The sequence below is a fragment of the Anopheles moucheti genome, chromosome 3 (assembly GCF_943734755.1).
Source record: "Anopheles moucheti chromosome 3, idAnoMoucSN_F20_07, whole genome shotgun sequence".
Classification (NCBI taxonomy): domain Eukaryota; kingdom Metazoa; phylum Arthropoda; class Insecta; order Diptera; family Culicidae; genus Anopheles; species Anopheles moucheti.
In genome coordinates this window covers 69575725-69718595 of record NC_069141.1, presented here as the reverse complement: position 1 = coordinate 69718595, position 142871 = coordinate 69575725, and the positions used below count along the sequence as shown (strand labels likewise).

Genomic DNA, 142871 nt, shown 5'->3' with positions numbered 1-142871 from the left:
TGGTTTGGTCACACTCAATTGTTGTCGTCGTCGTCGTCGTCGTCTTCGTCTGTTCCCAACGGACTGCCCGCTGGTGCCCGGGAGGTGTCTTGAGCTTTGGATTCTAACACGCAACAGCTACACGCGTTTTAAAGGGAAGACGAATGAGACTGATCTGGCACAATCATCACCACAGCCATGCTCGGTTCTCACATCTTCCCATTTGCCCGTTCAGGTGTGTCTCTGAATGAGTGTGGTTTTTGTATGAGATTATTTTCTTTCGCTTCTTCACAGTTCGAGAGTGCTGGCATGTTATTTTTTTTTTTTTTTTGGCACAGCACATGATGCGACACGTTCGCGAATGGTTTATTATTTTGTCTTTTCATCTCTCTGTAAATGGTTGACGGTTTGAAACACAAAATGGCACCCGAACCAAAGGGAACAGAACGGAAACAAGGTAAAAAAGCGCGTGACAATTGTGGCATGAAGCATGATCGTGCGTCCGAATGGGTAAATATGTGGCCACAACTTCAATCCTGCTACTATATCCTACTCTAGCACATCCAGTGGTGATATCCTTACATGAGTCCTTCCATATTGTGGAGTATTGCCTCATGAGTCGTGAGAATATTACCGGGCAATCTGTAACATAAATTTTTTGGACTTGGACGAAGGCAGGTCGTAGCAGGTTTAACTCAAATGTAGAACTCTTTGAATGCTCTTACACTCATTAATCCTTAAATCTTTAATCTTTCCTTTTGTTGTTGATTTTCAATATAAAATTCCTAAATATAAGCTAATGTTGTTTACTTCTAGGCATTTGAATATGATTTTATAATTTAGTTTTTGTTATATTTCCCACATTCATCCAAAGGTATTAGTTTTATTAGTTATTATCTACCTTTTGTTACTTTTACTTCATTTGTCTTTCGTTATGTTGACTGTTGTTCGCTTGTGCTAACTCTTTAATGATGTGTTGTTATGTAATCACTTTATAATTTGAAGTTTTTACTTTTATTATACACATTTTTTTACACACATGTTTTTTTTGCACATACTCACTGTGCAATTTAAGTTTTGTTTAATCGTTTTTTTTGTTTTCTTTATATTACTTCCTTTGTACATGGTTCATTTATTTGAAACGCAAGAGCAAAATGACGCCATTAAACAGGACACATACACCCAGGTCGATATACACTCCCACACCCGCAAGAGCAGCAGTAATACCAAAAAAAAAGAAACATTACACATAAAAATATTGCTCGTTCCAAGATAAGCATCTCACAAGGGATTCCACCCCCCCGAAAAAAACCACCCGGCCCTTGGGAGCTCCAGCTTCGCAAGACATCTAACGCATTTTTTTACTTTTTTTGCGTATTTCTCACACTGCTCACACAACTTCACTGCTCAGTATGTCCACATGAACTTCTCATCTTCTACCCCACCCTCCTTCCTCTCTACCAACTCATTTCCACACTTTTTTTTCATTCCTCGCAATGTGTAGTATCGCTTCTCCTTTGGGATGATTACTCTGGTGGAGTTTTCGTTTCGTTCCGTTGTTTTGGTTGCGCTGTCGCTCGGATCGCGCCAACTTCAACTCCCGTGCACGAAAGATTTCACCGGTTGGGGTTTCGCTTCGGGTTTCGGGTTGAAAGTTATCCATCGCACACACAAGCACATACACACACACACACACACACGTACGTACATACGTGCCCATCTCCCTTCTAAAGGGTGGAAGATGGTTGGTGATGGACCGCAACCGGTGCGAAGGTGAAGTCAGAATAATTTGTTTATTTGTTTATTTGCTCGCCCAGCGCGCCCGAATTTCTTGCTGTCCAGTTAGCGTTCCACCCCTTTCCGCGTTGCCTTGCTGTGCGGCGCGCCTGTGCATGTGGGCTCGTATGAGAACTTGGAAGCTGCCGGTGTGCCTTCGAGTGCTGGAAACCAATGAAAGGTTTAAGATATTTTCGACCGTTTTTTTCTCTTGTTGTTGTTGTTTTGTTCGTACTTTATTCCTTCGTTTCCTTCCACCGCATTCGTACGCATTCATGTCGGTGTGTCTTTCGCGGTGTTTGGAGATTAGCGCGTTTTCTTCTTGCACCATGATTTATCACCTGTAGACATTTTTGGTCGATCGGTTTAGATAGACTAGCTTTTTTTGTTGTTGTTTTGTGTCTGTGTAGGTTACTAGTTGAGTTTTGTTTGGTGTGTATCTTGTTGGAATTTGTCACTAAGCGGAAGTTTGTCTGATTATGTTATTGTGTCTTTCTTGTTTGTTTTTTTTTTGTGGGTTACTAATTTATTGATTCTTAATTGTGTTTTGTTTTTGTGGAATTTTGTTTTATTTGTATTTTTTTCGTTTATGTTTATGTTTATTTTAATGTTCTTGTGAACTTTCATGTTGTTTTTAGGTTTAATCAAAAATCTTGTTTATTCTTTTACATTTTAAATTTTATTTCTTGTCATTATTCGTTTATTTATGTTTGTTCATTTTCAATTGAAGTTTTTGTTCATTTCTTCTCGACTTATTGATAAGATGTAATTAGTTCAAAGTTTCTGTTTTGGATTTTTGATGTCTAAAGCTTGGATTTCAACTGCAAAGAATAACTTTTTTGTTGTTTTATCATCAAAAATGGATCATTACATGCAGTCACCATCTTTCTGTAGCTGTGCTCTCCTTAGCAAATCTTTATCCAAAACCATTCGATCGATATACCGTACGCATAATCGGTGCCAGGCATAATCCATGCGGCATAAAACGGCACCGTGAGATGGTGTGCTTTGGGGGGGGGGGGGGGGGGGGGGGTTTGGCCGACCACGACACGGTGTGCCGGAGATACCGTTGAAACAATTTCCCTCCACAATCCACGCGCCCCACCTAATCCATCCACCGGGGAACCCTTGTTTTTTTTTTTCTTTTTGTTGCAAAAAAGGCAAACGGAAAGCGGCACCCTCCCGAAAGCCAACCTCCACGACAGGCCCCGTCGGCTTTTCCCCACGCCGGTACCGTCGTTGGTGGTTTCATGCTTTGCCTTCCATCGTTCGGACCTGCCATTGGTACATCATTCCGGCGCGATGGTGAATCTGTGTTTCATTCTTCCATTTCCTCTTGCTCTGGGCTTCCCGTCGGCACCGTAACGATTGGACCGGGGCAGCGTTTTGGTACCGTTTGTCGAAGATGTGCCACCCGATCCGCACCTTTCTCTCCACCGGGCTTTCGTTCCACCGTCGGGCGGTTCGGTCGCTGTTTTGACTCTTGCGTATCATTTGCGGCGTGTGAGCAGCGCACATCGCACTACCTGCCTTGCACATACCCACGCTGTGACGCTTCGTTCTTCCGTTGGGTGAGCCGCAGGAAAGAACGCGGCAAGAACTTTTCTGGCCGCCGCCTTTTTCAAACGGTACCTTCCGGGTGTACGGTGTTGGTAGGGATGGAAGGAAAGTCATCATCAAATAAATACCTGTTAAATCCAAATGCTCCACTGCGAACCATGGTTCCGTAGCGCAGCGTCCAACGCCTAAGACTTCCCGTTGGGCCAACACAACCCGTACGGAATAGGGATGGGAAGGGGGTATGCGGAGAGCGGAGCGTGTGCGGCCGGGTTGTATGCAGGCATCACTGCTTACGAGCGAGTTCTTGGTGCTACGGTGGGATTTCCGATAATCGCTCCACGATAGAGGCTAGGTTAAGGTGCTTCTCTAGCTACACAACCCCAATGCCGCGGCATCGACGAACCATAAGCCTTCCGGAGCACTGTATGCGCACACGGGCACGAACCCGATGCAGAAGATCGCGATCACGATCTACTCTTTGATCTGGTCATTCATCATATTTCCCTCGCACGTCGCGCCGATCGCCGTGCGCAGGTTTACGCTAGCGCGACGGCACAATACCATCACCATCGCTACAACATCTCGCACGGCGCATCGGGAGTTGGACCGCTTAAATGAGGTCCAATTTACTGGCTGCGGCTGGTTCTCACCCTGCCCCTTCTCCGGCGGTACCCACCTAGGGCGGCTACCGAAGGCATTTGGTGCCGGTTCGCTCGCTTTGTCTTGATCGCATTCAAGGAATTTAGGGATCATTACCGGAATCCGGCCCGGTATGATGGACAGCGGAACGGAATGCGCCACCTAGCTGCAGCAGTGCAACTATATTGTAGCGTCGGTAAAGGTAGAAAATGATGGCCTTTACACACCTTCTCCACTAGGCGATCGATGCGCGAGACACGATCATGGTAGGGGTTTTGCTTTGTTTTCTGCACACCGATGTTGATGCAACAGAACGAATCGATCATCGCTGTTTGCAAGTTACCAACGGTTGTGACAACATTCGCTGGGGTTTGCATTTATGTTTATTTGGTTTGAGATACGAGTAGCTTAAGAACTTTGGCTGATTCAGTTTAAAGTCCCGAATATCTTAACTGATCCGCGAGAACAAGTATTGGATGTCAGAATGGAAAATTCTAGTAAACCTCTGGGCCTTAAGTGTCTTTTTAGAGATCTAGTCATTAACGAGAACTAATTAAAACATTGCCAGTAACGAGAACACTGCTAGTAGCCTAGTAGTTGCGAATGTTCTAGTCTAGACCAGGAGTCTCCAAACTTTTCAGTTCACTAGCCGCATTGGTTGAAACTTTCGTAGTTGGTGGCCTTTTACACAGAGCAGAGGCTGGAGACTCTCAAGGGCCGCAGTTTGGAGACCCCTGGTCTAGACGAAACCTTCAAACAGGTTGATTAAGAGGCGTAACCTTAATCGAAGTTATCGATGATTACGTACGGCTTACCTACAAACAAGTTCAAGTTTAGGGAGTTCCAAACACTCAATAGCCCAAAGGTAAGAGTGGTAATTATACAAGTAAGTACTCAAAGCACCTGTTGCGACGAATGAATGAATTTGGCAACTGTGTGGACTACATATAACTAATATAGTTTCAGCTCTCACATACGTGTCTTAGACATGGACTTTGTCCAAAGGAGATCTTTGGGATCTTTGGCACAGTATGTGTGGTTGGACAAGCGGATTAGATTCGCCAGGCTCCAGTGGGTTGGTCACGTCATGAGAATGGCACCGGACAACCCAGGCCGCAAAATCCTTTTAGGTTGTTCACATTGACACAGAGGAGTGATGGCGTTGATGTGTCCGCCGGAAAGTCCGGAACACAGGGTTTTCGGGGGTTATGGTGACAAGTTCAGTGAGATGTTGTATTCTTCGGGCATATAACTGCCTTTTTTGGCAAGTGATTGAATTGGACAGATGATGGTGTTGACAAAGTGGTAGAATGTTGTTACTGATACTCGACTGGGGACTGAGATTCGACCGCTAGCGGTTTAGAGGGCTCCTGAATCAGGTAATGTCCACATAGCGGTTTTAGCGCCGGATTAATTAATTAAGCGCCGCTTTAAATTTCTTGTCCATCTTCGATATGCCCACATTAGAAGTAGCTTCAGTTTCTGCAAGTCGAAACCTTCTCAAACATCAGAAATCCAGAATTCCCGGAGTGTCCAGACGTCATCACTGTCCACTACTTCATATCTGAACAATCTCTACCAGATAAATGTAGGTAAACGAGATCACGAGGATTTTTGATATTTGATTTATTTGATAAAATATTTCGATACTGTACGTTCCAAGTTACAAATGCATCGCCAACACCCCTTCTTCTACAATCTACAATCATTTATCTTGCTTTCTTACCAACTGCAGCTTGATTGGCTGACGATCACGATTTAAATTTTCCATTGTTTACCGGTCCTTTTACATCGGATCCGACCTAAACCGGTCACTTAGTTTGACCTTTGCAAAGGCGAGAATAGCATCTTCTAGTTGGTTCTAGTTGGATTTTTTTTTCCACTCCACTTGCCATCCCAGCTTTGTACATTGCGTCCGACATTACACTTTACGCCCAGGACTTACCCGGCGGCCCCGTTCGTTTTGCCGCCGTGTTTGACGAAGAAAGTAAAATCAATTTATCAACTCGGCGAGGGCAAAAAATCATTAAAATCTCATCTTCACCGTGCCCGAGCAGCCGCCAAACGTGGTCACACAGTTCTAGGGGAATGGGATGTGGGAGGGAAAGCAAAGATCCTTGAAGTCATCGAACGGGTCCCCGTGAGCTTTATAATCGTTCAATGTATACAAACGTTCGGTTCGGTTTTGTGAGTATTTGGAGAGTTGGTCCGTTTCGGTTCCAGGTCGTTTTTTTGTTATTTCTTTTCCTAATACATTTGTTATGATCGGTTGTAATCTAGTGGGACGAAATGGGCACCCAGATTGGGGAAAAGTCTCCATCCCATCCCGCGTTCCTTGCGTCCAGTGTTTGAGGTATTTCCATTGCCGGGGTCATCTTCGTTCGTGTGCGTCTAGCGTTTTGATTTATCCTTCGATGTACTTCACCTTTTCGCTTTGCTTTCTTTCGGGTCCATTCTTCCAGTTCACCACCTCTTCCACCGGCCGTGTGCGTATGCTTATGCTCGCGAGAACTAATCATATTTTTTACGATCACCTTTTGCTCCCCCGACGCGCCCACCGACGGACCCGTGCGACACGCCGGCCACGATGACGACGACGACAGCTCTGGATGAATTCCTTACCGCGTGCTGTTCTTCCGCTGGAGTTCGAGTATTCCACTCGTTTGCTCTGAGATTGTTCACACACACACACACACGCGGGTGGCAGCAAAATGTGTCTCCTCGGTTCTCTGTTTTTTTTTTCCCAAAGGTTTAATCTGACCCATCCGCCACAAATGCTATAAGGGAAAGAGGGATGCCAGCGAGGTGGGAGGTAGAAAGGCGGGAACACAAAGAAGGACGATTAACAGGCGCAAAACCGTTCTGAAGCGCGCGTTCTCGCGACCGTGCGGTCCGCCGGTTGGAGACCGATCGCAATAAAACCCGTGGGATGATGCTGCTGCCGATGCTGCTGATGATGATGATGCTGCTGCTGCTGCTGCTGCTGCTGCTCGCTTGCTCGAGCATTGGAATTTCGTGGCGGACTGTCGCTCGCCTTTACGGCGTGTGGCTTTCTACTGTGCCCGCGCGGGTTTATTGATTATTTTATTTCCTTGAGTGTTCGGTTGCTTCTTTCTTTTTTGGGGAGTTTGTGGTACGGTTTTGTTTTCTGTTTGTTGTTCTTGTTCTTCTGCTTTATTTGTTGCCGTCACTGCCGTAGTTCGCTTTGCGGTGTGTTACACGGTGGGGTTAGGGGAGGCAGCTTGAAGGGATGGTTGGTGAATACGTAGCCATAGCCACCTGATTCCTGTGATCTCGTGGGTCGCATGCCTGTTTATTGACCTCGAACAAAACGATCGAAAAAAGGGAACGGAAAGACGTTTCCACGCGTTGCTCGTGGCTGAAGAAATTGTTATTGAACGAGAATGCCCAACCACTGCTGCCTGAGCATACACATTCGTTCGGTTGCTGTGTGCGTAGAGCTATTGGTGTTGGTATGTGCATTGGTAAAGCAACTTACAAAACGTTGACATTAATCGGAGCGATCGAGAAATAATTAGCTTAAAGCTTTCGTAAAGGGACCTTCTGCTGCAAGCGTGCTTACTCGACTTACTTAAATGTGTTTTTATTATTTTTTTTTTATATATTTCTTACGTTTTTCTATATTTATTATTATCTTTTTAAAAGTATTATCGTTTTTTTTATAAATTTTGTTTATATTTACTAGTATATATTGTTTATTACCAACTTTATTTACACATTTTTGATGTTTAACTTTTTTTATACTTAAAGTTAGTAAATCATTTCACTTTAACTGCAAATAGTTATGTTTTTTAACTCTTTGTCCATTTGTTTTACTCCTAACTATAGTTCTGAACTTTTATTTCTCTTGTGTTTTTGCATTTTCCTTGACTTATTCTTAATCTTTTAGGCATTTTCCTACCTTTGGCAAAAATGTAGCCATTTTTAAGTTAGTTTTAGAACTTCTAGACTTTTAGAAAAAGATAGACTAGTTTAATTTAATAAAAATTGGATTAAGAAGAAAACTCTGATAATTTCTTTTCATGTTCAGCTCCTTTTGTTTTTGTTTTACACCACCCATATACTGTTTGCCGTCGTGTGTGATAAGCGTACGCCACATATTTTTACGTACGTTTTTATTTGATTTGCCAACGATAAAAATCACACCGATTGGCCTAATCCTGTCGTAAGTTCGCCTTTCCAACACGTTCATGCCTCCAAGCGGTCTATTAAACGCAACCTGTTCCTCTGCGGAATTCGATTCCTCTACTTTTCACCAAGCAATAAAGCACACCCGTCGCCCTGAACCCGTCTGCGTGGACGCGATGTGGGGTGTTAGAAACGCGAACGGTTCGGTCCTCGATCACACCGATCTAACTTTGGTGACGATCGTGCCTAGGTCGCGTACGGTTGGGTTTTCGTTTTGGGTGTTTTTTTTTTTTGTTGCTGAAGTTGAATCTCCTTTTCTTTACCTCGATTGCGGTTCGAATGTTACGAAACTATGATCACCATGTTCGGGGAGTGGGAACGCTTAAGTTTCGCGCCGGTGATGGATGAGATCATCAGTTAACACCTGTCTCCGTGCAATCCGTGTTGGCGAGCGGGCTGTTTTGTTTTGGCTGTTACTGTACGTACGATATGTGATAGTTTTAAGCTTGACAACCCTCTGGCAGAGATTACAAAAGCTCAAAATGGGCCACGACGAAAGCGTTACGTTTAGCAGATTTAGCGAAAAACTTTAAGCTGTTCTTCGCGTTACTCAATTGCAACCCCAGGAAAGGAAAAACAAAATAAATTTGTAGTGCATTAGCACAATTATAATACCATTATAATGCTTTTAATTGTCGCAAACATTCCCAAAGCGAATCGCACCGCGTTTGCGGTGTTCATATTTCACGGCCCTAAGTGCGACTGCTTCCCAGGACAGGACAAAGGACAAATACCTTTCGTTCGAAAATGGAGCACAACCAGAGCAGACAGACGGCAAACGGGGATAAGTCGAACTTCTCCAGAAGCGAAACCTCCTGCCTCGGTGTGCGATTGCGAATCGCTTATGCGGTGTTCCACTCAAGATGCAGAAAGAGAGTGTAAAAGCATGAAAGAAGCGAAAAAAAAAACACACACACACTCACACCGTATTGGAAATAAAAATCATACATCTCCAACGAGTAGATGAAGCCTGAAGACCAGGCGCACGAGCATTTGACCCAACGTGGTACGGATTTGTGGAAACGAAGGTCAAGTACTTTCTGCACCGTCGAACCTGCCCAATGCAGAAACGTGTGTGAGAGAGAGAGAGAGACGCACAGAGAAAAAGGGAACAAAAAGGAGAGAGAGAGAGCAAACGGCCCACGGGGAAGGTTCGCCCCATGTTCGATTGGGAGAATGATGAAGAAATGTGCCAACTTCTAGCACGGAAGTGGAACAGCCCGCCGGTGACGACCCGCCCGCCACCCGGAAAGGTGTGCAAGAAATGTTCGACGGATGGGGACGAACACAGCCCCCTTCCCCCCCCCCCCCCCTCCCCTTTCCCTCAGTCGGTACCGACGATAAGTACCGAGAGGGAAGGAAAAATATAAACAGTGTAAAACACTGCCAACAACTGCGTCCTTTTCCCTTTTGCCGCTACGGTTAATTCCATCTCGCGATTTTGTGCTTTTGGAGTTTTCCTTTTGTTTTTCGCTTCACAATTCTCTGCGCTCGGGTTGGGGAGATGGGGTTGATCATTTGCCAGCAGATTCAGCCAGTGTTCGCTGGCCCGCGTTCTCGCATGAGCGCTTTTATCTCCTTCTCACCTTTTGCCTCATCAGACATGTACATATTTACCGCACAGTTTCACACGTTTTTATCGTGGATATTAATACTTCTGGCTTTACTATGGCGAATGGATTGTTTTAGATTTCGGCTTATAGAATTATTAATTTATAATTTAGTTTGCTGTATTAAACCTAGAAGTTCAATATCTTCTTTCAAGAGTTGTAAAAAAAGTACTTCATTAAACTCTTTCAAACTTATGAAATTCACCTCTAGGAATGATAACTCAAAACAACATAACAAAAAAATAACAAAAACATAACAAACAAACATAACAAACGAAACAAAATTACATTACAACAAAACAAAACAATAACAAAAAACCAACATAATAAACAAAGCAAAGTTACAAACAAAACAAAACAAAACAAACGATAACAAATTACAATAATTTTGCATTTTTGCACGAAATATAGTTGAAAAAAGAAACATGATAATAAACATGAATAATATATAAAACTAGAGCAAAACTAAAAGGTATAAAACACAAACAAACCGAAAAGCAGCATAATGATTATATTTAAAGACAAATCATATCATACCTGAAAGGACGTAAAAAAAAGAGCAAAACATAAAGAATCAAACTAATGTGACAAACAGCAAACGGAAGCTGATCTCAGCATTTTAACATTCAAAATGAAAATGATAAGTGAACTTAGCACAAAAGATTCAATAGAGTAACAGAGCCGGAAAAGAATTGATTAAAACCTTCTTCGTGCATTGCGGCTCTGTCTGCTGTCCAGCAGGAATGCTCATCTTAACCACCCCAATCACTTTATCTCCCTTTCTGTCTTTCTTGCCACCCTAGTGCCTTGCTCCGGACACTTCTACCGATTGGCCCTCGGTACGCTGGATGCTGTCAGTTCTCTCTCTCTTTCTCTCTCTTTCTCTCGCTCGATGTAGGTGGGTGTTGCAGTGACTCCATTCGTACTGTGGTTCATCTTCTTGTTCCATTTCATGTCGTTTCGCCCCACGATCATCCCCTCATCCCCTCAAAGTCAAATTCATCACATTTTCGGATACAACTGGGTGACTCTGGTGCGTTTGCGAATACGTTCCTACGTACCTACGTACCATTTGTTTTACCTCACGACGAATCACCCATTCCTCCCCCGGTGGGACCAATCACGCCGTGTCCGGGCGGACAGCGGACGGAGGGTGTATGGATGGTTCTGTGTGTGTCATTCGCATACCGAACAGTCAAATACGGTTCAGTGGCTCATCGTTCCCCATTTCGAAGCTCCCAGCATCACAAAGCATTTATGTGCGTGGTTTGTTCTCTCTCTCTCTCTCTCTCTCTCTCTCTCTTTTTCCCTCCCTTTTTGTCTCTCCGTTTGCCATTTGGAACTCAACCATGTTCCATAAAGAGATCTTTTTCGGATCATGTCTTCCTCTGGTCGTTTTCCTTCCTTCCTATCGTCCGGCACGACGGGGATTCGGTCAATGCCAAATGATACGAATAATGAAGAAGTGCTCCCGAACCGTTCCGTACCGTCCTGATGGGATGTTCGAACCCGGAGCAGCAAACCGTTTTTTGTCCATCGATACGGTTCCAATCCAGTATTGATTGCATCAGGCATCGACACCAAACGCCACCAATGTTTCCAGTTGGCTTTTTGTGGAAAATCTACCCCCCCTAGGCCATAACACGAAAGTGATCCACCTCGGTTTAGCATGTTTTATGTAACTTTAAACAGCTTAATAACATTGGAAAACAAAAATCAATCATATAACCCAATTATCGCGGACCCCAACCCGACGGGGCAACGGGTGGGCGAGCCATCATTTCAACACATGTGCACCCGGCCTGCTTGCCCAAACTACCAGCATCATAATTTTTCCAGCCTTCCCAAACAACGCGCAGCGAAAGCGAATCAAACATGTGCCTGTCGCTTTAATCTAATCGTGCACTTTATTAATTGTAATTGATTAAACGAACGCGCATTCAAACAGGGAGGGATGGGGACATCGTTGCTACACTAACGTTTCAAACAATGCGAGACTGTTCATTGTTTGAGTGTGTGTGTGTTTTTTTTTGTATTCAGCTTCTTGTGAGGTGGAAGAATTCATAAATCTAGCAAAAAAGCGTCCAGTGGGTGGAATTGTCAGATTAATAACCGCATCACTTCACCACCACCGGGCGGCCATGTCATGTGTTCCGTTGTTTGAACTTCCGTCTGGAGAGGGTTCTTTTTCTTTTTTTTTTTTTTGGAGGGGTGGGTTGGGGGCATAATCCTTTCCACTCCCGGGTCGAACTGACCGGGCAATTGACAAATTGGCTTCCAACGGTTGGCACCAGGATCAATCCCGTTCACGCTCAAATTAGAACCCCTGGACGCCCTGGACGAACGTGCGCGGTACGACGAGAGGCTTCACGAGTGGACATCATCATTAATTAATCAAATCAATTCCACTTTGTGATCCAAATTATGTGATCCTCCGGCCCCGGTCGCATATGCTACAAAACCCCGGAACCAATGGCTTTGTTTGCGGAAAGGGGCAACAAAACGGCGACAATAAAATTCGCAGAAATTTCTGTTTAAAGCACAATTCGTGTGTGCCCATCGTAAAAGGATTGTTAGACAGTTTTGTAAACAATTTATTTCATTTCACTTCATTACGATTAATTATCGCAATTTGAAGATTTTTTTTCTGTTTTTTCTGTTGTTGCTTTTTTGCAGATCGTAGCGATGTTTTATGAATAAAATTACAATGGATGATAACAAACATTGCATGGAAATTAAATTTTAAATTTTTAACAATATTGTTATAATAATTCCAAACAAACTCCGTTACATTGTTGCAAACACACCACCAACAGTGTAAAACAATTTTCCAATCAAACTACCGCGTTCAATCCCCGCTTCGTTACACCGGCACACGGTGGCAAAGCGATGGAATTTTTCCGACTCTCCTGTACGATCCTGCCAGATTCGAAGAAAGTCGTCCACATCTCATCCATCCTTCCCCCTCTCCCCTCCCCCCCACCCTCTTTAAGTGCGTCAGCGTGTTGGTTGTGGAAAATAACGGGGCGTCACAAGAAAGCCACCGCCACAAATCGTGGTAATGATGTCGCACTGGCATCCCCGTATCCGATTTTCGTCGGCTCTTCAGACGCCCTCGCCGCATCGTGCGCATTTTGGAAGCCGCGGTACGAGCGAAAGGGTGCGCTCACGGTGGGGAAGCCGAAGGGCGACGTGAACGCGCGCGGGCAATTGCGGAAGGCGAGCGAAAGGTTCGGTTTTGCGTTTATTTTCAGCGTTCTTGATATTTTGATTATTTTTATCCATATTCATCGCCGGGTTTTTTTTTTTTGGCCGCTTTGCAACCGCACCGTGCTCGGTTTTTCGCGTGTTGGTGGTAGTGGTGGTGGTTCCGGTGGAGGCGCATGGTGGGCGATAAGGACGAGCGCGCGCGTTCGCATTCGTTCCCGCTCTCGCACGTACCACGGATTTACCTCGCTCGCATTTACAAATTCCTTCTCACGGTTGGATCATCGTCGTCGTTTTGTTTGCCCGTCATCAACATCTTCTCTCGGCCTGGTAGCATTTGCTTGTTGGAAATCGTGCTAAAACCCACCCTTTGGCCAAGCGGTATGTACGTACCGAGCGTAAAAACCGGAGCAAACACCGATAGTCATATGCGCACACACACACACATCTATCCCTAGTGCGAGTAAGAGAAGGAGAGAGAGAGAGAGAGAAAGAGAGGCCGGTGATCAACACCCAACCAACCCCCATCCCTCCACCCCCACTTTCAGGGCTGCTGTACTGCGCTGCACACACCAGCAAACAAACCCAAATGCGGCTCTACGGTACCAACCGTGGCTCGAAATAATCTCGTGTGTATCTCGCTCCGCAAAGGGTGCAACAGCAGCTGATGCTTCGAGATCGTATCCCTCCCCCCCTCCCCCTTCCCCCCGTGTTGGGGGAAGGAGGGAAAAGCACATGAGACATGAGGGTAGGCATGAACTTGCCGTGGTTTGTAAAGGAAACAAAATAAAAGAAGAATGCCGCAACGACAGCAGCCGCCGATGGGTTTTCACTGTACGAAGCGAGAAATATGCGCCAAAAAGGGGGCCAAATCGTATTCTCGGGCTCGCGCGAATGAGTCCCCCCTCCCACCCCCCCCCCCCCCCCCCCCCCCCCAATCCCATCCACTGCTTCTCGCATCTGGCAGTGAAGACGGCTACGGTCACGCGTCGGAACTGAAATCGCGTCTGTCTCCGAATGCCGCTCCCGTGCTGTGGTGCTGCTTTCATCCCCATGCATCCCAGCTTGGGGAGTCTCGATATGGCACTAATAGCGATCGTGATCGACAAGTGTTGGGAAGAGTGGCTCGATTTAGCGGGTTATAATTTTAAATATCTCTCAACCCGGTTAAGCGACCATCACGGGTAAAAGGTATTTCGTGTTTTATCTGTCCTAAATTACCTAAATTGTTCTACTATTTTTGTTTGCACTTGATTGTATTGAAGTTCATATGGTAAATCGCGTTGGGAACTTCTTCTTTTACATTGACAGGTTATTTCCTCTTATGGTAGGCTATGCCTTAATTGTCACTACGGCAATGGCTTAACTGTCACTACGGACTATACGTTGGTCTATTTTTCATTTTTAGTTTGTTTCGTTTTTATCCCTTCCTTTCCATATTGTTTTACGTCAGTATCACAGTTTGTTTAAATTAAATTAAAATATCCCTTGATTTTCTTTTAATCTCGTCTTATTTGGTCTTTTTTCACAAGTTGTTTTTGATTGTTAAACTGATTAGATCGGGGCATTTCAGCAGAAGTAATTTAAAAATATTTTTTTTTTGAATTTTAGATTTTTGGGTAGAGATTAGAGTGTTGCATATTTTTAAATTATATTTATGGTTGAGTAAAAACCGCAACAGTTCCTTATTAGAATCCAACATTAGGTTAAAAACGATCTAGTAAAGACCAGCGACGACAGTGCCCTCTATAGGAATAATAAGGTAGTATTATTTGACAGCTGACAGAAATGTGAACATTTTACAGATGGGTAATTAGAAGTGAATTATGTATTAAAATTTTGTAAAAAATGATCATTACATCGAGCTCCAATTATTGTGCGCAATTAATACATCCAGTTTTTCCATGATCCAGGATGATACATGGAGCGAATTCCAAACACTTTTCAATCCACCCAACAAACCATCCAGTAGATACAGTTTTCTCTCCTTCTCCCGTTTCTTTCGTTCGTCTTCGCTTCCAAGTAGACACCACCCAGCTCTTGCTCCACTGTACACCCCCAACCCCCACCGTGCGTCCCCCCTAACCGCTGTCCGCCTCGCGTTTCCACCCCCTAGACGGGTGTTCCTGTGTGACATCGTGCTTCAAGAGCGTATGCGAACGAACAGAACTTCCCCCTTCCACGCCGTCTCCCTTCCACCCCATGCGCCCACCCATCCCCTTTGCGAAGGGTATCCGTCAAGCGATGGATATGGTAAACGGGCGCTCCGTGAAGGGGAAAACGCGTTCGGAACGCGCAATCGATGGATATAAAGCGTGAACAAAAGAGCGAACAAAACGATCAAACGGAACGGGATGAGAGATGAAGAAACGTTCTTCGTTCTTTGGGCCGCAACAACAACAACAAAAAAGCGCCATTACCATCCCACACCCCTTTTTATATGCTGTGCGCTGGCCCCGCCGTCCCAACAGCATACCAACCCGCTGCTCGTCGGGCATTTCTCGTTTTGTTGTCTTGAACGTGGCCCCCGTTCTGTCCGTACGCTTAGGCAATGGTCGAGAAAAACCTCCTTATGGCGGTGTTGGAGTATATGGCCAAGAATTTTCCCCTCCGTGCAAAAAAAAAAGCACTCACACACCAGCACCGAGCGAGAAGCCGAGCAGCGTGAGCAGTGAGAACCGAGCGCGTGAGCGATGAGGAACCGCACAGGGAAGGAACGACTGGAGCAACAGCCAGCACCAGGGCGCGCTGAATGACGGACTGGAGCAAGCGGCGGGTGGCCGGGAGTAGCATAACAAGAAGCATATATATATAAATATATGTATTGAGCCTGGGGTACGCAAACGTTCGGTGCGTAACGAGGTGCTATCGAACGATTTGGTAGGAAGTGTAGACAACGGTGGCAACATCGCCGAGACCACGCACATGTATCTAGAAATTGGATAATCCGAAGGGCACACAGCCACAGTGGCATAGCGAGGGACAGAGAGAGAGAGAGAGAGAGACAGAGCAATCGGGCAGACATAAACCGAGATGACGCAAAGTGAGTTCCAGCTAATCAATACGCATACGCGTCGATTAAGTGCGCTCACGGGGTGATGACGACAATGAGCGGCAAGGAGACGATGATGGAGTATGATGACAGTGCGCTGACAACGAAAATAAAGATGACGACCTTCGTCCTTCTGGACGGGCTCGCTAGCTTTGCCTTTCCCCTTTTTTGTTCCGGCAAGATACGGACGCACTCGTCGTGCAGTGTGTGTGTTAAAGTCATGCATGTATGTTTCGCTTGCACGGGTGCTGTACCTTCTCACTCAGCTTAGTTCCGTGTTAAATGCGATGCTAATAATTGTAATTGGACTTGTCTGTCACTTATTTGCTAACCGAAGAATTTAACTGTGCCGCACCGGATTACTTGAAGCTGGTCAATTATAAACGGATCGCCATTAGACAGCTCACGTAATACCGTTTGTTACTTCGTTAAACTACTTCTCCACGTGATACGATTGATTGTTAATTTCAATTTGGTCAAGTTTTACACATGTTTGCATTTCTTTGAGATGCATTTTTACGCTCTTTTGATCGTTGAATAATTTAAAATTATTTAAAATGGTTTCTTTGTGTTTATTTCTTCACACTTTCTTTTTTGTAATGCTACTATTTTTGTGCATTTTTAATTTTGCTCACTTGTGTTGCTTATTCTGTACTCAAGATTCCTTATGTTTTAAATGTTTTTTTTTTTGTCAATTCATGATCAATTTTTACGAAATATTGTGTGTTCGTTTTTCATGTTATTGCAGTTTTATTTGTTTGCTTCTAACCCTACACTAGTATTATTGTTTACTGTATGTTTAAAAGCATTTTGTTTGTCTTTTGCTATATGTAATTGTTGTGTTATTTTATTCATTACATAATCCACTAATTGCGAATAATGTTGTTTTTACTTTGTTTCTTCACATTTTATTCATTTTTTAAACAGTGTTGCTTTGCGTTATGTTTATTTTGTTTTATTTTCTTGGGTACTTTGGACATTCTTTGGTTTTCTTTGCATACTAAGCGTTTCTTAGAAAATGTTCTATTATTTACTTTTTTGAATAGCAAACTTATATATTTATTGTTCGTAGTATTAAAAATATTAAAAATATAGAACTTGTTAAATATTCTTTTATTTTTTGAATACTTAATACTTTGAATCAATAAGTTCTCATCTATTTTAAATTTTGTTTGGCTTCTTAAGCAGTTTAATAATATTTGTTACCCAACAAAATCTCAGGCTTCTCAAAACAAAACAAAAAATATAGAAAAGTGAACCAGCATTTCCTGGATCGTATCAAACATATTCTGCCCTATGCATTTCTCAAACCTCGTTGACAAATATTCTTTCCCTGCATGTGTCAATGATTTGTACTTTTGCTCGGTGTAGTTCAAATCATTTCTTTATTGCCCTCTCATAAACGCGTTTCCTCGGCGTGCTACAACAAAACACGTCATGAGTCACAAGCGCAACGATCCTTGCGTGCCTTTTTTTCTTCCTCCCTATTGCTCTATTCAATTTCGTCCTTTTGCGATTCTAATGTGTTGCTTCGAGTCGAATTAACCGTCCGCATTCATGGTAAAATCGGAAGGCAACACCGCATAGCATAGCATTGGCATAACCTCCCAAGAGACCCTTATCGGGTGGGAAAACGGTGTGCAACAGAAACAAAAAAAAAACACGCTCACAAACACACATACGATCGTTCGATTTCGAACCACATCGGCGGAGCGTGTGATTTAAAAAATTCCCTATCCATAGAAACATATGCGAAGGGAAAACGCCGCACCGAAAGAGAAAGAAAAAAATAACGGATGACGAAAAGTAAAACCGATACAAAACAAAATGTGTGTAAATGCGCTCGATACTGGGTGTGAGAAAACCACTCACCCATAACTCACCCTCGCAGCGTTGCGTTCTCGCCCGAGTGAGTGACGGTGGAGGAAATTGCTCACCGTCAATAACCCGAGCAACAGACAAAACCAAAAAACCTACCCCTTGGGTACGAAATATTTTCCACGGGTTTCGCTCTCGCTCCCACTCTCGCACACGGCCGCACCGTCTTCGATCGTTCATTGATTGAGTCGCTCATTACGCCGTGCGTGAGTGAGACCATGGAAGCGTTTTGTTTGCATGCCTGCTCGCTTGCTCTGACGCAAATTTCCGCAACTCGACTTCGTGGAAGCAAAAATTTTCGCGGTGAGTTTGTAAAGGACAGACTTTTCGGGAAAAACTTCCCCTTAACCGTAATGTCCGCAATGCCCTGCCGTGTTGCTAAAGCGTTCGAACGCACTCCGCTCATTTTTCTACTCTTTCATCCGACTGAAGGGCGAGAAACATATTCGCCAATCGTGTCTCTTATCATTTATGAGTAAAGTGAAAATGTTTTATCGACCGAGTACACCCGGGATAAGGTGACCTTTCACCGTTTGGAGAAGGAAATGTCTTCAAACGAATGTGAATTGTACAATAGATTAAGTACTCTTAGTTGTAAGCAATACGGCCTGGCCGTCCATGAATAAATAAAAAAAAAAAAAAAAAAAAAAATGTTTTAAAATTATATTGTGCCTCTTCTCGTTCTATTTCTGTTTCTTGCTATATCTTTTAATAAGTTGGAATTTTCATCTAAATCGTTCTGTTCGTATTACATTGTGAGCTTTTTGTATTTTCCGTCATTTTGACAAAGTTACTATATCTGACTTTTCATATCGTTTTCTTTATGGTGCAATTGTACCTGTAGCACTTTTTGTCACAATCCACTTTTCTTACCACCCCTCACAGACTGTAGCATTGCAGGCCACAAAGTGACAGTATACTGCTAGCGTGGGGAAATCAGCAGGCCAACCGATGTACGGGGTTGCGTTCGGTATTTAGGTTGTTTGTTTGTATTTTTTGTCTGGTCCTGTCTCCCGTTCACCATCTGTCTCGCATCGCCGTGTGTGAGCGAACGAGAAGCGGATCGCAAAGTGCTCTCGCACATACACACCCTTTGTGACGTCTATTTCCGTTGTTTTGAAACATCGCGACGCTGCTCGTACGCACACTCGCTAGCTCTGCTCATCTTCATCTGCTCATCATCTGCTCCCGCGCCGCTCACTGCTACGTCGAATCCTTCTCACTACTGGCTGCGATATCAAGCATTTTTGTTGTTGTTTTGTTTTTGTCTACACCTTTTCTGTACGGTGGGAGGGGAGGGTATCGTTTCACCAGTGCGTGGCAGAGTGGCAGTGTGCGTTCTCGCTCAATGAAATGTGCCCCCATGCTTAAAAACCCTCCCCTCCCATCTCCTCCCCTAATCTCATCCGTTCTTCGGCGGCATTACCCTAACGAGGGGTGCTAAACGGAGCAGCAGAAGTTAAAACAGACAACAAACATTTTTCCAACCCCTATTGCGCTCCCTGTCGCACGCACCCATTCGCACCCTTTCACTCACGCACGCTCACTGTTGCGCATCTTCATTCGTGGGTTTCTGCTACTCACAACCCCCGAGAGCGCGCGCGATATGCTCTTCTTCCGCTTTGACGATGTAACATGTCGGGCAGTGTATGGTTTTTGTTGCTGTTGCTTTTGTTTCGTGCAGCACGCACACCAACCAAGCAACCTTTATCGACCCGCGAATAAGCGAAACGCACATAGCAAACCAACCGAAAGGCGACCTCTTGCATTAAGGGTGTGAGCAGCGAACGTTTGACATTGGTGATGAGTTCTCCCCTCGAGCTGCGGTCTCTCATCTCACGCGCTCCCTCGCGCTGGTACTCTTTCTCATCTGCAGACGCTCATGCGGGACTCCCTGCTGGTGCGAGACAGAGAGAGAGCGAAAGAGAGAGGGTGCATCGAAACCGAACTGAAACCACATCGAAGTGGGATGGCGAGTGATGAATGAATTTTTCCTGATTTTCCCGAACCACACCCTTCCGCTCCCACCCCCCTTTAACCAACCAACCTTCTCGTGAGTGTTTCCTTCCGAGATGCGGATGAGATCCGTTTTTTTTTTGACATTTTCCATCTCACTTCGCTACTTGGGCACAACGCCATCGTGCCATCTCAGCAGACGACGAACCCTTGCCGAAAAACGATTCGTTCGCTGTCGTGCAGATGATTTTATTCTACTCACGCATGTGTTTCACGCTACCATCCCTTCGCAATTCACCCTTCCACACCGACTGGATGGCAGGCTGACTGGCTGGCTGGCTGGCTGGCTGGTTGACTCGTACGTTTGGTTATGTTTGCGCGTCACCGACCTTCCTTGTGGCACACCGCTCCCTGTTCCTTCCGAGCCCTTCATTCACCCAGCACATAGCTTTTTGCAGTCGTCACGCCGACGCTTCTGTGTAAACGGGGAACCACCACTTGGGTGTAAGTGAGCGAACGAGCGGTTGGTGGAACGGGAAACGGGAACGGTCGGAAGCATAAGTAGGCGACGGCGTTTTCCTTCTCACACCCTTGCTCGCGCTCGCACACCATCGTCGGCAGGAGGGACGGATCCACCTAGCTGGGAAATTGTGTTTATTATTTTTGTTTACATTAATATCATCGAGATGCTCAATCCGTTCTTCGATTGCGAATCGAATGAACAGCACTGAAGGGACTACTTTGCAGGTAATTGATACACTATCAGCAACCATTTCACTGCTCATTGCAGTAGTTTGAAGATAGGATTTGTTTACGGTGAGCGCTTTTGCACGATTGTACGTACAGCATGGTCTATTTGTTTGAAGCCACTTCAAGTTTCACGTCACCTGCCTTGGTTTTTCACTTCATCTTGAGCGCATTACAAATGCTCCACTCCGCTGAAAGGGCGAAATAATTCAAGGCCACATGGGCATTGGATGGGAACAGGATCTTCGCGCCGAGAAAATGAACCAATTACATTTCGATTTGGCTGTGGCCTTTTTGGGAGTGGGAGTCGTCGTCACGGCTCAATACAAAAAGAACCACCCACCGCCCTCTCCCCCCTCTCCCCCTCCCCCAAAGAGATTCAATCGTTTTCCTCCCACCAGCCGCTCCATCTTGACCCGTGGTGTTCGCCGAAACGGTCGTACCGAACCCGGTGGAGTCGGATCGTCGGAAAAAGCGGAAGCCGGAAAATGCCGACCTCGCGCGACTCTCCGCTGTTTGGCGTATGGAGTTCGGTTCCCCAAATTTTGAGCAAATTTTCCCACTTTCGTTCGCTACATTCCGTGCGGCGAGGTGGAGTAGAAGGCAAAACGGAAATTTTGACACTGGGGATAGAATAGGAATTCTACCTTTAAGGCTGGAGCTAATTGAGTATACAGTTCTCCCGGTGCATGATGTTTGTGTGTGTGTGTATATAGGTGGTTGAAATTGATTGATTGATGGAAAAGGTATCCGAAGGTTTGAAGTGTTTTGTGAAGCATCAGGAGTAGTAAACGATACTACATTGGCACAATATCACCGTGAAGCTGTTTGATGCATTAGAATAAGCATCACTTGATGACTGGTTATTACCAATAGACAAACCATGTGTTTAGTAGAGATAAAGATAAACATATAATGGAGATGGGACAAGATTTCTATCACGCTTACTACCGCTCCTACTGTGGGACGAAACCCAACTTCCCAACAAACTTATCAATTCGTACCACACAACGCACGGCACGGATGTCTCGCTCTCGCACACGTTTGTTCTCCCGCTCTTCCTTTATCTCACGCATTCATTCATTTGCCAGAACAGATCGTTTCAATATTGGTTGGTAGGGCCGCGGGAAACGGAATCGGTACCAATATCATATTCCCATCTACGACCGACCGACCGTCGCACCAGCGCACACATCAGCAGGTGCGAAAGAGAGCGCAAATACGTGCAAAATACCTCCTGCATCCTGCTCACGCTAGTGTTTTTGATTTAAAAATGTAACCTTTTTGTGGAACGTTTGGCGCGTACCTGTGGTCATGAAATGGTTCACATTTTTATGGAAGAAAAATTTTCTTTAACGGTTTTCCCCAAACCTGGTTCATTTGCGGTTCGATAGGTCATATTAACTGAGTTCATCTTGATAAAAAAAAAACACCGAACAAACAATACAAAACTGACACCAAACGGTGCAATAATCAAACGTGTCAAATGCGAACACCTCCGTGGTACTCACACGTTGACCATTGAAATTGCCCTAGCAAGCCCGTTGTGCGAAACTTTTACCATTCGCAGGCGCAAGCGAACCGGCAGCATTGGAAAAACACGCTCGCATCGTGTCTCGCTCGCACCAATGCAATCGTACGCGGTACGCAATGGTTGAATTGAGGCGCGAGCGCACCACGGCGGGCACTCTCCCGAGTGCGAGCCGAGCGGCACCCGAGCGAACGCTGATGCCGATGTGATGCGTGCTGTTGGGTTTGGAACTGCGGGTGCCCATCACCAGGTTTTTAGTTTCTTGTTTTTCTCCCACTGAACGGCACGGAACGGATCGTCCGTGACGCTGCTCCGTGTTTTTGTCGCACGACGCGCGTTCGCCTGAAGGAAAGGTACGTGATTTTTTTTTTGTTCGGCCGTGAATTGGCACATCCTTACCTGGCACGCTGTGAACGCCGTGGAACAGTGGTGCGAATCAACAGCCTGGCTACCTGTGGACTTTCGTGTGGCAAGGGGACGATGTGCCACCGGGTGTAAAAATTGTAGAAAGAATTTTGCTCAAAGCTAAAATGTGTGTGATTTAAAGTGCTACTTGCTGTTTATCGTGACAATTAGTGTCACAGTAAGGACAATACAAGTGATGGAGAACGAACAACTATGTGCGATAGACTGTTACAACAAAATGGAGAACCAAACCATTTAAATGTTGTATGCAAACAACAAGTTTTCATTTGTTCACATAAACCAAGTTGTATATGTTTTTCAATCGATTGACAGTGCGTGTTAAGTGATAAGACATATGATAGACGTGAATCTGTGCCAGTTTCGCTTACAAATAAATGTCACCAATGTCTTTATCTTGGACGATTAGTGTCATCCAAAGCAAACGTAAAACTCAAAAGAACAAGTGAATCACACCAATCTGACCAACCAACCGAACACCGAAAACACAAGAAGCATTCCAATCCGTGGTACAACGCCGGGTACGAACGGCGTGAAGATTGTGTTTTGTTGTTATCAGGGTCCCGTATCAGGGCCGCGTAATGCGTTTCGTTTCACGTTCGACGCGCTTTTTGACAGCTGGTGCCAAGTGCGAGTGGGTGTACTGGCGTGTACTTAGCCGTCTGTGTTTGTGTGGATGTGGTTTTTCTAAATGAAAAACAACAATTGTTACAAAATAGGATTTGTAGATACAGCTAGATATTAGTTCCATTGTGTATAAAGCGGGAGTGATTGAGGCAGCGAACTGATAAACTGCAATGTGCAACCTAAATCAACCTCCATACATACACACACACATGGATGCAGTTCTCACGCGGGGCCATACGCGCTGTGACTGTGTGTGGCAAACGTGTAACCTTCACCGATCGGGCTCGAACGCACGTGTACTCGAGTGATTATTATCAACGCTCGCGCGTTTGCGTTTGCGGGAAACCTGGAATCGGGTGAAACGCAGGTTGTACACGCAGGAGGTCGCGATCACTGAGGCTCCACGCTTTGGTCAGCTAAAGCGTTACCACTAGCTAAAAAATGGCAAATGGCGAGATGAAGAAGAAAAAAAACACACACACACGCAGAGTTTCCCATCGAACGGAACGATGCGAACGAGGCCGTGTCATATGGATGGATACAAAAAAAAACCTCTCCAAATAATACACAAATAAACGTCACCATCATTTACACACGGCAGCAGCAAGCAAAAAAAAAAAAAACTGTGTACTGTGGACACAAAATCAAACCGCACCAATACTTACACCAGCCGTGCTACTACTACCTTTTGGACTACTATGTTTGGTGATATGTTTTTTTTCCTCCCTGCCCGTATACGCACACGAGTGACAACTATCTTCTATTGTTTTTTTTTTTGCAACTGTCAAACGCAGGCTGTCAAAGTGCAAACGGTGTGGCGTCTGTTTTTCTTGCTGCTTTGTTTATCTAGCTTTTTTTTTTCATTCGACCTTCCGGAATGGGGGGATTTACCTTTTCGTCGAGGCTCAGTATAGGCGCTGTGCGTTTTTATTCACCACCACCACCGTTCGGTTGTCACACTTTATCAGCTGCGTGTGGTAGCAAGTGGTTTTCCGGACGGATGTGCCTTTCGCGTGTGCCTTCATGACCCTTACTTTACACACACGGTTTGCGGTAGTGGATAGTAGTAGTACGAGCGGGTTGAGTACACCGTGTATTATCGTGGTGCTGGTTGGCGAGCATTATGCTCAGCGGTGTATGTATGCCCCGGAAAGCGACCTAAGAAGGGGGCAGAAGGGCGGTTTTTGTTTATTTCATGCACAAAACAGTGGTGGGACGCGAATAGGAGGTCACATATCGTGGTTTTCACCGTGTTCTACTTCTGGCAAAACTTGCCAACGGTAGCACATTTCGGCACTAATCTTGCGTTTTTGTTGTTGCGTTGTTGCACACCCTGTACTTCCCTGGCACTCCATCGGGCACTATTCACTGACCACCAATCGTGGTTCGCCACTTTTGGTTACCCTTTTATTTTCAGGCAGACACACCACTGCACACGACGAGGTGTAAATTGCAGAATACGTTGCAGCATTGAAGAAAGCGTACCCGGTGGAAACGGGTCGAACTAGACTCCCGAACAGAAACAAAAGTCCCACAGAAAAGGAAAGAATACGCCAATTCCAACCAAAACAGGGGGTACAAACTATTGAAACTACGCACTAAGGACCGGGAGGGCAAGTGCATCATCGTGTTGCCGTGTGTTTTAAACGTCAAACGAATAGTGGGAAGAACCATCATCACAACCGCCACAGATTGTAGTAGGCTGGCCGGTGACAGCGCCTCGAGCCCAACCCCACTAAACAAAAGCAAACAAAAACAAAAGGATGTGTGACGCATCGGGCCGAAGAAGTGTCACTTCTCAGTGATGGTCTCACATACGTACTAAGCTTTGCGGCCGTTACGCAGCAGAAAAAATCGGAAACAAGTGCACAACAGCATTGAAAGAATATCCCCCCCCCCAAAAAAAAAGGGAAAAGCTTTACGCGCACACGGCGTGTTCGAAAGTGGTAGCGGCGCGGTGTGTGTTGATTACTGTTTTGCCGCGTTCTCGGCTGCCGAGGGATCCTTCCCGTCCCCCATTGAGGTTTGGCGGGTGTGGGGGTGGTTGGGAAAATTAACGTGATTGTGCGACCGCGTGTTTGCAGTGCGTGTGTGCGTGTTTGTATCTGGATGAGTGTTCCGTTTGTCACAAGTGTCACAAGCGCACCAGGAAGTGCAATAGGTGCAAATCGGTGTTTGGCGAAGAAAGCGCCCTAACCTTGCCCACCAAAGTGAGCGACAGAGAAAGAGAGTGCGGGGAAAGTGAGATAGAGAGAGAGATAGAGAGAGAGAGCGCGCGAGTGCGAGTGTGTGTGTGTGTTTTGAGTAGTGCGTCCGTGCGTGTTCCTGTTGTGTTGTGTGTTTCGATGTGTGTGCCATAGTCACGCCAGAAAGAGTGCTACTGCCAGCTCTCTCCCTCTAGCAGTGTATGTGTGTCCTGGCAATGTGCTAGCGTTGTTTGTGTGTGTTTGTGCGCGGCTGTGCGTGTGCTTGCGGTTGCAGGCGGTACGATCGCATCAAAACATACGTCAGTGGAACAGCTGAAACGCGGTGGAAACGGAAGAACCGGTAACAGAGAAAAAAGGAGCAAGCAAGTGGGAAAGGGGAAGGCAGGAGACAGAAAACAGAGACACGGCACTGCGGACGCAACGGAAGCGGACAGGAGCAACCGGAAACAGTACTCGCTGGAACAAACAGTTAGGCTAAAGGTAATGATCACAATCTTTATCAACTAAGTTACTAACAACTAAGAAGGAACAGAGGAGGGGAGGGTGGTTTAAGTAATCAGCATAACATTTTGACAACTAAACCCACTGCGTACTATGGAAGCATCACCGTCACGAAGCCAATTGCCATTAAATAATTGTCCCATAAAATAGACGAAGCAACCGCATCCCTCTGCTTTCTGATCCTTTTTGCACCCCCTTTTCCAAGGGTGAGAACTCTTCAGGATGTGTGCGCGTACACACACACACACATAGAGAGAGAGAGAGCAACACTAACCCTCAGCACGGTGGTGTGCGTTGACAGAAGGCTTTCCAGCGGTTGCTCCCAAGTACCCTTTTTCTTTTTTCCGCCCGTCCACAAGGAAATCCTGCCGATCGCACGATGACGGGTAATGATGATGATGATGATGATGATGAAACCGCACACACACACACACACAAATCCCTTACACACTAGTGTTTGTGTACGGTATGCGTGCGTTACATCCGATTCCCTGCATATGTTTTTTTTTTTCTTCGCCGGTTTCACTTCTGTGCTTCCTGTCGAGTGTTTCGCTTTGACGAACCGTTTCGTCCTTTTAGCCGTCTCTATTGTGTTATTATTTTATTTCTGCCCGGGTGTTTCGGGATTATTGAATACCCGCTACCCGGTTGTTGGTTGTGCTGTGAGAAGGATGCGTTTGCTTGCCTGTGCCGTGCCCTCAGCCGGTGGTGCGTACGACCCCGACCACACCCGGTGTCTCGGGAGTCTTCACAGTTCTCAGGCACGGTCTGTCGAGTAGCAGCAAACTTCCCTTGATCCAGCTGTTGATTTGTTCGAGTCCCTCGATGCCTTTGGGATGAAGAGAAGCGCAACCCGAGCGGGATGGAAAATCGACCAAAAAATCGTCCTTTTTTCCACTGTCCACACGGTGCGCCGATGTGTCCTTTGTGCACTGGAGGGGGTATTCGGGTTGCGGGTCCTCCAGCGGTATTGTGGTTTTCCCTCTGTTTTTGCGTGTGTGTATGTGTTTCTCTTTCTTTCTGTTTGCCATATTGCGGGCAGGGTAATTGAAATCGTCCAATGTACGAACGACTCTAAAGGCACCCGCGGGGGAACTGTGGTGTGCGCAATGGCAGGCGGAAGAAAGCAGGGAATCTTTCGGGACTTTGCGAAGGAACGGTACAGTAACACAGAAAGCCAACCTTAAAACATCAAACAACTCAACCATTATCGAGAACGAGCGACACATCCAGCTCGAAACGATCATCTCCATCTTCAAGATGGTACTACTGCAGAAGAAGGGTATCGGCTATCCGGTAATTTTCTTTCGGACTCTTCGGTTGGTAGAATCGGACCCAAAACAGGGATCAGTTACGACCTTACGAGCCTGCTTTCGATCGCAGTGAATGGCTATATTATAGAGGCTTGAACCTCTTCTGTAGGAGTATCCAGCCCGAACCAGCTGGACATCTTCAAAAACTAGCATCTGTGACGTGGTACAAAAGAAACGACGTCTAGCACACCTGTACAGCGGTTGCCGGTTCACGTGTACTAACCGTTGGCCCGCAAGTCATCGGACGGCCGTACCGCTGTGTGTAAAGTACCGAATTCGAGCCAATCTTTTGCAGCGTCAGGGCGCGAGATGTCCATGGCGTTGGGGGTTTTTTTTTTTTTTGTCACCGATTGATAACGAAGCGGACCTCGTGCGGGCATTTATTTACTGATAAATCAAACCAAACTTCTCAACTCCCCCCCCCGTCCCCACTTAAAGCACGAAATGGGGTGAGGGTTGCTGCTATTTTGTTCGCGGAGGAAGAAGGTGTCGCAATGCGTGTTCGGGTGTTCTGTGGTCATTTTAAAATTGATCGAAACTGGTGCTTGTTTAGTTTAGGTGTGCTGTTATTTTAAAGCCGGCTGCTACAATGTTGCTCACTTAACAGGTGGGCTGATAATTGTTTGGCCTAACACATTTATCTCGCTAGAAGATTTTTATCCATATCATATTTCGTTTGTACCAACCTTCAAAGGAATTCTGTCCAAATTTGACAGCACTCGGGCCACAACCTAATGAGCTAGAGCATTTTGTGTGACGCAACTTTTGTGTTTTGAGTAATCATGAAAAAGAAGGAATTCGCGTGATGATAAAATATTAGTTTTTGAAGGAGGAACATATAGTTAAAGCCAAAAATTGGCTCGATGAAGAGTCTTCGGACTCTGCTCTACCAAAATCAACCATCAGATATTGGTATGCTAAATTTAAAAGTGGTAAAATGAGCACTGAAGGTGGTGAAGACAGTGGACGCCCAAAAGAGGTGGTTACTGAAGAAAACATTTAAAAAAATCACAAAATTATAAGGAACACCCATAATGTGAAGCTGATCGAGAAAGCTGACACCCTAAAGATGTCTAAGGACCGTGTTGGACATATCGTTCACGAGTATTTGGATATGAGAAAGCTCTGTGCAAAATGGCTGCCGCGCGAGCTCACATTTGACGAAAAACAACAACGAGTTGATGATTCGGAGCAGTGTTTGGAGCTGTTTAAGCGAAATAAATCCGAGTTTTTGCGTCAATATGTTACCATGGATAAGTCTTGGCTTCTCTACGTCACTTCAAAGTCCAATAGACAATCATTCGAGTGGATAGGACGCGAAGAACCTGCTCCAAAGCGGGGGAAAACGCAACGCAATTGAGAAAGGAAAAACCATTAATTGTGACTACTATATCAAGTTATTGGAGCATTTTAAAGACGAAATCGCCAAAAAACGGCCATATTTGAAGAAAAAAAAGTTTTGTTTCATCAAGACAACGCACCGTGCCACAAATCATTGAAAACAATGGCAAAAATTAATGAATTAGGCCACGAAATGCTTCGCCACCCACCGTATTTCGTAGATCTGGCTCTCAGTGACTAACTCCATTTCTCAGATCCCAAAAAGATGTCCTCTGAGAAGAAATTTTCGTCGGATTAAGAGGTGTTCGCCGAAACTGAGGCCTTTTTTGAGGCAAAGGACAAATACTACTACAAAAAGGGTATCGAAAAATTGAAAGACCGCCAAAATCGGTGTATCGCCTTTGAAGGGACGTATGTTGAATACAAAAAAATAATTTGGCCAAAAAAAGTGTTTTACTGTCATAGGCCAAACAATTATCAGCCCACCTGTTACATAGCACAGCCATGTTTACATTCGGACAGTTTCATGAATTTATCCAGCGGCTGCCGTGTTCCTGGGAGCTTTGGGGGGGGGAGGGGGATCCAAGCGTCGGGTATCGATCAACGATAGATGGTAACCGGTAATGGAGACGTAACCCCCGAAATGATATAACCTCAATCTATCTACCATCCGGTACGCACCTGTACGTGGTCGTATCGCGCACCGTTTGCTTTCGGTGCTTTCAACTCCTCAGCGGGAACAACCCCGCGCACACACACACACACACCCGGGGAAAAGGGAACGGAAAACCTTCCGCGCCCAACCAAACACCAGAACGCAAAGGAACAAGGAAAACAACAAAAAAAACCGGGGTGGTTTCTTCTGTGTTTCGAATCGAAAGAAAAACACCCGATCCAAGTAAACACGGCACAAAAAAAAAAAAACGCAGCGGGTCGGCGCGTCCTAGTAACCCGCGGTATCGAGTGCGACGGTAGTAGTGAGCAAGAAAGACACACCACTAAAGAAACAAAACCAAAAAAAAGAAAAAAATCGAGTAAAACACCACGGACGCCACTCGACCGCGCTTCCATATGCCCATGCGACAATTGCCCCCGACACTGGGCGCGATGTGTGTTGCCACAAGTGTTTGCTTGATTAATGTCAGCACGACTATGTACGGCTCTCGGTGCGTGCGTGCGTGAGTGTGTGTGTCGGTGTGTGTGTGGGGGGGGGGGGGGGTTGTATTCGTCTTTTCGTCAGTGAGGAAACTATGTGCGTTGCGAAAGGGCAGCGCGCAACGGTGCGCAACATTCGACCATCGAACAGGGTCACTCGAATCGACCAGCAGCACAGAGAACTTCGAAAGAAAAAAAAAAACAACAACTAATAGAACCCGACTCCATTACACAAATTAACAAAGCGTTCAACAACAACAACAACAACAACAAAAAATGCACACACACACACACATACACACACCGACAAAGCGTTTACGATCAATGAGGTAAATAAAGGACAAACAAACAGTGGCAGACGGCAGGGGGTTGTACGATATGCCGGAAAAAAAGGCCAAATGTCAACATTTTTCACTGCAATTGGAGCATCGGCAATGCACTGGATCGTGGCTGATCTAGTGGGTAGGAAGATCGATTAACAGTGGGTTCGAATTTTTAGGAGCTAGGGTTGAAGACATTGCATCATTGGAAGAGGAATTCTCTTGATCTGTTCAAGGATTTTTGCAGATTTCTTGAAGGACTCTTGAGTAAAAGCATGGAGGGCTTATTCCTATCGTTTTATATTTTATGTCATGGAAAATACTTTTTTAGAACTGACTTTAAAAATGTTTGTTTTAACATTTGTTGTAACGGGTGTTCAAAATAAATATTTCGCTAAGCGTATTGGGCGTTTAGGTGCATTTAGACCAGGGGTCGGCACACCTTCCGCTGATAGGGCCGGATAGTCGAAACAACTTTAATGCTAACCAGGGCCAAACATTCCGAACGTAGGTTTTAAACATAAGAAGTAGATGAATTAAAAAAAAGTAGGTGAAAACATTGAAATCCACTCCATCCAACGATTGGTCTTTCCAAACTTAAGATTGCAAACTGATTGCAGTTCTTATTCAAAAGGTTTTATACTTTTTTGTATTATTCTTTTTTTCTTTCTCCGCTTTCCGCTTTTCGGTCTAATGTTACTAGTTTCAAAATACTTAAAATACCTGCGGAATATTAAAATAAATCGTTGCCTTTCTGTTGGATTTTGAAATTTTTTGACAAAACTCTGCCATCCTCGAGCCAGATTGGTGTCAGATGGTACAAGATAATCGTAACATTATGTACATCAGGTTTTGATTTTTGCGTGGATTATCTTTCAATAACGTTTATCATCTATTTGACTAGAATTTCCCTCTATCCCGCTTTTGTGTTCGTCTCCGTGAATCGACCTCCGTTTCATAATATGTCCCTTTTTATAACTCTGTACCTTCTCTTCCCTTTAATTTAATTTAAGATAACTATTTATTGTTATTTTTTTATTGTTTTGGGTTAAGCCACCTCTGGCGGACAATTTTCGTCAAAAAATAATAATAATAATAACTGTTTAAAACAACTGCCTTCATAACATAATATAATTAATTGGTTGGCAAAAAGATGATCAAAATAATTTTGTTTAAAAATTTAAATATCAAATATCACACAGTTCATGTCAATGATCAATCCCCTATATATAAATTGTTAGTGACGTGGTGAAGAGATCTTATGTTGGTTGTACGCTCTTTCAATATTTTTTATTCGAGTCGGATCAAATCTATTGGCGAGCCGCACTTGCCGACCCCTGATTTCTCCTGATACAAATTCTATTGATTTTCTTGAGTGCAGAATTATCGACTCCTCTCAGAATCCTCTTCAGATATTCGTCAGACATCAAAGCCTAATGATGAATGAAGCGGGTTTCCGACGCCATCTTCAAATATTGATCCCACTTTCTAACCTTTCACGTTCACCAGTTCGGTCGGAAATGGATCGGCAGTAGATTGGAGCACCCGGAGGAAAGGCTCCGCCCAGCGGAAAACAATCCGTACAAAAGGGGCAAACATCTCGCGAATCGTCCACGGATCACATGCTGCACGCGTACCTAGCCAGCCCGTCCATTGATCCATTCCGATTGTCGCGTCAAGCTCTCTGGGAGACTTTTCTTTGCCTTTCCCGTCCCGCTACGGGGGCGCGCGGCCTTTCGTTTGGGACGGAGGTTTTTTTTTTTCTTTTTCCTTTGCTTTTTGCCAGCCACGGAGACACACGCTATCTAATGTTTCTTCGCAAGTTTTGTTTCCAACCCGGCTGTACGCCGTACGGCCTTTGTTATGCATTATCCCGTGCTTGACGCAGCCGTTGACATTCTTGAACCTTCCCCGAGTGCCGTGTGGTTGGATCATTTTCGCTACAGCCATTATTGCTTGGACATTTTATAGCACAAACGATACCCCGCGCAACGGCGCACCGTGTGTGTTTGCCAGCGCAAGAAATCATCCGCGTCAGTCAGTTTTGCGGGATGCTATTATTTTTGAGGTCGCGCGACTCGAAAAAGAAAAAAAAAAGAACCGTGTACTGCAAGCGCGGTCGCTGATGCTGTCGCGGACGGAATCTTCATGCACAGACAATAATAAAGCAACCGAGCAACGCCTCGATGTTGTTGTTGCTGTTGGTGTTGCGCACATGGACGAAGCGAAGAAGAAGGCAAACGGTGAGAAGCGGATAGCAAAACACTCACCAAGAGATTGAACCGGGTGAGGAGGGGTGAGGAGGGAAGGGAGGGGAGTGGGGGGGGGAGGCACGCCACAACTGTCGCCGCAACACGCGCCACCATAGCATTGTTGCTGAAAATCATCGATCGGCCACCATTCGGCGGCAAAGCACATATACATAAAGCGGGAAACAGTGAAGTGTTGGCAGTGCAAGAGAGAGAAAGAGAGAGAGAGCGAGGTTGAGAAAATGCAACGGGGGTAAACGATTTGCATTGCAGTTTTCCTACCCTTTCCGTGCCACCAACCAACAGCTGGGGGCCCTTCGCCGCCCATCTGCGGCCTGCATGCGGCGAATGTGCACAGCGGAGAGACCCCTTTCCGTCGGACAAGTTTGTTGTACACGGTCCGTGTGGCGCACACACACACACACACAGGGGGCCTCGGTGTGCCCGGGTGCAGTACGGGTTCGATCATGCGATTCGCGATGCAACTGCAACAGCAGTTCCGCAACAGGCCACCCACCCCAACCCCCCCCCCCCTCGCACTCAGCCCCCCCTGTCCAATGGTGCCGCCGCGTGCAATGAAATGCATCGATTTCGAACCTTCATTGCCAACGGTCGCGAGTGTTCGAGAGGCGATATTTATTCCATCTTTTGCCACATCCAGTCTGTGTGAGTGTGTCTGTGTGCATGGCCGCTCGGTACGTGTCCCATCGTGTTTTTTTTTGTTGTTGTTGTTGTTGCTATAAATGCGTGCACACATACATACATGCCCAAGCGATACAGTATCGTATTTTCCCTGTTACCGTCAATGGCCCTGGCCACTCGCGTAGTTTCACTACTATTTTGCCGGTCACACTTCACCATCCCATCATCCGTCCAGTGGACTAGAGGGAAATTCGCCGCGGTAGTAGTGTTGTGTGTAGTGTGCGTCTCCATCACACAGCTCCCCCTTCCCACCGGATCCGTGCCATCACCGGAACGGTCTTCCTTGGACACCCCCAACCCAGCGAGACGCCCGGATACGAATGATTGACAACGGGTAGTAACCAACCGCTCAAACGCAACAACGATGACGATCGCGACACCGTGCGCGAAATGTCATGCTGTCAGCACCGAACGTCAAACCCGGATAGGTAACCCGGAATAGACGGTGCGATTGGCGTCGTGGCGCACTCCTACTAAAACCCGTGATCTACTTCCCGGCCACTTCCGGCCATCGACGACGACACACTGGGATTCCGGGAATTTTGGGGTCGTACACTGATGATCGCGGTTGATAATTTAATTAATCGTCTCAATCTGCCGTCTGCTCCGTGGTGGTGCACTTTTAAGGAGTGCTGTTGAATAACCTCACCACGTAGCGAAGTTGCGAAACAAACGCTAACACCCCTGGAGGATCACCTGCCTTTGCGCACGCGGTGACAGGTTCGGCTAAAAGGGGTGATGGCGCCAACTTCAAACGGGCGGGCTCTACTCCCGCGCTGGCCGAATAGGTCCAGGCGTGGAACAGGTGAACCCGTGCCGTGATGGAGCCCTGATACGGGGCGACATCACGGGAGGAATGCGTGAATACCGATTCCGTTTGCCAAGCTTGTTGAAGGTTGCGCATTGCAATTTACCTTTGCATAACTCCATTAATGGAACATGCGCGCACTCGATCTGTCTTGCAATATTGGACCGGTGTGGTGCCGGATTGCCGGTCTCTGCACACTAGCGCCTTTGATTTGACAGCTGACAGGTGTCTCTGGAAGGCAAATTAGGTCTTACTGACGTCTGCATGTGAAATTCGGTCGAACTTTGTAGAATTGCTTTGTGTTGGACATTTTATAAAAAAAGACTTTTCTCGTTTGAACATGACTTCGAAGATTTCGAGATACTTAATTCTCCAACATTTTGGACAGATTAGACCATATCTGAGGTATTTCCAGATATTCTATTCCGAATGGTTCCAATTAGAGGTGATGTTGGTTCAAAACTAGTGTTGGGCTCCGAGGATCCCTGAGTCGATTCCTGATTTGAATGACTCTCCTCAAAAAATGTACTCAGCACATCCCTAGTTCCATCAGTTCATTCTTTAACCCTGTGGGTTACGGTTCCTCTTTTGCTCTCCAAAGATGTCGACTGGAGGGCAAATTAGTCCTTACTGACATCTGCATGTGATATTTGGTCGAACTTTGTAGAATTGCTTTGTGTTGGACATGTTATTCAAGATAACTTTACTTGTTTGACAAGGCTTTGAAGACTTCATATTTAATTCTCCAACATTTTGGACAGATTAGACCTTATCTGAGGTATCTCCTGATATTCAATTCCGATGAAAGATCCAATTAATGTTGGGTGATGTTGGTTCAGAACTAGTGTTGGGCTCCGAGGATCCCTGAGTCGATTCCTGATTTGAATGACTCTCCTCAAAAAATGTATCAAGCACATCCCTAGTTCCATCAGTTCATTCTTTTACCCTATGGGTTACGGTTCCTCTTTTTCTCTCCAAAGATGTCGACTGGAGGGCAAATTAGTTCTTACTGACATCTGCATGTGATATTTGGTCGAACATGACATGACATACTTCGAAGACATGACTTCGAAGACTTCACATTTCATTCTCCAACATTTTGGACAGACCTCAGACCTTATCTGAGTTATCTCCAGATATTCAATTCCGATGAAAGATCCAATAAATGTTGGGTGATGTTGGTTCAGAACTAGTGTTGGGCTCCGAGGATCCATGAGTTGATTCCTGATTTGAAAGACTTCTCACTTAAGATTCCTATGAATGACTCTCCTCAGAAGATTTATTTGGCACTCCACTAGTTCCATCAGTTCGTACCTCTTCCCTCAAGGGTCACGGTTCCTCTCTTGCGCTCGATACGAAATGTCCTTCTTCGAACGCTACATCAAGAAGCTGCAAGAAGGTTCCGTTTGATGCTATCCTTCGCCACACCATCTCATCGTCATCACCATTATCCTGTACCGTTCGGTTTCGGATTTATGCGAAAGATGAAGATGAAGTAAAAACCTCTCAAAAACCATCCAATGTTTCGTTTGTGGATGGTCGCATCTCTTAATATAATGTTTTATCTTGCAGTATGTGTGCGTGTGTGTGTGTGTGTGTTGTATTTCTCTTTCGCCTGTCTCGGGGAGGTTTTTTTTTGTTTGCCACCCGTACCCGAATCAAGATCCTTCGCCCTGGCTATGTCATCCTTCGATCATGTTGTCGTTTTTAACGTTTACGCTGCGTTTTGTAGCTGCTTGAATGTTGAGCGATTGGGATAAGAGTGCCGACGGCTATATAGAGACACACTCGCATATATTTTCATTTCTTTCGCTTGTACGGTTTTTATCTCTACCTTTTACCTTTTTTTTTGTATTTTACATTTCAGTGTGTGTATGTTTTGCTTCTTGTTTTGTTTTGTTTTTCTTCTCTCTTCCACTCCCGCTCCGTTTTGTCGTCGTACGAGTTTTGCCTTCACGGGGTTGCGCCTGTACCGGGGGGCTTTCGCATTTATGTCTGTTGCGTCCTGTCCGGGCCCGTGTACAGGACGGGCTACGATTTTGCCTCTACCCCTGGCATCCCGACAGTTTCCGTCCCGTTGTTCGGTGGCAACCCATTGCCCCGCTTAGCCGTCTTGCGCTTAGAGCTCCGTAAGCTTCTTTGCAGACTAGGCAGCGACTTCCCCGTACCGGCGAATCCAGCGTGCAGTCGGGACAGAGATGCATTTTATACCGAGACAAATTATTAATTTTCTCCGTTTTATTTTCCTCCTGGCCCTGGGTGCCGGCCCCGCAACGTTTGAGTGCGGACGATCGATGGTTTCGCCCCCGTGTGGCTGCGTTTGTGTTTCGATAGTGGCGAACCATGTCTTTTATCTGTCCTTCTGCTGGGTGTGTGTGTTTTTTCGTATTCCTTTTTTTATAAACACTCCTAGCCCGTCATTTCATGCGACTTGATGGAAAGAAGTGCAACGCAGAGAGAGATCGAGAGAGAAAAAATAAGAAAGAAAACGCAGTCATTTCGTGTCCGGTTGCCGGTTGGATTTTTTTTTGTGTTGATTGTGTTACCTTTTTTATTATTTAATTTTTCTGCATGCATGGGACCGCCGACGGCATCGATTGGGTGCTTTCGGGTGTTTGCTGACTGATGCAGTCTTTGTTGTTTTGTTTTTCGCCCAAAGATCTTCATATTAATCCACGAGTGTTTGACGAACCTCGGTTGGGGCTTGCAGGTTGATCGAAGCTCGAAACTTTACACCGCCACCAAATGCAACCACGCGAAAAAAAAATGGTCTGGCGGAGAACGATCGGTCATTAGGAAAACAAAACAAAAAAAAACCCGCGATCATGACGACATAAGTAGAGTGTGAAGGCAACGAAATCGAACAACAAAACGGCTTGGAGCCGTGGTTGAATTCGCGTGTGTTTTCATGCGCTCGCTCCATTGCGATCCATTCCGCATTCGCAGCCGAATTAGTGGCCGAATAGCAGTGTCAGAGTGTCCCAACATTCGGCGTACCGTTTTCGTTCGTGTGGGCCCATCCTTCGAACGAGACATTCTCTTGCCATTTCCGAAGGTTCTGCGAATCCCACAAACCACCGGGCCGCTTGTTTTGCAGTTGGTGTAATATTTGTCCTGGGAAAATGGAATTCGCACCGGTGAACCCAACGACGCTGCGTGCGGTGATTAGCTGCGCGAGTACATAAAAAAGTCACCGGGGGCATATCAATCATCCGCACCAACAACCAGACTGATGACAAGCGATAAAATCGCTCATTGACGTGATTTGAAGGAGTGTGTTGAAAACAAAAACCAAACCCTCCCCCCTCAATTAACCCCCGTAATAAACCCCCTTTTCGACTGATTGCTCACTCTAGTCACAAATCTAGTGCTAAGTTTGCTCTTTGCTTCATTATCTGACATTTCCGACCCAAAATTCGACGGCCTTGTCAGCGATTTGTATTCCTGCATCGTGTTTTTTTTTATGGAGGGGTTTTGGTGGGTGGAGAGGGGGAAGGGAGGGGGGGGGGTGTTACCTTTCCTCTTCGGGACAAGGAAAAATATGCAACAGTCCGTCATTGGAATAAATTGACACCTTCCAAAATGGAGTGCGAACCAGCGCATGGTCCAGCAATTGGGATGATCGTTCGATACGGTGACGGATGAAAGACGCCCCGACAAACGATCGGTAAGCGTCCTTGCGCGGCCGGCCACCGTTAGGAAATAATCTCTTCAATTGGAACGCTGCTCATTATCACCTTCGCGAGCGGCGGACAATGGCGGGTGTGCGTTGTTGCATGCCGCCGGACCGACTTTCAGCGGGAGATGGTTTCGAGACAAAACGCAAAAATGTCACTCGATCGTGCAACGCAAAGTGAAGCCATTTGCTTCCAATCGACGAATGAACAAACACACAAAACAGTAGCGAACCACCGGGGTAGGCACTGCTGATAAGCATCTCGCCACAGCCTGACCTCGTGGGGGCATAACACAACAGCAAAAGAGCAGCGGGATAAGGTGTAGAAAAAAACAAAATGGAAAGAAATGTGTACCTAGTCGTGAACGTGTGACTAAAAGCCTTGTGGCAAACTACTAAGCGTATGGTTTGAATTTTTTTTATCTTCTTCTTTATTTTACGCTGGTCCCCAGGGCGTGTGCAAGATGTGTAAGATGTGTGCAATCACATCCAACCGGAGGGTTTGTTTTACGATCGATTAGGAAGATGAAGGCAAAGACCACTACCTGGTCCTTGGCGATTCATGCGTCTCGTGACTCGTGATCCATTTGACAGCATTCTCCCATCGCATCTGTCAAACGCGCCCCGCACGCGTTGATAGCAACAGTCACACATTTGCTGTCATTGTGTGCGTGTGATACTACGCGATCGTGAAAAAAAATAGAAAAATGCATCATATACGTTTTGCAGGACTGTAGAAGTAGAAGAAACTGTAGAATCTGGGTTTATCTCTAATTAGCAGGGTCGCATAGCAACGACAGCACGATGTTGTTGGTTAGTGTGGGGAAAGAACGAGACAGAGAGAAGAAAGAGAGGGTGAGAATGAGTTCAATTGGAAGTGTAATATATAATCTTTGAGAAATATTAGATAACGAATTTGATCTCATTAATAAACTTGATGATCACATGTTTATTTTTCTATGCAGAATTAACTCAAACATTCGATGCGCGGGGAAGCGGTAGAGAGATTCGAACCGTGGTCTATTCGGGTGAGATCCTTCACAAAACGCTCTCGGCCATATCGTGGTACGATACGGGTGAGAGTAAGTTGCGCCTTTTATCGTACGCAGATCTTTGCTCTGTTCGCTCTCCATTAATGGTGACATTTAATGACGGTGTTTGATGGAGTTTTTGTTTTTGAAGTATTTGCAATTGAACTATACGATCACCCACCTTTACGGTTGACAGCTTCTCTGATGCTGTACGCTTATTATGTCTAATTTCTCTTCCCTCCGCAGTATACTTTCAATTTCGCAAGAACGTGATCGATTGTATTCGCTACCGAGCAAATGAGTTATTTAAAACGTGATTAAAATCATCAAAACTAATCACCCAAAAACGTACGCGCAGAGAGGGTGCGTTTGCAAGCGAAACACCCGCGCGAGTGATCAATATTTATTCTGCCAAAGCAGCGAACGTGAGCATAATTGGCGCGGGCCGCGGCCGGGTGGGGGAGGGCGCGCACAGGGAATGTAGACGGCGCTCGGTTTCGTATTCAACATTTCGCACGTACCACCCCGGACCAACCCCTAGGCCGGATGGGAACAGGGGCAGCGCGCGGTGGTTCCGAAAAGCGCGCGACTGCCCCCTTCGGTTGCGGAGCAAAACGGTGTGTGCGACTGTACGTGTGTGTGGACGATGTGGACGACGCCACCGTAGAGTGCGGGGGCACCCAGTACCTCTAGCCAGTGGGGAAAAGCGAGAGGTATGGGAGTGTGGTCGGTTTGTGGGGAGGGGGGGAATGGTTTCCACCGTGCGATCGAATGCATGAGCGCTCGTTTGGCCTATCGAGCGTACGTCCCCGGGCAGGCAGGCAGGGTGGTGGTTGGTGCAGATGGTTTCAGCAGCGGTTTGCGAGCGCTGATTGTGGTGAGTCTGTTTTGGCATCGCCTCGAACAGCACGATTAAGACGATAATGACGCCGAGTGAGCAGCGAGCTGGAGCCAACCGTTGGACGGGCGCGCGGCGACGATGAAGGCGGGCGGGCGGGCGGCACATAAAATCGTCGACCGTGATCTGCGAGCAAATCCGCCCGACCGTCTCGCATCTCGCTCGCTTATCATCGTCGTTGTCCCCTGGGCTAGTGCAGGGAGGGATGAGTGGGGGGGAGGGGGAGGAGGAGGGGTTGGGGGGTTGGTTTATGTGTGTGATTAGTGTGTGGCGATTTTATTTACTTTTTTTTGTTGATATTGTACTTCTGTTTTGTATCAACGCCGCCATCCAATGCTGCTACGATTGCTGTCTCGATACGGTGCGCGAAACGAGAAGATGACTGATACTTGTGTGTGTGTGTGCGTTTGCATGTGTTTGTGTGCATTCACACGTACGCGAAAAAAAAAAACCTCGCCGAAGAAGAGGCGGAGGGTGGCCGAACGGTGTCCCGCGTACTTGCAAAACGAGCGCGCTTGGTTGTTCGAACCGAGAGACGCAAGGGTGACGGACCGGTCAGCGTGAGTTTTGAATGTCCGTGGAGTGGAAAAAAAAAAATTGGAGGCAAAAGATGAAATATTAGCCGACGTTCGTCACCGTGCGATTTCTCGTGGGCAGTGTGTATGGCCAAGGTAAAGCTGAAAGGGGATGGAAATCGATGCTTCACGGGCACATCCAATTGTTTGGGTATCGAAGTCCAACTAAATGGAGACACACAAACCGAATGCGATGTACTGATCAACCTGATCTTGTAATGGGGAGACGCTTTTTATTCTTAATTAATTAATAAAGTTACAGCTCAAAGTACATCTCTGGAGGTTGTAGCTCTGCACAACATTTATCCCCGTACAATCTGCGTCTCGCACTGTTGTTGTGAGTGCCTTTTGAGCAGTGGTTCTTGATCTCGTCGGGGCCCATCCTACCGCACATCAGTAGCTTAGGCTCATCATCGTTCTCGCTTTCGGCGGAGACGGCGGGCTTACGTGTGCCTAATGCGTGCGCCGTGTCTTATCCCCCCGCCCCTCTCCTTATACTGTTGTTTCCGCTTCTTTATCGCTTGTTTTCTGGTCCGCTTTGCCGCATCCGTCCATCTATCTCAGGACGGTCCCCTTAGGTTTTTTTTTGCGCCCCTGCTGTTTGTCGCCGTACCGTGGTCCGGTTCTTGTCTCGCGCACACCTTCGAACCCGCTGTCGTCTTCGCTGTCACCTGCGTGCCGTGTCACCGTTTCCTACCGTTCCCCTTTTCGGCAACCAGGTGGTTTGGCCTCGAGCGCGATGATGATGTGCCCGAATGTGCGACAACAGCAACTCGCGTGTTGCTTTGTTGTGTGTTGCGTTGGAGGATCTGCCCATGCCGGAGCGATCATTGCTGATGGAGAATATTGCTTATCGATGATGTGGTGAATTGTTCTTTTTTTTTTGATAACAAACCAAAAAAAAAACGAATATGGAGGGTAATCACGATGAGAGAGGTACGTGACGTAACGACGTCAGTTTGACCCTCAACTCTAATTTATGTAATGATTAAACAAAAGCCTCACGTCTCGATCGTGCATAGTAGATCGCGCGCGCAAAAAAAAATCCATACAGACACTCAACAATTCGCCAGCGGTGGCAAATAAAACGAAGCTAATGAGAGAGCGAAGCAACTTCCCCAATAAAGCCAACGCGAGCGAACGATCAGGGAAGGACGCGGAAGCGCGCGATGAAGCGGAATCGATGAAAATATTTACAAACAGACGCTCGCGCACGCTCGTTGACATTGCCCGTTGACAGGTCGCTTACTGGTCGAAAAAGCACGGTGTTTTGGACCTTGCCCAAATAACAAGCGCTGCCACCGTGGGGTTTGGGGTGGCAGTGTGCGCAGGTGTGAAGCAGACCGGCAGACCGCGTGAGTGCCCGCGCACGCATCTCACCAACACCACGAAAGCTCCTCTCCACGGTATTCTCTCACGGCACGGCATCTGCTCACTACAGCGTAGACGCGTCGGTTCCGCTACCAACTCACGGCTCTTCTCGAGCGCGCAGGAATGATTGAAGCCCCAATGAAGATGCGAGGGTCATCATTTTCGTCGCACGTATATTACGCGCATTGGGAGATGTTGCCCCGTTTGGCGTTTTTTTCTTCCTTCCTTTGCCCGCTGTTCGTGCGCTCTGTTACATTTCACCTGGTTTCGAACAGTGCCGCCCATGCTGCCCAGGCCAATCCGAGGGCAAGGCACACCGCGGGGGTACCCCCTTCGAGGAGGTCTTGGCGGCTGAACAATTTTGGTGTAGTTCGTCTGCCTACAACCACTGTCTCTCACGTTTATCCGCAGATGCCCGATCTAATGTTGCCAGTTGATCTGGTCCTTTCCCCCACCCCTCTTCCACCCAGGGGTGGGTTTTTTTTTCCACCGCTTCTCAACGTTTCGTTTCATGGCACCGCGGCCAACGTGATCGTGCATGCATACACACTGCCACACAAGGGTCGCGAGGATGTTAGGGATGCGGAGGAAGACAAAATAAAGCTATGGCGTGTCTCTCGCTCTTTCCCACCGCGCGATGACACCGTTGACGGACGGACGGGATGGATCGAAACGCAAACCAAACACACCACAGCGGAGGAAGATCATTCCAAAGTAAATCGAATATATATAGTGTCGGCTGGTGGAATGATCCGGCGGCAGCACGGCAAAAGGGCGCGCGCGCGCCGGTTTCCGATCGTCATCTCTCTCTCTGTGTGTGTGTGTATGAGGAGGGGAGGGAGAGGGGGGGGGGGGAGGTTTCTTGCCTTTTTTTTTCTTCCCTTCACGGGTTGGAATTTACATCATGAACGAAAGTAGATCGAGCCGAGCCGAAGGAGAGCCGCTATTAACTGCATTTTGTACCGCTTTCAGTGCTCTTGTTTTCTGGTGTGTGTGTTTTTCTCATCGGCCGACATCGCATCGGTCAGTTTTCCATCGGCTTTGGTTTGTTTTTGATTAGCTGATGAATGTTTTACGTCCGCAGCGCAAAGTTTCATATTTTAACCAACCGTTTCACCCACTTATACATTTCTAAACCCAGTTACCCCTGTGAGTGTTCCGATAGTCGTCCGGTTAAACAAAATGTGACTATATCATCCTGCAAATGGTCCGGTAAATGGAAGCTTAAGTCAGACCTTAAGAGGGTCGTTAAGCCATCCAAACGTGAAGTACCGCCGAAATCGAGGATGCCCTACCGGAACACGGGACCCGTTTGAATGATGGTTATCGGGTGCTAATCATGCCACCCGTGTGGGAGTTTTTACGGTACGGATCCTTAATCCTGTTGCGCTTCACGATGCCCAAGGGTATCGGCTACCAACAACAAGAAAGAAAACAAAAACGAACCTTCCTTTTCACCCTCCCGAAGGACCTCCGACGAGAGTACCCCCTCGAAGGTGCGGAGGTATTCGATCATCTTCATGCTCAGGCATCCTGTACCGCTTGCATGTGTCGGTCCCTTTTACTTTAGCGCATTTCTCTTTCGGCTTCTTTTCCAGCGTCGGGGTACATCCGCATGGGACGCTGATCTGTTTCTGGATCATTCAATGCACATCATTCGGGTCGCATCTCAGCATCACACAGAAATATGTGTGATCTTCACATTCCCAGCGGACTCCGTCTTGCTCCTCCCGGTCCGATTGTACTGTCCCGGGGACTGATCTGAGGGGACCGATCGGGTTTAGTCCAAGGGTGGAAAGTTACTCTACGTGCACCATGAATGTGACGTTCTTCCGGCATTCTACCATAGAGATCACCCTCGTCCATTCTTCATCTTCCCACCGGGGACAAATCCCCTCCCTCCCCGGACCCTTTATTTCATGCTCCACACAGCTCCAAAATCGTTCCACAGCACGGGGTGGACGCGCGGAACTCGGTGTGTATTGAGTGTTTATACACTTTTATTATCCGATCATCATTTCCATGTGTCTTCCCCTCCCGGCTCGTGGCTTCCCTCGTTTCTTGGTGCACCGCTTTTACCTTCCCCTCCCCCCCCCCTCCCCCGTTTTCCTCCCCAATCCTCTTGCCGCCCCGGGTTTTGTGTTTTACTTTTCACCCATTTTCTTCGTTTTGATTCCGCGCTATCCATCCCCGGGTCCCGCGTTTTCCTCTCCGTTGTGTCTCTCCCACCTGTCTGCTGTACCCACGGTGTCCTCACCCCCCCTCCCCCCCGGGTTCACATTGGCAGTATTTTCTCATCGTTTTTTTTTCGTTTGCTTTCTAGTTCTTTGGTTCCCATTCGGTTTGTGTGTGTGTGTGTTTTATTCTTCGGCGTTTGCTGTTATACGCGCGCCTCCCAAGAGCCTCGTCCGTTTAGCTCATTTTCATCTTTCTTCTTCATCAGCCCTTCCTTTGCCAACCCGCCAATTGCCCATCCCTGTGCTTTCCCTCCCCCTCTCCTCACCGGGCGTTTTTATCATCTCTCTTTTCACTCGCATTTCCCTTCACATTGCGATGCGCCCTCCGCTTACCGGATGCCGGGTTTCGTGTTTCTTGCTTCTCTCTCTCCCCCCCGGGGTCCTCCTCTTCCCCTTCTCCCTTGTCCTTGTCTGGGACTCTGGAGCTTGAGCCCGCAATCTTGTGCGACTCTGCGACCCAGAGTGTGTTTTGCCGCCTTCCGTACACCTTTCTTTCGCCCGTTTTCCCGTTTGTCGCCGAACGCCCCCCCCGCCGGTTCCCTCTCGCACAGAGTGTCTTCGTAAACCGTGCCTTTCCGTCCGTCCGTTTTGCTTTAGTTTTTTTTTCTTCCCTTTCTTTCTTTTGTTTTGTTTCTTCAAGCAACACCACTCACATACACACAATAAAATGGCTCAAGCGGGGTGGCGCGCAGTAGTGACGGCCGCTTCACGGTTTCCCATTCCCCCCCCCCCCCCCCCCCCCGCTCGCCCCGTTTTTTTCCACCCATTCGTCCCGTTCCGTCCCGTCCCCGTTGTTCGATGTTCGAGGAGCCACCAGTTTTCCCTACATTTCCATCCGTACCGTGTCTGTTTTGCCTTTCGCGCAGCTGTTTCTCAGTCATTTCTCGTCGCCGGTGCGAGTCACTCTCTGCCGCACTCTCTTTCTTCTGTGGCTGTGGTGTTGTTGTTGTTTTTTTGTTACTTCTTTCCGCTTCTCATATCGCGTCTTTGGGGATCCCACCTTCGCCTTCCGCTTCGCCACCCTGACACCCCTTCCCCCTCCCACCTCTGCTCCAGTGCGTGTACGCGCGCTCTGATGCGTTCGATTTGTATCTTTTTCTCGCCTGTCTTCCGATTGCTTTTAGCCGTGTCGCGCAATGTCTTCCGAGGGTTCGTCTTCACCTTATTTTCGTCCTACCCTGCTCACTTCTTCGCTTCCGTCTGTGTTTCGTATTTTGTTTTATTTCCCTACATCCAACTCTCCGGGGTTCGCATTTGGTTGGAAATTTGTCCCCCTTCCTCGTTTGCTTCATAACTCCCTTCCTTCTTCCACACGGGTAAGACCTCTCACCCGTTTGTCATGTTGCCATGGAATGTTGAAATTATATTTATTAAAGCAAATGAAGTCAAACGATGATACTGGGCATACTGGGTTGGGTATGTTCGACCGGCCGGCCACCCGCCCGATCGCCCCCTCGCAAGTACGATTTGACCCGAACGCGTTTGCGCGAGGATTTCCCGGCCGTGTAGTGTCGACGGCAGGCAGGCAGCGAGAACGGGGTGGTGGGCGATGGATTGCAAGCGACGAACCGCGGGTGCGTTGGAAATCGAACCTTCACGATATATGAAGGAATGGGAGGCAGAAGAAAAACAAAAAGGCACGATAAAAGGAGAGCAGTGGCCACTGCGCCGTCAAAGAAAACGCTCGGGAACCCATTGCCCAGTGCCCGATGGCGATTGCTTAAGCGGATCTCGGGATGTACGTGTGTGTGTGTGTGTGTGCGCAAGTGCCCGTGTCCGTGCGCTTTAGGGCCAGTTTGGGTGTGGTTGGGGGGGAGAAGTTGGAGGGCGACATTCAAAACAGCACACATACCGTGGCCCGGTGTACGTGCATACGGGGCTGGGGCGAGTCGTTAAAATTTTCCCGCCCCACCACACTCCCACCACAGTTTCCACCTTCCAAATCGACACCATCGCCTTCACCAACGAGTCAAAGATGTTAATGTCTTTTTGTTTCTTCAGTTTTATATATAATTTTTCCATGCTTTTGCGCTTTGCCTTTCCCGCACCAACACACACACACACGAACGGTTGGGCTCATGCTGTTGCGACATTGTGAAGTGCCCAAGATGTGCCGGTAGGATATAAGCACTTGGCCGTCCGGCCATCACATTACTCACGTTCGTATTAATTTTCGGTCAGGGGTTTTTTGTTCATTTGCTGGCCTTTTTTAGTGTCCATCTCTCACCGTGGTGCTCTTCGTTTTGTTTTGCACTTTGGTTGCACTTTTCATAATGTTATGTATGTTGGCGAATGTTGCCTGTGCGTATGTTTTGTCTTTTGGTTTTCTGTTTTAAGTTTTAGTGTTTTTTTTCTACTTTTGTTTTGTACTTTTATGATTTTTTCATTTCATTTTTCCTATCTCTCGTTGTGTTTGATGAGTTAATGTAACTTAAGGTTGTATTTTATGTTTTTGCAAATATTTTATTAACTAATTTAGTGCTTATTGAAATTTAAAAAAATATGAAGGAAAAAAAGAGAAATATAAAGAGTTTAACCAAGAGTCAACTTTTAGATTTCGACTCGTAAATCTTTATTCAATCGATGCTGAGATGCAATCAGACTAATAAATCTGAATCATATTTACTCAAGCTTCAACATAACACTACTTTAATAATTTCTATAACACTACAGAAGTGTACGTATCACAATCATCATTTATCGTTTAATCGTTGACGATTTGAAAGCCGCTCGCGGTAAGAACTTCACCTATAAAAACAAACCAACAACTCCATCACGATTCATCCAACACCCTTTTCCGGGTATCGAAGCGAGGTGCACGGTTTCAGATTAGCCCGGGCCAAATCCGGCCAACTTAAAACATATCGCATGTGCATCTTCGCGTCGATAGAGATCAGACTGGGAGGGGGATGATGCATGATTAACGCGAGAAGCGAGACAATAAGAATAACAACAGCGCGAAAAGAAAGCGCTGTGCGATTAGAATGGTGCGGAGATGGTGCTCTCATGTCGATCGTTTCGATCCTCCCTTTCTCTTGGGGCCTTCCGCCCGAAGTGCGCATCGAAACGAAGTGAAGTGCCGGGAAGCAATCGAATGCATCTGTTAGGGCGACGATGCACCAACGTTTGCACGCGGCCGCATCGTTTGTCTCTCCAGCGTTGTTTCAGCTTGGTTTCAGCAGCTATTTTTAGCCGGGCATGGCTTTGGCATGTGTGCGCGCCCCCTATACTCACACACACGCGCGGCACAGATTGTTCGTCTGCCTGGTTCCTGGCGCAGATTTCAATACGCTAAAGCGGGTGTGTTCCGACAGGGGAGGGGGGGCATCAGATTTGCCCAGTCGAGCCTTCCGTTTTCCGTCTGTTGGGGTTGTGTTTTTTTTTTATGTTTCTGTTGCGTTCTTCCACGATCGTTAGTTCTTGAACATTTGGTTCCCCCGTGAGGTTTGGTTTAGGCGGGTGGTGTTTCTCTATTCTATGTGTTTTTTTATATTTTCGGTGGGAATTTCCCACGAACTCGCTACCCCGCTCGAGCACAGGGTGCGCCGAAGAAAGAGCCGAGTGACAAATCGGGACATGAGGGGCAAGAACCAAACAAGGAACTTCTTGAACCGAAGTGCCAGTTGGACGGCAATGCAGCGGGAGTGTCATTTGCCTGACAATCAGCTGACGAAATCCCACTCCGCGAAAGGAATATGAATATATTTGGTGTATATACGATCCCACCTCTTATCTTCGTATTTGTTTGAATACGGCAAAGACGAACCGCGAGCAAGCAACATGGAGAAAAATCACCGGAGCTTAGATGACCTCTTGAACTCGCTGGTGAAGTTCTATAGGAGAATGTGGCGTGTGCGATCGGGTGAAGATAATTGTGTTTTCCCAAGCGAACCTGCTTTTTTGCTGTAAAATGATCGTGGGAAATTTTCCACTTCCAGCTTTTATTTTGTGTGTGTCTTTTTTTCCTCCTCTCTCTCTCCCCCGCTATCGAGTGATTTGAAGGAGACAAAAGAAAACGTCATTGTAAATTAAAGTTGTAGAGTTTTTGTGGAGGACGGAGAGGATCGTGTTTTTTTTGGGGTGCATTTTTCATAAATTACTTGCCATACCTACGAATCGCTATGAGATAGTTTTGCGCAATATTACATACACTTGTTGGAAAGATTTTCCTTTCGATGGATTTTTGTTTTCTTTTCTCTTCGATCGAAAGCCACCTCCCTTCCCCCCCCCCGCGATTTCGTAACCGATTTGGTGGCTGTTCGAGTGCTCAATCGAAACGAAGATGGTAAATTTGTCGCTACACGACAAGAGCTTCCATGTTCGGTGCGCGCCGTTTTCCCATTCACGCCAATACGCGATCGTACCGCGCAAAATTTACATAGCAGAATTTCAAAACTGTTCTTGCCCCCCCCCCCACGACGAACGAACGGGAGAACCGACGAACCGGCGGCTCGGTGTCACGATGACACATTTTAAAACATCGGCTCCGTATGCAAATTTTCCACCAAAGCGCTGTTCTTTAACTTTGGTTGCAAGAGGGGGGGGGGGGGGGGGTTTGGGTGGCAAGGGGTTAGTGAAAAAAGGGAGGGGGTGGGGACGGGGGGGGAGATGGCGTTTGAGGCAAATCCGTCCCCTACGGTGTATGGTAGTACTTTATGCATAACTGTCGCCTGCTTTAAGAACACAGTGGCCGGTACGGTGTACGGAAGCCCCCCTTCCCGGGCCGGGCTGGGCAAATCGTACCGACAAATCTTTTTCTATGTAAAATAGCCAACCAACACAAAAAAAATCCACGGAATTTTGCCTTTTTTTTTTGTATGTGCGCTTTTTTCCCGGCCACAAGAGCAAGAGTGTGAAGCCTCACAGAAAAACAAAATCACTGTCCGGGCCGTGAGGGTCGATCGTCGGGTTGTGGATCAAGACAACCTGGGGGAGGGGTGGAATCGGGGATGGGCCGGTAACACATCCATCGACGGTTTATTTCATCGTTTGTTAGCGGGTTGATTTATTCAGTGAATACAGAAGCGAACCAAAAACGGACCCCCGAAGGGGTAGGGGGGGTGTCCAGAAAGCCAACCGAAACATCAATTCACGCGCGAGAGAACTCACCGGCTTCTTGTCTTGCTTTTGCGAGGTCGTGGTCGTTTTTTTTTTTGGTTTTCGGGAGGGAGATAAAACGAAGTTTCTGAAGGGGGCTGAAGGTGATGATTGTAGGGAGGAGGGGGGGGGGGGGGGTTTAACCCTTCCCTTCCGTTTGACCCCTAGGGAGGGGTGCGCTTATGCTTTCCAGTCGGTGGAGTTTTCTAGCCGTTCCGGTGATTACGGATTCACCCTCGTTGCTAGGTGGTGAGGACAGTTTTCCGTCCGATTTTCACCACCTTGCTTCCGGCCTCGGGGAGAAGGAGAAAGGATCAGGACAGAAATGGAGGGGTGGGGTGTGGAGACAAGTTCCCACTCGTCAAATGTGAAGGGAAAATTTGAATATTCTAACCTCGCGCCGATCTTCAGTTTATGTTTTTTTTTTTTGGCTCCGTCCCACCATTTTCTCACCCAATAGTTCTGGCAGGGATAGTTACGACAATAAGCGATGTGGGGGGGTGTCTTTCGATGGCCTGGTGTTCCGAGTTCCGGCTCGCGTGTGATACGTGTGTATCGTGTTTTGAAGGTTTTGATCGGCCAGGCTGTCACCTTCGCAAGAGGTTTTTTTTCGGGCTACTCTATTGTTCTACCATTGAACTACACCCCACCCATCCACCCCTCACCACCCCCCACAAACAATTAAGTTTTATCTACAATGCTTTTTTTTTTGTTTTATGCCCGAGGGGCCTTATTTTTACTCATTTAACTTCTTTCACCCACCCACAAGCAACAACATCGAGCATAAACTAACATTATTTTAATGTCTTCTTCTAACTGGTTTCTTTTTTCTCTTCTCTTTTCTTCCACTTGCAGGTAATGCTAGGAGCGGTGTGTGCTACCGCGAAACCTGCCGAGGTCGTTGTCACCGGTTGTGACCGGCGGGTGTGTAATATAAAACTATTGGCCTTTCCGCCATCATCCGTTTCCGGGCGTTTCGGGGGGGGAGGAGACCGAAGGAAGTAGGAAGGAAGTTGTGGTGAGAATATTAAATCGCTTCACTATTTGGTCACTACATCTGTCGGCTACATTATTTGTCGTTAGATCCGTTACACCACCGGGCTGTGTGTGTGTGTGGGGTTTGTGTCCGCCGTGTTTCCACTAATTATTTTGCTCTCCTCCTCCAAGCCTTGTGTGCCGTGTCGTACAAAACTCATCAAAGCCATGCAGAATTTTCAAGGGGTGGAAGGGGTGGTGGGGGGGGATGGGGGGGGGGGGGTGATGTTTTGCAACCCAAGATTCCCGGGAAATGGGAAGATTTTCGCCATCGCATAAACAACCCAATCATACAAAGGCGGAGTCTCTTGGTCGAGTTTCTTTTGTTCTCAAAGTCAAGTTTTGAGTCAAGTATCTTTCGAGTAGACAACCGACAGGAAGACGAACTTCGACCTTCACGCACACACTCTCACCGCATGGTATATAAAGCGGCGCGTAACCACGCCCGCTTCAGTCGCCCGGCGGCTTTTGCAGCGTGTGGACCTACGCCGGATCGTAGCAAAAATATGATTCTATGCAAAAAAAAGGGGGGTGGGGGAACTAGCACCACTCTCTGGCTCTCTCGTGAGAGCCGTTATCAGAGAATGATACTCTTTTTCCCCATATATTTGCGTGGCGATAGTGCTGTAATGAAAGAGAATATTGGATTAAGTCGGTCGAGCAGCAGCAATAGGTACATCCTTCAGGGTCGCGCGAGTAGCTTGGCTCACGTGCGTTGCTAACGGTTTATAAACAAAGCCTAACGGGAAGGATTTTTGTCATTGAAAATTTTGAAAAACATTCAAATGGCTTGGCGATTGGCTGTTTTTAAATAAAACATAAAATTTAAGGCATTTTGAAATAATTTTTGCACTGAAAAATAATGAAAAAAAAATTTTGGTATAAGTTTTAGAACTTTTCCATAGAACCATAGCCATAGAACCATAGCCACCATAGAAAGATGTATTATTTTATTCTTTACATTTTTGTAGAACATCATTTTTATCTATCTCTGCTTCTTTTCTAGTTATTCTTAAAAATATGTAAAAATTGTGGAAAAATCACCACTAATATGTATAGAAAAACTACATTTCTTATTCTTAACCACTTTGTAGAACAATGTATGTATCTAACACTTAAACTTTTCCTGCTATTGTTAAATACTCCCGTGTGTTACCGATCGCCACAAAGCAATGTCTTCGAATGTATCAAATTATACCTAGTTTTGATCATTGAATTTGTGCGCTTGTCCTTCAAATATCTTAGGAAAAAGTATTCCAATTGTTTAGTTAAAGTGTTGCCAATACTTTACAACCGATGGTTTATAAATAAATAATAATTTAAGTACGATTAAATGCAGAAATCCACACACGCCAGTCAGTTAGACGCTTTAAATGAGAGGTTGAATATGTGGGCTTCGAGCCGAATATGCTGAGCTGCAAGGCGCGTAAGCTGCAAGGACAAAGTGCGACTCTAGGTCTGCAGACGCGAGCACAGTACACAGGTACCTGTCGACACACGCGTTATCGGTCGGTCGCTTTGAATGTGTTCGCCTATGCGTACATAGGCGCGTAAGCTGCAAGGACAAAATTTAACTCTAAGTCGGCAGACGCGAGCACAGTACACAGGTACCTGTCGACACACGCGTTGTCGGTCGGTTGCTTTGAATGTGTTGGTGCGTTGCGATATCCGTATACGCGCGATGGAGGGCGTGGATCGCGTACCGTGATTTTGCGTGTGTATCACGTGTGTGTTCGATTTTTTATCTCGCGTCGCATGTAGGCCAGAACGAGAGATCCGAATAAAAAATGGATAGGCGTGTTCGAATTGCTCACTGGGAAGCAAGTAAGCCTTCGCATATCTTTCGCCTAATTGAACCGAAATGTCACGCCCCGTACGCCGCATTGTCGCACTGTCCTGATGATGATGGTTCAGTTCCATCTTTTTTTTTTTTTGGTTCTTTAGTGGACGATGCGACATTAACGCCGCGATTTCTTGAGCCGCGCTTCGCATGCATCCAATTCCGTTAGGTTTCCGTTTCCTTTCGGCCTTCCTTCGGTACTTCAATAACTCATCCCAATTGCATATCATCTTGATTGCCTCCCCGCTGTATGGGTGTGTGTGTGTGTGTGTGTGTGTGTCTGGTTGACAACAAAACCACCCAACAGTCGCGGGCCACATATTCAGCCGGTCGAAATGGGCACATAATTTATACGGAGTCGTCTTCAAACGACTCCCACGCCGAACCGGCGGAAGCAACGGTGCACGCGGTGTCCGGCTGCACGCGTACGGCCGCGAGTGTGTCGCGACTGCTGCACGCGGCGGCATTAAACTGGAACAGTTCGCCCATCTCCAACCCATCCCGGCGAGATGGTAGCGCTTCTAGAACGCTTCAATCTCACGAGCAGGGTGGGCGTCCGTATGCGACCTCGAGTCGCTCACACACTGCCGTAAATGGTGTCGTGATACTGCTCCAGCTGCAGCTTAATGCCCCGGGGGGAGTTGCGAGTTTTGCGGGAAGCATGAAACACAACTCCCCCCCGGCTTTGGTGTATGCAGTTCGAACTATAAAGATGCTCCGCTTATTTTGAGCGAGGTGAAGCCGAGGGAGGATATATAAAAATCCATTAGAGTCAGCCCCAGTTTTGCCCAGACTTGGCCGGATGGTCCGATAATGAAGATTTGGGAACGTCTTCCAACCCAAAAAAACACCCACGCTGCCGGAGTGGACTGAACTCTCTTCCCGAGACAAATTGCGCCACTCGTCGTTTCGTGATCGCGTCCTAAATGATGATCTTGCTCGATGTGGTGTGTATTATGAGAATAATCACTCTTTACAATGATTTGAATCAGAGTCAAAGAGTGGGTTTCAAGATTTGAAACCTTTACTCACTCTTTTGAGATTCATTAAAAAGTATTACACTGCATCAATGTGTGTTTACCACTCTTTTGCGTTTATCACTCACTCTCACTCTCTGTGTCGACTAGAAACTCACTCACGAGTGAATCATTTTTAATATACTTACAGCATTATTTGAATCCACAAAGAGTGATAAAACACTTTTACTCACTCCTATTCATTGATTTGAATCCAAAATGAATTATAAAACACTGTCACTCTCTTTTACACTCTTCCTGTTTTACTCAACACAATTCAACAAGAGAAACAGCACATCACAATTCTCAAAAGAGTGATAATACTCTTTTACTCACTCTTATAGAGTGATTATAATCTAAGGAGAGTGATAAGACAGTTTTACTCACTCGTGAGTGAGTTTCTGGTCGGCACTGAGAGTGAGAGTGAGTATAAACGCAAAAGAGTTGTTATAGGAGTCATAAAAACTCCTTGTGCTGATTTATACTCATGGTTTCAACTCACTCACTCACTCTTACTCAGCGCGCACATCTCTAGTGTGTATCGAAAGTGCTAACCTCACATTTCGGTGGGAACAAAGTGGAGTGGAGGTTCGCCCAGAATCACTGGGCTTTTTGATGATTGATTTCTCAATGCGCAAAGTTCAGCTAGGTGGGGTGGGTTTTTGGGATTGTGGAGGACCTTGGGTGTCGCGGTGCGAGATGTGTTTTTGGTTGCGTTGCCAACCAATATCGTCACTAGCGCCATTTGGGAGACACACCTGAGCACCACCAGCCACCATACTTATGCTTCTTCTTCTTGCGCCATGCTTTCGTCCTGCTTTTTTCGTCGCTTCGGGTGGAGGTGGGACTTGTGACCCGCCAAGAAAGATGAAAAAAAACCTTTACAGACACTCGTACGCTCAAACCCACCCCGCGAGCGGAAATGACCAAATTGGGTTGCAATGAAAACAAACAAGCTGCCTTGGTGGGGTGCGGGGGTGGGGGGATTTTATTTTTCGGTGGAATTTGTATGAGTTTTTTTTTGTTTTTGCTACTCTCACACTCACTCACTCTCGATCGCCTTAAAATACACCTACGGCTTACACCCTGGACTGCTTGGCTGGATCCTGCCCCATCGCTGTGTGTGTGAAGGGGGGGGGGGGGGGGGGGGGGGGTGGTGTTGTTGGGGAGGTTTATGATCGCCACAAATTTACTTTTGATTTCGTTTGTTCGCAACACACGTTGGCAGTGGTCGAAAGTCTACTTCGGACACCCATGTGTCAACGTCCGGGCCCGGTGTCCGTACAAGGGCGTTTCAATTTTTTTTTCTCCCTCTCTCTTTCTCGTTGCTGTTTTTGGCTACAGTTTCTTCACCATCTTCTTTCCAGAGCTTCAGGAGGTGCGCTTTAGTCTGACAGACCAAACACCGATTGGGATTTGCTTGCAAAAGCCTCTCCCAGCACACACTCCAGTTCGGTTTCGATCGCGAAAGATCGCGCGAAGCGGATTTGCTTATGTTTGCACCCCTTGCGAAAACGTTTGTTTTATCTCGCGTAAGAAGATACCGAAACCCGTAAGCCACACTTCGCCGCACAACTAATTCCAGTTCGCTTTTATTGCATAAAAACACGAGTGCGCGCGGTCCAAAAACTTGAAGGCACTTCTTCTGGTCGTCGGCGCCCACCCCCGGTAAGGCTTAACTTTTGCGACGGTAAACGGCCGGGTGTGGAATAGATCGGTGCTCAACGGAGTGTTTTCTTTTTTTTCTTCGATGCTCCTCTTTTTTTTTTTCGTCCGTCGCCCGTTTGTGTATTGAAGTATGTTTCGATACAGCAGCAGCAGCAGCAGCAGCAAAAATCCCCTAATAAAATGCAGCATACCGCAGCCGAAACACAGGGGCCGCACACAAGTACGGAACATTTTACTTTCAAATCGCTTGCCTGCACCGTGTGCTGCACCAATAAAAGTGCCGCAAAGCAGACCCGAAACGAAACTGGTGTGAAGGTAAAGTAAAAACGAAATCATCACCGTCACCACCGTGATGCATTTGTGCGTTTTTCATCGTGGGGTTTGGTTTGTTTTCGGTCCGAACGGTAGTGATCGCTAAAATTTGCGAACCACTATTTGTTTCCTCACCAGTGCGATAAGGTTAGGTTTTGTTTTTGCGAGAGAAACCGAGAGGAAAATATTCGAGGCGTTTTTCGGGTTCGTCGCTTGCGGCCAAACGCGGCGGGATGAGTGAAGTCTCCCGCTGTAACAACGGCGAATGGAGGGGTTTTTGGGAGTTTTTTTTTTCTCATCATTTTATTTTCCTTTTTTTCTATGCTCTACGCTCTCTTTTCGGTTGTGATTTGTAGAGGGTGTTGCACGAGAACTTGTTACCGATTAGCTTCGGTCAGGTTTTGCTAGGCCCATGCTTGCCTTCAGTGTTCTCACTCGCACTAATGTGTGAGTGGAGAGTCACAGTTTAGAACGGTTTTTTGCACCTAAACGCTTGATGTTTCGAGTACGACTTTAGAGCACAAGCTTCCCACAATCCCAGCAAGTGAAAGAATCCCTCGTGTTGATGCGCTCCAATATTGATAGCGTCAAGTTTTGCATGCAAACGGCTCCGATGGCGAATGTTTCGATCTGCCCCAAGGAGGAATGCGCGAATCGACGGGATGCAGTTCACTTTCCGGTTCGTACGGGCGGTGGCACTGTTTTCCAGGTCCTCCACCCCACCCCCCTCCTCTCCCTTTCCCTCCCTCCCACCCCCTATATCGATGGAAACGCCTGGTCTTTGACGAGCGATCATTAGTCGCGGTGGTTGTGTGTGGCAAGCGGGTGTTTGGGGTTGGAGATTTCCCTCCCTCGACCTAATACTCACTTTGGGGCCCGCAAGTGAAGGGGAAATATAAATTGATGAACTGGCTCTATTGGGTGTAGCAGCAGCAGCAGCAGCACCAGAGAGAGCCACCCGATCCGTCCGTCCGTTTCAAAAAATGAGGGCTCCATAATTGGCGAGCTGCGCCAGTCCAGTGTCGGTGCGCCGGGGCAGTGGGTTGTGGGTGGTATGAACGGTGGAGGAGACCCGCTCGCATTCGGATTCGAGATGTGCGAAAACTGCGCAGAAAAGGGTCGTTGGGATGAGGGTGAAGAAGGGAGGGGGTGAAGAAGAGGGGGGTTGGAGAGAGGGAGAGAAAAAATAAGTAAACCATCCATCGATAGGCATGACTTCTCAACAGCTGCTGGCCACCAGTTGGCTGTGTGTTTGCTGCTGGAATTTAAATGCTGGGTGCAAAATGCCGGCCTTAGCGATCGACTGCCACCGACAAATCGCCTACCACTACCCATTCTTTTTACCTTTTCTCCCCCCCCCCTTTACTGTGATAGCTCGAACCGGCGGCACGATGGCGTTTGGGGGTGTTACGATCATTCGGTGGTTTTCTTGCCAATCGGCCACGATCGCTTTTCTGTTGTTTTGTCGCTTTTTTTTGCAGCAGCAGCAGCAGCAGCCTTGTACCGAGGGGGACTGGGGCCTTGTTTTGTGGGGCTTATGATGCGGTGCAACTCGACCTGAAGATGAAGACGAAACCTCTACTAAATTCACCCCCTTTCTCTCTCCTCCCCCCTCATTTAGTGACGAAGAGAAAGGTTGGGCGAACGAGAAACAAAAACACCGCTTACGGCTTACGATCGCTCAAAGAGCAACAGGGTGTTTCGGGTTGAAGGGAGTACAGGGAGTGGAAAACAAAAAATAGACACAAATCGGTAAACGTACACACGCGCGTAGATTGAGGGAATGTATGCAATAAAAAAAGACACACAAACACATTTTGCATGGCAATTTCTTCTCCGGCCATCGTTTTTTTCCGGTTGCTTATGCTGTGATTGCGGCGAGAGTCAAATTTTTGACGTGATGTTTTGATTGTGTTTTATGTAGTTTTGTCTTTGTTTTTGAGTTGTATGCATTTTACGCTAATCTCGATTCGCGTTGATGATGGTGCGCTCCGTCGCAAGCCGTGATCGATATAACTCCGCTGTGTATAAGTGTTTTTATTTTGTCATAATTGAAACGTCTCGAATGAAATGTAAACGCCCTGCGGGCTCTTAACGTTATGGCGATTTAAGAGTTAATCTTGTCTTACGGATCGATGGACGTTTTGCAAATTGATTATTGGACAGCTTTTACGTCCAGCCAGCCACTTTATGATTTGTTTGTGCTGTATGAGGATCATCATTGTCCTGTTGGGCAATGAAATCTCACCAAAGAAAACGACTAGTGGTGACATAAAATAAACGATTCAAAACCCCTCATAAATAGGCTGGAATCAATCATATTATGGGCCTTATGGTTAGGCGACGCAATTTACGATCGATTAAAAGTGATTCACTCACAGAGGGGGGAAAACGTTCGAGAAGCTCTCTCATTTCTCTCTTCACGAAAGGATGCCGGACAGCGGTTCAACCCCGAAACCGGCGGCCCTATGATCATGATCTGTCGAAGATATGTGCCTTTGGAGATCACCAGCCCACCATTCCAATCGTCCCCTTCCGCGCACTGCATTCCAATAAATGGACGCGATATGTCGATATGTTGGCCGTTTAGTTTCGTGATGAGCCTCCCCCCCCCCCGAAACGGTACGGAGCGGGCGCATGCGCTAGATTGGGGCCACCACCATCGCTCGCTGTGTGTGTGTGTGTGTGTTTGCTCTGCTCCGGCATTTCATTTCGAACCTCGTCGAACCTTCCCCCGCTCGTTAACGGTGGTGTGTAGGGCGAGTTCGAGCATAAGATATTAGCCAGCCAAAGGGTGGGTGTTGTTATGCGGCGATGCCCTAGCAGAGCAAACGTGATCGACGCGTTATGGAGATCGTGCTGTGGAACGTACGACAGGGGGTTGAGAAATGTGTGTGTGTGTGTGTGTGTGGGGGTAAGAAAGAGTCAGCAAACCAAACGATGGACAAAACAAAATTAAGGTACGGTGTAAAAGGCGTGCGGTGAGCCTTTTTTTCGCCCTCCTCTTTACTTCTACGAAACACCGAACAGCGCACAGGGAGAAGCGAAAGAAAACAAAGGCATGGAAGGAAGGAATTTCGTGGGAGGGAGGGGGAGGGGAAGGGGGTGAGATTAGGGTGAGAAGGAGAAGGTGGTGGTGGAGGGTCAGGCAATCACTCACCGTTATGCTTATGCTGTTAGCGATGAGCCGTCTTATGCTGCTGGTGATCTTTGCTCACCCCGCCTCACCTCCCTTCCGACCCGTTCCTAATCTTCCCCGTTCAACCCCCCCCCCCATCCCTGGCAAGATATGCTCTCGGGCGCTTCCACCGTTGCAAGGCAAAAAAAAATGTTATTTTGATGCCATGGCTAGATTCGTTACCTCTTCAATAACTTCGCCAAAGGGGGAGGTGGAAGGAAGGAAGGAAGGAGGGGGGACGTGTGGAGCCTATTTTTCTTTCGTCGCCGTGCCGTCCGTGGCAGTGTAAATCCGTTTGACGAACGGGCCCACGAGCGAGAAGTGAAGCCGAGTGATGGAAGACCTGTTGACATTTCGAATGGTGGCGCGAGCGCGATGTGGGAAAGAATAAACGAAATAAATGTTTCGCTAATAGTGTGTGCCCGATTAGAAAGGAGGTGGTGGACGAGGGCACATTTGCTGCTGCGGGAAAGCGATCGAGCGATTGTAAAAAAAAAGGGTTTAGGCAAAAATTGGCAAAATCGGCCATTGTCGGCGATAATTTTCAAATAATTTCCATTTTTGTCCACTTTCCAGTACGCTTCACACCCATCAAACCCATTACAGTACACGGCATGTTAATAGATGTGTTTGCATTGATAATTCAATGGCCAAGAAGGACCCCTTTGCGAATGCAATTTGCTCGTCCCGTTCACCAAACAAACGTTCACCGCACGAGCATCCGCACCGAATGCATCGGGAAGGAAAAAGGAAAATAAAAAGGTGTAAAAATTAAATTAAAATCTTTATCACCGCTTTTTTACAGCACGACAACATCAAAAGCGCTTTGCCAATTTGCCAAACGGCATACACGCCACACTAATCGAAACCGTTCGCTTTATGTTGCATACATTACACGGTGTTAGGTATGCTTCGGCCTTTCTCACCGACACATTCACTTGCCGCAATACCCAACTCCTGGAAGCGAAAAAAAGGTTTTCTTCCTCCTCCTCCTACTCCTCCCGGAACAACCTGCCACCCTCCTTCCGTTCTGTGCCTGCTCAATCCACCATCAATCACCGCGGCTCCAGCAGAAGACGCTTACCGATGCTTGGTCGAGTTTGACCATCGGTTTTCCGTTTTATGTTTTGCTGCTCGAGAGTGGGTGGCTAGGAGCGCCCCCGTACGGGCGCCCTTAGCACGTTTCATCATATGTGTTTTCCTTCCCGCGGTGCCTTCACCCCCGCAATCGCCCTTCTTCTTCGCTGGGCGCTGGGAACGAGGTGACCGTTTTAAGCTGGCCAGCTCGCACAGGGGCAGAGGCATATTTTGTGCCGCATATGATGATGAGTGTATTGAAAAGTGATTGTTGTGTGTGAGTTGTGTGGGGTTTGTCGCTTGTGCGCCACTGATGGAGTTAGCGACCCGCCAACCCGGCCAACTCCGTTAATGCTCGTCCCCTTTTTGGCCGGGGAATGTGTGTTTGGTCCGGGGCGTGTTGGAAAACACCTTCACCCTTTTTTGTCATCCACTGCTAGTAATTTTAGAAAACACTGTCCACACTCGTGGCTACCCCCTGCACCTAATTCCATTCTGCCCTTTTTGGTACCGGCACCGGTCTCCGGTGCGCGAAAGTCAGTGCAGGAAGACGCTTACGAGTGTTAGACAGAATGGATGAAAGAGATAAACAGACAGCGCAAGATCGTCCCCCCCCCCCCTCCCCCCAGAAACGTATGTGTTTGACCTTTCCGAACCAGTATCGACACCGAACGCACAACGACAGAAGCCGGGTCACAGATGGGTAACCTTTTCGGGTAGGATACGGTGATACCGAGGCCATGCAACACGATTACGAATCCACTAGCGAAATCCAGTGGAAATGTGAAACAAATTTGGCTGCCAGCTATACATTTCCATATGCCAGCAACATTGACCGTTGGTCGATCGGATGTAGCTGTGGGTGCTTTTTATTGCCGTTATAAACGCGCTATTGCGAGCTGGTGCGATAGCGTAACTGGTAAGAGGGCGCTGCTCTCTAGTGTCATCTCAGCCTCGGTTCGAATCTTCATAAGACCCAACCTTTCATAATTATTAAACTGCTTTTTCTACAAACTAGTCTCATTAATTAAACACTATTATTGAACAAGGGAAGTCTCGAGGTGGGGGATATATTATAATTTCAAAGTTATTTATTAATTATGGTATCCTCATCGCCTCTTTATGAAAGAGTTTTTTTTTTAGAAAAAAAAACCAAAAACTCCGCTTTTTAGGAGACGGCCTGAATGAAACCAACCACACAAACAACAACTGCTGCTGTAATCACTGCAAAACGTTGTCTAAAACTGCTGCCCCTTGGCACACCGCACGGGATTGTCACGCGGGGAAAATTCCTTCGCCCTTCGCCTGGTGTCCTCTCTCGCTCTTACACATTCAGGATGTGTTTTTTTCTGTTGTTTCACCCCAAAAAGCATTTTCCAACGCGTTACTAATCGATTTTGATGATGGTTGTTAAAATAATTAAAGTTTGATTATGTGCGGGCCTCCTCCCCTTCATCCCTTAGCCAGGAAGTCCTTCATCCCCGCTTGTGGTTGACTCCACAACCTTTCAACCAGTTCGACTTTGCTCCAGCAAGTTTGATTTAATCCGTAACATGAGGCAAATAGCATACTGCATTGGAATTTTCCAACCCGAAATAAATCCAACAAAAAACAAAACACATACACACTGGATACATACAAGCGATACACAGCCTACTGTGCCAAATAGGTAGTGATAGTGATTGGAAGATTTTGGACATATTGGGGGGGACGTGGGTTGAGGAGGAGGAGGTGCATTAGATAAAATCATTCCATTGCCGCGAGCGACGAGTTCGTCGTCCTAATTAGCGCCATTCCGGCTGGAAAAATGGGACGACGCAGGGCGAAGGGCAGGAATATTTCCCAACCTCCCACCCCTCGCACCGTTCGCCCCTTTTGCCGCAAATATTCGCACCCGGCGCCGTGACTGGTTTTTGGGTAAAGGTTTGCCCGAGAGCATCAGCGCATTTGCGGTCAACCGGAAGTTAGTTTTATGCCATCTAACCACCGAAGGTTCGTTATGTACATGTTTTTCCTTCACGGGCGTGCGCGTGTGTGTGTGTGGTACGTTGTATACGCCTTGTGATCGTTATTTACGATGTGTTTTCCCCCAATCCAGAGCGCTTTTTTGGTACGGAAACACGCGCCGTCACGCCGATCGATCGCGGGGCGCGTGATCCGTGTGGTGGGAGAGAGTTTTGACGCTGAAGTTGGAACAGGGGGAATCCCTATCGTTCGCCGGGACCCGTTCAAACTCACGCGCGGTCTCGCGTCGGGATCGATCGATTGATTGATTTTGATGCCGTGTTTTGTTGTTGTTTTTGTTTGGTGTCGCTGTTGCGTACCTGGTTTACGGGCATTTCTTTGGCAAGGCTTTCCCATTCCAACCACTCGGTTGGGCCAGTGAGCTTAACAAAACGAAACCCGAAGCAAGTGGAGATAAATAAGGAAGTGTTGCGAAGTGAATGTAAGTAAAAGTAATGTAGTTGCTGGGTGTTGTGGAAGAAAGAAAGGGTGACGCCACACTAGATGAAACTGCAATCAGCTGGGAAATGAATGCAAATTTAGAAAAAAAAACCAAACGAATTAAGCTTAACGAGCTCGGGACAAACGGAATGGACTGGTGGGTTGATTAATTGGGCTAAAAGTATTTACTGTTCGATAGAAGAGTATTTAATTGAAGGATCTTTTTTTTTTTGAATAAAATTTATTTCAAAACCTTCAAGAATGTTATACAATGTTAAAATCAAATCGAGACTTTTTAAATAACAGAAACCGAATTTTTCATTTTCTCAAAACTTCCCAATTTGATAAAACACCGACAGCAAGCAGGGTGCAGGGTGGCCCGTCCGTTATTTCGCCGCAAATGAGCGAACCAATTACTTCGGGAACCGCCAATTGCGTACGCGGGTGCGCTTGGTGTTGCGTATGCAAATGTCAACGGCACACGGCGTATGTCGAGCGACGGAGTCAGTTTGGCAATCGTCACCGGCGGCTCTTTCCAATCCACCGAACAATATCAGCATGATGATGGGAGGGGGGAATGTTGGTTGCGAAAAAAGCGAACAAAAATTACACGGGGGCCCGGAAAGAGAGAAGGTGGCCGAAAGAGGCGCCCAAGTAGTGCAAACACACCCTCCGCAACCCTCTCCATTACACGATCTTGCATAGAGTGGCGCGATCCACTCGCGGTGACTTTCCTTTTCGTTTCATTATTTAACAATTTGGGTAAAGTATTTCAAAATGCTTTAGAGTGCGCGCCGGTGCGACACACGGTGGACCAGTCAGGCCCGACTGGAAATAGGCCCGACGCTCCGTCGTAATGGATCGCACTTGGAGCCGCACTTGTGACGATCGCCGCGAGATGGCGCCAGTCAGCCAAACACACACACACCACCCGATCGGTAACGGGCTCGCTGCCTGCTCCCGCCTGTACACTCTGGGCACTGGGAAAGGGGCCAACAGCACGTGGATGGAGTGTGATGGAGAGAGCGCGCGGTAGTAGTAGCCATGCCCATGCCCGAAGACGGTGTGTCGCAACCTCACCCCGTGCGAAGGTTGACGCGTCGTCGCCATTCGTGCCTCGCAGGCATGCAATAAACGATGCAAACGGTTGGGCTTTCGATAACCTCCGGAGGCAGATGTGTGTGTGTGTGTGTTGGGGTAGAGGGTCGAACCGAATGGCGTGATTTTGAGGGCAGAAAGTTTTCACCACGTTTTTTTTTTGTGCTGATTGTGTGTTTGTTTTTGTCAGCGAACCACGTATTTTTGTGGACAGTTTTTTGCTAAGGTTACTATCACGCTACATTTCACCGTTCGGTGTATTTACGTGTTTGGCAGTGCCTTCAATCCGTTTTGGAGTGATGTAAGGCGAAAGAACTCACAAAGAACAGCCAAGTAGCTTATCCAGTTGATAACGTCGCTGTCAGACGCAAACACAGTCATAATAAGGCTCATTTGTAATGCGCATTACATAACTTTAGGCGCTTTTTTTGTTAGCTTTTAGAGATAAGATGTTTAATACATAAAAGGATGTATTTTCTGCTCCTGATTTAATTTTTTTTTCATAGTTCAAAATCGATTAAATATTCACCCCCTTTTTTAATCTGTTTTTATTTGAAATGACAGCTGTCAAAATCGCTGATCATCGCTCAATGCGCGTTTACACGTGTATACATTTATTTTACGTTATTTTTTCTTAAACTTCTACAATAGTAACGTTGTGCTGGGTGGCGTTTAGAGAGCGTGTCGTATTCACGTATTCACAAACGGGAGAATGCAGATAAGAACGGCCCCGCACAATGCTTCAGATTTTTACGATGCTTCAAATCAAGTCGTAGATAGGCATTGAACGCCCCTTCCGTTACCGGCGACAGGTAATACACCTGTTACAAAACGCACCTTCCAAGAACTTCGTCCCCAAGTTGGGTTTCGCGTTGGAGAGGCGCAACAGCGCAACAAAACTTCTGGTATACCTTTTTTTTTTTTTACTCAGCCTCAGGTCGGACGCGACGGTATTCGGGTGCAACTGCTGATTAGATAAACTCCAGACGTCGACGACGGTGTCTTCCCGCTCAATTGCAAGACATTCCGCGATACTTGCGACTATTGCGTAGGTAGGTTTCGCCCCAAAGTCTCACCCGATAAAAAGCGGGTCGCAAAGGGAATGGCTCGCGCATATACGCCGAGTATGAGAGGCGGGAGACGAGTAGCGTTAAGGAGAACGCGGGCTGGTCTGGTTTGGGCCGATGCCGAACAAACACCTTCGATGGCGGGTGAACTGCTTCTTAACATCTTTTCCCGCAACCAAGAGCAAAGAAGCAGCAATATTCAACAACATTCAAGCGGCATCGACAAAAAAAAAACGAAACATACCCTCAACCAACCCCCCACGTCGGTACAGATAAGCAGCACCGGTGGCCGATGAATTCCGTCCAGGGTGACCTCACCTCCACCTGCTTAGCAAATCAAAACAAAGCGACCATGAGAATAATTGGAGTTGCGAGCAGACCAGGGAAGCCATTGCCAATGGGATGACGGTTTTAAGGCGAGTTTTGAGTCTTCATTCTTCACCGTTGGCTTAAAAAGATTCGCCCCGGAAATGATGGACCCCAACAAAACCCTCGGGGTCGGTTTGGAGTTTCCTTTCCTTTTTTCGTTCTTTGTTGCTGGTTGATGATTTGATTAGTGTGAGTCCACCGGCCGAAACAAATATCGAATAAATAACCACACGGAGACGAATGTGTCACGATCACGGTGCGGGGTTGGCAGGAAGCACCGGGTAGGTGTTTAAAGGCGTCCTCGCCGAAGCATCCACGGGGCCTCCCGCGCGCTGTCAAGCTAATGGATATCATAGTGCGCAAGTAATGTGATCTCCAAGCGGCGGAGGCATCCAAACAGGGCAAACCGGAGCCAGACGACGATCGTCCGATAAAAAAGTGATCAATCATGCCGATGATCACCGTGTTGCGCTGTTGGTGCAGCGCGCGGCTAACCGAACGTCGAACTGCGTGCACACACCACGTAGGAGGCGGCAACTAAGTGGCAGTTTCGAAACAGCAACGAAAACTAAACCGTACATCCGTCGAACCGGGGGGTGGGGAGGGAGAAGAGTAATTTCGGTGATATATCAGACTTATATGGGGTGACAGACAGTGCATTGCATCATGTGCATGTGATGCGCTGTGCGCTGTGTGCTGCTGAAGAAATCACTATCATTATTGCTACCGTTAGTGCTGCGCGTGTGTCGCTTGCTTGGAAGATTTGCATCCAGAGGTGACGCTGGAGCTAAGTTGAAGACTCTCGTGCGGACACAAACCGAAAACGAAGAGGACATGGCCGATATGGCAGCATCAATCGAGTAATAATACTGCTAGCGTATAGTTTCCACCCCATGCTAATCATCATCACGCGTGTGCCCGTGTAGGCAAATACGGTCGTGTTCCGTTCCGTGCGAAGGAATTTCCGCTTCAGTAAATCCGTTTTGCGTCCACCATGGATGGTAATCTCGTTTTGGTACGGTGCTTTTTCAGTTCCGTGTCATCTCACCAAAACAAAACAAAAAAGCTGAGCTACAGTAGGAGTGGGTGTTCCTTCTGCTGGAATCATTCCATTCCGGAATACATACCATGTGATTCGAACTGTCAAAAGGAAATCATTTCTGGCTATTCATATTGGATTAATGGAGTATACGACTTTACTCTCAATATCTCTGAGATGTTTTGTCGAATGCTTGGTGAGTTCTTTTGGAAGTGCTTGGAATTTCTGAGGTTTTCAATTCTTGATGACCGAGAGTCGTCTCTCGTAGTCCAAAAGGTTTTTGGAAGTCCTTTCTGCTCGGAAAAATAAGTACTTTTAAAGCCTCACAAACCAAAACGTTCAATTAGTATTAAAAACTGTGATTCCAAACCATATTCTTGAATATAGGAAATGTTCCAAAATTCCCCAAAAGTTAGACGAGTGACTTTGAGGTTGAAATTTTCTTCCTCTGTATCTTGTCAAAAGTAAGGGATATGGCCATTAGATGCCGGCTCTGTTGTAAGTAAGAGTTAGTTTGAGCATTCTAGACTCAAAACTGCGGAGTAACTTGGGAAGGCTCAGGAAGCTGGATTTCCCAGTTATACCGGAGGATCACCTCACAAAGAGAAGAAGAACTCATGTCAAATCACATTGAACAATCACAAAACTTACTTTAATTTTGCAAAACAATTTCTTTTCAGTACAGAAATCAATGAGCAAACCAAAAAGCGGTGTGCAGACACACTGTGGTCATACATTCATCGCTTTATGTTTCCCATCTTCTTGGCTCGTTCCTCAGCCAAGCAATCAACAGTGATCATGATATCATGCGAGACAACGGCGGTGCGACTGTGATTTCGAGCTTCAATCTCTCACCCCGTGCTCACTCACGCGCTCACCGATATATCGCTCACGCATGGTTTGCTTTTTGGTTTAAATTTACCTCACCTTGCTCGCCCGTCCAGCCACCATCGGGCGTGCGTATTGGAATGGTTGTGGCGGTTTTTTGTGTTTTTTTGCACATGCACAGGCAACAACAGCAACAGGCAAAAAATCTCACTCGCTTCACATAAACCTCCCCCCTCTCAGAGCCGGTGGCGTCGTCGTCTTAGTAGCCCTTGCCGTCGAGTTGAGTTTCCTGCTTCATTGCCCTTCATCGCAACCTCTCCCTGCCCTCCTCACCCCCTCCACTCCTCAGTCAGGAAGGAGTTGCATTTGCAGTGCTGCTTTTGCGATCGCGTCTCTTTCGCGTGCGTCGTGGACACCGCCGAACCTCGCGGCAGCACCTTGCGGGAACTCGCTTCCCATAACATACCGCGCGCTGTTTGTACGTAATCGTGTGCCTCTGCCTCTGCGTGTGTGTGTGTGTGCATGGTGACCTCGAGCGCGAACGCAAACGAGCACAAACCCGGGGACCTGCAGGGCCCCGAAGTGATGTGTGATACGACGACAATGAGAAGGCAAATTATTTATCATCCGTCTCATCCGCGATGTGTGTATTGCCCATACCATATCCACTGTATCCCCAACCCGCTTCTTCCGCTTTTCCTTTTCCCGTGGACCCCCCCCTCGACCCTCGGCCAGGGGTTCGCTCAGAACGGAACGAAATCGAAATAAAACGCAACCGAAATGAAGCTCTACTGTGTGTGCGCCACCTTCACCAACCCCACCCGAACCCGTGGGGGGGGGGGGGGGGATGTTTCATTTTTATCGAGTTGTCGCTGCGTATATGCGTTTTTGTGGTTTTGTTGTTTTTATTTTGAACCACCCCTAGCTGCTGCCCAGGGTTGTTCCCCCCGGTGCCATCCATACAAAAAACCCATTCCGACGTCCATCTCCATTGCGTTATTATTGTTGGCTACTTTTCTGCAGCACACGCGCGCACGCGAACACGACACGCACGCAATTCAAACCCCATGGCTACACATTCCCGGGGCGGGGTGGGGTGGGTGCGAGGGTGAAAAATAGAATAAACCTCCCCCGACCCGGCTAGCAGCCATCGGCAGCTTCCATTGCTTTATAAGGTTGTTTTCGAAATCCTTCTTAACCCCGTGTTCCCGTTGCCGTGTTGCCGGGGTTGCCTTTCCGTGTGCGCGAATGGCATGATACGGTGAAGGATCTGCACTTGAACGCTAAAGGACGATGTATCACAAGGTATCGCGGTGAGGGGGGGAAGTGGCTCCGGATGAGGTCATTGCGTTCGATCGAAGAAGCTGCAAAGTTTTGACAGAACGATCTGCATATAGCGATGCGGTGAGAGAGTGGAAGATATCAACAGTTGAGCCGCCTGTTGAGAATGCGTTCTCAACCCGATGTGCTCCCGCACACCCGGCCACCAATCATGCATCGGTTGGCCATGATTGTTGGTATTATTTTTATGCTTATTAATACATTTTGCCGCCACATCGCTGCCTGCAAACACAGTCGTTGTACAGTCTCTCGGCACTGTCTGTCTGGTGTCGAGTTTGCCATACTTCATCTTCTTTCCTCCCCCCTACCGGGGGGGGCGAAAGCCTCGATGTGGCCCCATCCACCTCATTCGTTCGGGCGGGGTGAGATATGTGCGTACTTCAGTGCCCGATAATAAAACCGGGGCAGCAGCAGCAGCAGCACGGCGACAGGGGTAACACGAAAACATGGTTGCGGAATGCACTCGATGCAACCGATCCAAAACGGATGCGGCGATGGGCGGCGATGGAGAAGAAGTCGTTGCAAACCGTCGTCGTCGTCGTCGTCGTCGTTTTGCCAACACGTTGTCTTCTCGTTTGCCAACACGCTAAACGTTGAAGGCGCGAGCGGCGGCGCACGCCCGTACGTACGAACAAAGAATCGTGCGCAAAAGAAAATCACGGAAGGACCTCAGCGATGTCGACGACGGGCGAACGGTGCAGACAATGGTTGGCGAATCGGCTACCTTCGCGATGGAGAAGGAAGTCGGCACACACACACCGGCGGGGCCCGTTGTTGATCCTTGAGCAGGCGGGAGTCATAAAACCGTGTGGAGTCCGACTCGACTGCAACAGGAATGTTCATAAATTTAATGCAAACTCATCGTCAGCGCGTATTGTGGTATTGATTTGTAGTAAAATCATTTAATTTATTGCAAAACGATTAAGCTGATCGAGTTCTAACGGGTCAAGCGTCAGGAAGACGTCATAGCCGAGACAAGAGCGAGTAGAATTCCCACACCAGTGCTGCTAGGTTCAATTCTCAAAACTATCAAAATTTTCTTATATGGGTTTTAGTACCGTAAATGGAAAAACCATCCATTTTGAAGTAATGAAACATTAATTACTCAAAAACTGTTCATATTTATCATTTTTTCCGTACATATTAGACATGATCGATAGCGTATTGATCCGTTGTTCCACTCCTTCCTTTTTAATTGACCGTTCCAACTCCGGTCCCTTTTCTGTCGCTCCGGAAATTAATCACCTCCAATCGGTATTTATATTCACGTCTCTTCTTTGGTTAGTTTTGTAAAACACTTCCCCACTTCGCTCGCATTCTTCGGCCCTTGCAGTAACGTTCATTGTCCTGGCATGGGAGGGGGGGAAGAGATACAACGCGCATCAGATTGCTCATCGCCAGCAAAACAACAACAAGCAGCAGTAGTGGGGTTCGCCTTTTAGCATCGCCTTCACCCGAGAGAACACAAGAGTGGTTATATTTCAGTTATTCACTTATTTATTGCCCCTGTCTCAGGCGCCCGGGTCGGTCAAGTCTCGGAAACTGCCCTTTTCCCGTGCACCCTGCCACCCTGTGAGGTGGAGAAGCACAGGATTCGGCAAGGGGTGGTATGTACTTCACAAGTTCTCGGGGCGGCAGAGATAAATTCGATTCCATCGGTTTTAATTGGTCCGCAAGTACGATCTTTCTCGGTCGCGGAATCGGACGAATCCATCCCATCACCCGACCCTCGCCCACCCACCAATGCTTCAACCCCTTCTTTTACCCCTTCCCCCGGGCCCCGGGATGGTGTAATGGTCGTTTTCACGAACGTCCAGGGCCGTTCTTGGGTTCCAAGGTGTGCGGCATCGATTGGTGCATTGCATGTGCAAAAGGGGTAGCCCGCAAGCTAAAGGTCCTCAGCAGATCGAGGTCCACTCGGGTATCTGTATATGTGTGTGTGTGTGTTTGTGTGTGTGTAAATACCTACCCTTCGATCGACGTGTAAGGGTTTGCTTCTTGTGCTACCCGATTTGCCCGGCAAATCGAAAACCGCGCGCCAATTCGACAAAGGGTTTTGCTTGCTGCACTGCACCTCTGTGCGATTGGCGCAATCTCGTACCAAACCGGGGCATCGTATCGCAGCGGATCGGTATGCTAACGCGGCTCAAGACGCTTCATTATTGCACCAGTTTTCCGGGCGTGTTCCGGGGGTGTGCAGGGGTGCACAACTTCACGAGAATCGCATCATAATTGTTTGGCGGAATCAGAAACGGTCCACCGTAAGACGGTTCGGAAAATGGCTTAACTCTCGAGCGGCTCGGCAAATGGCGGGCGTAATGATCGATTCCAATTATTCGTAGTTCATTAAAAATGATTGTACGGCATGGGTTTTGTGTGTTTTGCTCACTGCATTCCCCCACTCGCGAAGACGACGACGAGGTCATCTTTATTTCTTCCCCGTGGCCCTTTCTCGGGTGCAGTAGTAGTTTCAACCTTAATCGTACATATCACCCACAGCTTATTCTACTCAAAACAAAAAACCCAATTCTTGTATTGTATTGCTGTGCTTAATTGCGACAGTTTATTGCATCGCAAGCGCATACTCATTTTAAAACGAGCCCACTAATGTGGGTGCAATAATGCCTTCGACACGTTAAAAGTGTGGTGACTGCCAATAAATTTGCAGCAAAAAAACTCCCAAAACTGCTCTGATTAAGTGATTTCAATTAAAAGTTCTCCTTATCGACCGTGCGCGGACAACAACATAATTACCATAATGAACGATGCACAATGTGTTATATTGTTGTTGTGGCGTTTTTTGTTGTTGTTGTTGTTAGCTCCACGATCGGACACCTTCCTGCTTGCTTTTTTTTTTGTTTTGCTGTGTGGTAGATTTATTTAGCCGTTTATTTTTTCTCTCTGCGGTACAGTTTTTCATTTACGGTGCTTCATTTTCTTGCTCGAAAGCCGTATGAATTGTTACTGTTTTGTGTGCCGCCATTTGCTCTTTGTTGCATGGTCATGTATCCTGGTTTCTGCCAGCAAATGGCTCTCGCTTTCGAAGGGAAACCCATTTTAAATTCTACATTGCAATTTTATTCCTGCTTGAGGTTTATTGCTAGAATTCAATAAGTCCTTAAAAGTCTCGAGCTAATGATCGTCAAACTATATACAAGTAAAGTTTATATTCACAAAATTTAAGTTTATTTAATCATCAAAATGATTGTGACACATTGAAACAGTGAAAGAAAGAAACTATTCTTTAAATAAAACGGTAACACCACTATCCACTGTACCACGCAGAGTACCAAAACCAGAACATTATTGCGTTGGGGGATACACTGACCCAATAATACAACTACCCCCCCTTCCCATGCAGCAAGTGAAATGACCGTCGTCCACTTCCTGCTCAAAGGTAATACACTCCCAACTTCCACAACAACAAAAAAAAACCAAAATCGATCCAACCAAAACAAAACCAAAAAAAAAAAACGATCCCATGAATACCCCAAAACACCCCGCTTCGGAATCGGGACCTGGGTGGAAAATAAATTCATTTCCACCCCAACAACGACAGAAAAAAAAACACCCATCCCCTTTCGTTCTTGTCCGTTCCCCCCTCCCCCCCCCCCCTCCCTCCCCACAATAAAGAGTCTTCCAGCGTGATTTTTACCATCGTTTTTTTCTTTTGCTTTTGTTTTGGCCTGTGGATTGACCACGCGCATCGTTTTCCACCGTTTTTGGCCATCCTGGCCTCCCTTTCACGGCCCGCCATTGTTCCTATTATTATGGAAGTTCCTCATAACCGCCGGAGGTCCGTTTTGTCCCACATATAATCGTGTATCGGTTGTTGCCGGTGTGAAACAAACACAATCGCGCGAATGTGGATGAGTAGTTAGAAAGAGACCCACAATCAACACCTCGTTTTTCAACGTTTTTCCTTTCCTCTCCCCCCTTTAATCGGGGGAAAATTCATTTATCGATCCTTTGGCACTAGAGCTCTGGGTGTCATCGGTTTTATCTGATTCGGTTCGGGTTCGAATAGTGGATAGGGATTTAAATCGTGTGTGTGGGGAAAAAGGGGGCCAAAAATACGAAGAAAACAAAAACAATAAAACAAACTATACAATCCGGCCAGTGCCGAAAATGACAACTGTTCATTATTTCACATTATCGCTCTATTGTTTCTCGGGGGTTTTTCGGGGGGATGCTGATCGCAACGATCGGAATGCTGTTCGCATTTCAGAATTTCTCTATCGACTCGCGTATTTTAATAGCCCGGAATATCCTGGCGATGGAATGGTCCTAAAAAAAAGGCCATGTGGAGGAGACAACGAACACGAATGGCTGAACAGCATTATTATCCAGCGCACATAACAAAACTGTCAGAAGTAGGACGAAGGATGTTTTTTTTTTCTGTGTGTTGGTGTGTTTATGGTTGTTGGTCGGATGCTACCTCCAGTTGAAGGGCTCGTGGGTTAGCCAATATGTGTTAACTAATGGAATGGCTGGAATGCCGATGCGGCCCACGCTGTGTAAAGCCAGACAATAGGTGGGTTAGTGTGTGTGTTTGTGTAATGAAGCGTGAGTCAATAACCAAATGGATATTTCGATGGTGAGAAGCGAACGATTTGGATTATCCTGCTCAGGGGGTGAGAGATCGATATGTGATAGCTTAATTTTATTTAATGCACCGTTCCACCGTTGGTGCGAGACGGATGATTTTGTGTTGCAGTGAGCAGTATGCGCAGTATGTAAATTTAAAACCTCTTTAATTTGAATCTCTAGCCACCGTATTGATTGAGTTTGATATTGCTCTGCAGCTTCTTACGCTGGGTGCGAGAGATAAAAATGATTGTACCTCTCAATCCTTCGCCTAGAATCGATTCGGTTTGTGCTTAATCGATTTTCCATCGCAAGCCCGGACCGGGAACCGTTAAGCCGAAACGGTCCCGACCGACGCGCGGTGTCACGGTGTGGCAAACGAACGAGTTATTAGGTGCGTGTGGGTGTGGATACGAACGGGCAGTACGGAAGGGCCCCGCTAGAAGAAATCAATGACCCTTGCGAGAATGAAAGGAACGGGCGACGCAAGTTCACCATTGCCTGGTGCATCGCGCGTTAGCCATTAATCGATCATAAAGGCCTTTTTCTTTTGCCCCCTTCCCGGGTGGGGTGGTATCCCCGATCCCGCAGCAAAACATTCCTAAATAGTGCTCGAACTTATCTCGCACACATTTTCCCGGCTTTTTGCGTTGTCGCTATCCTGCTACGCGCCATTCCCGCTTTGTCTACCGGCTGGGCTTTCTGTGTGTGTAACGAAACGCAACAAAACTTGGGCGATGGAAGTGAAGGTGAACTAGATGCAGAGGAGGGGGTGTTGGGTGAGCCCTTGTGGGGTGGTGGTCACCGTAATGGTCACATCACGGAAGCGAGGAAACGATAGGCTAACTAGGAAGAAAACTAAAATAGTAATAGTACTGGAAAGAAAGGGCAAGCAGAGGGTGTGAGGCGTGTGGGGTTGGTTGGAAACGTCGAAGGGTCACCGAAAGCGAAGCATACCGAACGGTCGTGGTGGGTCGTCCACCAGTGGTCACAAACAAACAAACAAAACTACTCGCCGTCGTTGAATAACGGTGGACAGGGACAGGGAGTGTAATCGGTATCGGGGTCGGTAAGTGTGTGGAGTAGGGCAGCAGTAGTACGAGAGCCACCAGGGCAAATGTGTTACAGTTGTGTAGAAATAAATAGTGGCAGATGGCAGATGAAGTTGTTTAACTTCTGGTATTATAATTTTCAACTCACAATTTTGAAGTTTGGACATTCTTTTTTCCTGGAGGGACGGGAAATCACCTCGAACTTCATACATTTTTTTTTGAATCCTTTAGTTTTGGGGTTGCGGAGGTGATGGAGGTGGTAGTAGGTGGTCGGTCCTTACACGAGAATATCGGTACTAGATCCGATTGAACTTTAAGGCACGAAAAATGTATAATGAAGGCAGAAATAACAGACTCTCACGAAGTTATAAAGACATATTCTTGGCAAATCACATCAAATAATATGAGTAATATTTTTTTTCTTCAAAGATGTTCTTATGTGTATAGATCTTTAATTGATTAATTAAAATAATTATAAAGTAATAACTTAAGCAACACTATAGACAAGACAAATTTATTAAATAATTTTGGCGTCTACCGTACGAGTTATTCTAATTGATTTCTTTTATTTGAGTCAGTTTCATTGTAATTCATTGGCATTTTGATTGTAAAGAACAGTTTTTTTAAAGATTTTTTTAATTTTCTCTCTCTCTCTCTCTCTCTCTCTCTCTCTCTTCTTGGCTTAACGATGATCTATCATCATGTCTGCCATTTCTGGCTTACTAGAAAAGACTTATTTTACCACGTAGCCAGAGAATCAATCCTTGAACGATTGGTCTGGATGGGATTTTGGTCCGGTCCGTTCGTGTGAAAACCGACGCCACCACCATCATGCCACCGGGCCGCTCCGTTTCAGTTATGTTTTTTTTTGGTTCCGTTAGAACCGTCCGTATTAACTGGTTTTAATTATATATTATTTACATAATTTTTGAAAAATAAGACAAAAAAGTGTAGCGAGAATTGTTATTGCCAATTAAATTGTTAAATTGTTATTGCCAATTAAAGATAAAAAAAACTACATCAAATATCGGAATTGATTGTTTGGCGACAGAGAGAGCTCCAATTGGATTATTATTTCTTTAAATAATAAATAACTTTAAAAGCACAATAAAATATTTTATGTGTTGTTTTGCTGAAGACTTCAAGGAAGCAACCGAAGACCAAAAGGCTGAGGCTAGCAATAATTATTTCAAACTCGGTGCAATAACTATGGCCACCGCTGTAACGGGCCAGTCTGCCCCGTTGGGTGTTGGGGGTCGCTGGTCATCGCAATGTCCAGCCCTCGGTCCGGTGTGTTGGCCCCGAAGGGGTTGACGGGTTGGTAGCAAATCACTTCGCCTTTATGCGAGAAGCCAGTGCGCGCACACAAGAAGAAGGTCGTCGCTACGTTTGCTTGGTGGCACCGTCGCCGTCGCCAAACCGTAGCACACCAGGGCACGTCAGGTGACGTAAGGAAATTCATGTGAATGCAGAGGTCTCGCCCTCAGGGGTGGCCAACCAACTCGCCACCCCGCTTAGTGGAGTGACTGGAGATGGATGAGGCGGATAAGGGGGGGAGGTTCGCCCTCGTTCCACTTCTGCTCTTTCTCTTCTTCATTAGTGTATATGCCCGCCCGGTATGCCTTCGCCCTCTCTCTCTCTCTGCTTTTCCCTTCGTTTCGCCAACCGTTTCATCAGGCATCGTCCGCACAGTTCCATCAGTTTATCGTCTCAAGGCGTACGTACCCGAGCAGTCGCCAGGCACCATTCGATGGCGCGTCTTGGAACGTCTGTGTGCTCTTGTGTGTGTGTGCATCAGGCAAGCATTGTCGCCATTTGCCACTGACCACCGCCATCCATCCATCCATCCAAACCCCCCCCCCCCCCCCCCCCCAGTACTTCACGCCCATCGCCCAGTGCTTCACTTCGTAATGATGCAAAATCGCTCCAACGCAAACCGCGCGAAGCGAACGAAAGACCAAACGCGAACGCGCGCCGCCACCGCGCCAATCCATCTGGGGGGGGTTTTGGGGGTTTGGTTTGGTTGGGTGTGTGTGTGTGTGTTGGGAGAGCCCTCCCGCCTTCTTCTTTCTACTTCTTTCACGCGGATGTTTTCCATATCGTTTCCAGCGGTGTTTCGGGTTCGAGCCAGGGAAGGTTTTTATTTCTTTCGCCGACCGACCGACACGGCGTCGAACGGCAAACGACGCCGAAGCTTCTTTCTCCCTTGTGTGTGTATGTGTGTGTGTGTGTATTTGCTGTTGTTGTTGTTTTTCTTCGATTCGATTCGCTCTTGTTTCGTTCGTGGGACCCCATTCAGAAAGCGCACAACCCCTGGTGCCGGCATTTTCCACCCCACACCCTCCCTTGAATGAAGCTTTTTTTTGCTGATTGTTTGTTTGTGTGTTTGTGCGCCCGGCTACGTTTTGTCGAGCAATGATCAGCCAAACCAAAATAATAAAACAAAAAAAAGAGACGGAAAAGAGAACGCATGTTTAGCAGTGCTGGGCGCGGAACGGAATTGCACATTGAGCCACACCGGAATGTCGCCCGAGCGACAGCGAGGGCAACCTACTGTACGTGTGCTGCACACAAACCGCCAGCGGGAAAATGAGGTTCAACTTTCATCCATATCGGAAACATCGCGTCTCCCATCGCTTTCCTTCTGCCTTCGTTCATCCATGCAGCTGAAAAGCTCTTGCGCTTGCTTTCGGCCCGCGTGTGTACGTGTGACGGTGTGCACAGGGCTCCACGTATGTGTGCGCTTATAAATTGAATATTTCACTTCACTATCTAGCTGCCAAAGCAACCAAAGGAGGAGCCCTGTGTGTGTGTGTTTGTACTGTGGGTGCTTCGCTTTGCAAAACCCACCTTTACGGTTGGGAAATGGGAAAATGAGTTCATTTGGAAATGAAGAAACTTGCGAAGGGTAGAAGGATGGGAGAAGGGATGAGGGGGGAACCTTGCGAGATGGGTGGCCCCATGCTCGGTTTTTGATGGTGACGACCAACCTGTGAAGCAGGTTGGTACTTAGCCTCTGTCCTGCCGGGCGGTTGCTTTGGTGGGTGGGAATAGAGGAAGGCACGGGAAGGGGATGAAGATGTTAGAGGGGGTGACACAGATTTATATAGTTTTGCTTGCTTTTTCTACTATCAGAAAAGCTTAAGTCGAAGTATAAGAAGCAATAGAAAAGTGTCCTTAAAATTGTTTGCTTCTGTTCGCGTGCTATTGCTTAAAGGAGATGGAGAATGGATTTATTGAAAATAAGTTATATATATATATGATTGGAAAAGAAAAACAATTAGCAAAAACAAAAAAGAAAAGCGATAAATTATTCACTCTTGGCTGCTATGAAAGTTTTGCACGGTTAGTCTTCAGCTTTATTCATCCATTTGTCGTTCGAAAAATGATACATTAAAACCGTCCCACCGTCCCACACTGACAATGGCAAATAAGTCACGGATGGGCAGTACGAGTGACGTTCATTAGTCGGTCGAAAAATCATGCTTTGAGCACATTTCTTTCTGCTTACGTGAGCTTTTGCTGTTTGACTGCTACTGTGCCACCCATTGGCAACACCTACCAAACCAAAAGAAAAAAAGCTACGCGAACGAAACGAAACAGCTTCAAATACATAACAATAGTGACATCAGGATGGTCTCTCATGCCTCCTGAATCGACTGAAAAGGTTTTAGAAAAACCAAAAAAAAAAGCTCACCAATAGAGGGAAAAAGAAACCTCCCAAAACAATCATCTCTGAGCTGTGTGAGTTCGTTCGGAACCTGTTCAACTTTTACTTGCCCGAACGTGCGGTAAATTCCCCTGCGACCGAACCGTCCCACCTACGTACCGTCCGACAGATCACATGCAAACGTCTTGTTTAGTGAAAATTGAAGGCACAACACACGACGCAGGAATGGCAGGAAGGCGAAAACAATGGTGAAAACAAAACTAAAGCACCGCAATGACTTGGAGTGGAGGCTTCGATCGTCTGCACTTTCGCACCCGGGGAGGATGCGCCAACCGGCGCAACTATGTTGCACAAGTGTTTGTCTTTATGACATAACCTATTTACCGGTGGCTTTTGGTGATGGTTGCAAGAAGTTTGTGCCTCACTCACTATTCATTTATGTGCAGTACAATAAATGGGGTTGGTCTAGTATCGATCGATCGAGTTCGAAAGTTCAAATTTTGCCCGCTGGAGAATTAAAATAAACGCTTTTTAATGCGTGTAGAGATACGATCAGATTTTCAATAAGGAAACATTGTGGCAATTTTGTTTATTAATTTAATTGGTTTGGTGGGACAATTTCAGGAAAGCGTATTATGAGCCATCAACACAAATCTGCCCTCGTGAGTTGGTGACATAATTTAATTTGATTCACAGCCTGAATGAGTACCTTTTATTCTCCTTTTTAATTACTAATTGGTAAATAAGTTTATAAATTCTACAATTTGCCAGTTCCCAACTTAAACATCTGTATCATTCGGAGGGGTTTTAAAGAGAAACATTTAAGCATAAATAACGAAGATCCTCCTCATTTGTTTTCTCCTGCTAATAATGTATATTCATGGTGGGAATAAATCAACCAACCAATAATGTATCATTCTCTTTCTTTTCTTCCCTTTTTCCCACAGGTATGGAACGCAAACATTACTCATGTTGTGGAGATCATAAAAATTAACAGCCAGCAAAGGTACGATTCATGCAAAACCTGACATTTACAACTCGCACACACACATGCATTCGCTAGCGAATAAACGACCGTATGTGTGTACCAACAATTAAACAACCATCTTGTCGCTAAAACACTGTCACTGAAGGGTCGCTTTAAAAAAAAAGTGCGACACACTGCTAAACCATACAGCACTCACACACAGTAAGAGAGGGAACAAAACGGCCGACAAAACGCGTCAAACGAAACGGAAACATAAATGAATCCGGCGACGGCCGTATGAAGCGTACGCAGCGTGAAACATTTTCAATTAAAGTTAATAAATCTTTACCCCCATTTTACGACTGGCGATGAGTCGTCGGCAGTGTTTTGATATTTGTACCACCTTCAGCATCGGGTTGGAAAATTTGTGTCCTTTTTTTTTCCTGCGATAGAATTTCCCACTCTCCCATCATCCCACCTTTGCGGCCGGAAATGGGATAAATCAGAGTACGGTGGAAAACAATTCCCCTTCGGGCCGTTGTTGAGCAAACAAACGGAAAAAAATGTTGTATTTTAAAAGATAAAAATCGATCCGGTCTCCCGGTTGGGCCGTTGTGCGGAAGAGGACAATCGTGCAAACGAAATATGAAAAATCCTGCCCTTTTCGAATACAACGACACCAGCGTACAAGGGTCAGACAAACCACTGCTCGGTACTTCGGTACGGTGAACTAAAATTCATCAACGACTCGTCACCAGACCAGACGATGGCAAACAGCAACGAGCCGGAATACGTTTGTCGTATGCAGTTTTTTTTTTGCTTCCATTTCCCTTTATTCCACACAACGATATTTCACGCAAACTAATGGTACGACCTCCGGGTCGTTCTCCTGCACTGCCGGGGCCGGTACATGTGTGTTTGCGTACCGTGCCGCGTTTGCCAATACACAAGATCGGCAATGGGAACATAAAAATCGGCACGGCAAGAATATCTGCCCGTACAAATTCAATCAGTTAAACTTTTCTTCTATGAATATATCATAAAAAAAAGTATTTTATTTTCTTTCACTAATCCTAAGTTACAATCGACTTTCCTAGACCGAGGTTATACCGCAACTAACTATCTTTGTGAACATTTGTTGGCTACAGCCTACTCCGGAACGCACGGGAATTGCTGATGCACGGTTCCCACGGTGACGCAGTCACGTTCGCGATCGGGTGACTGGGTGTTTGATGTCTAAGCATGTCCGGTGTTGTTAAACATCTTGGCGAGCGTGGCCGGTGTTGTCTTACGTCTGCCCTTGGATCTGCGGACGTTGCTGTTTCGGGAAGTTACTGTGTTCTAACTCCTCCCCTCTTAGGTGACTTTGCCCTCAAAGTCTGTTAATAGCATGAAATGATGTGGGTCTGCTAACAAAGGTTCCCATGTGGGTGTCGTCTTGATGTTGCGCGTTAGACATCGGGATGTTCAACTGGATTTTTGTTCTTCTGATTCTGATGAACAAACAAAGAATTGCAGCGATTGATATTAGGATAATTGATGTTACCCCGATCGATCCAAATAGATTCATTTTCCATGTGAGGGAGTTGTTGATCAAACTGATCGTGTGTAGCTTCTCTCGATGTTGTAGTGTCATGTTCTGAAGATGTTCTATCGAAGGATTGTCTTGGATACCGACTTCGTTGACTATGAGGCCGAGAGTTGAGTGGTACGGTTTAATAGGAACGTCTATGCTGGAAAAGAGTTCTCCATCGATCAGGATGCTGCATTGGTAAAATTGTATTAGGTAGGACCCATTTAGAATACGATGTGCGTCGTTGCAGTTCGATGCGATTTCGACTACGGCATCATTGATTAGAATATTCGCTTCGTTTATGCGTTTGATCAATCCTTTTGAATACACTTTCTCGTACATACAGTCAGCATGTTGCTTCTGAATGAGATGATGAATACAGCGCGAGGGTTCTCTCAATGTTTCGCTCTCGCATGAGTAAAACTCATTTTGTTCTACGCAGGGTTTGAGAACTTCAAACGTATGTGTTAGATTCCGTATAATATGGTTGTTTTCTAGTAATATTCTTCTATCATGGTTTGTAATGGAATCGATGTAGTTATATTCGTAGGATTGATGAGAGAAACGAGGGAACTTTAGCATAAAGATGAGGTGTGTTGTATTCGTAACGACTTGCGCTGTAGCTTGTGCTAAAAGTTCTTCGGCTGTTGTGTAATATATATTATTGTTCTCTAGAACCTTCGATATGGTGTTGATATCTTCGAGTGAAAGCAACTCGCTGCTCGGTATGCCATGTTTTGCTGCTATTACAGCTTCCTCAAGAGCTTTGGTGTGAGTTTGTAGAATATCCAAATTAGCTACCTTCATGATCTGTTGGATCTCAATTTGATGGTCTCTTTGAATCTCATTTTGGATGTCGATCATATGATTTGCAACATTTTGTATATCGTGGAACCTTTTGCTTAACCCGTTGTTGATCAGTATCTGGTTATTGTTTTGCGAGATGAGTGAGTTTAACGTATCGTTGATGATGGACAGATCTTCGGCATCAGGGTTTCCGGCTATCCACTTCCAGGCGGTACCTATGCTATTCCATCTTTTAACTCTTGTTACGTGCGGCTTGAGCTTTAGAAAGGTCGCGTTAAGCTTATTTACTTTTAGTCTAATTAATCTTTCTAGAGGAAATTTTTCTGCGTCATTGGTTGTATCTTCTAAAGTGCGGGAAATGGTTTTGCCTAATTCGGTAAGATCTATTGGGTGGATTGTTCTTAGATATCCTATCTTAATTTTAGCTTTTCCTAGCGGAATGATGGCCAAAGGGTGGTTCGTTAGGTCGTGGATGTTGATATCCGCTTGGAGAACATTATACAATGTGCAGAGGGTAATTCTGGAATTAGAAAGATAACCTTAATAATAACAATTACTTTTTTCTTAAATTCATTTTATGTACTTTGCGATTATTAGAATCTATTATGTACGTGGGATGATTCTCCTTAACGAGGATTGTACGATAACGACTTTCGCGTTTATTGGTAGTTTTATTTTTTTCGTACACATATTTATTAGGTTCATAATCGTCATATTTCTCGTTCTTCATTTTTGCATTTTTTTCTTCAAATAATTTTACGATTTTGTTTTCGAGCTTCTCTTTCATTATTGACCTATCTCTAAAAGTCGTTTCTTCTGACATTTCGCCAATATAAACTCTCTTGGGAGTTTCCTTTATGAAAGAGTGTATCGAATTGTTGTATTTGTATACAGCTTGTTGTATTAAAGTAATTAAACTCATATCTGGATTCAGTGATCTCAAGCATCTAGCGATCTCTCTTATTGTAGAATGACATCTCTCGACTTGTCCGTTCGTTTCGGACCTATTCACTGGTGTCTTGAAAATTGATACTCCTAGATTTAATATCGATTGTTCTATGATACTAGACACAAAGGTACACTCATTGTCGAATATGATTTGCCTTGGCAAATTCCAATCGTATAACAATTGTAAAAGAACTTCTTTAACGTCTGGTATTGATTTTGATTTAATAGGTCTCAACTTTAGATATTTCGAAAACTTATCCATCGATGATATAAATAAATTATTCGCATTGTAAGCAAAAATGTCAATATGGATAATCTCTGCTGGATATTTTGGAATTGGGGTTTTTACTGGTATGAACTCGGGTGGTTTCCTCTCATATTTTTCTAATTTGCACGTTTCACAATTTTTTACGTATCTGTTAATTTTACTTCTCATAGATGGAAAGAAAAATTTTCTTATTGATTGTAAAGAGTTTTCTCTTGCGTTTCTATGCGCAAAGTTATGTATTTTTTTAATTTCTTCCAATTGATTTTCTTCATCAGTTAAGTCTTCAACTTTAGTTTGAGAAAACCTAACTTTTATGATTCTTGGGTTGAAAGTATCTTTATAAATTTCTTGTATTATTCCCATTGTTGATTCATTTGTAAATATTCCATTAATTACTCCGGGGATCAAATATTCTTTTAATTTCTGTTTTAAGAATTCATGTGTAAATTCAATTTCAGTAAAAATGTGTCTTTTAAATTTCTGAAAAGGAATAATGTACTCGTATGTAGAATTATTTCCAATTTGAAATATTAACTGATTACGGAAAACATTTATAGGGGCTTCTGTTGATGGTATATACGAACTATCATCATTCTCTGCAGAATGTTGCGTAGGTGTAAGAGAATTAATCTCTTTTGCAATAGTTATTCTTGATAATGCGTCAGCTACTACGTTTGATTTTCCTGGTTTGTAATGAATCTCGTGATCATGCTCCTCTATGAAGGACTTCCATCTTTTTAATTTAGCGTTATTATTTTTTGGAGATAAGGTAAATGTTAATGGGAGATGATCAGTGTAAATTTTAATTTTTGCTCCGTAGATAAAATTTCTTAGATTGTGAAGTGCCCATACAATGGCTAACATTTCTTTCTCGTTGGTTGCGTAGTTTTCTTCTGTTCTGGAAAGAGTCCTAGAAATAAACGTTATTGGTCGTTCTCCATCATGAAATTGTTGAGAAAGTACAGCTCCGAGTGCTATATCGGAAGCGTCAGTTGTTAGTACGAATGGTTTTTCGAAATCTGGAAATGATAAAACATCATTAGATGTCAAGATATCTTTCAATGTTTGAAATGATTGACGTGCTGCTTCATCAAAAGTTATTGTAAATTTTTTTGATTGATTTTTAGGTATCTGGCGATGGCCATCCTCCCCTCTTAAGAATTTCGTTAGCGGTTTTGCAATTTTTGCATAATCTCTGACGAAACGTCTGTAATATCCGGAGAGACCTAAAAATGCTCTAAGATCTTTTAAGTTTTTCGGTTCAGGATATTTTTGAATGCATTCCACTTTTTTCATGTTAGGTTTTAAACCATTTTCTGATACTAGGAATCCCAAAAATTCGACTTCCGTTTTTAAAAATTCTGATTTATCGGGTTGAATTTTAAAGTTTGCTTTTCTTAGCGTTTCTAAAACAGTTTCAAGATTGTTCAAATGTTCTTCAAGAGTTTTACCAAAAACTATAATGTCATCAATATAAACATGACATATTTTTCCGATATGTTCTCGTAAAGTGTCGTCCATTACTCTTTGAAAAATTGACGGGGCATTTTTTAATCCAAATGGCATTCGTAAAAATTCGAATTTGCCATTATTCACTGAAAAGGCAGTTTTTTCAATGTCTTTATCAGACAATGGAATTTGATGAAAACCGGATGCTAAATCAAGAGTTGTATAGAATTTATTTTTTTCTAAATTAGCTAGTACTGTTGAAGTGTCTGGTATTGGGTATCGATCACTTTTGGTTTTTAAATTTAGTTTCCTATAATCGATTACAAGTCGATATTTCTTTTGTTTGGAAGCATCTGTTTTCTTGGGTACGATCCATACAGGTGAATTGTATGGCGATCGGGATGGTCTAATTATTTCATCTTTTAAAAGTTTGTGTATCTGCGATTCAACTTCTTGCTTTAGAGCTAATGGATACGGGTAGGACTTACTATACACTGGTTCACTGTCGAATGTGCATATTGTCGCTTCTATCTCTGTTGTGAAAGGTAATTTTTCGTCGGGGGGCTGAAATAAATCTTGAAATTTATTAAGTATTTCATATAATTCCTTTTTTTCTGTGTGATTAAGGTGATTATCTCTTATGTCAATTTTATTCACTTCTTGTAAATAATGCTGTAAAAGTGGAATTTCATTATTTCCTATAATTAATTTTTGATTAGCGGTGTCAATGATTGCTTTTATTTCTTTAAGTGTGTCATGACCGATTATTGCGTCGAATGTTTTTAATCCTTTTAAGTGGTAAAATTTTACGTTCACATCTGAATAAGGTTCAAATATATTAGCTTGAGAATATTTATTGATCATAATATCTCCTCCTACTGATGACACGAAAAATGGCGATGAAACATCATGAGATATTTTTGCATGCTTTTCATGAATAAAATTTTTGTTAGCTCCTGTATCAACTAATATTCTTATTTCCTGTCCTGCTTTCCCATAGTAAACAAAGTATGGCAAAGCTGAATTTATTCTAAAAAATTCAGTTCCGCTTCACGAGTATCGTTGTATTTTTCCTGTTTTTCTAAAGTTCTCATGTATCGTTCGTAAGATGCCTGATTCTCGACGTCATTTTCATATGGGTTTTCTTCTTGCGGAATTGTTTCTATGTTGAAAGCTCGTGGTCTTTTTGGTGGTCGAATGTTCGATGAATTTGGTCGGTTTGCATAGTTTACTTGATGCGACCTAATTGATGGGTCTACTTCCATCGGTTCAGGTCTATTTTGATGGAATGGATTTCTCTGTTGCGCAAAAGTTTTCATTTGATTTGGTTGATTAAATCCTGTGCGCTGGAAGAATGGTTTTGGCTGACTTGGTTGATTCCAGACTGGACGTTGTGAAAAATTCCTTGCATAATTCTGCATTGGTTGGTTGTTTGCAAAATGAGATCTCACATTGTTAGCTATCATTGGTTTTTGATAGTTTTGGAACGCTCTTGGTGGTGGATGAGGCATTGGTAATGGTATGAGATTTCTGGGGGCTGACGGGGGTGTGTTCACGTGTTTTGGCCTTGTTAGCATTTTGCGACATTCCAAGTTCTGGAATGAAATGCAGTAACTGTAGGCGGCTGCTAGAGATGCTGGCTCATAATTCCTTATGAACTTGTAAACATCTCCGTCGAGTCCTCTGATAAAAGCGTCTATTGCTTTCTTGTTATAGGTTTCAATCATAGCTTTGGAAGCTTCGGGATGAGTAAATCTATCATCCGTTTTTATTTGATTCGCGATAAGCGAGAGCAGTCTGTTTACTTCGTCGTAATATATTTCCAAAGATCGACCCTTCTGGTAGGCACTCATTAATTGAAAATCGAGTGTTTCCAGGTCACGTTTTTCGCCGTAGTAGGTGATAAGAGTTCTTCTTATCATGTTCCAATTTATTCCTACATTTGATGCGACTAACGCATCGTTGGCTTCTCCTCTAATTTTTCGCCGAACAAATTTACATATCATGTGAAATTTGTTTTGTCTTTCTTCGTTAGCACTGGGTGAGGTTTGGTATAATCTGATTATTCCATCGACGTCACAGATCCAGCTATTAAGCTCGCTGGGATCACCACAAAAAACAGGGAGATCTTTTACGACTCCTGGAATCTTTTCAAAAGATTCTGGATTCACTGCACTACCGTCTTGTTTGACAAAAAAGAGTGGCGGGTCTTTAAAATCATCCGTCACATTGTTTTCACTTAAACGTGCCTCTAGGGCTGCGATTCTGTTTACTAGTGCTTCCATTTCGTTATGTTTTATAGTTTGCTCTTGATCTGTATCTTTCGTTGCGATTGCAAATTGGTGAAATGACTGAACTAATTCCTCCAGTTTGATTTTTTTTCACAATATCGGAGTTATAAATCGAATACCGAATTAAACTTTTTCACGAATTAATTTCACTCACTTTTAAACGAAATAATTTTTGTGTTTTTCTCACCTTTATAGCTTTTGTACTTACATTAATAGATGCATATTTCCCTCCTGTGATGGGGCTGTTTTATCTTCACCTCCTCTTACGGGGCTGGTTTATCTTCACCTCCTCTTACGGGGCTGATTTTATCTTCACCTCCTCTTACGGGGCTGATTTTATCTTCGTTCGGACCTCCTGTGATTTCCAGTGACTCCTTCCTTCTCGGTGTGTTGGTGTGATCCTTTTCCTCCGGGAACGAGTTGTTAGCTGCTTCCGGCTACTCGGGCACCTGTGCACACGGCTGCAATTTGCGATCGGGAAAGATGTTGTCGCGACGCGGTGTGATTAACACTCTAACGTGATCACTACTCGGTACTTGCGACACTGTGTGATTACACTCTTACGTGATCACTACATGCACTGTACTATACTTCACTAGAGGTCCCTATTCGGGCGCCAGTTAAACTTTTCTTCTATGAATATATCATAAAAAAAAGTATTTTATTTTCTTTCACTAATCCTAAGTTACAATCGACTTTCCTAGACCGAGGTTATACCGCAACTAACTATCTTTGTGAACATTTGTTGGCTACAGCCTACTCCGGAACGCACGGGAATTGCTGATGCACGGTTCCCACGGTGACGCAGTCACGTTCGCGATCGGGTGACTGGGTGTTTGATGTCTAAGCATGTCCGGTGTTGTTAAACATCTTGGCGAGCGTGGCCGGTGTTGTCTTACGTCTGCCCTTGGATCTGCGGACGTTGCTGTTTCGGGAAGTTACTGTGTTCTAACTAATCCTTCCCTTTTGATGCTGTGTTTTTCCCGTGATGGATTTGATCGCAGTTCCCGTGTGGATAGGCAAAGAAGTGGAAGTAATGGTGGCATAACGAAAAACAAAAAAAAACAGAGTTGCAAAAGCGCTCCGTTAGTGTGTACAAAACCTCTTCATACAACGTTGGATTTTGTGAGGATTCTGCTTGTATGTATATGTGTGGGGTTTTCTTTTTTTTATTTTTATTTATGACCACGGTGTGTCACTGCGGGCAGAGAACCGAGGACATCCGTAGCAAATCTTTGTTGCACACCAGTACAAAAAAACGACCGGCCCGCTCGCAGTGCTCTCAGGACTCACAACTGGTTTAGGAACGGAAATGAAGCAAGAGTAAATAGAAGAAAATCGAAAAAATGACACACACACACACACACATCGGCACAGCCGGGGTTGAAGAAGTCGCGGCAGGAGGCATATCGATAATGCTTAAATCTACTTCTCCCTCCACGGTGCGTTGCGACCGACCGGGTGAAAAGTGAACAAACAGCAAAGGGAAATGGACGACTGTGCGTATGCCCGAAGAAGACGCGTCCCAAACGAACTCCTGCACGCGAATGAAACAAAGCAGGAATGGGTTAAGGGCGCAGCAATGGATGGAAGGGGGGGGGGGGGGGGGGGGCATACAGTAAATAACTTGGTATCCTTTCGTCCGGGCATGGAAAATCGCACGGACGCAAACAGTGCACCAATGGATGATGGATGGAGTTGGCGCACGGAGAAGCGTTACGTTACAAGTGACGCAAGAGCGTAATTGAAACATCCATAAAGACCAAATGACCGAAAGGGTAGGGACGTGTAGTGGTGCAGTTTGTGGGCAAATGATTCATTTAGTGAAACTATCTTTGGTGACGCTTGTCACCATTACGCGTAGTAGGGTTTTTTTTTTTGTATAAACAAAACCCCCAACTGCAGTAAATATTATTTGCGGTGGGACTAGTTTAAAAATAAAGTATTATGAGTCATTATTGTAACAATTATTGTTTTCAAACTTCTGCTGTCAGATTTAAAATACATTTTACCCATTTTTACATAAAAAGTGGGATTAAATTGTAAAAAATTACCAAAAAGGTTTTCAAAATAATTTTTCTTTAAATCGAAGCCTTCCAACGGCACCCCAATACCGTGAACTCCTCATTCACGCGCTGACGAACTTCAACCGTCACTGTCAATACCGGTATAATATAGGGCCTCAGTTGGTGACGCGACTTTCACACCGCAACCGTTTTTTTTAGCAAACAGATCGGTAAACTAAACACAACCCCATCGCAGCAACCCTCTCAGGGATCTCTCATTCTGCCCATGCCTGCTCAGGTTACACTCACCTTGCGCAATCCCTCATCCCGTACCGAGCTACTCTCTCACCGTGCCACTCTCACCACACACGTTCACTAGTGAGCTCCGTTTTTCGGAAGCCAAAGAAAAAAAACTACGCCCCTCTCACTCTTCGCCGACCGATTGCGAATGTGGAAAGGGGAATGCTGAGTAACTCGATCGAGGAAAAACGCAATTTTCTCAAGCGCATGTTTGTTGCGTTAAAAGTGCGCAACACACTAACACACACCGAACGGTGTGGCATCATTATTCTTTCGATTACCGTTTATGATTATGATTAAAATATTACGCGGTTGCCACGCCGTTCGCGCGCGGCGCGCTTTGCTGTTTTGTCACGGTACATCCTTCCCTTATTTGGGAGTTTGTTATTTTTCGTTGTTGTTCGTTTTCGCTTTCAGATCGCTCACCGAAATCCAAACGCCCTGTAATTTGCGTTCGATGTTTAGCCTAATGCTTGCATCCGGCGCTGCAATTACGACGAACGCTCAGGACGACTCAGGACACTCGTCGCCGACCTGTTTTTCAGTCGCCTTTTACGATTCTTCCCCGTCGCTCTTTGCATACTCGAGCCGCTTTATAATGGTGCGGAGAGGGATAGAGAAGGACACAAAAAAATAGCACAAATAAACACCCGTCCGTCATTCGCGTTAGGGACGGAATCGCTTGTCGAATTCGGGATCGGGGACGAAATTTGATACATCCCTTATTGTGCGTTTTTTTTTAAAAATGTTGCTCTCGCTTTATCCTTCTTCGTTTTTTTTTGTTTTTTGGTGTATCGACGTTCCGTGTCTGAGCCCGCTTGCTAGGGTTAAGGCTTTACTCTACCGAACGGGGCACGGTCAAAGAGCAAGGCCTGAGTATTTTGTCGGTTATTTTGTTCAAGACCGTCAAAGGCTATTATGTGTCTGTATGCTCTGTATTTTTTGTTTTGCAATCGAACGCTTTTGTAGCAAACTGGAAATGAAATATCTACGGTTACTACGCTCACAATTTAGGGTGTATTATTGGAACGGGATGGATTTGCAGTAACATTAGCATTGGAAATATAAAATAATGAGAGGGAAAGCAATAATTGCGAACGGATTTTTTTTTTGTTCCATCGCAAACGCTTGTACTCAAAATCATTAGAGAATCTGTAAGACTCTCGGAATGGAGCGGACGACTTTCATCGCGCTGTTTGAAACAAACTTTCTCCATTATGGAAATTAAAAACTCGTGTTGAAAATATATACATAATGTTTCAGCCCCAGAAAAAGAAAAGTATCAGAACAATTGCGTCATTGCGTAAATGGTAGATTGAAGCATCACAAGGTTCCCTTGCAGCATCAACCCTTCCAGGACCCAACAGTGTGGTGTGTGAGTGTGTCGTGGGTGAGACGAAAGAAAAAGTACTTTTAAAATTCCTTTTCTTTCCTTTTTAAGCCTTAAAATCACTCATAGAAAAGCAACCAAAAAAAGGCGTAAAGAAACGAATCGACCTAAAATCCCTAATAGCCACATGCCGTTAAAAGGGGTGCCACACGAGAAACCTTCCACATTTCGCTTCCGATTCGGGAGGCAGCAGCACACACAAAGTAAAAAAAAGCGCCTGGTAGCAGCAGGGAAAGCCTCCCAAAAACCTTGCTGCTGTAACAGCTTCTAGGGCAGTGGGTTCGGCAAAATTGGGAAAGTTTTGCGCCTTCCCCCCTTTCACACCGGCGACCAAAATCTCAGAAAAATAGCGTACAGAGGAGGAGGGGGGGCAGGGTGGTGTTGGAGCGAGGATATGAAAAACTTCTTCCATTTTTCGTCCTTACCAGCCAAAAAAAAAAAGAAAAAAACCGTGGGTGGGGGTGAAAGTTATTTCGAGCTGCTGCTCCTTCGTCCCCGCCATTGCGCCACCATTGCACGCCGGATGGGTTCGTTCGTTTCGTAGTTAACCATCGGTGAAGAATTTTAGAACGAGGTTAAAATGATGTGTTTGTCCTTAACACGATTGTAAGCCTCCAATTCCCAATTCCCGGCTACTACGTGTGAGAGAAAATGTGAGGTGGGCTGTTGTGAGGAATTAAATACGTGGACGAAAGGAAGGAGGGAGGAGAGGGAGAGGAGGGGGGGAGTTTTATCCCCGCATGATCATGTATGTGTGTGTGTGTATGTGGGACGATAAATTTTCTTCCTCCCCCCCCCCCCCCCCCCCCCCCCCCCATCATCGATTGGGTGAACCGAGTTTTCCACCCGTGTTGGGCCATTGGATTGATATTCATTTTCCGACTTCGGAATCAGGCTCTTTGTGCACGTTCGTCACCAGCAACACAGACACCCCTCCTCCCGCTACCCCCCCTAATGTACATATGTGCACTCATGCTGTCACGCTCACACACACACACCCTTCCCCCCCTCCCTCTCGGAAAAACCCATCCATACATCATGTGCTCGTGCTCGCATACGTTCCACGTTCAATCGGGGTTTGTTGTTGCTTTTTTTTTTCTCTTTCTTCTTTTGTTGGGAAAACAGGAAAAAAGAAAAACACCAAAGTCACCCATTTTGCGGGCAAGCAGAGGCCGTATTGTGTGACCGAATCCGGAGCGTGTGTGTGTGTGTGTGTTGCGATTGGAATCATGGTGCTCCATGCCTATCATTCTCTCTCTCGTAGTAGTAGTGGCCTTACTTTTGCCTTCCCTATTGTGTTGCTTTATGTGTTTATTGATTTTGTTGTCCTTTTTTCCACCGTCTGCGGCCCGGTCATAGGCGCTCTCACGGGGACACGGTCGAATTTATACACCATTTCTTTTACGTTCGCTATCGCTGCCGCCTCCCGCCGCAGCCCACGGTGCGCCTCACTGGGCGCCCAAAGTGGGGTTATTCCTTGTTTTTTTTTCGTGTACGGGGAAAGCTATTTTGAGGCATTTTTGTCGAACGTACAATCGTACGGACGCGAGCAAGAGCAAGAAGAACGGAAAACTCCATCCAGAAGCGGAAATCCATCCGCTGGTGGAACCCAACCGCTGGGCAAAAAGGGACAATTGGAATCGGAAAATTTGGGTTTTCGAGTGGTGTATAGTATCTTCCTGTATTCGCGTGAAGAAGGATCGCGGGGCATGGCAGGGACAGTGAAACTTGTTCCTTTTTTTTTGGTGCTGCTGCCTCCCATTATATCCTTCAAGCATGAGCATGATGCTCGAGAGGAATAACACCAGAGAGAAAAAACGAAATCACAAAGCTCACCGGTGAATCCGTTCCGTTCGGTCATCCGTTGCTGTTTGGCTGATGTGGAGAGGAGGTGAGGTGAGTGGGGGGACAAACGGGGTGTAGGGTAAATTTTCCACGGGGCCCTAGTCCCTTAGTTTGATGGACCGTCCGATTTCCGGAACCTTTACCAAAAACGATTCATCCCTTTTTTTTTTGTCATGGCGGTCCTTTTTCGATTTCATGGCGGGTTCACCGTTTTTGTTTGTTGTTGGAGAGGCGTAGGAGATACATTCACAGAAGATATATCCTTTTTTATGATCCGGGTTTTTTTTTGTTTCGTTGTTGTTGTCTATTTGGCTCTGCAATCTTGCACCTTTTTTCCCGGAGATCAGTCCTTTCCTAGGGTGCGGGGTGGCGAAAATGGGGGTTGGAGAGCCGCCCCCGGGAAAACATCACCCCTCGCGATCATCCTGTGGTGGAGTTCGAAGAAACACGAAAAAACACACCAACCGAAGAAGGTTTCGTCCTTTTCGTCCCCCACTCGGGATGGGAACCGGTGGCCCAAAACCGGCCTGGTAGGCTAATCCGGCAGGTTTTTGCTACGCTTGCCAATAGAAAACCTTCCCGCTAGGATGGGATGGGAGCCCCCCCCAAAAAAAAGGGTCCTTATACGACCCGGTCCCTTACGAGAAGCACACCATGGACCCTTCCCCATTTTGGCAACAATCACTTGCCGACTTCACATTGGACACGGTATAGTAGCCGAACGGTGGAGAGACATAAAATAAGAAACACAAAAGAGGAGGCAAGAAAATGAAAACCCAAGACCCTCGTGTGGTTTTGGGCCACGGGCAGAATGTGACGTTTGTAGCCGAAAGGATAAGGAAAAAGCGGGCGCCCAGTCGTCGTCGGTAGAGTGGCACAAAAAGAGGTGGACAAAGACCAAAGGAGCGACAAGGTGGAAAAGGTAGCCATCGTTCGGCTCTGCCTTGAAGTGAAGCGAGATTGGCCTCGTTTGGGGAAGCGCTTGTGCGGTACGCGAGAAAAGCGAACCCGGCAAAAGCCGTTGGACGGATAATAAATTTTCTCGGACTTCCTGTTGTATTATTCAAAAAATAAACTCCACTCCGTCCCAGTGCGGTTCTCGTTCCGTCACGGCCGTTTTCTCATTATTCCCTACCAACGCAGCAGAAGTTTGTGCATGTATGGGTGTGTGGCCCCTCATCACCATCGAAGGATATATCAACGCGTTTCCTTCCTTTCCGGCGCGCGTGTTCCACCATGTGCCGGGCAATCGTTCAACCGCCCACGAGAACAACGGTGAGCGAAAATGGGCAATTTTTCAAAAAAAGGTGAAATTTTACCTTTCCACCTTTCCACCCAACCAATCCACTGCCACGTTGGGTGGCTTTTATGAGCATTTTACAATCGATTTTGACGACCACCAAACCCGGACCCGATTCTGCTCAAAATGGTATCACATCCCGGCCGAGATATGGTGTTGGGCTGAGCGTGTCAACCATTCGCAAAGGTAAATGGCGGAGGCCACCGCAATGGCAATGCAAAAGGGAGGGAAAAGAGCACATAAAAGAGCACACCATCGGAATTGGGGGGTTGGTGTTCGTTTTTCGCCAAAGGTCATTAATTTCGTTGCAAAAGACTCCCCCGAAGTGGGTGAACGATACAGCACACACACACCCCCCCCCTCCCCCCCCCCCCCCTCACACTGGGTTGAACTTTTGCCCACGGTTTAGGTGTAATAGTCGCCGCCAGTACCGTGTTGTTGCCCACGACCTTCAACCGGGTGCTCCGGGCTCCTTTTCATTTGGCACGTCTCACGAAAGGACAGTGTCACCCGGTGGTCGTCGACTTTGGTTGGGAAGGAAACAGGAAAAAAAAAACCCCACCCGTAACCATCTTTGGTTGTACGAGACACGGCTGACAAGCTGTCCCAGCGGTCGGTTTAGATCGTCAAAGATTTTATGCTTTTCGATTGGAAAAAGTTCAATCTTTAACCATCACTCCATTTCGTTACATTCCTGGATGGGTATGTGTGTGTGTGTGTGTGTGTGTGTGTGTGTGCAACGGTTAAGGCTCATTTATGGATCATCCCTGCTCGTCATCCTTCACGCGCGCGCTTGGATGGTGTCCTGTTTCGCCCGGTTTTGCAACGGCCATAAAAGCTCATTTTTTTTTTCTGCCCTCCCACCGGCGCACACCTCACCCACATACCTTTTTGCATATGTATACGCGTATACACCACGCACACACTCACACACACACACACACCCACCAGTCTGTTGCAGAAATGTGTCCTTCCTTTGGGATCCGGTCGTGGCTACCCAACACCACCCACCACGCTAGGGGTGGGGCCACCCTGTTGTTGCTCTGCTTTACATATTTACCGAAACGATAACTGAATCCGTATCTGACCTTTTCTGTCTTCTTCGTCACCCCCTCCCCCTTCCTTCCCCCTTCCCCTCTCCCACAAGACCGAGAAAATGCCTTCAACCTAACCCACGGTTGCGCTCATCGATGCTTCATTTAGTGTGTCTTCGCCTTCACAGGATGATGTTCCCCCCCCCCCACCCCAGGACATACCAAACCGCTTCCATAAACCTTATAAACCTCTCAGACCTGCCTCAGTCCCACCTTCTGTGCCCTTACCGGATTTTCCCCCAAAACGGATGCTGAGGAAAAGAAAGTTTACCCATCATTCCAACGCTCTCAACTTTAGCGATTTTCCCAAACCCACCCCCCCCCCCCCATCCGGTGTCCCCCTTTTTCCCACCGCCACAAACCATTCCGGGACCGGATCCTCATCCGGTGTTCGTTCTGGCTATCTGTCTGTCTGTGTGTGTGTGGGTGGGAAGAAATGGTTGCCGTTTGATACCGTTGTTTCTCTTATCCACCAGCGCCACCCAACAACTCGCAATCAGGACAAAGAAAAGAAAAAGGAAGAGAGAGAGAGAGAAAGAGAGATGAAAAACCTCGACAAAAAGCCACTAGAAGTCGTATCTTAAGCTTGGCGAGAAGCGAGCAAGCAGAGGGAACTGGCATGCAGGAGAGAGCGACAGGGAGGGAAAAGATGCTGGAGGGGGGTAGGACACCGGGAATGTATATCAAAGCGGGTTAGGGTGCGAGGTGAAAGTGGGACAAGGCGGGGATGATATTCGAGCACCGTTCGGAATCGTCGACGTCAAGTTTTTCGCCGTGTGTCCTTTTGCGTCTTGGGAATTTTCCAACCTTTTTCCATTGGTGGCGCTGTGTGTTTGGTGGTGGGTGCTGAGTGGGATATGGTTTTCTTGGATGGCTCGGAGAAGATCCTTTTGGGTTGGGAAAATGTCTTACCCCCTACTCCCCTATCCCACTCATCCCTCCCCGTCATCATCCCTACTCGGAAAGTACGAAAGGTTTTTTTCCACTTAATATTCCCGCGGTAGCATCACTCTTATTCCGAGCATTTGCTCGATTTTCTTTTGCGCCAGTTTTGCGAATGATTTTTCTCCGCCTGCTTCACGGTGCCGGCTGTACGGCAAAAGCAAAACAACGGACGACGATGTGGCCGTACCGTGGGTTCCCCGTTTTTTCTTTTTTGCCTGCCGAGGACAACTAATCCTTAGCATGCTGCATGGAGTTTGCTGTGTTTCGCTGTGTTTTTTGTGCTTTTTTTTGCTCTTCCCGTGATCCTTGTGTTAACCTCCCTCCCGCACGATATGCTTGCTCCTCCTGTCCTCGCAATGTCCTTTCTGGGGGTTTTCGCGATTGTGTGCTCTTTTATGTGTGGCATTTGTTTTACATTTCCATTTCGCTTTGCCACCGCTTGTGCGAGTGTTGCTTTGAGACATTTTTCACCGTAATTCGTGGAACTTTAACTCCTGCGGGGGGGAGGACCCTGTGTGTTAGCGTTTGTTTGACAGTAAATACACATCTCCATGCCATGCCATGGAATGAACTCGTTAAACGCTTTTCTTCCCGTTGTGTTGTGAGTTGTTGTTCCGTTCCGTACGACTATTGAATTGTTTTGTTTATGCTTGCGAAATTAATCGCATGGTATTTGTGTGGGTCCTAATCTTAGCATTGAAGTGTTGATTCTATTATGCACTGATGAAATTGAATCTAGATAACAACGGCCACTTACAGCGTGATTTTAACTTCGTGTACGGCACGGACGGTCTATCCGCAAACCCGTTCGGGTTTGACAAAGGCTGAAAGGATACAACTTTCTGGCGATTGGTAAAACTCCGACGCGCAGTAAAGAAAGGAGAAAAGAAACAAAAAGAGCTACCGAGCGACACACGATGCTCATCTGTATCCGGGGGCCTGCAACACCGGGCGTCGTTCTCCGATCTCGCCATGCCACATCGTTCCATTCCTTCGCCTCCCGCAACACACACGCAAAGCAATGTTCCGGCTTCCGGCTTTTCGGGGGGTTGCGTCCGTGCTCATAAATATGTATGCAGGAAAAGTATTTATAACACATATTTTCACATTTCCACCGTCCATCCGTACGGCCACGGAAGAAGGGATCCCAGGAATATGTGGGATCCGCATAACGCTGAAACCACATTTTCACAAAATACATCACGCACACACACTCCGTGGCATGTACAAAATTCTGTTGCAAGCGCATGGAAGATGGATTTGGATTCATTTTTCCATCTCGCCCAACGGGGGAATAGACGTCCCATTCGGGTTTTGGCTATCATTGCGAGAGCCCCGGTTTTTCGCATCGACATTGGGTCGTCTATTTTCGCTTTCGCCTCTTTGCCACATCGTTCCTTCGTTTTTTGTGGGGAGGATCATCTTCCAGGAGTTGGAAAAAGAAACCTCCACCGTCAACACCATTAACCGAGTCAACCGTCATCACGGAGGTGCAGAAAGACGAACATCACGAGGATGTCAAAGGGTGGGGAAAGCACAAGGAAGATACAAAACTGAAGAGGAAACACGAGACGTATTCGAGACGAATCGAGCCATTGGGATACTTTTCCCATTTTCCTACCATCCTTGCCTTGTCCCCCTTGCGCCAACAATGCGATTGGGCTTCGTACGAATGATGGCGAAGTTGTTCGATGATGATGATGATGATGATGATGGGTGGATGATACTGATGGGTTAGGGTGAACTTCGTCCTCGATTTTCCACGTAACTGCACGCCTGGTCTGTGTGAAGGTGAACGAGAACGAGAACACTTTCGGCAAATGGTCACAACAGGCGAGCACGGGGGAAAGCACCCGATGGAAAGTCGGGTGGATAAAGGTGGCAAACAAATAACTGTGTTTCGCTATATTCTATCCAAACCTCCCCCCCCCCCACTCGGTGGTATCCGGTGACGAAAAAGGTTGTGGTGGGGCTGAAAAAAACGGCTGACAACAAACAAACAAAACAAAAAAAAAGCGAAGAATGAAGAAAATTTCCCTCCCTTCGTTTCGCACCCAAATCGGCGGTATCGTATTGCGCTTTTGCGCTTTTTCCTCAAGAGTTTTTCCCGTCTGTGTGAAAGTTACCACCGTCGCAACAACCAGGGGGGAGTGGTGTGATGGCGTGGCGTTTGGTTTGGTGGGTGCTTTGAATTGGTGTCTTCCAAAGCATCGCCGGGCGCTTTGTGCAGCGCACGTGCTTTACCCCGTGTATCGCCACACGGGATGGAAATTGAGCAAAGCACGAACTCCTGTTCTTCCCCGTCTTGAGAAGTTGCATTTTGGGTGGGTGAGGTGGTTTTTTGTTTTTTTTCCCCGTTTACCATTTGCTTCCTTGAACGTTTGGTTCCTGTTTTGCTCTTCTCACTGCTGCTGCTGCTGTTGTTGTGTACAATTTTGTTGTGCGTAAAAATGAAAAGGGATTTCGTGAAAAAAGTAGCACGAATGCACGATAAAATGGAAATGGCAAAATCCAGCAAAATGAAGGGTTTCCCATTCTCGTTCCCAATTTTTCCCTGCCGATTGGTTGCCGCCAAGCACATAAGCACGGAAATGTTTTGGTTGTGGCTCATGGCTGTAGCTAGGAGGAAAATCACTATGGGAAAGCAGCTGGTTAAAATATGATATTAAAAGAAACTTATTTAACTTATTGTTAAGTTCAACGTTAATATAATTTTAAAAGTTTTTTGTTTATTTTGTAAATTTTTTACATGATTTAAATATTTTTTTTATAAGGATAGAAAATTAATGTCCAATATTTACACTGTTACTTCCCATTGTGCCGAATTATGAAGGAATAAGGATAACGGTTAGAACCACACAACATCACCAACGATAGCACCAGCTTCGAACGCGAAAAATCATGCTCAACTATTTTGTGTGTGTGTGTGTGTATGGGTGTGGGTGCGAATGTGTGTTCCAGCAAGGAAAAATAATTTGCAGACTGTACCCGTAACAGTCCCTCACCGTCTCCACCATCGGTAGCAAAGCAAAAAAAAAACTTCACCGCGACAAAGCGAACGATGCTTCCTAACGTTGCATACCAGAGAACCTGCCCTGGTGCCAGCCGGTTTTGTGGCAAGTGGTGTGATGAAATTTGAGCATTCGTTCCTGTCCACGCAACGCAAGCATATGGTAGCGAAGAGAGACGAACAACGAACCGGGGTGGTGAAATTATTCCCTACCATTGTCCACTCCACCTCTCCCTGTGGATGACGTGTTGGTTGGGGCGGGGTAAGATGAAGGAATGACAGCAAACAAAAGCGGTAGTAGGCGACGACTTCTTTGGTCGTTCCGGTCCTGTGCCTTGCGAAGGAGAAATTTGCAAAAATAAAACTTTGACTTCGGCGGTTCCCGATGTGGGGTTTCGTCTTGTTTTTTTTTTTTGCTTCTTCAGAAGAGGTTTGCGTTTGATAAGTCCTTTGCATTTACGGAAGCGAGAAGGAAATAAAAAGGATGGGTGATGGTTTCACTACTCGATTAGATAACGCAGCGAAAACCCCCCGGCCCCGTCTCGTCGAAGGAAAAATAGTTTGCATGGTGCAGTTTTGCAAAAAAAAAAAAATGAAAGCAAAAAAGTGGAAGACTTAAATGTGAATATTAGTTTCGCATTCACACCAACAGCACACACAGACAAAAAAAAACGCTACAAACAAATAAGTCGTATGCCTTGTTGTGTTTCGCTCCTTTGTGAGTACCGCATTGGTTGGAGTTGGAGCACAGTTTTCCTCCACGAAAAAAAAAAACCCCGCCGCCGTGGACTGAGGGAAAACTGAGGTCATTTATTCTGATGCTAAGCAGACAGTTTCCATCGGGAGGATACTATTTCAAAGTGTCTTAAGTTCGGACGTAAACGAATGATAATGGAAGCGAAAGGCGCAAAACGGGAAAAAAGTGAAACACCGAGCCGGGAATGTCATTAAATTGGTACCTTGCTCCTTACCGACGGGATTCCACCAGCGGAAATTCCACGCCATGGTGGTTTGTGGTTTTGTTCGCTTTTTCCCTTCTTTCTGAGATTTGCGAAATGCTAATGAATTGCGGAATCAGCGCTGTAGAAAGTGGGAAACTACTTAATGATTCTTTTATCTTATTGCGCGTAATTACTGTTCGGGGCTGTAGTTTTATGATTTTCCACTGCAAGAAAGGAAACAAAAAACCTCCCCAGCAACGCTTTTTTTTCCGGGAGCCCACACAAGTAGCGTTGGTGGCAAATGTTGGCAAATTATGAAATTAAAACAAAAAATATTGCAGCTCGCGAGCGCGCGATACAGTTTTGATGTGGGCAAATAAAACACATCATAACAGTTGACTGAACGAACGGCACCTTACCCACTGTCAGCTTTTGTGGGCATGATAATAGTTTTGTATCATTATCGGGCTTCATGAAAAATCAATCGATGGGAAAAGTGATATCCGGCCCGGTTCGGACCGATCGCACACGCCTAAAGTTATGCAATAAAGATAAGCGAAACCCTTTGTTCGGCGCTCATGCCCACTCACACGCAACAAGGCCGGCGGGGAGGAGGTTGTGGGCATGCTGTGTAAATGGCATCGATGTGTCGTTATGTATCAGTGCCGATACAAACAAATAAACCCCACTGTTTATTGAATTGGTCTCCGCATGCACTGGAAGATGGTTTTACCCCGCTGTGCCGATCCCCAGCCGCCCCTGGATGAAAGGTTATTAATAAATGGTTCGGCCATTTCCATACCATCCGATATGATCTTGCACGGTGGGGAAAGATAATGGCGCAAAAAAGGCTCTCGTGGAACGGTGCAAGAATTGTGATGTATTAGACGCAATAACAATTATTGGTATTGCATCACATCACATGATATAAAATTTTATGAAACAATAATAGGGAGGTGGAACATTATTATTTATTTAATGTATGTTTAATTGTGATCAGCATGAGAATTTAATCTATTTATGATTACTTGTTGAGTTGGGATGTATTTTTCCGATAATATTTTTCCTTAATCATTTTTCTTTTAAACATTTTCACATTCTTTGTTAGTGAGTTTTGGAGAAGGTATATAATGTTTATTACAATATCCCTGAATCCACATACGCTCGGGTGCCTTTACCGCGTGCACCATTGCTCTACTTTTCGCTGATTCGCCCCTTCCACACACATCGGAAATGGGTTGTGGATTAACTCACACCAGAGCATGTCCAAACGCACGGCCACGGCTGGAAGGTTCGCTACAAGAGCAACATAAAACTTGTACCATTCCTGGCCAGCTTTTTCTCCGTTCTTCGTGTCCCCCCCCCCTCCGCTCACCTCCTGTCCCCATCCTCCGTTCCAATCCTTCCGTCAGTCTGTGTTGACGGCGACTACATGGAGGCGCCTGGTTGCTGACTGGGAAAGGAAAAGTTTTATTTGATAAACGCTCTGTCCGTGCCCGGTGCCCCCGGTGTCCAGTTTATCTCTCTCTCCCGCTCGCTGTGTCGTTATACCCTTCTCCATCACAAACCATGGTGGTCCCCCTTTTTTCCCTTTCCCTTGCCCCACATTACACGTTGGCACTTTATTTGAAGTCGAAATTTCCCTCACATCCTTTCACCTCACGGGTGCAGCACTGAACAGTAACGGACATGGTCGTGGAATGTGTATCTGTGTGTGTGTGTGTACTAAAGCTGAAGTTTGCTGCTTTAGGTAGGTTGCTTGTGCTTTCGTTTTGTTTTTTTTTTTTTGTTCATTTGCCTCGTTGAGGATGCTTTTTTATTTCGTGTCATTTTGACATTCCGGTTTTTTCCGTCAGTAGTGTGTGTGTGTGTGTGAAAGGGCCAGAAGCGGTTGCTATTTTCGTCCAGCATTACAGCGCACACTGGTGGTGGAACTTTCAGTGGAGCGAACATCAGTTTTATGACCACATCCGATGGGGCGACCATCGAATGACTTAATCTGAAGCGTTGCTTTATGGCTTATGTGGATTGGCCGTCTGCGACCGAAACCGGCGCGAAAGTTGAGAGACCACGTTTTTAATGCCCCGTGTTGGTGGAACGACTTTTTCATCTTGTGCTATTCGGGTGGAAAGAAAGTTTGGACACTGTTTTTTTTTCTTTCTGGATCATTTTTTTCTCTCTCTCCCGTTTGACTGTTGTTTGTAGAAGTTGTTCAACGGTTCTTGTACGATTACCGCACTTGAATTACTTTCATTTGATTTTTCCTTTAAGGTTCACAATTTTGCATCACTTACCATTTGTTTCACAAATACAAAGTAAGTTTTCCCTTCTTTTTCTGGCTAAAGAATCATTAAAATCAAGATTATCAAATCGTTACTTTCATACCTTCATTAAGGTAATTTGTTTCTCGTTTGAGAGTGAACAAAATCGGTGGTTACACATTACATCAAATGAAATTACATTTCCACACAGCATCTTTCAATTACAGTCCAGCGTAAAGCAACGATCGGCAACGATGGAGGCGCCCAGCCCTTCACTGTGCTGACCGCAGTCAAGCTTAAAGAAATGCAAATTAGTCCGCGAAGCTTACCGCTTACCGGGTACGAAGAATAACAGCGCGCAAAGCAAACCGAACAAAAAAAAAAACAAGGCAACCAGTGGGAATCGAGAGAAAGAAGCAAATTTAATTAAAACCATCAAATCATTCGTACTTTTAATGAAATTAATTACCCACCGTTTTCTTCAGGTGCAATTTCACCACCCGAGAGGAGTGGGCCGAGTGTGTGTTATTTTCGTTTTCTACGCGTTCTTCATCCACTCTGCGCTACTGTTTGCCACGTGCGGCGTGCTCGTTTGCGGAAGAAAATGGAAGAAAAATGGACCATAAACGACAAACCGACAAACAAAAGCGAGACCGAAAAACAAAAAAGGATCGGTAAAAAGGGAAATAAATATCAAACCCATCGCGCGCGGTACACCTTTCGAAACACCACGAAAAACTTCCCACCAATGTTGCGCGAACAAAGTAAGCAGCAAAAAACTTTGCAAAATTGGTCGCCCCTTGCGCTTGCTGTTGCCTTTTTAATGTTCGTCATTAATCGAAGGAACATTTTTTATTTTGCGCGGGCCAGAGTGAGACAGCGGTGAGAGCATTGGAATGCTGCGCCCTATCAGACGGGCACCCCATCTTCGGCTAACACTCAACAACCACGTGATTGGAGAAATCCGAGACCTAATTTAAAAGTTTTCCTCAGCAGCAGTTCGGTTCGATATTAACCTGCACCGTAGCACGGGGCCGAGGAGTTCATGCGAGACAAAGAGACACTATGACTATGATCGGGAGAAAGGACGTCCCTATTACTCGCCTGGAGATGGTTAGATGGCAGTGCGATTAGAAGCTTGCCATCGTTACGCTTCTATAGGTGCAAATTTTATCCCTATTTTGCTGCTACTAGCACCTTTTGCGCAATAGGAAAGGATCGGTTTCGTTGGAAATATTAATTACCGAAAGATGACGAACTTAAAATACTTAACTTTACGTTAGCAAACATAATATTAAATTATTTTCTTGAGAGTTTTAATATGTATTCTTCAATAAAGACACAAAGAGAGGTTGTTACAAGCAAGCTAGTGTTGTGTTTTCTCTTAAGCCAACTACTTTATTTCATGCAACTTACAATACTGAAAGTTATTTCGATACGCGTAATACCAAAGTGAAAAGCACGGCCTCCTAGAGTCCGTTTCTAATTGTCGCTCAATGTCAACGACTCATATCTCGCGGATGCCATACATGACAGCTAGCTTTCGATTATTGAGTGCCAAGGTTTTTACATGTGCGATGGGCTTTAACCAAGGTTTATAAATTACAATTTTTAATTTATTTGCTTCAAATCTTAATGTTTTCCGTTGGAGATTCCAACACAGCAGGCTACTTTGTTTCCTCATACTTCGGTATCCAAGCATTAGTCCGCCGCTTTCGCTCAGAACACAGTAAGCGATCCGGTAGCGGTGGCATGGATTTTGAGGAGTTTTCCTACCCTCACCCACCGATTTATCGTTTGGTTCCCCCCGGGGCACCCCCTTGAATGGCACCACTCCAGAGACATGGTGTAGCCGAAATGTAGCTATCAGATAAATTAAAATTAATATTTTATAAGCCCCAAGCCCCAAGCGACCGTGGCGCGAGCAGCAGAAGAACAGCAACAACAGCAGGACAAAAAGGGCTGAAGATAGCATATCGAAAGCGAACAAAAAAAAAACAAAAAGCAAAACAAATCGAGCTCACAAAAATCCGATGGCACGAGAGAGATGTACGCTTGTTCGTGCCCCAACTGGTCACGGACTCGGTAGAGCCTTCTGGTTGGCGCTGGTTTTTCCATATTCACACATTGCATTTCGGCTTCCGTCTACCGTGTGTGAGGTTCGTTTCCTGCCTGGTTGATATTTCTTCGGCCGATACACGGTAAAACGTTATGTTGCCTTCCGTGAACCAGCCCCCGATCTCCCGATGTCATCGCTGCACCATTTCCGTACGTCGCTTAGGCTGTTTTGCTCTTATCGTCCTACGCTACGGTGGAACATAACGTCAAACAGGCTAGAAACTTCTTCACCTCGTTTTTTTTTTTGCTTCCCCGTCCGTGCTTAGACTTTCACATTTCTATTCCACCTCCCCGACTCCCCACCACAATGCCCGCAAGTGCGAGTGCGAGAGAGAGAGGGAGAGAGAGAGAGCACGCAAAGCAAGCAAAAGGAAAAGGAACAAACAAAGTGAGCAAAAAAAAAATTACGCCACAAGTATGGTACGGACACCGTATACCGTCTTTTGCGCGTACTCCCGATTGTTCCTATTGCCGTGTGTTACCATTTCTTTTTTCCTCTTCTCGGGCACTTTTCTTTCCATCCCCCCATTTCTACGTTCCTGCCCAGCGTGTGCACACGGCGGTGGGTGGGTGTGGGTGGGTGGGATGTTTAGGACATTAAAAGAGAACCCGCAAGGGGTGGAAAGAACCGTGGTACCGGTGGATGTCGGGGGAGGTAACCGGCCTGAAATCTGCCCGAAGGCAATGAGAAAATAGACGGCAGCTTTTGCTACCCCTCTATGGCTGTCTCCTCACAGTGCTCCTCACGTGCAAGTTTTCCACCACCCCCCCACACACACACACACCCCTCTCACCCCTTGTGTCCGACGGGACACTTTGTCATGCAATCCGACGATCCGAGACCATCCAAGGTATCGTCACACCGGCTCTCTTGGCTGTGGGGAGGCGTTTTTTTCCCACCCCACTAACGCGCTTGCCATTTCTCCCAGGCGTAGGAAAAGAAATCACGCAACACACACAGAGAACCCGGTGCTTACGGGGTGGGTGGGTTGGGTTGGGTTGGGTTGGGAAGCGTGTGTTCGTGAGCAAAATGAGAAAAGCTTCTGTCCGCTTTTTTCCACCCGCTTTTGCCACCAGTGCAAGGCGCTAGGGGCGCCACGGGAAACCTGGAAAGGAGGTCGTGCCGGTTGGTTCTTCCTTCCAAGCCGGTCCACGGCTTGGTCGTGGTTTTTCCTTCGGCTTGGGTTGAATAAAAAAAATACCTCCACCACCTCACGGTCGCTACCATCTTTGCTTGCTTGCCGGCCGTATAGGGAAGGAGGATTCTCACTGTGGCACTGTCGAAAGGCGCGTCACACATTCATTTTCTCCTCCCCTACTACCCCGGTTGTGGGTCTACGAAAAAGACCTCGAATCCTCCAGTTTCGGAACGGTCACGTCACACACCGTACCGTTGCCATTGTAAGAGAGTGTGTGCGGCCGGGAAGCCGTGTGTTTGCCACGCTGTGTGTATATAAACAGTTTTTTTTTTTCGTTGTTGCTCTCTGTTTTGCTCCCTTCGCGGTGGTGCTCTGGTGGAGGTTTTTTTGGTCTGTGGAAGGAATGTTCCGCGTACGCGGTGAAACCCACCATGCGTCTCCATGGAAAGGAACCCGTCAAAGCGGAAGCTATTCTGCAAGCGGGCCGTGCCGTTCCGTCGCCCTTTTTTCACGCCACTTTCATCGACTTCCCCCTCCCCCACCCCCGATGCCACCATTTGACGGTGGCCACCGGACGAGTTTTATCAGAAAGGCAAATCTTTTTATGTTATTATTTTCTCCATTTATTCCCTCACACACACACATTAGTTCACATTGGTGGCTTGTTGCAAATGGGAGTGTGCGTGTTCCATCTCGCTCACGGCTTTTTCTTTCTCTCGTTCTCGGTTTTGTTGTTGTTCTTTCTATTCTTCGACTCGTTTGTTTGCTCTTCTCTGCTCTGTCAGCTGAGAAGGAAAAAGGCATTGCTTTTGCGTTTCCTTTTCGTTGCTGTGGCCGTTATGCTTTTGCTCGCTTTTCTCCCATAGCACGCTTTGCGCTTTTGGTCTAGCAAATGGATGTGTCTAGCGGCGATGTGGTTGTCGATTGCCTGGAAGAAAGCTGTTGTCATCGTGTGGCAAAAAGTTGTTGCTCGTGCCTGGGTATGGCTCGTAATCCCCGGTGCGGGGTTTCGATTTTCTAAGACGGTTTCCCGATTTGCGGTACCAAAAAAAAAAAAAGAATCTTTCCTGTAGCTGTATTATTTTTCATCGTTTTGTTTTAAATATTTACATCTTTGTCGCTTTATAATAATTCTTCTCCATTTTTAACATATTTTTTTTTCAAATTTTCCGACATTTTCTGACATTTTCCGAGGTTCATTTGTTCACTCGAATCACATCAGCATTCAACGGCTAAACGTCGCAACGAACCCTTTGTCCAACCATTAGTTTGGTAAAGCTTCAACAGAACTTGAAGCTGGTAACTTTTTAATTAATAACAAATTTGTTGCTCCGTACGCTTTCCCCGTGCCGCGTAAGTCATCTACACTGCTGGAAAAAGGGGTTGAATTTATGAACTTTTCCTCGCTTTTTTTTTGTTCTGGGTGCTTCTGCCGCACCGCAAATTCTGATGTGCTCTTCTTGGCTCTTCTTGGAATTGCCACAATTTCAGCAGACGACGACTTCGGCTTCTTTTTCGAGGCGTTGAAGATTCTGATGTTCTGATTCACCACGGATGATTCGCCGTGAAGTTGTGTTTACCTGCCCCCTTAGCACTTTTGCGGGGTGTTGTCCGCTGTTTGAGGTTGCATCGCTTGTGAAGGACCGAAGTAAATTTTGTTGGCCATCTCAAGGGAACAGCAATGAACTTTTGAAGGGGAGATACTGCCATTTTGAAGATTAGTGAGGTGGATGTGATTTTGTGGACTACAGTTTCGGCAACTTAGACCGAAACTAAACGACAAAACATCTCGCTTTACTAGGTTTGGATTTTCTAATCAAGATCCATTATAGGTGAAACATCGTGCTTGGGAATTTCGTACCACGATGGTGTACTACTACTCCACTGGTGTATAGAAACTTTAACCCGATTTTGAAAACCCCGACCGAAATGAAACAACTTAAAACGTAACGTCGTAATGCCTGTGCACCCCCACCCGCTGTACTGCCCGCTGTGTCAGCAACAGGCCACCATTTTGTGCTCTCTCTCTCTCTCTCGCTTTCTCTCCACCCCCCAAAACAAACGGTAGTAAAGTTCCCTGCTGTCGAAGAAATCTCGTTACCACCTTACCAAGGTACTACTTCACCGACCGAATGGCTCCTCAAAATTTCATCTTCATCAACATTCCACCTTCATTTCTCACTCCACTTCCCCCCCCCCCCCCTCCTTCTTCTCCTTGGGTGCACCCTGTGCTGAAAGGTGAAAGTTTTCTGGGTTTTGTACCATTCGTTCGTTCCCCATTTGGTTGAAATCTTCCAAGTCACCCGAAAACTCTCATCAATCCCATTCCATCCCGGCAATCTGTTCGGCAAAACGGTACGGAACGGTTCCCCCCCCTTTTGCCACGGCATCCCAAGCCACCAACACACACACACACACACACACACCGCCATATACGAGCGAATAGCCAAGGAGTTTTCGTAACTTTTACCTCGTCGTCGACTCATATCTTTCCATCAGTCGCTGTTCCCTGCGTGCCACGGGAAGGAAAAGTTCGAGCGCTACCCATAAATGTCGAAACCTCTTTTAATCCCAACTCCGCACCGGGGGGGCACCTTTTCGCCGATCCGATGAAAAGCGATGGAGCGCTTCCAAAAGCGATCGTTACATTCTGCCCGAAACACTGCTTGATGTGGCAGGATCGGGTGAGTCGGGGGTGGGTTGTGTGCCTTTGTGGAAGGATAGGAAAGCAGAGGTCCTTCTTGCTGTCGGGCGAAATTATTCGCCAACGCTTGGTGGAAATGTTTCAACAATCGCGCTACGACGGACCAGGCGGCGGGCAAGTAGCGCTTGTGTGTGTGTGGTGTAAACTTCTAGTGGAACACGGGGCGGAGGGCGAACTCGAACTCGTAGCGCACAAGCACCGGAGATGCAGAGTGAATAAATGATAATGTTTCGCTCAGCAGCATCGCGTCCCTGGAAGGAAACTTTTCCGCCGGCGCTCCGGGATGGGTACGGAGCTTTTTTGCGGTATGAATCCTTCGCTGCCAGCGCCAATGCCTTGCAGCAGCAGCAGCAGCAGCGGTACCACAAGCTTCAGCGCAACGGATCGCAAAGATCAGGGAACCGAAGGCGAACCGTGCGGACAAGGAATGGATGCAAGGATGGTTACCCAGTGCTAGCGTTTCGGTCGCTTTCGGAACGAAAACTACCCGGTTTCCTACTGTCAGTTGCTAACAGTTGCGAAAGGACATGTTGCGAGCGGAAGGCGTAGGGCCGGGGGCTGAGGCAGAGCAGGGAAAACATTTTCAAACTCTTTGCCGTGGCAGTGAACTGTGTGCGGAGTACCGAGAGTAGAGGAAGAAGGGGGAAAATACATGAAAAATACAACAAAAAAATAATGAAAAGCCGGATCTCGCAAACCAAACCCCCCCCCCCCCACCCGACCCGAGGGGTGGTGGACAAGACGAAGTGAGCTTGCAAACAATTTCCAACCAACCAAGCTTCCCAACAAGACCCACCCGGGGTGACTCCCCGACCAACAGCTATAATAGTAATGATCGGAATAATAATAAAAACAGTAATAATAAGAAGAGCAGCAGCAACAATCACCATGCAGACCGCAGCGTGAGGGGGTGGGGGGGGACGACAAAAACCGGACGGAGTTCTCGGAGATTCTCGGAGCTGCTTCCGAGTGCTTCGGGATGGAGTGTGTGTGTATGTGTGCCCTTTGCCGGGGTGGGAGGAGGAATAGCAGGTGAAGAAGCAAGAAGCGGTAATGAGCACTGGTCCTTTCTGGGGGGGGGGGCTGGAGAATGAGAAGACAGATGACAGCGCGGGGATCCCAGCCAACAACCAGAACGTACTACTGCTACTGCTACGATGCTACCGTTCGAAACTCCGGCCCCAGCGTACTCGAGATGGAGCCTGCCGTTGTACGTATGAAATGAGGACAAATCCCATCACGGCTGGATTGTGGGGGCTGTGTGTGAGTGTGAGTGTGTAGCAAAGACGTACGAATCAAGGTGGCAATACGGGAGACAACAAATGGAAACCCGAAGTCTCTGCAATCGTGCAAGCGGAGAAGGATTGATAGAAGAAGAAGGACGGAAGGGCTGAAAACACGGCATCTAGTATCACCACAACTGCTCAACTTTGGAAAGCAAGTGAACGAACCTTTGGAGGTGGTGGTGGTGGTGGTGTGTGGGCAGAATGGCAAGATAAAGAAACCACCACTCAATTCGGCCTGAAATGTAGACTACAAGTGAGTTAGTAGGTGAGAGTGAGAAGGTACGAAGCGATGAGAAGGTGAAGCGAACGGATTGGGGAGGGGTGGGGGGAACCGTAAGGACTCCCAGGAGGAAAACAACGTGGTGGCAACGAAACAGCGGTTGGATGGTGGTGGTATATAAAGTTATATAAATATGGTTTTACAGTTTTGAAAATTGTGATCCTGAGTTCCCGTTCCCCGTGGTGCAAAATGGTGTGGAGCGAACAAAAAAAAACCCGGCAACGGGAAGGGGGAAACAACTGAATGTGGAACACGGGTCGGGAATCGGGTTGGGAACACCACGAACGAGAAGAGAACGATTTTGGCATTGTTGCATGGAACTGGAAAAAAAAGGACAAACTAGAGTATCCGGACGGAAGAGAGAGAGAGCGAGAAAGCTTTCTCGCTGCGAAAACGAAACGGTGATATGGTGACGGGCAATATGCTACATCGAGTCTTCGGGTCGGTGCGATGCTGTGCGACAGAGAAGGCGTGCGCGTGAATGAAACGGAACACGAGCAACGGCAAACGCTGCTGTAGGAGCAAATCACCCTTCACGGTGTTTGGTTTTGGTGGAGGCGCCTGGTCGGTTTTGCTCCCTGGGACGATCGGTTTATTCGGGTTGGTTCCGTGTTTGGCTTTCGCCGGCAGGCGCACACCGTGTGATGGATTGCTGGTGGAGCAAAAGGCGTACAGTTGCTGTACATTGGCACGAACTCATTTCGAACCACGCTCACAATCAATGTTGTTTTTTACTTATCAAAGTGTTCATGTGTAATAAAGCGTCTCTTGCGATCAGATGAGATCGTTCACAAAGATTTGTGTCGTAGCATTAGCATTTTATGCTTAATTATTAATGATAAAGATATCTCTACTTATTATTATTTTTATTATTATTATTATTATTATAAAATTGCCGTCATAATGGAATTTAAATAAAATTAATATTATTATTATTATTATTATTATTATTATTATTACTATTACTATTAATTATTATTACAAAAAATCATAATACCGGAATGTGTGGTTCACTTTTCTAATCAACTTTTTTATTTCTTTTTTTGCTCTCATTGCAGGTATGGAATTCACCGTCTAGTGCCAATTGTATCTGTGTTATGCAGCACATATAAAGCAACGTAAGAAGACTAGTTATAACCGGCAAAAAAAAATCATACAATACGAAATATCATATCATTTCGTTTGCTTTATTTTGTATTCTATTTTTAAATCCTTTCTCTCCGGTCGATTATGAATCGATTTGAAATATTTACAAATTATATGAAACACTAGCTCGTACCCTTCAACCGATACACGAGCCACTTCAAACGAAGCGAAAAGGCGACTAGCTCAAATGTTGCCTTCCCCGCACCCGTTCGTGCCAATAGTGTGTATATTATCGGAAATAGCCAAATCCGCTTAAAGACAATAGGAAACCCGAAAGGCAAACACACCAAACTCAATTCCGAAACCCCTTCCGAAAACCCCGTCGTTGGGGAGGGACAAACCCCCCGAAGCACCGAAGGACCGACCGGTCTAGATCGTACCGAGCGCCTTGGTACACGTTCTTCCGTGCTGTCCGATCATAAAATTTCACCTCAAACAAGCCTCGACCGAACGATGGAGGCGCCTGGTCGTTCACTTGCGGACACAAAGGGGTCGGAAAGGGGAAAGCGAGAATCGGGGGAGAAATGAAAAAGAAAAAAAGACGAAACAGAACCGAAACCAAATGCAGAAGACATAGCAAGAACCCAACACGCAAAAGCAACAACAAACCAAAAACAAAACAAAAAAACAGAAACACATTAATAAAGCAAAGGAAGAAAAACACAACATCAAAAACCCCGCAGCGGGTTGGTTTGAACCTTCGCTTATTACATAGATTGTGAAACGACTCACTTTGCGGCGGCTTTTTCGACTCATCGCACCACATCGAAGAGGGCTCAGTCGATCCGCACAGGACGAAGGAGAACGGGTTTCGTTTCGGGGTGGTTATTTTGAAGGCGGTGGGTGGGGTGGGGCCCTTCATCAGGGTTTGGCGAGTAATTTTCACATACAAGGCCCGCGGAAAAGGGGAAGCTCTTTTGGGGCCAATATATTTATTTATTTTACCTCTCCTAACCATCCGCACCACCCCGCGGTTGTCCTTGTGCGCCCTGCGTGTCATTATACGGGGTAAAACAACGACACGAATGCCCTAAGCCTATACATAAAGCAATCGGTCCGGTCGGCTTTGGTCTGCCCCTCGGTCCTGTAGCAAACGGACCACGCCGGGTTTGTACATACGGAAAAAGCAGAACGATGGAATTCGGAGCAATCCAACCGAACCCACTCCGCTTTTTCTGCGGTGTCGAACCTTCGCCGTCTGAGGGCCTTTCTTCTAACCAGCTGTTTCACAAGAATAGGGCAACAGGGGAGAGACTTTTTTTTTGTTTTCTGGATTCCTGGTCATTTCGTCGGTTGCGCTTTGGGAGGTAGGCGTTTGGTGAAGGGAATCATCGAGCTGAAGTCTTTGCCTTCGGTTGGGTTTCTTTGGGTCAAATAAAAAAAAGGAAATGAAAATGAGATTCAGGCAGGCAATGCTTTGCTGCTGTATTTGTTTTGAAATTTTGGACTTCATTTCCTCGAGGTCTGGGCAAACTTCGAATTCGAATGTGGATGAAGCTTGAAATGAAGTTCGATGAGTTTGGAGGGTACAGTTGGAACTATATTTGAGGCTTCTATTAAGTAGAAATATGTTTCCTTCTTAGTAGTTCTTTCCACTCACAATACATTATTCACTCATTCTTGCGCCACACAAACAAAAAAGGGACCATCCTATTATTCTGCTGTATCTCATGTATAATAAACCAGCTGCAGGGATAAATCTTGGTTGCTCCTCGCTACACACACACATTTGGAAGCTCTTCGGCTAAGAGAAGGGGTTTTCCAATTCCTGGCTGGCGAGAATGAAAAAAAAGAACTGTTGCCAAAAACTGGGCAACCCGCTGAACCTACGCCAAGTTTTTCTTGGTAGTATGCGCCTTTGTAAAATGGTTTGCCTCCCGGCACAACCGTCTGGGAAGCGCGAGCGCTGCTCCGTGCGCTCCGGAGTCCACCATAAGCTGACACACGACGGTACCATTTGCCCGTGAGTCCATCCCACCGTGTGTAGTGGCGCTTCCTTACCCCCATGCGGTGGTGCGGTGTATGTATGTATGCATCTACATCCCCCCCCCCCCCCCCCCGAGACCGGTTCGGTGGTGCGACATGGCGTCATCAACCAACGACCTCGGTCGACGCTATTTTATGTACTCCGGTTGTACCTAACACACCGCATCCCGTATGCTGCACAACACCCCGTCACGTAGTAGATCCGGAGGCTTTCTGCCGCTTGCCGAGCAAAACTTTTCCACCCAGGGATGATCGAAAACAGGGAGGGGTGAGAATCGTCGCTTCCCTCGCCTCACCCTTTCCCGGACGTGCATCCTGCCCCGGGGGGCAGATCCGCAACGTCAAACGAGGCGATCCGACCGCTCCAAAGGATGCCGGTGATGTGCATTACGTCGCTGTGAATGTGTGCGTTTGATTGTGTGGGTGAACGAGAAAGGATTTCAATCCAACCGAAGCGAACCATCTAAAGGACAAGAAGGAATATCACTTTATGTAGATTCAGTTCCGCCCTGCCCGGTTCCCACCACCGGTCCCGCTCACCGCTCTCTGGGCGGAAGATTGTTCCGTTCACGCGATCCTGGCCGAGATCCTTGCTTTACACACAGAGCCGGTTTGGGTTTGGAAGCACCGTGTAGGAGGGCCCGGTTGAAGGTGGGCGAGAAGCAACAATGAACGGTAGCTTTAACATTATGAGCCTTACCGAGCGTACACGCAAAAGGCCAAAAGGATGAGGCAACGGGCAACTGTATGTGTGTGTGTGTGTGTGTGTGTGTGTGTGTGTGTGTGTATGTGTGGCCAAAGTTTATTCCCGACCGTGTTTCGTCGTTCTCGGCTCGTGGGAAGGATACATAAAACCGTTGACGATAGACGATAGATAGACAGTCGTGGTAAGCCATGCGCTAGAAAGAGAGCGAGAGCGAATAAGAAAGCGAGAGAGAAAGAGAGACAGAGAGATAGAGCGAGAACAGATCTTGGTGTGGCGTTTTGGCACGGTTGCGCTTGCCGATTAACGGAAAACTTTGGCCGCGTGTATATTTCACAATTTCCCACCACTCTTCCCTCCCCCATCTTGTACCCTGCTCTTCTTCCCAGTGCTGCTTTAATTTCTGTGTCCTTAAACATTCTCGCACAGGCCAAGCTTCCTGCCGGGTGTGGGTTTTATAGCGGCAAGCAGGCAAGCAAAACGAGTTTTGCAAAGGCGAAGAATGTTTCGTCCGTATTGTATTATATTGTCATGAAAGTTTGCCATGGCGCGGCGAACGGCCGCCGGGAGGAGATAAAGGTGGAAGGAAGGTGTGGTGCGCTGTACAAACTGCCATCCCTGTGTCACACCACCCCGACAGCCCTTCAGCACTTCTAGCACCGCTTCTTCCTGCTTTTTTTTTTTATGATGAACCAATTTTCCGAGGCGGCGTTGTATCGCTGTCGTCATAAAACTCATCTTTCGGCACGGTCTTGGACGCGTGTTCCCCAAGGAAGAAAGCAAGGATCACCAGTTCGTTTTTTTTTTGCTGTTTGCTATACGAAGGAGAGTTTCAGAAGGAGTGGATGACGGTGGGGTACTGCTTTGCTTGCCTGGTCTGTAGCGCAACCAGAGAAGCAATCTGGCATCATCAATTCTCGCCAGTTTGGCAATTAAAGTCATCTTCACCGCGGGACTCCTCGAAATCCGATCCACCCATGTGGTGTGGAGCAGCGCAGACAGGCGGGATTAAACAATCGAATTGTTTTGTCGATTTCATGTAAGGTTTATAACGTTAGGTGGAGGAGTTCTATAAAAAGTTTCACTAGTGAGGGATACCAAATGTGTATGGTGACGTGACCAGGATTATGGTAGCAATGGTGTAGTACTCGTACATTTATTAGATTAATAAATGTCATATTATAAAATAATATGAAAGTATCAAGAAGCATCGACTAAGTATCGAAAAAAAACAGAAGAAAAGTTAGCAAAACAAATCTACTAGAAAACATCATACCGATCCACCCTATTGACACAGGAAATAACAGTTAGAAAAACATGCTTAAAAGCCGTGAGAAAAAAAAATGGAAACAGCACAAAAAAATGGTAGAAAAGTTTGCCCAAGGTTCTGAAAATGGCTACCAAAAGAAGAAAAACCCCAAACCTCCGAATAGTCGGAAGGATCGTACAAATGGATCTCGGGAGCTTTGAACCTTCCCTAACGTCTCGCCATTTTTCTCGTGCGTTGTGAGGTTTGTGTTTTTTTCCCCCCCCCCCTGTTTCCCCGACGCGCCATTTTTCCCCAACTGCCCCTATTCGGTAGCTCGGTTTTCGGTTTGGCCGTATGCCAGTCGGGGTTCCATTTTCGCCTTCGTTTACCTTCACTGCCAGCAGCGCGCTTCATCAAAGTTGACGGAATTCGGGGAATGGGTTCCCAGATCCGTAACAGAAGCTTTTGCCGTACCATCGCACAGCAAAGCATCGTTTGTTTTGGGGCGGTCTGTATATGCAGAAGTATTCCGTCCCAGGATGTGTGTCCCTTATGTTGGATTGGTATGCATGCGCGTGCGTGTGTGTGTGTGTGTGTGTATGTAGAGATATGTCTCTGTCGATGGGCACGTGCGACTTCTATGTACTACCATTAGGGCTCTGTTCTTCACACTCTTTCTTTCTTCATTGCTCTCCGTAGCGCCGGTCTCTTTCTGTCCATTTCCATCCCATGGGTATTATTTATTATTCTGGCTAGCTCTCTGTACCGTAGCGCTATCTATGAGTGCTTTTTTTTATTTCTTCTCTTCTTTATCAAACCCCCCCCCTTCTGTCCCTTCACTTCGTGACCCACTCGTCACGGTACCAACTATAACTTCAGGTTGGTTTCTCACTCGCCCGTGGACGCAAAATCTCTCGTCGTCGCTGTAGTTGAATTTTTCTGACTTTTTGCAACAGCGCTCGATCAAACACTCGTTCCATTCCGAAAGGTCCTGCCCACCTACACAGCTCTAGACGCTGCACACATACAGGGCTCCATTTATCCTCCATTAACTTTTGCCTCCATGCCTCTTGTCGCCCTGTGCCCATCGTTTATCGTGATGGATAGAACTGAGCACAATGTTGTTTTTATTTCTTATGCTTTCATTGTTTCGCTCTGGTTGAGCTTTCTAGGATCGTGGACATACGGTCCGTACCGTTCTTTTTCTGCCCGTACTCGTTATCTGATAGTACGACCTATCTGAAATAACTTAGTGGACACTGGGCGCAATATAGAATCAATCCGATAGCGAGGAATCTTCGATATCTCTTCAATTATGCACAATGGCTCACAATACACAATTTTATACGAGTCCCACCAGATACTTTTTTTCAAAACTCGTCATTAGAAATTTTCTAAATAGCTTCCTGCATTCTGACCTTAAAAAATATCCATAAAAGCAAAGAAATACGATTGAAATAACGCATTTTCTGGCAGTAAAACTACGCTTTGCAATACTCGAGAGCTGCACACTGTGCCACAAAATACCAGAACACCGACAATTTGAATTTGTCCGGTACAGTCTGTCTCGCTCGCTTCTTCACAACTGCTGGACGTACACTTATTGCTTCACCAGCGCGTACCACAAGATACGGGAAAGTACGACGGCATCTCGCCACCGTACATCCACCCGTGCAGCTGTGTTGGAAACGGAAATTTCATTTGAAAATCGGCTCCCAGCGCCCCCCCCCCCCTCAGTGCGCTCCATCTCATGCCCATAATGGTTGCAAGTTCGCATTCGGTTTTGGGGTCTCGTTTTTTTGTTGTTGTTGTCGTTGGTTTGATGCTTTCCCCAATACAGGCCAGACGGTGCACAGCACTGTCCTCGACCCGACCCGGCGAGGAGGTACTGTTGCTTCGTCCAACACGGCAGTCCAGTTTTATGCCACCGATTGTGAACGGTTGGTGCCGTTTCCCTTACTTTTTTGCTGTTGCTTGTAGCACACTTGCCCGATGCCAACGGTTGCCATATTAGTGTAAACCACTCGGGCCACTCGGGCGAGTACTGCGAGCGCAACTTCAACGTTTCAACTTTGTCCACAGGACTTTACCGTCCAACTTTTTAACTCTCCACAGTACGATGGCGATGCGGGTGGGATGGGAATGGAAAATGGAAATGGGGGGGAGGGGGAGGGAATGTAAAAAAATGAAACTTTTCCCTCAAAATCCCACCCTCGAGGGGAAAGGTTGCCGTAGGTGAATAGCAGAAAAAGCGAACCTGTAAAGCTATGTGGCAGTTGTTTGTGAAGACCGTTGGACCGTGTTCGCTCAAGGTTGGCCCTTTTAGATAAGACTCTGGCTGAGGCTGGGGGAGGTTTTGGGGGCGATGGTACCGATTTTTTTTTTTGACTGTTGTCCTTCTGCTTGTGCATTTGTATTTGTTCGCCTTTCTTGCCGCTTGAACTGTCCGGCAGTGTTTCGAAAGCGCATGGAAGCCCCGCATGCCCCGTGTGTGTCCGTTCTGGTCAGCAAACGAAGCAAGGACAAGTCGACGGATAAATAGTGCTCCACGGCTCGTTCGATCCAGGGCATCCCAAAGGTGGACCATATTTATGGCTGAATGCGTGTGTGTGTGTGTGTGTGTGTGGGAGGAGAAAAAAATATTTGAAAAATGTTAACCTCCCCCTTCGTCCCCTTCTTCCTCCTTCTCTTGGGACCACCGGCAAAAATCTTCCATCACCCATCAGATTGTTCTTTGTTGCGCACTCGATTCGGGATGATGGATCCAATATTTCCCATCCGGTCAAACTGTGTACGTGGGTGTATGTGTGCCTGTGACCGTCAACAGGATTGGCAAATGTGTGGGTGTTTTTTTTCCCCCCGTGTTGTCCGGGTATCCATCCGGTGTTTCGAAAAAGCAACAAGGAGCACACAAAAAAAAACACCACCGCCTCGCATGGAATGCTTTCGGTGGAAAAAAAGGGGATTTGAATATTATTTTCCGTTACGCCACCGTACGCCTCCCGGTGCAATGATGATGATATTCCATTTTGGTCCCTTCTTCCCTTTGTGTGCTCCCGCTCCCTTATCGGTGTTTTATGGATGGATTGATGGAATTGTTCCCGCCTGGGTCGACGGAACGACCGAAGGGGGAATGGGATGTGATGGGCGCACAAATCAAATATGCGAAACACGGGACATTCGTCGAATGTGGTGGTCGATTGGAAATATGGTGCTATGACATTTCCCAACAACATCTTCCCATCCTTCCGGCCACATACCGTGTGGAATGCTTGCTTGTCACGGGGGGGGGGGGAGATGCATGTTAGAATCCGCTTTTTTTTTGTTTTGTACTTCCTTTTGGTTCATCTACGAAAGTGAAGTGCCCCCGGTTTTGCAAGTGCAGCTTGTGAGCAAGTGTACGTACACGGTGTTTACAACATTCCACGGAATGACGATAATGTCTTGTGTGTGTTGAAACTTTATAGAAAAACTTTGTAATATATATTCTAAGAACTTGTAGAATGAATTATTGTGTTACAAAAAGGGGTACTTTTCTGATAAAAATAGCAAAACGTTACTGCAAGCATTTCACGAAAAAGTTAATAATCTACTTCCAAGTACTTTTGAGATATTCGCCCAGAACATCCCGGCTCTTGAGGGGTTAAGGAAGGTATTTTAAAAAAATGAAGAATCACCTCTTCTATCTTGCAGACCTAAAAGCAAAAGGACTCAAGCTTTAGCATGCTATTGCTTCATGTCTAAGAATTTTTCTTTCCAAACAGACAACTTTGCAACCTTCTTCAAGGACTCAAGGAAATCTTAGACTTTATTCTCTACCGCCACATATCACTCGGTTGCTCCTGCACTTAAGCAACCACGAGCACGAATAGCCATCCACCCTAACACTGGTTCGGCACCAACATTTTCACATTTTCTTCCCAATAAACCCAACGAAAACATTTTATCCCCCTAGTCGAGACACACCGCAGCAGATCGTCTTAGACGGTGCACATTTGCTTTATCTTCAGTGACTTTCGATTTATCTTCCGATGACCGCTGAGCACCCTCCTTCTTCCCCTGCCTCGGCCCTGTGTGTGTGTGTGACACTGCACACTCATTGAATTACCGAAACCATTTCAACTCAAGACCAGGGAGTGAAGACCGGGAGCCCGGTTGGCCGCTTCGCTTTCTATTGTTCCCCGATCGGCAAACTCTCATTGTTGTTCGACGGTAACAGCAGCGGCCTTTTTGGTGGAAAGTTTGAAGAAAACCGCAAGTGGGGAAACTTTTCCACCATTTGTTTCTTATTCGATGTGGCATCTTGAGTTGTGTAAAAGTTTCGTCGAGTTTTTAAAGAACTTGCTCGGTGAGTGAATCGAATTGTTTCGTCGTGCGGGGTCGTGGCGTGGTGGTGGTGGTGGTTTGGTGTGTCTATTTAGAACTACTTCACGGTGTGTTTGACGGTACATGAAGCATGTTACAGCTTGCGAAAGTGTTTAGTGTCGTTTGTGTTGTGACAAACTGCTTGCGGCAAAAGTTCCCGTGCCCGCGACCAGCCAAACAAAAAAAAAACAACTTACTGTCAAGCTTTTTTTTCTATAAACCTCGATTTTGTTTGGTTAAGTAAAATTCGGATTTGATTTGTGCAAATGTTTCCGGAGCGGAGATTTAGCTAATTTGCATGCCTTCTTCTTCGGGGCAGCAAGCTCTAGCGGCGCTTTCCATTTTATCGCAGCAGCCGGATTGATTGATCATTATTTCTATCCCATGTTCATCAGGCAGACAACAAAAATAGCTAGCGTCTTTTGTCTGCCCTGCATGCGGCCCTCAATCGCTTCCCAGCTCTCAATCATCTTCCCAACCCACATCCGATACACCCGACGGCCGGAGTTGATTAGTGGATGCTTCCCGAGCGATCCATCTTCCATGGAGCTGTCAGTTGTCGATACGATACGATGTGTGTTGAACTATTCGTCTCCGGGATAGAATTACACCCAGTGGAGGATCAATCCCCTTGGAGGCCCAGGGCGGAATTTTTAAAGCGGGGCCTTTAATTTTGCTACGGCATTATCGGTGTTAGGGAGATGTACTTCAAACATGATTTAACAACACCAGCAAAGTCTCGGAAAGAAAGCTCCCTTGCGTACATCTCAGAGTTCTGTTGCGTAGCCCTGTAAACGGGCCTAGTAAGCTACTCTATATATATAAACGTTTGTATGCGCTAAGGAGAACCATAACGCCACTACTTGGATCACATTTTCTACGATTTACGTACATTTACGATTCCTGATTAGTCCAGCGCCTGCTACGATTTTTCGCCTAAGGTACAGTTTTCAATCGGTTTACTTTACGGAAACAATCAGAGAAATTTCTTAGAAACCTGTTTCGCTCATGTTGAAGATTTAGGCGATGAACAACACAATTGTTTTCAGATTTGCGTAATCAGGAAAGCATGCTTTTCAAGAGGTGACACCTGCAGTGTGGAATTAATTTGCCCATCACTATTGCTATTGCATACTACCAAACCCGTGAGAGCGATCGCTAATGTACGGAAGATGGATGAAACGGAAAGCATCTTTCATCTCGCTCAAACTTTCCATTAGCTGGTATGAAATTCCATACAAAACCAGCTGTTTTCAGATTGCCGATACCCACGATACCCCGATACCCCGATACCGATACCCCAGATTGCATCCACGGAAGAGGTAGCACATAGTACAGCAATTTTGCTTGAAAACCGCCGAAAGGTATGTAATGTTTAAACACTAACTTTCCCGTTTTTCGTGAAAAATTTCTTCGAAAACTACCAGTTTCCGAATTTAAAGTACCAGGAGAGCATGCACGGAAGAGGTAGCTCCTGGTACTGCGCCATAAGGTATGCAATGTTTATACACTAACTTTGCAACCAACTTGCAACGCAATGCGCCGTAAGGTATGCAATGTTTATACACTAACCTTGCAACCAACTTGCAATGCAAGTTTGGTGCATGCAAGAAACTTGCAGCAAGATGGCGCGCAAGATGGCGTCCAACTTCGTACTTGCATGCAACAAACTTGCATGCAAGCTTGCATGCAAACTTGCATGCAAGTTCTGGCAAGCAAATTCTTGCATGCAAACTTGCATGCAAGTTTGCATGCAAGTTTGTATGCAACTTTGCATGCAAGTTTGCATGCAAGAATTTACATGCAAGTTTGCATGCAAGTTTGCATGCAAGTTTGCATGCAAGAACTTGCATACAAGAACAAGCAAGAATTTGCTTGCAAGAACTTGCATGCAAGTTTGCATGCAAGTACGAAGTTGGGCGCCATCTTGCTGCAAGTTTCTTGCATGCACCAAACTTGCATTGCAAGTTGGTTGCAAGGTTAGTGTATAAATATTGCATACCTTACGGCGCATTGCGTTGCAAGTTGGTTGCAAAGTTAGTGTATAAACATTGCATACCTTACGGCGCAGTACCAGGAGCTACCTCTTCCGTGCATGCTCTCCTGGTACTTTAAATTCGGAAACTGGTAGTTTTCGAAGAAATTTTTCACGACCAACGGGAAAGTTAGTGTTTAAACATTGCATACCTTTCGGCGGTTTTCGACCAAATTTGCTGTACTAGGTGCCTCCTCTTCCGTGGATGCTCTCCTGGTATTATACATTCGGAAACAGATAGTTTTCGAAGAAATTTTTCACGACCAACGGGAAAATTAGTGTCCTGGTCCTGGTACAATTTCGTTTATACTTTAAAGTCACTAAGTCAATATTCTTCTCTGCATTTAATTTATCACATAGAAACAAATGTTTTATATAACCAAGGAAGATATTTTTGAGAAATTTTTTACCTTGTAAATTAGTTGTTTTACTATAAATTAACTTTGTTGTAAAATTTTCAAAAATCGCACAACCGGCACAAATTTTTTGGGGCCCCCAACACGGCGAGGCCCTAGGCGACCACCTACTCCGCCTACCGTTTGATCCGCCGCTGATTACACCGGGTCCTATTTAGCCGGAAAATTTCGCACCAAAGCACATTTTATACCGAATTGCGTTCGATGACGGCGCTCGCTTTGATATCTTCCTACCGGCAAATGGGTATTTCGGTCGGAGTTTCTAGAAACCTCAAATTTACTTAATCGAAAACCCCAACTGTGTACCAACTCGCACGCCCCTCCGTAAGCGTTACGGTGTGGTCTGCATACGTGCGCCTGTATGGGTTTGAAGCTGTGTGTTTACCACTGTGGTTTGGAAATAGAATCCTCAAATTGGGGGAAGTGATGATATGGAATAGCTAAAAAGGCCAGGCGCCATGGGGGTTCAGTTTGGCATTCGGCCGGACGTAAGGGGGACGTATCGTCGTCATGCTCTCGAGACGACGGTGTCTTGTGAGAGTGTGTGACCCTTTTCGGTGCGTCGCCATCGTGTCCTGTGCGTCCTTATGGTTTCCTTCGCAACTCGCTTTCTCCCGGTGCTGTGGGTGGTGTGCATGGAGGGAAGCATGATAAATGTCGTCTTCGTCTTCGTCAATATCGGCCACAAGTCGCCCTTGCTGTTTGCGCACACAGTGTGGTTGCGAAAGGAGCTGCGTGTTATGTCGGGACGCAGGGGTGTTTGAAACCCCGCGGCTCGCTTACATCAGCCACCCAGGTGCAATGTCTTATGAGCGAAGACGAACAAACTCTTAATAAAAGCGTTATGAGCGCATGCATTTGTAATGCAAATTGCATAGTTTCGAGCGTCGTGCTGTTTTGAATTTGCGCTCTAAGCCCCTGAAGGTATGCAATTCGTAACACAAAATTATCTTGTTAACCGCTTGTTAAGGTATCATTTCAATGCCGTTTGCCACTGGTACAGAAGGAATCAGATTCGAGGTTCTCTCCCTGCACAATACCAACTCTGACACAAAGAGACAAATAGAGCGAACAATGAATCAGAGTTGTGGGCGATAAGTTATGCCTCGAGCACTGATAATAGTGGATAAACTCGATTCGCCGTGATGTAAGAGGGTAAGGGGTGGACTTCAGAAGATTAGTCACCGGGGGGGAGGGCAAGCATGAGTCATGCTACGGCTACGGATTTCGATCGCCACCCATCGAACATCTTCCGTCCCGCTGCCAGGACACCAATGCCTCAAGTGTCTGCAATATTTATTGTTACTTTGTGGCTTGTGACGCCGTTTGTACTGCGCACTGTACTGTCGGGGTCGTAATTGTTATTAACACAACGCTCAGACGGCAGCAAGTGTAGCGGTGTGGTGTTGGTGTCCTTTGATTTACCGCCTTTCGCACTGGTCGCTCTCACTGTTTCAGCCCAACCCCGTAAAGCAAACCCATGCTGCAAAATGGGAATTCCTCACAGGACGTGTGACAGCGGAGCAGTGTGAAGCAACAACAAAAAAAGGGGTCAAATATGTTCTTTACAATTCTCCTGCACAAACGCACCAACGAGGGAAAAGGAACTGCGAAGCCAATGGTTGAGGTAAAATACGAGTTCTGCACACACACAAAAAAACCCATTTTCATTTGATTTACCGAAAAGGGTTTTAAGCGTTTCTGCTTTGCGTCCTGCTCACCCTCGTTTTTCTTCTCGCGGCAAGCAGTGAAGACATAAAATGTTTATAGATTTTCTTCTTTAATCTTGTTTCGAATTCATTATGTGTTTTTTTTTCCTTTTTTGCATTAAAAAATTTCTCTTAAGTAACTTAAGTGGGGAAAAAATGGTTAAAATTTAAGGGATGTTTACAAAAATCTTTCTCCTTGTCTGAGCTCAAGGGGTCACAATTGGAAGCAGAAACCCCATTTGGCAGGAAGAATTTTAACTGATGATTACATTATGTCACAGGAACGAGAATGAGACTGTAAGGGAGAAAAATGGAGCCAGCAAAAAATACCATCATGCTGCACATTTATTTCCCCCCCCCCAGTACAGACAGTAGAACGCCCAAAAAAAACCCCCACCTTCATCGCCAGAACAGACAAATAAACAAAACCTAACCGGCAGGACCTTCTTCGGTAATTAATGATGAAAACTCGGACCATTCCGGCTAACTTTACGGTCACCGTGGAAGAGTAATTTCATCCCATTATGATGTAACCTTCGTCTTTGCCCATTCCGAAGAATGGAACCGGTACTTGTTAAAAAAAAAACATGCAATTTGTATCAAACAAGCCCGAATGGGAGGGGGGAAAGAGGATAAAGGAGCAAATGCTTTCATTACACTTATTTTATAACACAAGAACCCGTGGAGACGGCAGCGCAATGATTCGTAAAATAAATTAAAACATTCACTTTTGTGGCTTCGCAAGGACAGTTCCTTTGTGTTTTATTAAATGATTTTCTTATTAAATAAATCTTATAACACAATAATACTTATATATAATAATAAAAAATACTTAAAACATTAACGAAAATATTAAAAGCCATATAAATGACCTCACAACTGGAAGCTAACAACCTTAAAACAAAACAAAATCTCTCCTCCCGTTCAATGGTACAACCGCCATGTTAAATTTGCTCGTCAAAATCATTTTATTCGTCCCATCCTCACGGCCGCGCCCGTGTGACCTTACGAGATAAATTAACCAAACCAATAAAAACAATGAAACAACAAACCACCGAAAAGGGCATCAAACGTTGAAACAAGATACCCGAGAAAAGTTCAACATTATCTTTCATCGGTTTTCCATCTTTCCCCCTTTTTTTTTTTTTTTTTGTTTGGCAAACCGGTGAACCCCGAAGCATGTGGCGGGAACACGAACCGGCACGATTCAATTAATCATCCCATTCCGCCGGGGTGTCTCTCGGGCTCTCGCGCACTCGACACCGACCGACGTTCTTTGCGGGATTCAACCGGCCAACTAATCGGTGGAAATCGGTTTGGAAAATTAGAAAATTTTCATCGATTGCCCCATGGGAGCCGGGAGGGCCCCGCAGGCGACGAATGAAGAAAAATCGACACAAGGACACAAACCGGGTGGGGAGTGGGGGGTGGTTCGTCCTTCGTGGAAAAAAGCGGTCAAATATGGCCGATTGAGAAGACACGACGCGGGAGGGTTGGTGTGTGTGTGTGTGTCTGTGTGTATCCGTCCCCGACGCTTACGGTGCGACGCGTCGCATTTACTACCACTCCGGGGAAAGGACACTTAAATCATCGCCGAACAATGGTTAGTTGGGAATGGGGCTGCTAAGAGCACTACCGGACTACAACACACACCGTAGCGTTTCGAAACCGTGCCGCCGCCGCCGCCGCCAGCAACAGGGACTGGTGGTGCTGGTGTTGAGAAATGCTGAAGCCCCCAACCCAACTAGCCCAACCAGCCCCCGCCTAAACTTGCGAACCATTTCCCAACGAGCGCGGGAGCATTTATGGTGTGAGAAAAGCGGGTGAGTAATGAAGGGTGAGAATGAGAAGGGTGAGATAATAAAGAACGAAACATGTCCACCCCTTAAGAGGAGGCTTTATCGTAACCTTCCCTTCCATTCTCTCTCTTTCTCTCTCGCTCTCGCTCTCGCTCTTGCTCACATCCGTGTCTCATTATTGCCTTCCTATTAAAGGCTCACCCTGCCTGAGTGATCGTTGCGAAACGTTGGTCGCATTAATGGTATGCGTGTGACGACCGGGTACGACCCGAAATGCCGCTCGTACATCAGCAACGACGGGAAGTGGCCCTCCGGAAAATTGGGCAAATGGTTGCGCAGAATGTGTTGCTCCCTTGCGTGGTTGCTTACCGTGCCGCGCGTCCAAGACAACCACCAACCGGTGCGGTAAATCAATACACACATGTTCGACATAACCGATGAAATTATTCCGAAGGGAAATGCAAGAATATACAGACGCACACACATACGTACGGTACGCTAGCGCTGTAGGGTAGCGCTAGGCTAATCGTGAAGTGAGTCGTCATGTCACACCGGGTTATGCTCTCTATTTTGTCCCAAGCGGAATGGTAGGGAAATGTATTAGGTGAAGTGCAAAGTTTGTGCACTAAACACATACAAATAATCAATCTTACCCCCATCATTAAGAATGTTAAGTTCCTTTGTGGCTCAAGTAAAGCAATTCTGCGTAAAGGCGCAAAATGAACAACCCAACGCTTGTCCCACCATGATTGATTATGGTTTGTGATGCTAAATGCATACTTTTAGGCGCATTTAGTAAAACGCCCAAAGTTATGCAATTTACATCACAAAATTATCCTTTACCGTATGAAGTTGATTTTTTTTGTAACATTTTAACTTGATCAGATAAGAACGATAACCGTACGGAAACTGATTGATATCATTCTAGCTATTGTCTTCGTCACAGTACCATCGGTCGATAATGGTCAAATACGTACACATACAAACCGGTACGAACCGCAACAAGCAATGATTTGTGAAGAGTTTTCCTTTTCCTTAAACCAACACCGGAATCGAAGCATCCAGCAAGTTGAATAGGCAGGAGCAGAAACCATCCATCCATCATTACTATAATCACGAGCGGACAAGTATGAGGACAAAAAAGCGCGTCCGCATATCGGACGCACATCGACAATGGTACGGCTTTGGTTGTCGTTCCCTTCTCTTTTTTTTTTCTCGTCATCGGTGCATGATGACGAATATAGACTTTCATAACTCCTGCCAGTAGCGGTGACAGTTGTCAACAGATTTAGCCACCCCCCGACCAGACACAAAATGTTGGGAGAGTGTTGGTTGAATAAAAATTGATTTGTATTTCCCCGTGTTTCTATTCCTTCTTCCCCACTCCGGGGTTTGTTTTGTTGCCTAATGGAACGGATCCGTTTGCCGCAAGGTTCGTTTTTGGCGTTTGAAACCCCACCGCCGCCCCGTGCAGTAGTATGGTGTACAAGCAGGAAGGAAAAGGTTGGTTTGAAACTGTTGAACCGAAGGGTATTATGGTACTATTTGTTTACGGGTGCGCGCTGCTCGATGCTGGGGAAGTGTGATGTAAATTATTTATTCTAATCGAAACCGATACTACGTTACGATAGCATTATAATTATCCTAGACCCATCTACTCACCTATGTAACGGCTTCTAATCGGTTTCGATAGGTTCGCATCATTCGATAGTCTTAATCGCATCAAAAGGTGGTTCAGAATCGCAATCACTAAACGGTGCCCCTGAAGTGGGCACTCAAGCACTCGCGCACAACAGAACGCCCTCGTTCTATCCGGCAGGCCACGTCTCCGCTGCGGAGCAAATATTTCTCGCGCAACAATAAATAATCGAGTTCATCCGATTAAATGAGACCCGAGAGTGGTTGTTACATGCATGTACCAATGCTCACTTCAACAATTCGGCACCCTACTCTCCAATATGCTTCTCAATTTCCGACATTACTACCGGATAATCTTCGGTGATTTGCAACGCAACCTTACCACCACCAGGGGGATGGTTGATGGGTAAAAGGGGGGAGGGCGAAGGGATGGGGAAGATGACAGAACAGAAGGGGTAAAATAAACACAGCCAAAAGCGTTGGAACGCATCCAACTACATAGGCCAGTGTGGTTGGTGTGTGAACAGAGCCACAACATAACGGGGACGGAAGTGCTGGTTCGAGTTTGCAAACTTCAAAACACACGGAACACACTAACACCAGCACAATACCGAGTGAGTTCCGGTAAGGATATTGACAACTGACAGCTCTCTTCTCGCTCCAAGGGTTGCTACGGTTTTTTCCCCATTCGATAGGGGTGGAAAATATTACCCTATTTCCCCATGGAAGGAGAAAAGGTTGTGAGTAACTCACTGTTTTGTACGCGAATGCGAGAAAGAGAGCGTGAGTAGGTGAGCGGAAATCGTCTCGTCCTTTCTGATCGTCCCTTTCAATTTTGCATCCCCTTGATGCGTGTGATGGCACTAACAAAGGGGATAAAAGAAAACGGGGAGGGAAAAGGGGGAGAGTGTGGAAAACACGCGGCATTAAATATGTTTGTTCGGCTTTTGTGTCTCGATTTCTCGGCCTTTCTCGGCCCGTTGTGTTGTGCGACCAGCAGGAGGCCAGAGCGAGAAGATGACGCACGATTGTGTAAGTGTGTTTATGTTTTATAGTCCGACACACGATGTGTGTGTGTTTGTGGTTCTGGTTGTTTGTATTGGTACGCAAGCAGATCGCTTAGGTACATTGTTTTGGAACCATATTTATGTCGTTATTAACCGACAAAATCGGACAGGGTGGAAATGGTGAGCACACACGGGGCACCATTGCTCTCACTAGCGTGAGCTCCTCAACTGCTCACCTCACGCGTACTAATACACTGCTGCCTTTATAAACCTCGTTAAGGCGAGCTTTACCATCGGGAACGAGTGTAGCCTGAAATCACTGGCGTGTGCCCAAGGAGTGTTTTTCCGCGCATTTCCACGAATTGAGGAAAAGATTACCGAACGACCGATTTTGGGAGGAGGGGAAGAAGGAGAGGTATGTGGGGTTCGGGGAAGGGATGAAGAAAAGGGACGAAGTAGCTTTAGACCTGAATGTCCTTTTGCCGTTTGCCGTGGTGGGCAGACGGTGAGAACGCAGAACGGTCCAGGACGGGGGGGTGGGATGACTTTCCGAGAAGGCAACAAAACCGAAGGGAAAATACATTCGAGTGCGGAAAAATGGGATCAAGGATATAATCAAAGATAATGTGAAACCATACCGGCCGCTGTGTTGTGTGTCCCCGGAGGGTAGGAACAAAAAAAAAGTGGACCCGAAGTGGCCTTCGTCGCCCAATGGAAAGTGAGGGTATGTATGTGCCTGTGTTTGTACCGTATTGGTGCCCGTATTGGTGCACTACGCAATATCGCACGCACGTGCACGGCGATATGGGTTTCGAGTGGGTGGGTGGGTGGTTGGTTTGATGAAGGAAACCGTTTTCTGCCTTTTTGTGTTGGTTCTTGTTTTGCTTTCCTCACTCACTATTATTCCATTTCCGATGATGCGAAGGACCGATGGTGGTGGCGTTGATGTTGATTGTATTCTTCGCTTCTGTCGCTTGCCACAGACAGAGAGAGAGAGAGAAAGCGAGAAGGAAATGATAAACGGAATTGATGGATGGATGGGACTGGTGTACGGCTCGCAACGATATTGGAGATATTTTATCGGCCTCTCCCGACCACCACAACAACAAACTCACCCTGCGGCTGCTGCGACGCAAAAAGGCGAAAAGCGGATGCGTTTGTGAAGGCGATGCACGGTTGATGATGGGTGTTGCGGGTGGACCAAAATTGAAATAATAAAAATGACACCCACCCGCGTCGCTCAGTAGGCAACGCCATTTCATTCCGCGCGCATGGAACGATGGTTGATTTAGCTGATCGGTCAAAATGGTTGCTGCGAATGGTTTGGTGGGAATGGTTAAGTACAGTCATTCGCTTTTGCGCCCTCCAGGACGTGGTGCGTGCGGCCGAAACCCCTTTTCGGTGTGCGACACGTTGTGTGCAATTACCGGTAGCACATGCTCCCGTAGGGAAATCAACACATTTCGGCATCCGGAAAACCCCGTACCCGTGTCTGGTTTTTGATGAGAAACAACAAGTAACACAACCAAAACTGGTGGGTAGGGGGGCTGAGTTTGAATTTGGCTGTTACTTGTTGCACGTGCATGTATGATGTGTTTGTATTTTTAATTATCTGTTCCAATTAATGTTGAGATTAATTTTCTTAAGTAGAAGCCCCATTTTTTCGTTGCCTGTGAAACCATTCGAAACAAATTGAATTACGTATAGAGGCGTGAAATCAGTGAATCTTTAATTATATTTCTTCTTAAAATGACACGTTTTATTTTTGATTAAATGTTGTGTGAGCGTAAAACGATAAATTATATTTTAAAAATAGCAAAATACAATGATTCGATTGTCCGAATATATGAGTGTTCTTGGATTAACAAAGAATCTGGAAGGACCTCCGTTAATATCGTCGTCAATAATTTTTAAAATATTGACCAGGTGTAGTGTTGCAATGAAGAGCTCCTTAACCTCTTAATTGAAGAAACAATTTAGTTGTTACTGAAAAGACCTTTGAAAAAGAGGAACCCGATACTTCGGTTCGATAGTGATGGTGGAGATTGTTTCACTGGTAAAATCCTTGGACTTGGAGGTGGATGAGAAAATTATGTGAACGAACTCGTCAAGAAACAGTGACAGAAGCCGAGAAGAGATATTATAGAGATCTTGAGAATGTGAGAGCAGATTGTAGAGTTAGTGGATCAAAAGCACCCCGAAAAGTAGTAACCAGTTATGCATCGAAGTTGCTCGATGATACTTACCTATCCCATTTCCCCCAACAACCTGAAACCCGAAGAACAATGTTACGAAACGCATTAAACTTGAGTTATCAAATTGCACCAAATCGTAGAAAAAATTAATCGATCAGGCGAACATTGTAATAACAAGTTCATCCAGTACCCAGTTCTCGTTTATATTATTGGCTTTAGTGTTAATGTTTTCCATAGCAAACTCCAACTACAATGGTCAATCCTTCGTACTACGTGTATCGAATATCGTCAATTAAGGGAACACTTTGGCCTGATAAACAGTTCAAACGAACCACCACCAACGCTTTGCCCCCAAATTGCAACCTAATGTTTGTTTTAATGCAAAATTACAGACACATAATAGCAACAACAAGCCCACCGCGAGCAGTCCGGGCGGGTTGTGCGAACAGAGCTGATGAATTTTCAAATTAATCAAAATAGGTGCACTGTTTTTCAGGTGTTGCAGCACCAAAATCAACAACAGCAAAACAAGGGAGGAAAACAGCAAAATAAAACCACCGATGGAAAACATTGCGGGGGGGAAAGTGTTGGGTGCGAAATTTTCCACACGTCTGCGCTTTTATGCAACAAAAAAAGGTCCTCCATCTCCACGCCAGAATCGAGCAAACGAACGCCAACTTGCGCATATCGGCGCTGTCCAGTTGTCCATCCTGGTGGCTGGTCAATAAAGCGTCGACACGCGGGTTTGGCGGTTGTGACACACCGTGCGGGGTGATATGCATTTGACTTTCCACCACCAGTGCCGCCACCTGGAAGGCCTGGAATTCGTATCATATTAATGTCAAAACCAAACGCACCACACCGTTCCGCGACACCCCTCCCTCGCGTGTCCCCTTGACACGGGGGATTGTGTACCGAATGAGGCGAATAATGTATAATTTATAATTAACATTTTCCAACATTAAATTACATTACAATCGTGTCACCTGATCTCCTCCGTTTCGACCGAACCTATCGACCGGGTGAGTCGATTCGTGGGCGGCAGGACTCACACACAGGACTCACACTTGTGTCCTTTAACGCACCAACAGTGGGGAATTAAATTCCTGGTGGGGAGAAGACCTCCCCCCCATTTGGGGGGGTTGGGAAAATGGGAGATAGATTGAAAACCCTTTGTGACTTCCCTGGCCGAACCCCCGACGGGTATGATTGTGATTTTTAACCATCCGTTTTTCCCTCCCAACACGTTCAATATGTTTCCATGTGGTGTCCCGCGGGCCCGTGGGAAGCGTTTGCCATCCGTCTGTTTTCCAACCCGCGGTGTCGTCCCCCCCCCCCCCCCCCCCCCGTGTGTGTGTTTACAACGGTAACTATTTAACGCTTTATCGGGCTGGGTCAGTGCAGCATAATGATAAATTAACTAACGTATTGTGACTGGGCCCGCGCGCGCGTTTGGATTTATGTGCTTTCAGAGCCTTTTTTCTGTCGTTTTTTTTCCCCTTTAAAACACATCACACCGTGTGGCATATGTGGTTAGGGTTGTGCGGAGAGCAGTCAGCGAAGAACCTCCAACCAGCTGGTTATGGTTAGAGAGAGTTATATTAAATCAAATACCGTTGTCGTTGTTGTTTTTTTGTTTGACCTCCCCAATTCAATTCTAATGGTGTAATACAATCATAATAAAAACAAGCACAGCACAGACACATTTGTTTCCACTCGGGTGGCCATTTGTAGACCACAAATATACATACACACTTACCATTGCCGAGGATGGGGTGTGGAGGGCGGTTTCTGTTACGAAATATGTGGGTGCCCCGTAAATCATAATCTAATTTTAATTTTGCGGCTTCTCTAAACGCAGCAAACACTACACCAAACCAACTCTTTGTTTTTTCCCTTGTGGAGGGATTGGATTGGGTGTTGAATTTTATTTACACTAAATTAGGGGTGCGAATTTTAATTAAAACTCTATGACAATTTATCATCGAACGTACCTCGTTGGGGTTCATGCTGTTTAAATACTACCTTTTCTATGCTTTTGTTTGTTAATATTTGATATGATTTTATAATGCTTCGATTGTTTGAATTTTTTTTTCTCCCTCCTGTTATTGTCCTTACATTGTCTATCGATTTGCTCTCGTGATAAACACGAGGTTCGTCCCAATGGGGCAGGAATCTGCATTATTGATACATTGATTAAAACATTGCAAAGCAGCGGAAACATCCAGCATTCATAATGCTGGAAAATTCGCACCAAACACCCCCCTGCCTCCAATCAAACAAACCTCCCCAATAGGGGGTCGTTCCGGGACCGGTAATCAGTTCCACTCGGCAGCGATGAATGACTTCGGTAAAGCGGATAATTGTCATATGCGATTTACTGTTCATTGCATCGCAACCCAATTTTAATGCTGTAGTTACCAGCCGCGTGGCCGCCACCTGTGTGTCACAGGCCGCCACCCATTAGCGGGCGCTTTACCACGCAAACGGACCGGAACCGGCCACAGGGCAAAGTAAGCAATAAAGGCCACGCGTGTGAGTGTGTTTAAGGGAAGCAGAGAGAGAGAGAGACATGGAAAACGATGCAACAGTCATCGAATACTATTAAATAAATATACTACATCCCCTACCCTCCCCCCCCCCCCCCCCCTCCCGGGTCAAATTTTGTCGGTGTGTTTAACATTGTCTTTTTTTCTGTGTGTGTGTGTTTTATTTTTTTTTGTATTTTGTTTATTTGCTCGGAAATGTTTTGTTTGGTTTGTTCTTCATTCTTTCTTTTTTTTCACTTCTCTTCCCCCATGGGCTTTTGTTCTGTTGGTGTGTATGTGCTTATCGGTCGCCATTTTTGTGTTTGTTGTGCAACACATATTGTCCTGTTCCTTTTTGTAGCTCTCGTAGCTATTTTTTCAACTCGGTCAGGTGATGACGATCGGATTGGTCGAATTTTAATTGTGCTATTAATATTGTTATCATTATACTGAGTTGGAAGTTTATTAGAGTTTCGTGGTGTAAACATATGTTACCTAAAATGATACTGTTACCCTGAATACGACTTTACGCTACTGCACAATATTTGTGCAAAATATAATGAAAAATTAAGAAGTGTCTTTTAAATAAAATAAAACATATAAATGATCATACAATAAGAAAAAAAAGGAAAAATAACATTTAAAAAAAGTATGTAACAGGTATAAAAAGAAAACAAAATAACAAAATAGATGAAATGTAATATTAACCAAAATAAATAAAAGTAAGAACAGAAAAAAGACTGTTAAAAAAGTAAAGAAAACCAAAGTAACAAAAAAAAAATAAGTTAAGAGCAATACATTGCAACAATCAAATGTAAGTAATGAAGAGATTAAGAAAAAAATCATCAACATCTCACCAGAACCACAAAAACAGGTTTCCATTACATTTCCACCCAACCTATCTTCAATCTCTGCTTCCCAAAGCGCATCAAAGCACTTTAATGCGTAAAATCTAAACCATTGATAACGATTATCAGCGTAACTTCATTCCTTCCCCGTAACTCCCCCCCGATCCTGTCACCGTTAATCGAATGTATAGAAGATTGGTTTAAATTGTGTTGAAGCAAAGAATTGAACTGTTTTTTTTCTTTAAACAAAGTGCTAAATTTAAAGCCTGCACTGCGTTTTCACACGCCTCATTACTGGCACGTTTCAATCCACTCCCGCGTATCTGTGTTTGTGTCCATTCGACTGGAAACTATCGAAATGTTCGCTCATTGCGATAAGGGAGACAACCGACAACCGGAAGTCATGACAGTGGTGGGAACTGCCATCCCCCTCCTCCTCCTCCTCCTCCTCTCCCCCTTTTCCCACTGACCTCATTCATCGGCGTCATCAGCGCCATCATCAACGCCATCAACAGCGTTGCTTGCGCTCGCTCACTGTCCGCTCCCTGCCCCCGGCTGCTGTGCCGTGTGGGGGTTTTCGGCTGCGGTCGCTGGGACCAGGGCGGCACGTTTTAACCTGAATTAATTTCATGAACGAACCGCCCCACAAAAGCGGAACGCAAACGCGGAAAAAGGAAAACCCTCATTACCTTGCCGCCGCCTCCCGATACGGTTTCCTGCCTTTTTGCTGCGCGCTGGTCGCGTACAAATTGGACGCGGAAAATAGTAGCGCCCGATCTCGATTTAATTTATAAATAATATTCCCTCACCGCATATCGGGGGCAGCTGGGGGCGGGCTGGGGTTGTGGAACCGTGGCGCAGGGGAGGGGGTGGGGGGTGGGGGGGGTTTTTTCGCGAGCAGGCAACCAAAAGCAGCAAGCAAGCACCACCAGCGCGCGCTAAACCATGCGCGCCCGCTGCCAAATTATTTATCCAATCCCAATACACACATCCGCCGTCCCCCTCGTGCGCGGATTTTCCGGTTCTCGCAAGTGAAAAGTGTGTGTGTGTTTTGTTGTTGTTGTTGTTGTTGTTGTAGTGCTGAATCTGAATTTCTTTCTACCGTGTGTGAGAGTTTTCACATTTTATTCCACTAAAATTCGTACATTAGCATCATCATTTGCGTGTCTTCCAACCGAGTGGATGGACATGGAAAATAAGACAGCAGCAAAACAACAGAAAAGGCAATCGAAAAAGGAAAACAACAAGGAGAGCAAGCAAAAAAAAAACACTCGCAACTCAGATCAAGCGTCTCTCGGGACACTTTTCCACCCCGTTCTCTCGGTGGTTTGCATTTTCCCACCCTTCACGCGCAGTATTTGGGGGGAGGTGCGTGTGTATGCGTTTTGGATAATCGGTTGTGTTAAATCGTTTACAGAACGCCCCACCTAACTCTACCACTGTCCGCCGCAGTTTCGGTTCTCTGCTCCAAACAAGGCAAACACACACACATTATGTACCAGCGGAAATATTTTTGTGTTGATTTTTGCCACCTGATTGTTGGACCTCTGAGTGTGGCCGGATGGTGTGGTGGTTTTGGAAGGGGGGTAAAGAGTCAAGTACGCGAATGGGCGCACTGCACTGCGCGGTATTAATAGATGGAAGTTGTTTATGCTGTCTGCTCTTCGCTCATTGGGCTGGTAGGCAATTGTTAATAAGTACCGTTCGGAGAATTCAAACAGGATGATGTTTCAATTTTTGGACGCCTTGAAGCAATACCCATTATTGCTGCTAGTTTCGGAAATTATTTTAACGCAAAATCATGAATTCTAATAGCTGCTTTGTTTTTCCTTTCGTTCCAGGTGAGTGTCCAGCGGGAATTTTCCATCATCTCCTGAAGCAACGGTTATCAACAGCGATAAAAATCACTTCAACAATGACGTAGAATTGATAGAGCGTTATTCCTTGCCTTGCTCATCCCTTTCTCGTTAATACAAATAAACCTTCGACGAAGTCCTTTGACATTTACGTACTTCAGGCGCCCACGCTTTCGGACCTAACGTCGTAGCCCTCACGAGCACCATTCACTTCCCGTCATCCATTGATCCATCCCGCGGATAGCTTTCCTACACGACCGTCCCACGCACACTCATCCACATCCTATTCCATTCGAACACTGTCTTTGCACAGCAGCAACACTCCCACGACTAAAATTAACCTCCGACGGCAACATGGCCAGACATCCTGTACGGTGTGACGGAAAAGCAGAGCCAAAGCGAAACCCCGTACCGAACCGTGCTGTTGTATATCGCAATGACGTCAGCGTAACGATGTCATCACGCCTCCTCCTTACTCATCTTTGCCCGGTTTTGTGCTTGTCCTTTACAGCAATGGCTGAGATATGAGTGCCCAGGGGGGCTCCCTAGGGGCTCCAACATTGGGTGATCGTCGATCTCCTTACATTGGAGGCTATCCCGACATTCAACAGCAGCAGCAGCAGCAGCAGCACCAGCAGCAGCAACAACATCATCAACAGCATCACTATCAACAGTTGCAGAATCCCCATCACGGTATGTTATGGTTCGAGTGAAAAGAGACAAACAATCTACCAATAAGGATAGTTCTGTATTGCGGGTTGCATACCTTCATGGGGGAAATAAACGCCTGCAGTTATGCAATACGTTCGTCACTTTTCTACTGCGTTTAAACGCCAGGACACGCACTAATCGCAACTCATTCGACCATCAGCAGATTATCATCGAGGGACACTGCATCCGGAGGCTGCCTCCGGATACCTGGACGTGAAGCAGCAACAACAGGCCCAGAAAGCGTACGCTAAGCAGGAACGCCAACTCCAGGCAGCCACAACCCAGCAACAGCGATCGGCAGCTGGAACGACTGGAAGGGCAGCTGCCGGTGCGCATCAACAGCAAGGTTTCAACAGTCAAAGTATGGTGGCAGCGGCCGGCGGACAGCAGGGCAACATGGACGTCGGCTATAATCCACAGGTAGCAGCACTTCCACCGAAACATCGCAAGCGAATCTCCCAAACTAATCATTTTCCTTTCCATTTTTTGTTCCAGATGAACAACATGGCGATGCATTCGCAGTCGTCGTGGAATCAGATGAACGGCATGAACCAAATGGGCGTTATGGGTGGCCAGATGAATGGCATGAACCAGATGGGTGGTGGAAATGGTGGTGCCGGCGGTATGGGACCAATGAGTCAAATGGGGTCCGGAGCGGGCGTCGGCATGGGTGGCGGCGCAACCGGCGGCATGCCGGGCATGAATCAGATGGGAGGTGGTGGTGGTGGGGGCGGCGGTGTCACCGGTACCGGCGGTGGTAATGGTGGTGCGGGTGGTGGTGGGTACGGAAGGCACCATCAGCAGATGAACCCGATGGCACAGATGATGAACATGGGCATGGGGATGGGCGGTGCCGGCGGTGGCCAGATGGGACCGGGTGGTGCCGGCGGTATGAACGGTATGGCGGCGGCACAGATGGGCGGCATGAATCCGCTCAGCCAGATGAACCAGATGTCACCGATGTCCAAGATGCAGGGTATGGCGAATGGATACTCGCAGCACCCTCGGCGGATGGCGCCCTACCCGAACCCCCAAATGCAGATGGCGCAGAAGCGGTCCATGTACGGCATGGGCCAGGGACAGGGCATGCCGGGTGCGGGTGGACCATTCCCACCGCACCAGGCGGCGGCAGCAGCAGCCGCAGCAGCTGCCGCAGGCGTTCCCCTACCGATGCAAGCGAACGCCGGCTACGGGAGGCATCATGGGCCGATCGGTCTACCGAACTACCGTGGCGGACCTCCGATGATGCAGCAGCGCCAGAATACGCCACCGTACGGTGGACCCGGGGTGGGTGTGGGTGGGCCGGTTGGGGCGCCCGGTGGACCCGGGCCACTGATGGGCCATCAGCAACAGCAGCAGCAACATCACTCACAGCACCAGCAGCACCAGCAGCAGCAGGCACAGCAGCAGCAGCAGCAACAGCAGCAGCAGTATTACAACACGGGCTACCAGAACATGCAGGGCTACCAGCCGGACATTCGCATGAACTTCCAGCACAGTCCGGTACCGGGCAATCCTACACCACCACTGACGCCCGCCTCTTCCATGACGCCCTACATCAGCCCCAATCCGGACGTGAAGCCAAACAACCTGCCGCAGAGTAAGTGTTGACCTGTGGAGCCAGCATCCCCCCGGCAAAGCAAATCGAGTTTCTAACTGTTGCGTTTCCTTCCAGAAGATGAAGAACTGCGGTTGACATTCCCGGTGCGAGACGGCATCCTGTTGCCACCGTTCCGGCTAGAGCATAACCTCGCGGTCAGCAACCACGTGTTCCAGCTGAAGTCGACCGTCTACAACACGCTCATGTGCCGGCCGGATCTCGAACTGCAGCTGAAGTGTTTCCACCACGAAGACCGGCAGATGAACACAAACTGGCCGGCGAGCGTGCAGGTGTCCGCAAACTCGACCCCGCTCGAGATCGATCGGGGCGACAACAAGAACACTCATCGGCCGCTCTACCTGAAGCAGGTCTGTCAACCTGGCCGCAACACGATCCAAATCACCGTCAGCACCTGTTGCTGCGTAAGTGTCCCTCACTGTTTCTTTGAAATGATTTCACGCAGCTAACGACATCTGTTTCGCCCTCTACAGTCGCATCTGTTCGTACTACAGCTGGTACATCGACCATCGGTAAACCACGTGCTGCATACGCTGTTGAAGCGTAACCTACTGTCCGCCGAACAGGCGGTGGCCAAAATCAAGCGCAACTTTGCCGTGAGTCACACAACGAACCCGAATCAACCGCTCGGCGGTGGCCCAGACAAAGATCCACTCGCGGCAGAAGCGTCGGCAACGTCCGCAAAGGTAATGGTGCTTCGACGACTCCGGCTTGCAAGTGCTTACATTAAACGACTCATTTCCTATTTGCGACAGGTATCATTAAAGTGTACAGTAACCTCCAAGCGGATAACGTTGCCAGCGCGAGGTCACGACTGTAAGCACATCCAGTGTTTCGACCTGGAAGCGTATCTCGCGCTGAACTGTGAACGTGGCAACTGGCGATGTCCAGTGTGCAAGTAAGTATTACTGTACTATCGTTGCAGTATTGTCTACAGCGCGACATTAACCTTTCCGTACCCTTCGATTCACAGTAAACCGGCACTAACGGAAGGGCTCGAGATTGATCAGTACATGTGGGCGATATTGAACACGCTCAACTCCTCCAATACCCCGAACGGTATGGATACGGAGGAGGTGATCATCGATGCGCAAGCAAACTGGCGAGCAATCAAACCACCGGGCAGTCTCAATAATCCCAACATCGGAGGTAGTCTCAACCCTCAACAATCATCACAGCAGCAGCAGCAACAGCAACATCCACAGCATCAACAACCACCGATGCAGCATCAACAGCAGCAGCAACAACCCCCGGTACCATCCGAACCGAGTGGTGGCAATGGACGCGGCGCTGGTACACCCGGTCTTCCGGTTATCAAACCGGACCCGGACGGTGGTGATGCGAAACACTTCAACAAGGTGATGTCACCCGGATCCACCTCGCTCCCAACCTGGGACAACATGAATGCAATGAGCCCCTACATGAGCCCGGACATGAGCTCGATCGCTAGTGGTAGCATGATGGGATCAAAGTAAGTTACCGTGCCGGAAAGCTACGGATCCCCGGGGCTACGAGGTGATGACTACAATGTTGCATTTACTTCGTTTTCGTTTTAGCTACAATCGAACACCACAGTACGATTCCTATGGAAACCCCATCATCAAGCAGGAACCGGGAACGAACCCCGCTGCGGCCGGTGGTCCAGGAAGCGTGGGCAATAACGGGCCGGGAACACCCGGTGGGGGTGAATTCCACGGTGGTAACCCATTGGCACATCTGAGCGATTCGGTTAACTCGCTCGATCCACTAAACGCGATGGAGAAATCCTTAAATGATCAGGTAAGTATTATTTTGAAGAATTCCAACACGAACGTCAGCATGAGCATAATCCATCTGTTTTACCATCCTCCAGATGCCCCACACACCGCACACACCACACACACCGGGCGGTGGTAACTCATCCGGGCATCCGATGACACCGGGTGGACCGCCGAGCGTACCACCAGCGAACGACATCAACTCCTCCAACCCGCAACAACAGTCCACCGGCAGCAATGGCGGCAACACGAACGGCACTGGCCAACCGAACAGTAACAGCGTGAACGGTGGCGGTAGCAATTCGGGCGGCAACATGAACCACAGTCCTGGCCATGCCGGTCACAACAACATGCAGCTCCATTCACCTCAACAGCAGCAACACGCCAATCTTGGCCTCGGGCCGAACAACCCGGCGGCAAACATCATGAACTCACCGCAGAGTCTCATGAACTCGCCACAGAACATGATGAACTCGCCCCAGAGCATGATGCAGCAGCAGCAGCAAAATCTGCTCTCGTTGGGCACAATGATGGGCCAGCAGCAAAGCCACCAGAATGCGCTGGCCGGTCTCACCGATGTCGATCTGCCGGCAGATCTCAACTTCGATCCGGCCGCCGTTATTGAGGGCGAGGGTGGCAATGATCTTAACGTAAATGTTGCCCAAAACCACGCTTGGCATGTGCAGCACCCCATGAGACTAATCGGTTGCAATCGTTTGCTTTTCTCTCTCCCCAACAGCTACTACCGGACAACGGTATCGGCGATCCGATGGAATTGCTTGCCTATCTGGACCCGCCGGATCTGAACACGCCACCGTCGAGCGGTTCCAGCAACAATGCCAACAGCGATGACATTCTGGCAGCACTGTTCGATTAAGTAACCTTACTCTCACAATGGAAAGCAGAGGGCCCCCGCAGCATCGCGCACACGGGAAGAATCGATCCAGATGGGAAAGAAGCGGAGCAGAGGTGGGGCGTAAGGAGCAAGAGATAGGAAGCATAGAATTAATGTAGTCGATACAGTTGTAGTGTGCGGGTGGGCATTTCCCGTTTCCTATTTCTCTCACTACCCCTTTACCACCACAACCACCCACAGCACCGCCCCTCGGCGCTTTCGGAAGCGGATGTGGTTCGTGGTTCGTTGTTATTTTTTTAGATTTTTCCGATCGGTTTTCAAACCGGGTTGATGTACCATGCGCCGAATCCTTTTCCTTCCCCCCTCCCCCGATCTTTTTGTTTGTTAAGTGGCCAGGGTTTTAGTTTAAGTGTACAGCTTTTCAGGAAAAAAAAAAACATAGCAATGGATTGCAAGAAAAACGGGTCTCACACGAAGACACAGCATCTATCGTATCAGGTACTCGCATTGTCACGACGCTACCACCTTTACCGCCAGCCTTGAGTGCTTGGTAAGTGTGTGTGTACGCTTAGTGTCCTTCTTAGTGTAGTGAAAACAGGAGTGAGGGGCATACTAACCACGCAGTAAAAGGGGGAAGAAAAAAGAGCGCGCGCGCGCGAAAGGGAGAGAGAGAGAGAGAGCGAGAGAAAGGCAAGCAAAACAAATATTATCCTAGTAAGGGTTTCGTCGAGCACGTTGTTCGTTATCCTGGTTTGGGATTTTTTTTCCTCCGTTTTGTTTATTTTTATTCACATCCCGGGAAAAACACAAACCTCAGTCATCCTCCTACGACCTCTAATGCGAGCCACCACACCCATACACACACACACACACACGCAATAAGCAATGCACGATCTTCGGTCCCGTTGGCACTGGTAACGGTTCCACAGCACGGGAAGAAGTTCAATTGTACAGTTAAATTAATAAAATTGCATTGTTTGTACCGTGTGAGTGTGTGTGCGTGTGTGCGTGGGTGAAAAAAAGAACTATTACGTTCCTGTCATGCCAAGGGAGCAATAGCTCTCCTTCCCGTAGCCAGGACAGTGAAAAGGAAATCATGTCCTGTGCGCTGTGTTTTTGGTGTTAGTGTCGGCAATTGAACTTTTTGTTATATAATAAGAAGGAATTATTTATTTTCCACCAAAAGACTTCCCCCTCCACCTCCGTAAACAATGCCGGCGCCGTTTCGTTGCGCCCTGGTTTAGCCTCCCTCGCTCGGCTCCTGTTTTAAGCGCGTTTATTTATTATTATTTTTATTCATAACCGTAAATTATCTCCCGCGCTTCTTGTGTATTATATTCTGTTTTCTATTTTGTACTGTAACTAGTGCAAAAAAACTCCATTAGTACGTAACTATATAAATACATATATATATATATACTGTAATCACTAGGGTTTTCCGGATCCATAAGGCATAAGACACGTTGTTCCCTTTTCGCTTTACCAAACGCAGCAAGTGACGTTTTGCTTTATTTTTTTTGTTTGGGTTCGTGCATATTTTACGTTTGATGCTTATGTTGGATAATGTTGCTGCAAGCACGCAGTGGTATTACCTCTGCACCTCTTCGATAACCACAGCTTTGCCACTGTCCAAAACTTTCCGCGCATGGGAACGCCACTCTTATCGCGCAGAAACTCACGGACTTTGATTTTGAGACTCAAAACAATTAGGACATCATGTCGACAGTTCGAGTCTATATCGCAACTTCCACAATGCGCAGACTTTGAAAATCGTTTTCAAATGTGTCGCGAGAAGTTACTCTCAGGTGATGATCACCTGTGAGTGATGTTTATTGAAGGTTTCAAACAAGTTTTACCAGAATACCAGCGCCATTTTTACCGATTGTTTCGACTGTACAGGTCGACTTACGCTCAACCTCATCTTTTGTGACTGCGCAATAGTGGCTATTGCGTATTTGTGCGAGAACGCATCTCATTTCGTCCTTGGTCGGATTCCCACTTCCGAGATGTGATCACTAGGGTTTACCGGATCCACAACACACGTTTTGTTCGCTTTTCGCTTTCACTAAACAGAACTTTCACAGTTTCGTTTTATATTTTCCCGGCTCGTACATTTTTTTTGTTTTACGTTTGACGATTATGTTGGACAATGTGCTTGACCAAGATGTGTTACACTATGTATGTATGTGTGCTACCAGCGTCACGGGGACGTGCGTGCTCTGTTTTTTTTTACGGAAGAAAGAAGATGAGGGTTTGCTTCTTCTTGGAAGCAATGGATGTGAAAGCTAGGTGCGGGTGTGTGTATGAAGGTTCAGTGAAGACAGTAAGAATGGCACATCCTAGACAGAAACAAAAACAAGAAGCAAGCGAAAAGTTTATTTAGGGAAAGGAATGGCGAATGGGAAGGACGTTTGTTTATTGCTAAGCTTTAGAACGTAGAGCCGTCACGCGGTAGCGGTAAATTAAAAAATAAAAACGGGAAAGTGATTGGAAAAAAACACAAAACAAAAACTGGAAACGAAAGAGAAAAAAGTGGTATAACAGAAGCAGGAAAGGGCAAAGTAAAACTAAAACAATTTAAAGAAAGGATAAGGCAAACAACAAAAAAAAAAGCAAACACACATGCGTACACACAACACACGAAATGAAACATGTTACATTTAATGATACTAAATTTTAAATACAAGAAGATTGTGGAAGAAGAAACAAACAAAAAAAAAACAAACCCAAGAAAATTAATCAAAAGTGTACAAAACATGAAAGTAACCCTACTATTACTAACGAAACGATTCAAGCGTAAGTGAACACACACATACAGAACCCACTCCTACACACGTATACACACAGACAGACATTCATTCTTGTTCAAACACTCATACACAGACACACACAATCACACTCTCATTAGTAATGAAAAACAAACAAGAAAAGGAAACTCACCAATAAATGCATTAAAAGAAGCAACTAACTATTAGCGAAAACAGAGAGAAGAGAGTCAGAGAGGATAACAAAACAAAAAAGGTAATAAACAAATGGCATCCCATGAAAATAAAACACCTCCCCATCTGTATCACCCATTTCACCTCCTTTCCAATCTTCCCGCCCCCTCCATCTAGAAACTTATAACGATAAACAGCTTAGTAAATTATCAACATCCACACTACACATTTAAGAATCCCCCTAGAAACACAACACAACTCTATCGAGATCGTAAACAAAAAATCGTGAAACAAATGGGAAACACACACACACACACATCAGATAAAATCATCATCATGAACGATGGTGAAGGGAGGGTTTGGGGGGGGAGAGAGATATGATAAAAGGAAGGGATGGTGACCTCCAACCTGCCCCGCAAGCCAACTCTCTTTCGCACTCTCTTGCATTGTGTCATTGTATTTTGATTGATTACCACTTCCAAGAAGAAAAGGGCTAATTGAGGTTAAAAGAATAGTGAAAGAGAAAAACAACAACAAAAAACAACTAACAGTACATACAAATACACAGAAGAGTAAAAAAACACAAACACACACATACACATGAAACACTCTTGATAAAAAAGGCGGAAAAGAGGAAAGGGACAAGCTGCTAACAGCGGTTGACAGAGACCAGTAGGGCCGGGTGATAGGAAGTGATACTGGCCACCGTAACAATGGAACACTAATAAATGAATTGAACATAATAAAGAAACAAGAGAGAGAAAAAATACACATATTGAAAACAAAACAAAACAACAACAACAAAAAAATATACAAACGTTCACACACGTGTAAATGATTCAAATGATTTAATGGTGTTTCTTTCTGCCTTTCGTCCTTTATTGCTGCTGTTTTGTAGTGGTTGTTTTTCACATTTTACACACATTTGTATCCTTTCTTTTTATGTTTCATATTTAAATTTTGTTTTTATATTTTCTTTAGTTTTCTTCTATTTTAAGAACCATTGTCCTTACTTTCTTGCGGAAAGGTTGTTCAAGATTTTTCGTTTTTTTTTGCAGTAAGTTGTTCGTTTTTTCCGCTCCTTTAAACCTGCTTCCAGCGGCTAATCAAACGGTAGGCGGAGTAGGTGGTCGCCTAGGGCCTCGCCGTGTTGGGCCCCTAGGGTAGGGGCCTAAAAAGTTACATAGGGCCCCTCTCCCTGAGCTAGAGAGGCCCCGAAGGGTATAAAAGGCCCCTGACGAAATTTGACCGTGGCCGATTTCTGAATGTATAGTACCAGGAGAGCATACCACGGAAGAGGTAGCACCTAGTACAGCAATGTTGCTCGAAAACCTCCGAAAACCTGCTTCAAAAACTACCAGTTTTTGAATGTTTAGTACCAGGAGAGCATACCACGGAAGAGGTAGCTCCTAGTACAGCAATGTTGCTCGAAAACCACCGAAAAAATGCTTCAAAACTACCAGTTTTCGAATGTTTAGTACCAGGAGAGCATACCACGGAAGAGGTAGCTCCTAGTACAGCAATGTTGCTCGAAAACCACCGAAAAAATGCTTCAAAAACTACCAGTTTTCGCATGTTTAGTACCAGGAGAGCATACCACGGAAGAGGTAGCACCTAGTACAGCAATTTTGTTCGAAAACCACCGAAAAACTGCTTCAAAAACTACAGTTTTCGAATGTTTAGTACCAGGAGAGCATGCCACGGAAGAGGTAGCACCTAGTACAGCAATTTTGCTCGAAAACCACCAAAAAACTGCTTCAAAAACTACCAGTTTTCGAATGTTTAGTACCAGGAGAGCATACCACGGAAGAGGTAGGACCTAGTACAGCAATTTTGCTCGAAAACCACCGAAAAAATGCTTCAAAACTACCAGTTTTCGAATGTTTAGTACCAGGAGAGCATACCACGGAAGAGGTAGCACCTAGAACAGCAATTTTGCTCGAAAACCACCGAAAAACTGCTTCAAAAACTACCAGTTTTCGAATGTTTAGTACCAGGAGAGCATACCACGGAAGAGGTAGCACCTAGTACAGCAATTTTGCTCGAAAACCACCGAAAAACTGCTTTAAAAACTACCAGTATTCGAATGTTGAATACCAGGAGAGTATGCCACGGAAGATGTAGCACCTAGAACAGCAATTTTGCTCGAAAACCACCGAAAAACTGCTTCAAAAACTACCAGTTTTCGAATGTTTAGTACCAGGAGAGCATACCACGGAAGAGGTAGCACCTAGTACAGCAATGTTGCTCGAAAACCACCGAAAAACTGCTTCAAAAACTACCAGTATTCG

General features: G+C 46.2%; 1 protein-coding gene across 1 annotated transcript; it reads left to right on the top strand.

Moving 5' to 3' along the window:
• The first annotated feature begins 24619 nt into the window (after positions 1-24619).
• LOC128305544 (zinc finger MIZ domain-containing protein 1) lies at positions 24620-140376 on the top strand. The gene is made up of 11 exons (XM_053043040.1): positions 24620-25881; positions 133211-133392; positions 133571-133830; positions 133906-135010; positions 135086-135432; positions 135502-135714; positions 135784-135926; positions 136002-136499; positions 136585-136807; positions 136881-137435; positions 137525-140376. Exons 2-11 carry the CDS (start codon positions 133224-133226, stop codon positions 137660-137662), a joined length of 3651 nt encoding a protein of 1216 aa, XP_052899000.1. The 5' UTR covers positions 24620-25881; positions 133211-133223; the 3' UTR covers positions 137663-140376.
• Positions 140377-142871: the final 2495 nt, after the last annotated feature.

Excerpts from the sequence above, each read along its gene's own strand:
- LOC128305544 (XM_053043040.1), top strand. The coding sequence starts at position 133,224 with ATGAGTGCCCAGGGGGGCTCCCTAGGGGCTCCAACATTGGGTGATCGT. Across the intron at positions 135,011-135,085 it reads GCCAAACAACCTGCCGCAGA|AAGATGAAGAACTGCGGTTG; the intron begins GTAAGTGTTGAC and ends GTTTCCTTCCAG. Across the intron at positions 135,715-135,783 it reads CGTCGGCAACGTCCGCAAAG|GTATCATTAAAGTGTACAGT; the intron begins GTAATGGTGCTT and ends TATTTGCGACAG.